Below are 144,179 nucleotides of genomic sequence, written 5' to 3'. Positions count from 1 at the left end.
CTACTGTGCACCTCTGTAGTCTGTGAAACAGCCGTCTATGCCACTTCACTTTACACCTCTCTACTCTGCACCACTCTACTCTGTGCGAGTACACTCTGCCCCACTCTACTATACACCATTGCATCTACACAACTGTATCACTGTGCCCTACACCACTCTACGCCAATGCACTCTGTGGCAATGCACTCTAAGTCACAACACTCTACAACACTCTACTCTGCAAGACTGCACGCTCCACCACTGAACTCAATAACACTCTGCTCTGTGCCAGTCTACTCTATGCTACTTTCCTCTGCTTTACAGCACTCTATGCCACTGCACTCTACTCTGCACCACTCAACGCTACCCCACTCTACTGCACTCTATGCCACTCCACTCTAATCTATACTGCACCACTGCACTTCACGCCACTGCACTTTACACCACTCTGTGACACTACACTCTACACCACTCTACACCTTTGTACTCTACCCTGCACCACTGCACTCTACCCTGCACCACTCCACTCTACACCACTTCACTTTACTCTAAGACGATCTACTGTACACCACTGCACTCTACACCACTGCAGCCTACTCTGCACAGGTCTACTCTGTGTCACTGCGCTCTACACCAATGGACACACCACTTTGCTCAAAGCCAATGCACTCAACACCAATCTAATCTGCACCACTGTACTTTATGCCACTTCACTATAGTCCACTCTATGATACTCCATTCTAAGACACTCCACTCCACTATACTCCACCCTATGATGCTCCTCTACGTTAAACTCTACTCCACTCTACAACACTCTGCTCCACTCTCCGACACTAATTCACTCAACGATTCTCTATGCAGCTCCTTCTACACCACTCCATACCACTATACTCCACTGTATTCTACGACACACTACTCCACCCTATTCCATTCCACTCTACTCCACTGCTCCACTCGACTCTTGTCCACTGTACTCCACTCTATGCCATTCTCTTCTCCACTGTATGTCACTGTCACTCTATTCTACAACACTCTACTGCACTCTACACAACACCCTCTACACCACTCCACTCTGCTCTACACCTCTCCCCGGCACTCTATGACACTCCACAACATTTTTCTACTGCACTCTGACACTCAACACCACTCCACTCTATGCCACTCCACTCTACTCCACTGCTCCACTCTCCACTTCTCCACTGGACTCTTATCCACTGTACTCCACTCTATTCCATTCTCTACTCCATTGTATGTCACTGTCACTCTATTCTTCAACACTCTACTGCACTCTACACAACACCCGCTACACCACTCCACTCTGTTCTCCACCTCTCCCCGGCACTCTATGCCACTCCACAACATTCTACTGCATTCTGACACTCTGCACCACCCAACTCTACTCCACTCTATGTCCTTCTACTGTATGGCACTCTACTCCCTCCATGACACACCACAACACTCTACACCACTCCACTCTATGCCACTCCATGATTCTCCACTTCACTCCACTCAAGTCTATACCACTCTACGACTCTACACCGCTCCATAACACTCCACTCTAGTCCTGTTTACAGTACTTTACTCTATCCTTTACCCTGCTAACTTTTAGCCGTTCTGAACAGCAACCACGCAGGTGTACCACATGCCTAATACATATTGGCAAAGCCGATAGCTCTTGCATAGGGAAGACCTATTGGTTTTGCCATGGCTTGTTGGCTATTTATTGACCTGTTTTAGGGTCTGTTGGGCCGGTTTGTACTGTTGATTTCACTGCTATTACCACAAACACTGTTTGTAGCAAGCACAAATGCATGCAGTCTCTCATACCCAGAAACATATCTATACAACGTGTCATTACAAGTTCAAAACTGCTGTTTGTAAATGTGGGGCACTTTTTTTTAACTATCTGATTTGCTAATGGGGTCCACTTTCATTTTGGTGCCCTGGCCTCCTGTTTTCTATCCCAGTTTGACGCTGCCCTTTCCATGTTGCCACGGCTTTAATAAATTCAACTAATACATAGTACAAAATTTGATTTTTGCAACAGCCTGCTCCTGGACCTCCCTTTGCAGTCCTTCTTACATGGACTGGACAAGATCCGTAAGTTTGTTTCTGGGACCTGCCCAGGCACACACCCGCCCCTTGCTTTCGCCACAACACTGGGTGGTACTCAACTAGGAACAGGGACCTCTACAATTTGACTATAATTGTATACTAAGTGTCCTGTGACATCTCCCTGGAGTATCCCAGGACATCGCCCTAGAGCAGGCAGATACACCCCTACTAGGAATGTACAATCTATCAACCAGAATTTCCTGGTCACAACTAAACCACTTTGTCCAACCTCCCAACTTTTGATGAGTCTGCTTGCTATACCACTGCATTATAACTCCCTACCTCCTGCGATCCAGGTGATACTGAAATGCAATGGGACCGGGCAAACAGCACGATACCAACACATTACCAGTTTAATGTTGTAATAATGCAATGTTGCATACAGAAATATTTTGTTTTCTCTGTTGTAACCCTGTCTGTTATTCACCAAGCTCCATCTTTCTTCAGTGTCAGACACCGGCCTTGTTATATTATTATCCATCTGTTGTGCCTGTCGGTTTTCATCCGCCATTGTTCTTTTGTAAGTATTCCTCCCCTGCCAGCAGGGTGGCTCAGCGAGTTGAATGTTTGTTGTTGACAAATGCGGCGAAGGCTTTCACGAGCTTGTATCCCAGCAAGGCAAACTCTGCCTTTCATCCTTCCATTTAAACACTGCACACTCTTACCAATCCAACTGAGAGGCCAGGTCATAATAAAGTGTTGGCCAAGATGATGACCTCCAGCCACATGACTTCCCAACCAATGCATTGTTTTATGTTTGAATTGAGTGTCATTTTCACTCAGGCTTGCCTTTAAGGGTGGAATGCTTCCCAAAACAACAACAAACCGGTTGGCTTCAGGAAAAAGTTTAATAACCAGGTTCATTGGCCCATTACTCGCAGCCTTGGGGTGGCAATAACCTTTATAATTCCTACCCAAGGAAAGATAGAAAGAAATGGGTGCAAAGGGGTCAGGACGACCAGGCACAGGTAAAAGTTTAGAAGGAGAAAGATGTTCTGGGGCCCCTGGCGGACCCTAGAGCCGCTTGATCATAACTTCCTTTGCAGCAAGTGCCTCCTGATGCCCCCAAGACAGCTGGTTGTCCTCTTATTCTTTCCCCACAGAAAAACAAGGAGGATCCCCCACCACCACCATCATCAAGGGACTGCCACAGATTCCCCTGATGGATAAGGGTTCATAGTTTAGGAATGATCACCCATGAGGTGCACTGTTAAATTTGAAACAGCCATTTCCAAAGCCTTGATCATTGTCAAGGAATCGCCAAAAACACTCTTAACCAGGGCTCAACCTTACAGTAGAAATCTTCTAATACATTCAGAAACATCGCACTATCCTCGGGTCTCAGGCACCATCCTTGGGATGGCTCTAGGAAACTTAACAGAAGCACATTTTGTGAAAAGATTATCTTCTTTCTTCTTTTTTTGCGGTAGGAGGTCCAGGTTCCTGTCATGATGGATCTCAACCTGGACCAAAAGCCCAGCATCCTTATCTTTAAATAGTCCGGCATGAAGAGTTCCCTTTACGTTGAAGAAAGCCATGAGGAGCCAAGTGTCCAGGACCTGGTGGGGGTTATCTTGGGGCTCAGGTTTCACTCCAGCAGAGGTCAGCAGTAGAGCACAGACAGGTCCAGGCAGATCTCTGGGGAGCCTGGAATGAAGGAAAGGAGGTCCAGTCCTTCAGGCAGTGAGGAAGTCCTTCTAGCAGCATGGCAGTCCTTCAAGTAGCAAAACAGCCCTTCTGAAGATTCCCAAGGTCCAGGAGTGTACTGAAGAAGGGCACTTGAAGGTCCTGGTGACAGCCTTTGTGTGGAGGGACTGGGGGAAGTACCTCCCTTTCCCCTAGTTAGGGCTCCCAGATGTCTGTGGTGGCAAAAGGCAGAGCATGCCTAGTGTCAGGTTCACACATGTGTGCTGGAGGCAAAGCTCATTGAAGTGTTAGTGGGGCAGGGTACAACTCTATCCCAGTCATGTGTAAAGAACGCCCTCTCCCAGCTACACCTTGTGCCTATTTCACTGTCTGGGCCCTATACACATTCTTAATGTGAGAACCATTAACAGGCACAGGCAGCTGGAAGCTCCTAGGAAGCCTCAAACATGTTTAGGCAGGAAAATGCCAAATTTCTATAACTGGAATTTTCAAAATAATAATCTAAATTCAATTTTATCATTACAATGATTTTTTCACTACAATTCATTAGAGGGTAACAGTTTATTTCTACCTACTCCCAATCCAAAGTTAGCTCTTGTTAATTGAAATAAAGTAACCCAGTGTTAGCCTATGAGGGAGATAGGTATTACAATAGTGGAAAATGACTTTAGAAGTTTTTTACAAACAGGACATATAAACCTTAAACATAAATATCCTGCTTTTTATACACCAAGTAACCTGCCCTGTGAGCCTTTAGGAACTCCCTTAGGGGTGCCTTACAAGTATTAACAAAAACTTGCAATGCAATGGGTCTCACATTTGCTCGAGTTAGAGATATTAGCTGCCTAAATTCCTATCTGGACTTTTCTTGCCACATAAATTGAAAATTAAAAGTAAAACAGTTGACATAAGCAAGCCGATTCAAAGCACCATGGCCGCCATGAGCATGAGCGCGAGGGAGGGGCACAAAATGAAAAAGAAGTTTGCTTGTAGTCAAATGTATCTGCAAACGTGCAATTATCCATGTAACAGGGGCGATTGCCAAGGAAGTAACAAAACTGTCCCAAGGAGGGACTAACGTAAAGAATTTACCAATGATAATAAAGGATTTTTGAAAGGCATGCCCATGAACGAGTGATAGTGATGGGTGTGCGGTGAGCGTGGTTAAAAGCCCACAGATTGATTACAACAGGCCAGAGCGCTTGCACACTCGACCTAAAAAGGAACGTTTAGGCCTGGCAAAAGATTCCTTTTTCCAGGTCGAAATGGCAGTTAAAAGCTGCACTACAGGCAGCAGTGACAGGCCTAAGAAATGTTTAATGAGCCACTTTAGTGGGTGGCACAAGGAGTGCTGCAGGTCCACGAATAGCATTTACTCTACAGGCCCTGGGGCTTACAAGTAAATTAAATGAGCAATCAGTTCTAGGTAATTTTTACCATGTTTTAGGGTGGAGTACATAAGTATTTTAGCACTGGTTAGCAATGGTAAAGTTCACATAGTCCTAAAGCCAACAAAGTCAAATTCAGCAAATCAGGAAAAGCGAAGATTTAGGGTGACCCAGCAATGAGGGCCAGGTCCAGCAGACCCCCATGGGTTGTATCTTTTACCAGCAGCCTAGCAGGCCATTGAGGTCCCAGTGCACTGCTAGTATTCCTTGGTAGGCTGCTGAATTCCTTGAAGCCTCCCTTTTTTCTGACTTCTCTGCCATGGTGGCAGGGGCAAGCAAAAGCACGAATGAAATGCCGTGGACCAGGAACAGTGGCCTATGCTCGGAAAATGTAAAGGGAAGAATGAAATAATTTTAATTGTTTTCAGCCCTAACCTCTAAGAGGCTTAATTTCATCATCATCAGGGAAAGAAGAGCAGACCTGTTTTTAAGTTAATCCGTTAAATACAGACATTACTGGGCTTAAACACAGCCCTCCGTAGCAATTTTAATTGGGGATTTAGCTTCTAAGCTGAAACTCCTAATGGGATTGATGTGTCAGGCTTCTTCTAACTAAAGAACTTCTGAAAAATACTTTGTATACACCGCTACACACCCAAATGAGGATCGCACGTGGTAAAACATTAAGGGTTGATTCAGAAAAGTAACATACACTTTTGAGTAATGACACTTTTGACTAAGTTTCTTGTTGCATTAATTTTTAAATTCAAAATAAGGGATTTAAATACTTTATAACTGAATGTTAAATATGCATTATTTAATATATTTTTTAACATTACATTATATTTATTTACACTATTAACTATTTAAAATAATTTAATGTAATGTAACATTATTTCCCGTGGAGTTTTATTTTTATTCCGTACCAGCATTAGTTTCTATGAGAGGGTGTTGCAGTGCCAGTAGTTGGCCATGCATGGTGTTGAAATTACTATTACACTGAGAAATTGAGAAAAAGAAAAAAGTAGTGAAGTTACTCAAAAGTGTACATTTTTCAAAAGTATGTTACTTTTGTGAATTAAGACCAATGTTCACTTATTGGGTGTCTTGAGGGCAGCATGTGCTAAAATGAAGCTTCAAAATTATGCTACATTCAAGGCATTTGGCTAGTAGAAGTCCAATGGGCTCTCTATGCTAGGCACCCTGCTTATACATGGACATGATGAGACTTTGATGCACACCTTTTTCCATACTTTCTAGTGGCAATCATTCCTCTCTGGATATGTTGGAGTGTCCTTCTAGCAACTTGCGTCCTGCAGGATGGCTACTTCAACACAGAAAATATCTTAGTCATGTCTCTCAGCTGAGGTGGACCAAACCAAAGCATTTCTGTGTCCCACAGTTCAGCTTCTTCCCCATCCCTCAGGAACATCCCTAGGACTTACCCTGTGGGGGTTTCCACATGAGGTTAGATAGGTACTCTTTGGGTATGCTTGCTTCTTATTGTGATGTTGCTGGTACCTGTGATTTTACTTCTACCTCAGACTTTTTTTACCTGTGATTTGGCTCCTACACAGACTGCTTAGCTACTACATTTCACAACAAACCTTTGACCAGGAAGTTTTGTCCCCTCATTGTATGCATGGCACTTCCCAGAACCACTTGTATACACAAGCTCCCACAATAGTAGATGCCACTTTCCATGTTAGCACACCCACAATCTAGCAAACCCTTTGTCCACACACACATTTCTGTAGCATTAAGGCAAGAACAAACCCCTTCGTCTACCTACATAGACAAAATACTTAGCCAAGACCTGCACCATGTAGCAAGATGCTTATCAAAATTTCTATTTCAATCTGTGGCATGCTACATCAGTCTACAAGAAAACTAATTTTATCATTCAACATTTAGAATCTAACAACCCTCCCACCCACTATATGTTTCTGCCATAACAGAGTATTTGATCATCCTCAAAGACTCAGCCCAATCTGCAGCTTTTCCTACCCACACTTGCAGCAGATGGTGGAGGAATGGGCAATCCACTCAGCAGTTATTCACCACAACTCCTAGTCTCGGATCAGCCACTTCCTGCATATTTTCCATGCCATTGCACATAAATCAATACACCTTTCAAAGCAAACCTTTGTCATTCAGGCAATGACAAACTACATCTTCAAAGAACGTGACCCATTCCTTGGCCCATTTCCACCTTCCACACTTAAAATCCAGTTTGGTGATTTCTACCTAACACGTGCCCTTTACCAGCTTCTCGCAACTTTCTTTGACCACTCCTTAAACAAGACACGTCTTGTACTGACACACCTTCAAGGCATACCCCTTGACCTCATATCTAACATACCTCTCTAAAATCACCATGAACCCACTGTCATCCTATTGTGATCTAGCACACATAATTTTCAATATCCTTCCAGAACATCATCTTCCAACTATCATCCTCATCTCCAGAAGAAAACACTCCCCTGATTCACTCCCTGCACACCCTGAACCAAATACACAGTGATTTCACGCCCCTCTGATCCCACGCCCCTCATACACAACAAATCATTTGACCTCTTCAGCAACACTGCTAGTCAAACCCTTTATGTGCGGTACTCACTATGTACCTTGACCACACATGCCCAGGTCCATAACCATGGCTAATACCAAGCAATAGAATTCTAAAAACTAAGACGAGGGCAGTGTTATAAAAATGGCACAAAAGCAAAACTACTACAAACAACAAAGACTACAAACAAGCCCTGAGTGCATTATCTTCTGTCCTTGATGACACTAAATCGTCATACCATCACACCTTCATGAGGTCACAACAGCACTGAACCCAGTGGCTCACACATGCCATCACTACTCTTTTCTTTCCCTTGTGAGCATCCATCATCCTTAACTGGAAACAGTTTCATCACATACTTCACTAAAAACATCCACCATCAGATACCCTGAATACACAACTCATTGATCCACCACCACCTTCCTTATCCCGCAGCACCCCATTCTCAACCAGGTACTCACACACGCATTTTCTCACTACATCCGCACCTGAACTCTTTCTCATAATCCAAGTTGCAAACCCGCCTTGCACACCATCCAACCCTTTTAGCCCTTGAATGATTATCTCTCGTGCCTAATGTCCTACTTTGTCTGACCTCATTTATCAACTATCCCCTCCTCACAGGCACAAACCTCCACAGGCTTCAAAGTGGGAAGTTGTTTTATCCCTCTTGAAAAAATGGTGATCCCTTATCTCTAGCCAACTATTGCCCAAGGTCTCAACTTCTTTCTTTTTAAAAGTACTCACATGATTGGTCTTCAACCAACTCAAACCATACCGCACTGCTGCCAACACCCTACAATCAGGCCTTCATTCCCTTCATTCCAGAGAAGCAGCACACTGTGGGGGTCATTCTGACCCTGGCGGTCATTGACCGCCAGGGTCAACGACCGCGGGAGCACCGCCAACAGGCTAGCGGTGCTCCCAAGGGCATTCTGACCGCGGCGGTATGGCCGCGGTCAGAAACGGAAAACCGGCGGTCTCCCGCCGGTTTTCCGCTGCCCTGAGGAATCCTCCATGGCGGCGCAGCTTGCTGCGCCGCCATAGGGATTCCGACCCCCTCACCGCCATCTGCACCCGTTGCACCCTCCCACTCCGCCGGCTCCATTCGGAGCCGACTTCCTCGTGGGAAGGGGTTTCCCGCTGGGCTGGCGGGCGGCCTTCTGGCGGTCGCCCGCCAGCCCAGCGGGAAACACAGAATAACCGCAGCGGTCTTCTGACCGCGTAGCGGTATTCTGTTGGGGGAACTTTGGCGGGCGGCCTCCGCCGCCCGCCAAGGTTGGAATCACCCCCTGTGTGTCTAATTTCTTCGTCTGAGCACATCACATCTGACTCCCTTCGAACCTCATACTCATAGCTCTACCTGGTGTCTTTCACACGGTTGGCCACCTCATGCTACTCACTTCTCTTTATTTGCTTCACATCAAAGTCATTGCTCACATCTGGTTCACCTCCTGCCTCTCCAACCACACCTTTACTGTCACATGGCATTCAAGGACATCAGCACAGAACCACCTTCCAGGAAGAGCCCAACATAGCTCTGTCCTTGGTTGCCTTCTTGTCTCACTATACCCATCTTGCTTGGTTACATCATCACCTCTGCATTGCACTACTCAGTGTGATTGGTCAGAAACCATGATGTTCTTTTCACGTCATCTGTGGGGGAAGGAGTCCTTCCTCACTAAACTAGCCACTGTTGCATGCTCTCAGTTCCTAAGCATATGCATGACCCACACACAGTCACCATTAAAACAGCCAACTCACTCATTAGCACAGTGCTCTTCTGGGGAGTGGGTTGCTGCATGAGTCCTCTGGTTGGCCTCCACTTCTACTCTTACACACCTCTAGACAAGGATCTAAGCACAACCTACCTCCAGGTCGAGTGGCTCACTACCAAGAATAGGCTTTGAGTAGATTACTTACACTGGTATTCAAACGAATAACAACCTATCCCCTACCCAAAACCACACTAACGCAACATCTGCCGGAACAAGAGGCACAGATGGGCTGAGCACCCAATCAGATGTAAGTTTCTGAGTATTCTGCCTCCTACGCACAGAGGTTTGTTCCATAACACAGGTTTCTACCTTTGTTATGTATTTGTCCTGGCCGATCTGATGCAGGCATCATTAATTATACTGATAATCATACCAAATATTTAAATAACCCAACATTTCTTTACTAGGTATTGTCACTGATGTAATGTTCTACATTTCAGGTCGAAATGTTTTGAAACTACTTATAAATAAATAGATAATTAAATAAAAAAATTAAATGCATGTTTTGCAGCTGTTTTGCAGGTGCATATAAATAAACAAATTGCTAATTAAATAAATAAATAATAAATGCTTGTTTTGTCAGTATCACTTCTCTTGCAGGAGGAGGAGAGGACACCAGCGGGACAGTGTGGCACTACAGAGCTAAAGTCAGGGTGTTCTGGAGAAATTCAGCCTCTGGTCTTCTACGGCGCACTTGTCCTGCACTCCTATCTGTAAGGTGGATCTTCAGATAGAGTTGTCCAGACAGCGATGGCTGAGAGTAGTTTTGGATATGGAAACCGCTGCAGTGATTAGAAAACCCGGGTCAACGCCCCTTTGGTTATTTAAGTGAAAAAAATTGTTAGCCCTACTTGAGAGTGCACGCTAGCCATGTAGGTTACTAAGGGAAAACTCAGTTCAGTCTCAATGGCTGGATCAGCCTAGGCCACAACATCACAAGAAGGCACGTCTGGGATCTGTGGAGTGGTCATTTATTGCAAGCTGTGAATGTTTTGTATGGCTATCCCATTCCCTAAGGCCCAAAGGTTTCCAGGGTTTCAGGAAAGGCATCATTTCTCAGCTTTAAACCCATAGGGTTAGTTGTTGGTACTTTTTTGTGATGCTGTAGCCCCATCTAGTTCCTTGGGTACTCTATCCTCTGGACCTTCCGCCGTTGGCTATCTTCAGTCCTCGTCTTCATCTTCCGGGTCTTACAGAGTGTAGTGCAGGTCCTCCCTGGATTCATTAGTTGATTATGAGGGCTCTGGGATCCTTGTAGATCAGGATGAAGCTCAAAAACACTTCTGCTGCTCAGCACCATCCACTAAAGAAAGTACTGAGCTCACTCTGATCCTCATGGTCGCTTGTTGGTGGCCTTTTGTCTTGCTTTAGTAGAGGAGACTGGTTTACTCCTCTACAGCAATCCAGTTGCAGTCCGTTTGTGTGGTATTTATTGTTGCAGTTTTATATAGCTCACACTTGTCCCAAGGGCTTTAGAGTACTTTACATGAGCAGCAGATAACATTACACATTTTCTGGCAAGGGAAATTAAATTTTTCCCCGAAATCATGTGATGTTGAGCCGAGGCCGAGACTTGAACTTGGTTCCCCAGTTCCAAAGTTGGCATCTCCTCTGCAAATCACCTGTGTGGACTCGTCATCATCATCTGGTCTGACCATTAGAATGTGTGTCTTCACCCTGTCCTCTGCCCTTGATACAGATGATACAGTACTGCATCTCTCAGGTGACACTGCTCATTGATGTCTGGTCAATGCGTCGTCTAACAGGTTGGCTTGCTACATCCTCTTATGGTAAGAAATGTGGTGAAGGAGTACAAGGTGGGATCAGCCCAATTACTTCCATGTAATCTTCATTGCTCCGAAGCTAAGTCAACTTCATTGCAATCTTCCATTCCTGCCAACCAGATCTCACAAGAAGTGGAAAGTGCTTAGGGCTGTAATACAATGTCTTGTAGCAAGGCCTGCAGCTGGTACAGGAGTCACATCTTGAATGCTATTCCACTATAGGTAACATTACTGGGTGTAACTGCCTCCCCGGGACAAGCCTTCTTCCTAAGTATCAAGCATTAGCAATGCCAGTAGGGCTGGATATTATGTGGTAACGCATGCAGCATCATCATATTAGAGCAAGACACACAAGGGAGAGCCAGAGATAGAGCGACAGGGCTATCGTTCTAAAGTAGTTCCACGTGCATTTCAATGCAAGCACTGAAACTGAGGTGGACGGATACACTCAAGCATCCAACAGAATTATGTGAGAGATGAAAACTCCAGTGGACTGACCCAAGGCATAGCTAACAGAGTCTGAAGCCAATGGCTGAAAGGACCTCATTAAAACAAGCCAATAGTTGAAAAGGATGGACCCAAAGCCCACTATATGTATATTTTTAGCAGTTCTGCGCATCAAACCCAGACCTAAAAATAACTATTTTCAGACACTATTGAGGTTATCTTGCAACCATACTCTGGTCCCAAATTTATATTAGAAGTGTTTTGTGAGGTATGTTTTTGGTGACTGCGAAAAGATGATCTTCACAGAACACATTTTCAGAGCTCTTGGGGTGGTTATTTCTTAATTACGTGTCTGGACGTGAGTCACCTCATTTTCTTTAGCAGGCATTTTACCTATGTCAAACCATATTTAAAAAAATATATAAACCAACTCTTGTGTCAGTTGGGGGATGGGTAAGCGTGACAAAGTTTTCAAAGTTTTCTCCTCATGGGACAATATCTCCAAAGGGCTAGAATTAGTTTTAAAATGTTTATTCTTTGGAGTGAGGAGAACCAGTTTCTTAGAACTGCTGCAAATTAGCATAAAGTGTTTATTAGTGGAGATTAGTTATAAATGTGGTCGTTTTATGGCTAGTTTATAGATTAGGAAGGAAGAGTTTTTATTTTAAAAAGAAAAGAGACACTGTGCACACATTTGTACAGACTATTTGTGGCATGTTTCTGTGTGACCTTCTGGTTCTGTACCTGCTACTTCTCGGTCACCTTGGAACGGTAAGATTGGGGGATAAAAGCAGAGCACAGACTTTGGAGGCAAAGAAAGAGGCAGGTTTCACCAATAGTCTGCGCATGCCTGTGCTTGAATGCATTATGGCATTGAGGCCACACCCATTGTCTTTAACAGTGCTTGTTAACATTGCTTGCCAAAGTGGGTTGTTCTCCCTGTAAAAGAAGGCTACATTTAAGATTCTACCAAGCAGAGGATTATCACCCACATGTATTAGGCCACACCATTAGTAACACAGGCCACACGCCTACTACAGGTTCCATAATTGCTCTTCTTAACTTGACCACCTTCATAGACCACCCCAAAATTATTTGCATGTTTTTTAATCTACTAAATCTACTGTGGTTGATAAGCAAGGCCTAGCTTTAGTCATTACACATGACATTGGGTCCCTTGGCTGCTCCGGCAAACTGCAAATCAGACACACTGACAGGTGAGGCGTCATAGCGTGTTAGGTCATCCACCTACAGGCGTGGGAGGTTGGGTGTGCACATTCCTGCAGAGGTCAAACACAATCGCCCTGTGGATCTTGGAAGGACATAGCACTCCTGCAAGATTCAGCACTCCCTGTGCTAGAGGGAAAAGGCTATATGCAACAACAAACATAGTTGCAGTGATAGTAACTGGGTGGGTTACAGCAATAGAAGTGGGTGAGTAATAGTTAATGCTTAGGTATAGAAGACTAAAGTTAGCAGAGGCCACGTCATTTCGCATCTCGTTTGCATTCCTAATCGTTCATTTACCAATTAGTGCATCTCCTAGTTTAATCAATGGAATCAGTTCAATTAGAAACCTACAGTAACTATTAATTAAAGGAATTAGCTTGATTGGAAAAGTTGTGTCCCATTGAGTGACTTTTGTACAACTGGTAGCCTTCATGGGTAGGTCGTTAACGCAAACAGATAAGAAAATAAAGAAGTAGAAAATATGCATATTTAAAACAAATATGTCCATAAACAAATAAATAAAACACAAATGTGTAAAAATACATTTTAAAATGCAGCACAGACTAGCACAATAGTTCACTCATACATAAAAATGTCTATTGAGAGCTGTTGTCACGTCTACAATGTACCTATTAATTAAAAGATCGCCTGCCGACTTCCTTGTTAAAGTGCAATACTTAACTGGCTGAAGATATTTTTTGCGAGTAACAGCGAATAAGCACAATCCATTAACATTTGTATTGAAGTGAACGTGCATTTGGTATTCATTAAACAAGGGCATTTCCAAATCATTTATTTGCATTATTTGGTAAAACTCTGGAATCGATATCATTGCGTTACAGCCTAGTGTATATATAAGGCCCTGCGTATAGATTAGGATCTTAAATGTATGTACATATGGAAACACCGCCGCCCTTTCCCAGTGTCCCAATGTTTACGCAATTGATTTTTTTTGCTGCGTATATTAATATCACAATTCGGTGATATAACAGGTGCTGTTGGATGCTCTGAGCAAACTTGCTGCAGTCTCGGGGTTGCACAAGAACAGGGCGGAGTCTAGAGTGTTTCCCTTGGCAGGGCCGGTGTATGTGGGGGACCAGGAACCTCCACATCGGCTGCGGGACCCGAATAGCAGATCCCTCAGCTGATAACTCAGTCAAGGGTGCGACGGGACACCTGGTTAGGGGTATTAGGTGAACAGATATTCGAATTAAGGCTGGAAATTGAACTGTATGTAGCTCGAAAGCACCAATGACACCGTTTTGTATTGTCGTAAACCATGGGAAACTTGAATAAATACATTTCTAAAAATAACCATTGGTATACTGTGATAGTGTACAGCCATTTTATTGCAGTAAGATGTCACAGCGATTTAGATTTGGGTTTTTATATGGTGTTCTCATCCACCCACTACTAATTGCATTACTTATTATAATATTAAAATAGTTTTTATTTGAAAGGAGCTGATGGTTTAGTCACTGTTCTTGCTACAGAGTAGAATGGGTTGCCTGAACTAAAGCTTTTCCAGATAATATCCCTGCATATTTTTTGTAATAAATGGTTTTGACTTTGCTTGATATTTTTATTGTTTATTAAAGAATCTGGTTTTGGTTTCATTTCTAAACCAATTGGATTGATAGAGCCTGCTGCTTCTCTGATCGCACTCTCTATAAATTAGGAGAAGAGAGAGATTTTCGTGAACTTTCTTCCATTTGTAGTAAAGCGAACCCTGCTGATCTGATGTCTTTCGAGATTATTTTGGCAAAGTCCAGAAATTGTTTAAATAATAGGATGATTTTAAATCTGTTCCGCTGGCAGATTTTCTTTGTTTTTTATAACTTTGAGAAATGTTGAAATACAGATCCAGATATTCATCACTGTTATCTTTAATTTTGTCTCTCTGGATCAGCTAGGTTGGCCACCACGAGAACATGATGATGGAAGCCATTGCAGAAGAGAGGATTCCCCTCACAAACGGAGCTGCCATCAGTTGTGTTCACATTTTCCTCTCCATGCGGGGCGTGAAGCCTGTGAAGTCCATTGAGGTCCATACCCTGATTCTGCTAGTTGCCCAATGGCTTTTCCTGCTTAGATGACCTAAACCTGCGACTTTGATTGGCTTTTATCTATATTGACTTTTGTTTGAACTTTCTATCTACTGTCTCTGCAGAAAACGTTGGTATTGTTTTCTTTTTACTTTCTCCTGCAGCCGTGAGCTATTTTCTACTGTTATTCTGTTCTCCTTTGCAAACCCTCAGTGCTACTCCTCATATGTTCCAAAGGTCTGGCTTTAATATGCTAATTCTTGCAAAGAGGACTATCACATTAAACCTTTGACTTTGTCAATGCTTGTTGTTGTTTTAGTTTTATTTAATTTATGTTTTATTAAGGCTGTGTGATAAATAAAGCTGTCTATAAGGCAGACCTAAAAAGGAGAAGAGGATATTTTAAAAGTCTAAATAATATTACTTTATGTGAGGATCTGAAGGTAAGTCTCCACTCTCCATCTTGCGGTCCTTGCCCTGCTAGGGCAGCGGCAGAGCAAATGAAATGATGATTATTGGTAAGCATTTGAGTCATTAAATTCAAAATTAAAATTAAAATCAGTTCTTGTACCAAATGCAACCTACTCAAACAAATTCTTAAAGGTAAGTGTTCTCACCACCCGTAAGAAAATCACAATAGGCCGGGCGCGAGCCATGTACATGGAAAAAGCTCCATAATCTAGTGTTGCAACTACAGCAAGCTAATGTACAGGACTTTGTAATAACTGGGCTATCCAGGTGTGCACTTACAATTATTCTGTCAGTTAAGACATGAAAAGTTAGAGTGATCTTATTGATGATTTTAGTGGAAGTCTAAAAACTATGCTGGAACATTTGTGCATGGCTCTACCCATCACAAAGCTTCAGTGGTGTAACAACAGCCCCAGCAGCGCAGGGTAGGCCGCACTCCAGCGGGCCCACTCCTGCTCTGTGCATGGGTGGCGGGCCCCGGACTAAGGGCCAGATGTAGGTACGTTGCAAATTGCGACCTGCAATTTGCGAGTCCGAACGACTCGCAAATTGCAACTCGCAATTTGCTATGCAGAAAGGTGTCTCAGACACCTTCTGCGACTCGCAATGGGGTCGCAAAGACCCACCTCGTCGCAGTTTGCGACCCCATTGCGAGTCTGGGCACTCACGGGGATGGTGGCCTGCTGGAGACAGCAGACCACCATGTCCGTGACTGCTTTTCAATAAAGCATTTTTTTTTTTCTCCATCTGCAGCCCGTTTTCCTTAAAGGAAAACGAGCTGCACTTGGAAAAAAATACCGAAACCTTTTGTTTCGGTTTTCTTCAGAGCAGGCAGTGGTCCATAGGACCACTACCTGCTCTGAAAAAATATTTTTGTGATCATTCACAAAGGAGTAGAGGTCCCATGGGGACCCCTTCCTGTTTGCGAATGAGTTACCATCCACTTCAAGTGGATGGTAACTGCGAGTTGATCGCAAATCAACTTACATCGCGTTGCGAGTCGCAAATAGGAAGGGAACACCCCTTCCTATTTGCGGGTCGGAAACGCATTTTGCGAGTCGGTTCCGACTCGCAAAATGCGTTTCTGCATCGTGTGAGGGCTTTTGCGCCTCGCAAACGGCGTTTTACACCTTTTGCGAGGCGCAAAAGCCTTGCTACATCTGGCCCTTAGAGCTTCTGACTGAGTCTGGGGTGTGGAGGGCCCCCTTAATGTATTTTGCAGTGTGGGCCCTTAGGTTTCAATACGCCTCTGCAGAGCTTGCAAAATAATTTGATTCCTAGACTTCTGATTCGGGGACAGTTTGTTCTCAAATTGTAATCCTATTTTGGACACAAATGGGAGTTTCCCTCAAAATATGATTTGTAAGGATTTTTCTTTTGCACCCATCAGATCGTATCTCTAGATGTGATGGCACCATGGATCCTCCGTGGCATGAAATATACAAAGAATTTGAAACCCGATTTTCCAAAAGCTACTGACGGAATTACACCAGATCACAAAACACATGCTTTCTGGACCAAGAGCTAGCTTTTTTGCCAAGTTTGGTGTAATTCTGTTTATCTGTTTTGGCTGTAGTTGTGTCTAATTTTCATATTGAGAAAAGAATAGGGAAACTACTTTTTGAGAACACTTCCCCCCAGTTTATCTCAGCTCCCACTTGACATATCACGGCGAAAATTTCCTGGAAGGAATTAAGTTGGAAGAACCTTTTTTTGGAAAGGTTTGTGAAGATTTGTCGAACAGTGCCAAAGTTATGTGCATATTAAAAACTGCTTTCACTATGGAAACGTAGTCCTAACTATAACTACCCAGTAGTGACTGCCACTTTAAAATATATATACATGCTTATTACCTATGCTGAAAAGAAATATTATATAAATATTATATAATATGGGCAGAGGCGTGAAAGCTGCCAACCTCATGCTTTAGGAATGGAATTTTGCTTTGTTTTCCTGCACTCAGTAAACTGTATTTAACTTTTTGCTACTGGAACAGAAATTGGCTCTCTAGTTCCAGATAATAATTTGAGCCCTGGAGTGAAGTGCATGATGGCAAAAAAGTTCACTCAGTGAGCCTCCTTCTCTTTCAGTTGTTCAGTGGGGTATTGCTTAAAACTTTTGTGAATGGAACAAAAATCTTTTCAGAGGTGCACGTTTAATGAAAATAATTGAATGTGTTACTTAAGGGACATTTTTGTTTAGAAGTTGATACAAGAAAACAGGTAGGCCATTGAAACAGCAAACAATCTTTGCCAGTTTGTCATAAATATGAACACCTATGTTTAGTGGTTATTTTTCATTCATTTGTCATCTGTATATCTACCAAGTGCTTCCTAGCCTGCTTTATTTCTCCAGATACTTGTGGATGTTTATTTAATAGATTAGGCTTTAAGACACTTGAAGATGTGTTTGCTGTTACTGGGGAAGGCCTAAGCTCCCAGGATACAAAATACTGCTGGTCAAAACCCATGACTGTCATAACTTTCTGAAAGTGTCGCCCAGGACATGGGGGATATTGATTGACATGCACCCCAAGTCTACATCACTATGTAGCCTTCAATGTACCCTCTGTTGTAAACCATCTTATTCTCCCTTGTATCAACCTGAGCCCCTGCAGCACAACATCTTGTACCCCCATAATGCACACCATCCTGTGCCCTCCATTGCTCCCTTGATCCACAGCACCCAGTGATGGTTTCAAGCACCACACCCTGTGCTCACCACATGTGCAACACCCAGTGCTCTACTGATGCAGAACATTCAGTGCTCTCAGGAGTGACACCGCCCCATGCTTCCCCGAGCTGTATTATCTATTGCTCTCTTGAAGTGCATTACCACTGGTTCCCTGGATACACATCACATGACCACACCTGCCGCACTCCATTGTGTGCCTCTTTCTACATATCAACCTGTGTGCCCACTATTTCACCTTACCGTATTACCACTCTTGGGTGTCATTTATGGGTCGCCAGGGGTCGCAGCTGTGACCCCTGGCACTGCCTTGTCGACCCATAGCCTCAGAGTTTGCAAATCCAGTGCCTAGACACGTGCCAGCCCCTCCTTATGGACCTCAGTTGGGGCGCCGCTCTCTTTGTTTTCTGTCAATTTTTATCTAATAGTGAAGAATAATGCATTATTCGCTATTAGTGTAATAAAAATGGGGTGCAATTAGCTGGAATATGCCTTTTCATGGCAGGTGAAGTAAGTAAAGAATGTTTTTAAATGTATGTTGTGTGTGCTCTTGCGGGTGAGAGTGTGTTTTCTGTGACAGTGTATATAAGTGTGAATTTGTGTGTATGTGTAATTATGTGTGTGTGAGTGAAAGTGGAGGTCAAGGGGCGTGTAATGTCACATACGCCACCCCTGGCATTTCAGTGAATTGATGTCCATGTTACCACTGCTTCACATGGTCATGTATGATTGTTGTTCTGCGATGTCATTATGTTAATTGGAAATTGGATGTCCATTGGTGTGTTGGTCTGCGTGCCTACTACTTGGGTATGTGTATAGCTGTATGGGGTTTGTCTGAGTACACAATACACTTTGCACATATTCCTGATGTCTAGAAACCCAGTTACAGATAGGATATCTGTGGGTTATACATGACATTTCCAAAATCTGCTAGAAGTGTCTGAGACATAAATCCTTCTGTGAAAAATTGATGAATATGTCCTTTTTGTGTGAAAACACTCTGCTCCGGCTTTGAAATGGCCCAACTCCAGCCACTGAAGGAGGGCATTGACTGATCAGCGTTAGATTGATGCTCAAAGTGATCAGAGAGACGCCATTGCGGATGCATCATATTACAATAACATTATAAGGGAAGGAGGATGCTGTCCTTCAATCAGAACTTATCAAACCTATCTCTCCCATTTCTGAATGAGGGACCACCCTTTAACATCTCCAGTTCTGCTGGCCACACGTAACACTGATTTGCAGCATAACTTTTTCCTTCTAGTTGTAGTGAAATACCATTAATGAGTGATAAAAGGTCCTTTTTGGAACCAGCCTGAAAATTAAAAAAAACACAGTTAGGTACAATTGACCGGCTCTTGGTTTAAAACAGGTTATAAGTGACCAGGAGCAGTAACAGCATAACTGTTCTGCGTATTTTAACACACATGAGAGCTACTTTAATGGAAACCAGTATCCTGGACGAAAAGTTTTAAATTGAATGCTTGGGATTAATTCTGGGGTTCACGTCTGAACACTGAAGGTCATAGATTTTAGTTATAGAGGTAATTTCAGAATGAAAATTTGCTTTGGCTTTACACTAGTGGTGTGAAATTCATCATCTGATTATGTGGTATGCTGTGATAGTAGCCAATGAATTAAGGAGGATTTGCAAGATCCTCCAGCTGTCACAAGTAAGATAGTAATCGATGCATGATCCTTCATGATGATCTATTTTAATGAAACCCATAATACACTATTTTATGGTGCAAGAATCTGTTGAAGTTTTCATTATCATCCTAATCACAAAGCTCATGGAAGTGTGGATTCTTTTTTAATCCACACTTTAACTCTGGATTCCCTTTTTAACTAATTTTTTAAAGATGATTTTTACATCATAGAACATTCCTGTCTTGTGACCATAGGTTGGGGTTGTCCTACTAAAAGAGAGATCAAACATGTTATTATACTTTCTCCGTTCGTGGTTCAACATCTTAATTCTTTGGGCAATAGCTATGTACCAAACCTCTGAAGAAAAGGATTGATTGAAAAGGAACTTCATTTGATGTTCTATTTGTTCTTGTTGAAGGCTTGCAGCTGTATTATAACATTGTCTTCTTAGTCTACTTTGTTGAAAATATGTTACAGCAGAGAGAGTGTCTATTTATTTTGGATATTTAGACTTGACTTCTGTGTCTAACAGTGCTTGTCATTCAAAATGATTAAGCAATCTGAGATGGGAAATTGGATTCTTACTTTGAAAATACATACTTATTTCAAGATGGCAACTTGGACACAGTCAGATCAGTTCCTCCTGGTGAAAATAAAGTATGTTTTGTTGTCAAGTGTTGTCCTTATGTTCCTAGGTCAGTGTTGAACTGCACTAGGTAACACGTGCTTTCATCATTCTTGGTCCTACAACGTGGATTACACAAAGACGAATAAATGTCAAAGGATACTCTGCAGTGAAATGTACTCTTCCACACTGTCAATACAATGATGAAATTCCTTTTGAGGATTTCAGAGTTAGCACATCTTCTTCCATTATTGCCTTTTCTAAATCAGGAACTGTGCACCAGGTGCAATTCTTGCAGATTCATTGTACTGTAAATGCATGATAGACCTGTTTGGATTACTCATTTTGGCATTTTTTTTTTTATCAGAAAGACAATTTTTTGTATGTGACTTCTGACAAGTCAACAAGTAAATTTCATTCATTAGTTTGCATTAGCAAAGTATTCAAGTACGAAACAGATATCGGATGCCTCACACTGATATTTTACATTGTAATGAACCAGATCTTATATATATTTCAATGTTAGGATATTGGGTTTTAGATTAATTCAGTATGGAGACTCCATTTATTTTAATGAAGACTACCCATTTTTATGCAGTCTTCTTTCATGGGATCTGACTACTGACCTTCCCCACAACTACAGGGCTTCAATATTCTGTATTCCAGGTTCTCCATCCCATCCTCATATGTGTTCCTGTCAAAGGCCTGCCGCATCATTAGTCCGCTCACCTATTTTGGGTCACTCCAATTTTTTGGAGTACTTCAACCTATATGGCTGCATTTCTCCTTTTTTTCTTTTGCATTGCAAGCTGTATATAGAAAGTACTCTAATAATGTAAGATGCAGATTATGCTTGGGACAAGTATGCAGGCTTATTAAACATCCAAGGATAGCAAGTACTACTATTCATCCAACGAAATGCTATAAAAAGCAGAGGCTCACCTAGTAATGTTCTGAAAACATAGAAAAGATTTTTAAGAAGTACAAATAGAATATAAAATTTGCCCATATTTGTTCTAGGAAAATGTTTACATAACAATATTTTTACTACGTTGATTAACATAGTTTTTATGATAATTATGCAATACAAAGCCTTCAATTTTATTGTCTGTCTTTCATGGAACTATAGCAGCTGAACTTCTGATTGTAATATTTTCTTGCTTGTAACCTCAGGAAACTGAAGTTAACTTTGGTTCTGCCTCCATGGATCAACATACCAATGCTCCATCTCTGACACCAATATGGTATGAGAGAAAGCTGTCCTTTAGACATGGTGTTGTTGCAATTTCCGTTGCCTAAGTTACGAATACATTTGAGATTCTGCTTTAAGATTTTGATTCTGGCTTTCATACATTATTTCATACATTTGTCCTTTTCACAGCATGGTATCTGTAATTATTTCTTGGGTAAAGGAGTGATCGATTAACAGTTAGCTAATACATTGACCCCTGGTAATTTAGGATGAAAGCTTTGAGGATCCTCTGCCTTAATACTTCATACATATAGAAGTCCTCTGCATTAATATTTCATACCTTTATGAACATGATAGCAACTGATGAATACATCAGTTCTTTATTGTATATTTCAAAGGAATTGATATCAATTAATTTTTCACTAGTTCCAAATTACTAATAGTGAACTTTATTGAATCAATGAAAACTTTTGACGTAGTGCCCCATCATCTTTTTGAGGTATCCATTGATACAATATGTTAGCACCCACTGCACATAATATCATTAGATTTATATTTAAATGATTTGATACTGAAAGTGTGCACAAAAAAATATTTTTCAAATATATTTGCAGCCTTGATGGAGTATATTTATTTGCTGTTTGGAAATCGCTATTTAAAGACTGTTCATTGGAAACTTGACAGAAGTTATGTTTTGTCAAAATATATCTGGGCCACTTTTGCAGAAAGCAGGTTTTGTCAAGACCACCATTGAGAATCTTGTACTTTATTTTTGTACAAAATCCTAAAATTGTTATCTACTCTAGTGAGGCTGCATTCAAGGACTAAGGTCACACCTGTTGTAAATTGTTTCATTTTTTTAGTATCTGCAATGAATAAATCATATTTTTACAACCAATAAAGATGGAACAGCATTCTAGTGTTACTCCCCTGATAGATAGGAAGCTAGCGTACTACATGGGTTACCATAGATTGAGAGGGCTATTCATCTCTCAGTTTTATTGCCCTTCGTGCCAGGAGGGGTTGAGTAAGGCAAAAGGGGCACTTATAGAAGGTCGCAAAGGGGGGTCTGGGCCTCTTTGGTGATCAACATGGCTTGGTTGAGTTACTGGGTAATCCTAAAGCTTTAAATAATTGCAAATCCTTCCATATGGCAGATCTTGGAGCCAAAAGAAAATGCCTCAGGTCACTGGGAGTCATCACAGTAGGTCCAGGAATGATATGACAATGCTCCTTAATCCTTTAAGGACAGTTGAAATCCTAAGCAACACTGGGAGCTAGCTGAGTCTTGATCTGACTTGCCAGGAGCATGATGCAAAAGTAAAGAGTAGGGTGGCAACCCACTTTAAGTGAATGAGCTGCAAAGAATATAAGTGCTTTGGTGCTGAAAATACCAATAGGGCACCTCTAGCTTTCTCAGAATGGGCGTCGGCTGTTTGATGAACTCAATGCTGACACCTGAATCACCTGTAAATGAACCCAACCTGTGTAATCATTAAATATGTGACATATTTTATCCACAAAGGGTGTTACTGTCACTTATTGTGTTGCATACAATATATTATTTTTCAAGTTATAGGTTCTCAAGGATCCTTCTTGGAAATGTAATTAGTGGTTTTGGTGGGTGAAACCCTACTCGACCAGGAACCACGTTCTCTGTCATGGTAAAACACAAGCAAACCCCAAAGTAACCTGGGCTTCATCCTCTGGTAGCTTGGCACATAATCAGTCAGGGTTAACTTAGAGGCAAAGCGTAAGGTATTTATGTAGTACTTCAAACAGTAATAAAGTGACAATACAACATAAGAAGGATGCCACACCTATGTAGACAAATGTAGTTAATTTTATTAAATAATTTAAGACCCAAATGACAGAAATCCAATCAGTAGAACCGGAGATATGCAATTTAAAAGATTCAGGTGAAAATAGCACCAAAAAACACGACGCGCCAACTATGGATATCTCATTGCACTGGACTGGGACAAAGTCACAAATTCAGGCCAATCACGATTGAGCACAGGCCGGCTACAGTGACCCAGTTAGGCCCTCTGATCAAAAGTACCTTAAATCCTGGTTTCAGAGTGATACGAAGTCCATGCCGAGAATGAACCTCACAGCGGGGATTTCCTAGAAGCTGTGAAGCTGTGATGTGAGGTCCTGTGTCATCATCAAGGATGTCAACAACAATTCTTGCGATGCATACTCCTGTGTTGAGGATTTGTTATGCAGCAGATGTTCCTGGAAGGCTTCGAGCAGCGATGCAACGTCCTGCACTGGGGATGGGTCAAGTACCAGTTCAAATGCAGAGTTTGGTGAGACGATGCCCCACGCAGCAGCACCGATGCAGAGTTTCTGGTAGGCAATGGTTTGGACTGCGTTGGTTCTGCTTGGACCATAGTTGGGCTGGCAGGAGCACATAAACTCCCACTTCCAAGTGTCCAGGACTGGGGTGGCACCACATAGGAGGGCAAGACTCACAGTTGGTAGTGTCCAGGTGCTGGGTTAAAAATGGAGGAAGCCTGTTCTGCCACTGTTGTTTCTGATCAGGAGACCAGCCAACTAGCCCTTGGAGTCGCTGTGGTGTTCTTGGATTGAAGATGCAAGTCCAGTCCTTCTCACTCAGACAGGAGGGCAGCAGGACAGCATATATGGGCAGCAGAGTAGCAGACCTTCTTGCAAAAAGGCAGCACAGCAGTCCTTCTTATGAATCTTCCATAGGTCCAGATGTGCACTGAAGAGGTATGATATGTGGACCAATAGTTATACCTGGTGCCCACTTTGAAGTAGGAGAAGCTTCTAGAGGTTTCCACCCCCTGGAGGTGCTTGGAATTTCCTGCCTCCCTTCAATGGCCCCAGAGTGTTTGGAGTCACAATACACAAGTTCCAAACCCCTTTGTGATGTGCATGTGTGGAAGGTGACAGTCCCCCCCCCCATCACTAACTCAGAGTGACCTATCCTGCCAGCACATAGTATCCTGTTTCACTGTCTGAAGTAATACCCAAAGATCAACTGCCAGCTACATTCAGTCATGTGACCCATGAAATGGTTGGGACAAGACATTGCCAACTTTCTAAAAGCAGCATTTTCAAAATTGACATTTAAAATCCAACCTTCTCATTAAAGAGTGTTTTTAATTATAATTCCATAGACAACAATCTCAACATTTCTACCTGCTCCCAATTGAGAGTTATCACTTATTAAGAGTAATAAGGTAACCAATGGTATCACATGGGAGTGGTAGACCTTGCAGTAGTGAAAATGAATTTAAGAGCTTTTCACTACCAGGACATCTAAAACTTAAAAGTACATATCCAACTTTTTCAATAGCACTGGTTGGCAGTGGTAAAGTGCACAAAGTCCTAAGGCCAACAAAAAAATGGAGGAGGAAGACAAAATGTTTGGACAAAGATCAACCTGAGTCCGGCAGATCTAACAGTCCTCACACCCTCAAAGGGCTAGAGGTATCAATGCTATGCATTTGGCCACATAAAACACAGACCAACATGGTGGGTACAGAATCCTAGTGTTGTTCCCTTGCTAGATAGGATGTTAGCTGAGAACATGAGGGAGCCGTAGGTGGAGAGGGCTACTCATCTCTCTGTTTTATTGTCCTGGGCGTCAGAGGGGAAGTAAGGCCAAAGGGGGTTTTATAAGTGTTTTGCATACAGGAACAGGTCTCTTTGGTGATCAATGGTAACCACCCGCCCACTCAGCAACTTCCATGCAAGGGGAAGGAGAATCATTTTTCCAGAGGTTTCAATATAGTCACAAGGTCAGGTTACAGGGCAATTCTAAAGCTTTTAAAAACTACATTGCCCTCTAGATAGTGCATCAAGAAGCCAGAAGGAAATTCTTCAGGTCACTGGGAGTCATTACGGTGGGGGCCTGGGATGATGTGAAGGTGTTTCATAAACCCTCAAGGGGCAATTGAAATCCTGAGCAACTGTGGAGGACGGCTGGGTGCGTGCTCTGATTTATCAGGAGCATGACGCAAAAGTAAAGATTAGGGTGACAACCCACTCTAAGTGAAACAGCTGTAAAGAATCTAAGCATGTTGATGCTGAAAATATCAACAGCACAGAGGTGCTTAGCCACTGAAAGCTTGAGCCAGACTCAAGGCAGATGCCTGGCTCACCTCGAGGTCCTCTTGGACCCTCCAGCCTAAAACGAGCTAAGCTTTAACGTGGCTTCTGCCTATCACTGATACTTTAAACTAATGAGCTAAGAATTAAAAAAAAAACCTTTTTATGTAAAACAGGAAATTTAAATAGATACCCATCTAGTGGCTGAATGGCACAGAAAACCTAGGAATTTTCCCGGCTTTCCTGCTTGGCCAAACTGTGTGATCATGGCCAAATATTTTATTTCACTTTGCTTTCTTTTCCCTCATTACGTCTGAGAGCAGTTTCAAACACATGATTTCAGGGTGTGTGCTTTACAAGCACTTCTGATTTAAATAGACTACACTGTTGCTCCATGTAAGAAGCAAGGCGTCATATAGGTTGCACACGACTATTGACATGGCAAGGGCTGCGTGGACATGAAAATATTTTATGATCATGTTTAAAAACTAAGGGCTTGATTCACAAACTGCACTTTGTAGTATGTTTTAGTACTACAGCAGTACTACAAAAGCAAATACAAAGTGCTGTTCACAAACTGCACTTTTGTAGTAACCTACACTTTCGAATAAGTTTACTATTTTTCTGTAATTCACAAACTGCAGTTTTGCAGCAGCTGACACTTTTGTAGTAACTTACACCTTTGTAGTAAGTTCTTACCTGCATTAGTTTCTCCGGGAGGGTGGTGCAGTTCTGGTGGTTGGCCATGTGCAGCGCTGGGCTTCCCACAAAAAAACATAAGTTACTACAGATGTGTAAATTACTATAAAAGTGCAGTGTGTAAATACCAAAAAGTAGGAGCTTATGCAAAAGTGTAAACTTACTCAAAAGTGTAAATTATATTTGTAAATCAGGCCCTGTCAGATATACCTAATGATTCTCAATGCAGTGATATATTCTGATGTACTAAATTGTAACGCTTCTGCATGCTAAATAAATGCACTTTTGTTAAATTGTGAAAAGTCTTTATCATATTTTTATATGGTGTTTGTTGCACAGTTTACTTGCCAACAATGTTCATGGCTCAGCTGGTGTGCTCTTAGAGGCCAGGCTGACTCTCAGCTTGTCTCTGGCTCTCCCTGGAAATGTGTTGTTTCACCCACCTCCACAAAAGAGGCTCTCCCCTGTGATTTATTGGTTTGCCCCATCTACAACAGCAGCTCTCCACAGCAATGTATTGTTTTGGCCACTACTACAACGGTGGCTCCCCCTGGTAGTTTATTGCTTTGCCCACCTCTACAATAGTGGCTCTCCATGGTAATTTATTGCTTTGCCCACCTCTACAACAGCGGCTCTCCCTGGTAATGTAATGTTCTGTCCACCTCTACTACAGCGGCTCTCCACAGTAATTTATTGTTTTGTCCACCTCTACAGCAGTGGCTTTCCCTGGTAATTTATTGGTTTGTCCATCTCTACAACCATGGCCCTCCCTGGTAATTTTTTGATTTGCCCACCTTTACAACAGCAGCTCTCCCCAGTAATTTATTGTTTTGCCCATTTCCACGACAACAGCTCTCCCTGGTAATTTAGTGGTTTTCCTGTGGCTCTCCCTGGTAATGTATTGTTTTGCCCACCTCTAAAACCTCGGCTCTCCATGCTAATTTATTTGCTTGCCCACCTCTACAACTGGGCAGGTCTAGCTTTCTCAGGGTGGGTGTCAGCTGTTTGATGTACTCACCCGCCGACACCAGGACTACATAAGCTAACCCAACCTGTGTAATGAACAAGGCCGGCCTTAGTACTGGTGGCACCCTGTGCCACAATGTTTGTTGGCACTTCCCAATGACCACTTCTGCCACGGATTCCCTCACTACTGCCATTCAACAGTGTCCCTCAAGCCTCCATTACCACTCTCTCTCAGATGCATTTAATAGTTTTATAGCGCCACTCATACCAGTGTAGGGTGTCAGAGCACTTTACATTGCACACACATTACAGAGAGACAATCAATCATAGTTGTGTAACTCAGTGTATAAGAAGTGTAACATAAGACAGAGCACTACAAAGTGTTAAGGTCACATGTCATCCATACCGGTGGGCTGTATAGTTTAAGAGTGCTTTCTCTGGAGCAGCACAAATTTAAAGTGTAACACCGTGGTTGGGGGTCTCTTTAATAAAAATAATTGATTTCTACCCAAATTAAACCTTTTTTGCAAAATTAGGATAATGAAAGACTGGGAAAAATATCATAACGCTCTAATCTAAACCTTGCAATATGCATGCCATTCTTTGAGGACACTTAATAGCTTACTGTTCCTTATTAGATTTTTTTCAATTTGAAAGATTTTATTGATTTTTGCAAAAAGATAAACAAAGAAAAAAGAACCAATAATATGCACATTTGTCAGAGTACGCGGGTACAACAAACAATTCCTCTGTGCAGGACTGGATGACAGCCTATAGGCTATAAGTGTACTGAAAAAACAGAATAAGGGGTAAGGTAAATCATAATATAAAGAAATAAAAATAAAACTGGGTGTGTGGTAGAACTTAGAGTAAAGTAGACTAGGTGTACATCCAGTAGTGGACATGCCCAACTAACTTAATCAGAAGAGGTAGAGTACATATTAAACTACAAGTGTATTGAGTACATATGATGTAGGATACAGAATAAGAGAGGCGACATTCCAGAAGAAAGGTAGAAGGAATGTTTAAAGTAAATATTGATCATATATCCATTACAAAACATGTAGTTATACAATATGGTATGTCAGGACGAGGGGTACATGGAGGTGTCAAAATAGTTGTCCAATGTCTTCCAGACAGACCTGTTCTGTGGTATCCACGGAGGGTTTTGGAGTGTGGAATTGTCAACACCCTCAGGTAACTAACCCGGTTCAACCAGAATGGGATAGAAGTCGCTGCCATATGTTTCCAGCTAGCAAGGACAGATTTAAAGGCCAACAATAGTAGTGTGCCTACTAGCAGACTGGCATTTTGTGATTTCAGTTGCGGGTCTAAGAAACCCTGAATTAGAGAAAAAAAGTATCTTTTCAAATGTACTCCCAGAAGTGGCCGGATAAAATATAGTATACTATCCCAAAAAGAAAATACCACACTGCAGTAAAAGAGTATGTGGTAAGGTGCCCTGTGTCCTTAGTACAGCTCCAACATGTTGGGTCTACCCTATGGGACAACTTTTGAAAACTCATGGGGGTCCAGAATGTCCCGTGTAAAGGCCAATTCTTTGTTTTGGAGTGGAAGTAGGTAATTTTATGAGATATAAAAAAAAGTTTTGAGTTCAACTGGCTAGATTTGGTTTTTAACGGGTGGTGGAATTGGTAGCATTGGTGTCTGGATTTATTAAAGGAGAGTATGATCTTGAGGAGTAAAGGGTCTTCGTCGGGCAGCTGAAGTTTGGATAGACTAACTTTGAGTTTGAGGAAGTCATTGAAGTCTATATTTGACAGATTATATTGTAACTGTAATTCTCTAAAGAAAAGTTGTGTTCGGAGAGTGCAAGGTGCTTTAGAAAATGTATACCTTTAGATGCCCATGATTGACAAAATATAGGTTCTATGAATCTTGATTTTATTTGGTTATACCGGTTTGATTTCATATTGGAATGGGCAATTGGGGTCTCTAAAAGCTTATCAATCTTCAAAAGGGCTCTATTGGTATTATTGAAAATATATTTGGTGGACGAGGGAAGAATTACAGTGGTAGTTAGAAGCAAAATTGGGTGTATACCTCAAAGGATTTCTCTTTCGACTAGAAGCAGTGTGGGGGTATAGTTTTGAGGCTTTGAGAACCACAAGGATCCTTGTTTACCAAAGAAGGCTGTTTGGTAATTTTTGAAGTTCGCAAGGCTTATTCCTCCTAGCTCTGTAGGGAGGTGCGTATGATCAATCAGTTTAGAAAAGAGAGGGTCAAGTCTCCTGAAAAGGAATTGTGCATAGATTTTTACATCTAATTAATTAGGGAAATTGGTCTATAATGTTTCACCAATGTCAGATCCTTGCCCTCTTTTGGGATTGCCACAATAGTGGTTTCTCTATACGTGTCTGCAATAACACCTGACTCTGAGAAGTGGTGGAAAAGATTAAGGAGAACTAGCCTGAGGGTGGAAGTGAATGATTTATAAAAGTTGGTTGTGAATCCATCAGGACCTGGGCCCTTATGTGTTTTAACGAATTTAGTGGCCACTATAATTTCTTCGGGCGCTATAGGGGAACTAAAAGACTTTTTCTCCTGGTCCATGATGGCTGGTAATTGGATGTCATTGAGGTAAGCCTTACAAATCCCCCCAGTGGTAAATCATCTTTGTGTACTGATTTATGAAAGTCCCTTAGGATGTCTGAGATTTTTGGGGGGTTCGTGTGAGTAACATTAGCCTTATCCCTTAGTGAGGTGATACCATTATTATTCTGTTTAGGTTTCAGATATGAGGCCAGAATTTTCTCAGCTATGGTCGCCTCACATCGCCTCAGGGCTTTATATTTGTTGACCCAGATCCCCGCTCTTTCACTAAGGATTCTGTTGTATTCATAATTTTTCTTAGCAAGGGTGGAAATAGTGTTGGTATCCTGGTTGGGGATATGGGCACCCTTTAGGGCTTTGATTTCCTCTTCTAATTCTGAGAGTTCTTTATTGTCGGATTTGTTTAACTGATTGTATTTCAATTAGGGGGCCCCTGACAGTAGCCTTGAGCGCATCCCAGTGGATGGAAGGAGAAGTATCTGATGGTGAATTGTCTTTAAGGTAATTGAGTATGGTCTCCTTGATACTCTCCCTGGAAGCGGCCTCTTTCATGGATTTCTCATTGAATCTCCAAATTTTACAGGGTGTTCATGTGTTGTACTAGTGAGAGTGAGAGCAACAGCAGAGTGGTCGGAAGCCAGTCTTGTTAAAATGCTGGGTTAGGCGTATGTGTGTCTTGGTTATCAACAAATAGTTGATCCTGAAGTACGATTTGTGTGGCCTTAGAGAAAAAGGTGTAGTCCCTGGTGTCAGGGTGTTGCAATCTCCAGGAGTCGTGGAGGCTGAACTTAGAGAGAGTTTGAGAAGTGATTTGTGTGATCTAGAAGACTGCTGTGGTGATCTGAATTGTCTATCTATGGTCCTATATAAAGGTAGGTTGAAGTAACCACCCATTATAATTAGGCCATCAGAGGTGTCTTGGGTTTGGGGGAGGATAGGGAGTCCCAAAACTAAGGGTCATGAGTGTTTGGACCGTACACATTACGAAATAGAAGGGACTTGAGTTTTTGGAAATTCTTTGAATGAGCCACCTTCCTTCAGCATATGTAAGTAAGAGTTGATGGAAAGGCCCGGTTTTTTTTCGGGATCAGCATAACTACTCCTCCCTCTTTATTGTTGGCAGGGGAGCACAAAATATCGCTAATCCTGGATTTTCCGAACAATACCATTTCCCTGCGGGTAATTTTAGTTTCTTGTAATAGAATTACATCATCTTTAAGCTTCTACAGATAGTTCTCGATTTTCTTGTGTTTTACTGGTGGTTAAGACACTTAACTTTTAGGGAAATTAGTTTTAAGTTAATATCCAAGGGATTGTTCGTCGTGTGTATGTGTGAAAATGGTTATGAGTGGTATATGCAGAGTTTGAGAGTAGTATGTGCTGTGTGAATGATCATGATATATAGGGAGTATGATAGTGTGGAGGGTCTAAACAAACACGGTGTATGACCCTATTATTAAGCATATTAGCATAATCTGAGTCCAAGAAACCTCTCAAGGAATGTATGGCAGTGGAGTTTGTCGCCAAGAAAATGGTAGTAACTGAGAGCAAATCTGGGGTGTCAAGCCACAGGAATTAACCAATGCCTTATAAAAAAGACCCATAAAACATAACATGATATAAAGATTGAAAAGGAGCCATACCCTGCACCCTTCAATGTGAGGGAGTCGACAGCGGGATAGAACCCACCGCTGCAGCATCACAAGAAGAATAAAACAGGTCATGAAGTAGTAGGTCTGCAAACAAGAGGAACTTTGCAGTTGTACAAATCTAGAAATGGTATAAAGTTCAGCAATTAGGGACCATAATGGTCAACAACTAGTGGTGTATATCATAATATAAAGAGTTGATCAGGTCTAGGCAAGAGTTGAGTTCTATAGATCAGCGGTTCCCAACCTGTGGTCCGGGGATCCCTGGGGGTCCGTGAAGCCTACCCAGGGGGTCCGCGACAGCGTAGATAATTAAATAATACTGACAGATTAGGTCTCCATCTTTCAGTAATGGCTCTGTGGGGGGTCCCTGGATTCGAATTAAGATTCAGTGGGGATCCCCGGGTTTCAGTAATGATAAAGTGGGGTCCACAGAAGTCAAAAGGTTGGGAACCACTGCTATAGATGAGCGCTCTTCACACAGTCACATTTGTTAGAGTGGAGCACATCATTTGTACAGAATTAACTAATAACGGGTACAATGCTCATATAAGTAGATGCTTGATACATGATGTGGGGTTTACTATTGAAGTGAGGCCGGAATAAAACAGACTTTGGGTGCCTCGGAGTTACTGTTCTTGGTAAGGTGTAGGTAGCATCTCAATGAGGTACTAATCATGGTGGAGCATATGGATACCCAGTGTTATCCAATACCCTGATAGTTATCAATAACTAGTGTTGTGAGATGCCATAACCTAAAGCTAGAAAGTTTTCTGGTCTCCTCTGTAAATTTTGAGTCGTCTTGGGGAATAAATATTTTGTGGCCTTTCCACATTATGGGAGTCATTATGAACACAGCGGTAAACACTGCTGTGTTCATGCTGGCGGTCTTTACATAGACCACCATCCCCCTTGAGGGCCCGCCGGCCGAATAATATACATTCAGCTGGGCTGGCGGGCGTAAACATTGTTTCTGCCCACCGGCCCAGCAGAATGCAGGGCTGGGACAATGGCGACACATGGAGCCGTCGTCAATGCCTCAATGCGGCGGGTGCAGCAGCACCTGTCGCGCAGATCACTTCCTGTAAATCAGGCAGTAACCTGCGTGATGGGGCACTGCAAGAGGGCCCCTGCACTGCCCATGCCAACTGCATGGGCAGTGCAGGGTGCCCCCAGAGGGGCCCCGGAGCACCCCTTTCGCCAGCCTTTCCCTGGTATATTATCCGGAGAGCATCGCTGCCCTGTCAGATAATGTAATCCGTCATCGTCAGGCTGCCTGTCAGCGGTAGCCTGGCAGTGGCGGATGGCCGCCACAGGAGCCCTCCCTGTGTTAGTTATATGGCGGTTCAGACCGCTATGCCAATGGCAGTCTTTTCCGCTGCCTCCGGCATGGCAGTCTGAACCGCCGGGTTCGCAATGAGCTTCTATATGATTATTTTTGCATACATAACTGAGGATTAATTCTGTGTGATGATACCTTAGTGGCCGGCAGACAATTAGACATGTATTGACCTTGTATTGGGTTTGAATGATGGCACAGGATGTGTTCTTTCCAGCTCGAAGTCTTTTTTAAAGGATAGGTCTGTCATTTGTGGTATCCACATCTCTAAAAAGGCAATAGAGGATTCTGAAGAGTCTTTCAGTCCTTCTAGTATTCCAAAGATGTGCAGGTTCCCACTGAGATTTCCATCTTCCAACCCTGCCACATCCCTCTGTAGGGTCATAGTGATAATTTGTAGTTTCTGTATATCCTTTGATGAGAGGCTATTTTTGTCTTCTAGTGAGCTTGTTTGTGTTTTTGGCTCCTTCACTTTGGTGTTGATAACGTTAATGTCAGCTCTGATGGCACATAGTTCCTGTTGCATCATGTTGGTACTGGTTTTGGTGGATATAGTGCGGTTGTGCACCTCTGCTAGTTTTATAAGGATCTTGTCCATGGTGTTAATTATTTCCACTTTTCATTTAATGGGTGAGTCATGGAGTGGTGAATTCGCTTTGGAGCAATTGTTCCTGGGTTTGGTCTCTTTTTCTGCCATTTTGTTCGTCAGTTGAGGAGCGATATGAGGTGCATGCCAGATTTACTCTTTTAAAACTTAAGATCTCAAGAGCCAATTATCATCAGCTTATGTGGTGGAAGGTGGGTGTAAACAATGTTTTTGGGTCAAGTACAGGGGGAGCCCATTGCCCAAATGATGGCTGGTAAATCCATGTATGTAATGATGATTTGCTAAGCTTTGTGGGAAGTAGGAGAACCGGTAGGCACCGTGACATGCCAGGGGGGGTACCAAGTGAGGACATGCAAGTTGGGTAGTTAGCACTCCACTTAGCTGACTTCCGCCTGACTTAGGTAAGCTCACAGAGGACACTAGGAGCACAGTTGGGGTGAAGGAGTCAAAATCAGTAGGATTCCAAACCAGGATGGATAGTAGCTCTCTGCACCGGTCAACAGAAGTTCAGGAGTTCAAGAGTTTGGGGGGCTGACAGGAAGAGGTCTGTGATTAATCACGAAGGATATGCTTTTAGGCATTGTTTCTTTCAGGTGTTTCATTTTCCATAGATTATTTTCCCCCACTCAGTTCCATGACACATTCTGTGGCACAACCAAAGTCATAATCTACCCATGAATGCATTCTTTTTGTCAATTTACTATAATGCACTGCATTACTAAGGCCCATTGGTGAAAGACATTGTGGCAATCATGTTTTTAGGGTCGAGCCCACAAGCGCTCCATCCCTATTGTAATCTCTCTTTGGGCTTTTAACCACCCCCATGTCACGATTGTCACTTTCCTTGGTTCCTGGGTTTGCCTTTTAAAATCTGCTTGATTTCATTAGTGGAATGCATACGTCATACCTTTTCCGGTGTTTAGCCCTCCTCGAGCACACCAGCCAACTACTGAAAACATAGGAGGCTCCATGTTTTCAGCCCGATTTCTGCACTAATTTATATTTTTATTTTCCACGCAGCGCGATCGCGCTGGGTTTTACATAGCGCGATCGTGCTCATCTTTTTGGTTTTTAATTTCAGCATGACTGCACTGCGTTTTACATAGCGCAATCACACTAGTTTTTTTCCTTTCAATTTATGTGGCAAGAAAAGTCCGGTTAGGAGTTTACAACGCAAATAGCTCTAGCTTGAGCAAATGCCAGACCCGTTGCATTGCAAATGCTTGTTTTTAAATGTAATTGCCCAGGCTTGTTGACTATGGAAGTCGCTTATTGTAATCCTGCAAGAGCCTTGTGGTTCGTCGCTATTTTAAAGTCAGGCATAACAGTTTGAAGAGCTGAATAAAAACAATGGGCAGACTAAAGCACACCGATCTGGCGCATTAGAGCACAAGCATTAGACGGTCCATTAGGTAAGTGTTTAACTTGTGACACAGAGCTTACTTGAAAGGTACTGTTGTGGATCATCTTCGCTGTGCATCTGTGTTAGTTCAGGACATTGGCCATCTTGGATTTTGGGCTTTCTGGGTGCAATCAGAATTCCAATGTTCAAATCTGTCAGTTTTATTGCATGGGATGGTTCACAAACCACATTAATTCTTTCTTGCGATCCGTGGTGGTGGAAAAAAGGACCTCTTTGACAAAAGTAGTAACCCACTGACCTAGTTGCATTAATTGCACTTTGTGTATACATTCTTTGTAGCAGGCATATTAACCCTCTCGGCAGGGCCCGCTTTAGGGCTTTGCGAGTGGTGCGGCCGCACCGGGTGCTGACCTAGATTAAGGGGTGCGCTGTGTTTAGCAATAACTTAGGAAACATGAGATTTAAAAGTGCCTGCTGAAAAGTTTATTTTGCATCCAGCCTTCAGGAAACAATTAAAATGTCAAGATACCTTTTGTGGTTAATGTTCCTGCTAGGGAGAGAGATGGGAGTTTTGTCTAGCAGCAGCTTTGACTCAGTAGCGTAGAGGGTTAATCTGCCTGCTGCAAACAACAAAACTATGGCCCAGATTTATACTTTTTGCGCAAATGCATTTTTGCCGCAAAAAGTATAGCGCCGGCTTGCGCCATTCCACCGCACCAGCCGGGCGTCATATTAAAGGAATGGCACAAGCCATCGCTACACTTGGGCTAGCGTCTTAAAAAAAGACGCTAGCAGTGTGGGGTTGGCAGTAGGGAAGGAGGGGGTTGTGCGTCACAAAAATGACGCTAGCCTGGTTAGAGGCAAATAAAATACCTCTAACCAGACTAGCGCCATTTTCTGGTGCACAACCACCACAAACATGACTCCTGTCTTAGAAAAAACAGGAGTCATGCCCACCACTCCAATGGCCAGCACAGGGGACAAGTGTCCCCTGGGCATGGCTATTGCACCCTGTGCCATGCTGGGGGCCCCAAGTTAGGGCCCCCAATGGCAAAAAAAAAAAATACTTACCTGGACTTACCTGGGATTGGGTCCCCCATCCAGTGGTGTCCCTCTGGTGGGGGTTGGGGTGTTCCTGCGGTTTGGGGAGGGCACCTGTGGACCCATTCCATCATGTTTAACCATGGAAATAGGTTCACAGGTCCCCTGATGCCTGGTCTGACCCAGGCGTTAAATAATGGTGAAAAAGCAAGCTTTGCACCATTATTTAGCCACTCCTCCCACCTGTGCATCATTTTAGCAGGGGGAGATAAAAATGGGGCTATGGGGATAGCACCATTTTTTAGATGGGAACGCCTACCTTGCATCTCATTGACGCAAGGTAGATGCACGCATCCAAAAAATGGTGCAAACTCCTATATTTTAACATCAAAATATAAATATGGAGCTAGGTTTACATCAAATTTCCGTTAAAAAAATGACGCAAATTTAGTGCAACAGAAGTATAAATATGGGCCTATATTTTATGTAGATAGCTGAGTGGATTAGTAAAGACAGCCTATACAAATGCTTTAAAATAAATTAATGTTTGTGAAAGGGGGGCTGTGGAGAGATCAGGGGCACATTTGCCCGGTGGTAGTGAGTGAATCCGAGGAGGTGGTCATGGGGTGGAGGGTGCCAAAAAAGACTGTCGCACAGGGTGCCACCAGCGCTAAAGCCGGCCCTGCCTCTGCGCTACCTTAAACCTTCCACTAGAGAAAACTCTGATCTCTCAACCAGGCAAAACATTAATCACCAGAGTTATCTTGGCATATTTATTGTAGCCTGAAAATTGCTGGAGGCAAGGAACGCTGCAGCAGGTGCTTTTAAAACCATAATATGCCTGTGAACAAGGCGCCTTCAACCGAAGTCAGCACCGGTGCAGGGGAACTGTTGCAGGGCCCTAGAGCAGTTATTTGTAAATAAAAATGTGCCAGTAGCCAATGCTTTGCAAGCACGGAATACCGAGGCTGTATCTCTTTAATTCATTTACAGCAGCCCCATCCCCTTCAACGCAGTCTTGCAGCTTTCAGCTTTTTTGATGCTTTTTCGACTTCCTCTTACTCCCATATGTGTCTTTTGCTCACAGTAATTGCCTGATGCAGAAAAATAAGTGCCAGCCCCCAAAATTAAGTGCCGGTGCCCCCACCGGCAGGTACAGGCTCAAATTAGGCACTGCCCTAGAGCTAATAAACTTGCGACATCTTTTACCCTATATATTTTATTCTCCACGAATGTCACTGTCATTTAATGCGTTGCATGCATTGTATTGTTATTATACGTTTTCAAGGGTCTTCATATCCTTAATGGGCTATAGGTATCAGTGCCATGCGGGTTGTTTAGTTGGACGGTTGCTGGGCCTTATAAGTTTGATCAGGTGGTAAATGGAGTACCTAAAAAAGGACAACAGGGGGCGTTATAGAATTAAAGTCGCTTCGAGGGTACACCGATTTTATCGGTAGATTAGATTGTAGCGCTTTACCGATATCTGGAGTCACGAAGCCTGGTTACGGCCAGCAGGTGTCGCTGTGAAACTAAAGTCCAATCTCTAGATAATTCGTTAGAGGTCGTCAGATAGCTCAGGCGGTTGAGGCACTTCTTACTTTTGTGAGCTAGGTGTTGTTGCGGAGATTCCAGCAGGGTTGAGTCAGGCTTGTGTTATTTCTAACGCGATCATAGAATGTAGCTTTTTAAACATGGTGTAACGGTGTGAGTCTGAATCGCGGGGTATTTGCAGCTCATCGACTTTAAGATTTATCTCGCTGTAAACAGGTCGCCTTTTGTCTCAGTTAGTTATTTCGAAATCCACGAGTTACAAGTGATCAGTCATCTGCGGAGATTCGTGACTTGCGCATTGCTGTTTTCAAGTCACTGAAAAAACTGCTATTGTGGAGGCGGTGTCAAAGTACAGAACGTTTCAGGAATGCAGAGACAGCAGGTTCGGCAGGCCTAGAAATACTGATTGTACAGGACACACCTTTTTCCTTCTGCATTCTGGTACTTGTAGTACTGATGTGCAAAACTCGAATACACGTACCAGGATGTAAATGAATGCCTTGGTCAGAAGGACCACACATATCCATGCGCCTCGGTTGCCTTTTAAGAGACTTCTCATTACGCATCTGTTTTTGTGGACAGTATTCACTTCTTTTAAGCACCAGTTTTACTGGTCAGTGTTTAAACAGTATTCTTGCACAGTTTTATAATGAAACATTTCAATTTCGAATTAATCGAATGTTTTCTTCAGGATTTTTAACAAGTAGATTATAGAGCCCTTTGGAACATGTATTGTGCACATCATCTTATCAGCTAAGTTAATTGAGGCTATGAAGCGTCCCAAATATCTGTCATTCACACAAGGAATGTCTACGCTAAGGTCTGCATCCGGGGCAAAGTATGCCTAAACCACTTTGGGGTGATTGGTTTTGCTCGGAGTGACATACTAAAGGCATCGATAGGGCCAATATTTAGTGCAATAAAAAAGAGATAGACAGCAACCAGGCATGCATGCATTCACACAGCACTCCTGCAAACATTCGATTTCATTAATTCAAGCTGACAGCAACCAGCCATGCATGCATTCACACAGCACTCCTGCAAACATTCGATTTCACTACCACAAGCTGACAGACTGAAACCAGGCATTCAGGCATTCACACAGCACTCCTGCAAACGTGCGATTTCATTAATTCAAGCTGACTGGCAGTAACCAGGCATGCATGCATTCACACAGCACTCCTCCAGCAAACATTTGATTTCACTACTTTAAGATGACAGATAGCAACCAGGCATGCATGCGTTCCCCCAGCGCTCCTGCAAACATTCTATTTCATTGATTCAAGCTGACAGACAGCAACCAGTCATGCATGCATTCCCACAGCACTCCTGCAAACATTCGATTTCACTACTTCAAGCTGACAGACTGAAACCAGGCATGCATGCATTCACACAGCACTCCTGCAAACATTCGATTTCACTACTTCAAGCTGACAGACTGAAACCAGGCATGCATGCATTCACACAGCACTCCTGCAAACATTCGATTTCACTACTTCAAGCTGACAGACAGTAACCAGGCATGCATGCATTCACACAGCACTCCTCCAACAAACATTCGATTTCACTGCTTCAAGCTGACAGACTGAAACCAGGCATGCATGGATTCCCACAGCACTCCTGCAAACATTCGATTTCACTACTTCAAGCTGACAGACTGAAACCAGGCATGCATGCATTCACACAGCACTCCTGCAAACATTCGATTTCACTACTTCAAGCTGACAGACAGTAACCAGGCATGCATGCATTCACACAGCACTCCTCCAACAAACATTCGATTTCACTGCTTCAAGCTGACAGACAGCAACGAGGCACATTCGATTTCAGTGCTTCAAGCAGACAGACAGCAACCAGGTACTCATGCATTCACACAGCACTCCAGCAAACATTCGATTTCATTAATCCAAGCTGACAGACAGAAACCAGGAATGCATGCATTTACACAGCACTCCAGCAAACATTCGATTTCATTAATCCAAGTTGACAGACAGAAACCAGGCATGCGTGCATTCCACACAGCACTCCTGCAAACATTCGATATTTCACCATGGGGTGGTGTGCATTAATGAAACACGTCATAATGTCCAGCAGGGGGCTCTAGTGGCCTTTATAAATGGGAAGCATGTGATGTACAGTAGGGGACTCATGTGGACAATGGGCCCCCTCTAGATCGCTCGGCGATGTACCCATGGCAGTGCTCTGTTGATGCGCCTCATAAAAGTACTGGGTGAAAGGCCTCGGAGCGCTATGTGTTCTACTGATCGAGAGCACAGCTGCATGCAGGCAGAAACAGCCAATCTCCTCACCTCATTGGGATGTTTCATAGGTGCACTTTCAGAGCTGCCTTTAAGACAAGTGACATTTTAGATAACCAGCATTGGCAAAGCAAAAAGACGAGCGTTTGTGGCGTATTGACTTTGTCAATGACTTTGGGCGATGCTGTGCAACATTGTCAAAAGAAATGAGGGCGATGACGTTGCTGTGTGATAAAAAAACATGTACAGAGGAAATTATAACAAAATACGCGAGGGAGCTTGAAACCATGTGCTGCCGCTTTACGATTAAACGCTGATAATGACTAACACTGCAGTAGTCAAGGGGCAGAGTAGCCATTCCAAGAAGCGGCTGCCAAGATCCTGTAGCGCGCGTGCCTACAGGCTTTGCCTTCAAGGTAGCTTTGGATTCCGTCCACAGCTGGCTTGCCTGCACGCGCTCGGGTGCAGGGCCGGCTTTAGGGCTGTGAGGGCCAGTGGGCCCGCACTGGGCGCTGACGTGGGTGGGGGCACTGACCTGGAGGGCGGGCGGGAGCGGATCGAGGCGCTGTGTTTAGAAACAATCTGCGATTTGAAAGCACCTGTGCATTCAGCTTTCAGACACCAATAAAAAGATCAGCAGAACTCTTGTGATTAATGTTCCTGCTAGAGAGAGAGATCAGACTTTTGTCCAATGGCAGTTTTGACTCCTCATAAAATAGCCCAACGGGTTAACGTGCCTGCTGCAGAGAACTGATCTGTATTTTATGTGGATAGCTGAGTGGATTATTAAAGCCAGCCTTTGCCAGGGCTTTAAAACAAATGCAATGTATGTGAGAGGGGCTATGGGGAGATAAGGGGCACATTTGGCAGGTGGTAGTGTGGGACTATGAGGAGGAGGTGATGAGGGGAAGTGGGCACCAAAAAAGATTGTCGCACGGGGAGCCATCAGCTAGAGTCGGCCCTGCTCGGGTGTTAGCTTCCTGCTGGCATGGTCAGTACACCCCCGAAGTGCAACCTTATAAAGTCAATGTTTTGACAGCACAAAGAAAATATTTGTAGCTATCATTGTTGGAATTCAATATGACCTACTGCCTCTGGGACGCAGGATGAGCCAGAAAGCTGCCAGTGTGCCAATGAATTTCATTGTTTACCCCTGTTTGTCGCTGTTCATAAAGAAAGCCTTTGTTCTTGGCAGACTGAAGCAGTTCTGTAACTTTACTTGTGATGTTTCACAGATATTTCAGGCATGCAAGTAAATTAAAACACTTTACACAGCCCATCACGAATGAACTCCAGGGCATTATTTAGTGTGATTTTTCATAGTCACAAGGCTATCATGCAATGGCCGGCCACTGAGTTACTTTCTGAGAGCAGTGAAGGGATAGGTAATGTCTTCCAGTTCTTGGAGCGCCCGTGTGACGGCGACGCATGGGAGGGTGCGGTGGACAGACAAAATAGTACCTTCAGCACGTCAGGAGCAGTGGACTGATTAAGTTGAATCAATCTGTGCTTGGTCCCTGCTCCACAAAAAAGCATTGGAAGTGATGTTTTGGCTGCAGTGGCCAATTAGGATGGCTGCAAACATGAGTGATGCTGAAGCAGACCAATGGCAAGGAATGGGCGGGCTCCAAGCCCTCTCTGTAAACAATAGTCTCTCACAGGCTTGACCCTGAAAATAGAAAGTAACTGAACGATTTGGCCCATTTTTTCAAAATTCTACTAGGGAAAACCCTCCTGCCCCATATTCCACTAGAAGAAGTTTCTCTGACTCACTCCAGTCAGTGAGTTCACCAGCCACCACTGGCCCCATGTGTGTCATGAGTGAGTACTCTGGCCTTTGACAATAGATGGTGGCTCAGGCTCTTGTAACTGAGGGGCAGGGTCGAGGTAGATGGGCCATGGACTTGTGTTGAGCTCAGAAGGCAGTGCTGTAGTCCAGAGCTGGGTGGTGCTGTGGCCTTGGATGCATCAGCAGGCTTTGCAGGGCTAGGTCAGTGTGTGGTGTGTGGAATTGTAGTAGGTCAGCGGGCGGTGGTATTGTTCAGGGCTGGGTCAGTAGGTGGTGCTGTGGAATTGGTGTGGGTCAGCGGGAGGTGGTATTGTGCAGGGCTGGGTCAGTAGGTGGTGCTGTGGAATTGGAGAGGGTTATTAGGTGGTGCTGATGCCCAGGGTGAGTCAGTATGTCTTGCTCTTGAACTCATGGGTCAGCAGGTTGTGCTGTTGTCCAGAGCTGGCTTGTTATGTGGTGCAGTAGATTTGCAGTGAATCCACATGTGCTGCTCTTAACATGTGTTGCTCTTAAAATGCAGCTGGTCGACAGGCAGGGTCGGCGTGGGGTTAAAATAGGGCCGGGCACCAAAATAAAAGTGCCCCAATTACAGTGGCAGCTCACAGCATGCAGAAGGGGTGGGACAGCCCACAGGGGGGATAGGGAAATAAAAATTAAATTAATTGAAAAAAAATAAAAATAAACACTTACCTTCCCGCCGCCATGCCACACTGTGCCCTGCTACTCTTCTCTCTCAGCCTGCCTTGTGGCCTATCCTGATGCTGCTCAGAGCTGCTCAACTGCGTTGCTGGGCTGGAGAGAGCCCTGTGCGCATGTGTGTTTGGCCAGCCCAAGACACATGCGCACTGAAGGGGAGTGTTGTGCATTCCCCCTCTCTGCTCGTCACCCCATGGCCCAACCCCTTTTACTAAAACACAATAATAAACATAGTTTATTATAATTTGTAGTAAAAGGTTTGCAGCTGCTGCAGGGTGCCGCTGCTCCTCTGCACTAATGAAAGAGCCACCCATGCCCAATTAGCGAAGCAGAAAACTAAAAAAGTTGTACTATCAGTGAAATCAACAGTAAAAGCCAGCTCACAATTTCTAAAAATTCCGGCCCACACAAATCTGTCAGACCAGCCCATCCTGCACTGCCTGATTGCCTCATAGGCCAGTCCGACCCTGTCAGGGGGTAGATCTGTATACCTAGGTAGGGCTGTGGACTTAGTCGGTTAGTGGTTCTGTTGTGTAGGGCTTGGTGGGTAGGGGGTGCTGCTAGGCAGGGCTGGGTCTTTTCGTGATGTTTGGAATTGACTGGGTCAACAGGCAGTGTGCTGTCATTAGGTGGCGCCATGGTACCGGAGAGGGCCTGTTGCTGCTGTTATCCGTGCTTTGGCCGGTAGGTGGCGCTGTCGAGCCGCTTTCTTTGCACAACGAGGCTGAGCGTCCAATGTTAGTTGTTTTGCCTGAGGGCAGTGAGGTAAGGAGCAGGGGAAGGCGTCCTTGACGGGCACTTATCCTCTCAGAGCATCAGAGACAAGAGAGGAGGCAGCAGCGGCCGGGGACCTCTCCAGGAGACAGCCTTAAAGCACATCCCAGAGTCAGGATCTCACAAGCGCTCATTGACAAGCCCCCAAACCCCCCTGCGACCCCAGGCACTCACCTGTGCCCCCAGGCACCCACCCCCTGACGGCGCACAGGCCACCTTTATCCCAGGACCTTGAACATACACAGGTGAGACCTCGAGATGTGAGCGCTTAATATGTGCCTAGAGGCGCGAGGGGAGAGGTAACTGCTTCTAAGCGCTTCAAACTGTGACAAACAGGGGTACCAAGGCAAAGAGGAAAAAAGTATGTGCCCAGGATCACGCGCTGCGTGTGGAAATTGGGATTAGGACTCCGATCTCCCGGTCTGTCCATGACACTGCTGGTACTCGAGCACATCTCCCTCTCCAGACACGAGCGATGTACATGTTTAAGTTAAAATAGTTTTTACGTCAGTATTAATTTGAAACAAAAAGAGTATTTTCCAGGGAGCTCTGATGTGTTAGCGCTGAAATCATTTTACAGTGGTAGATGTTTGTTGTATTCCTTGTGGTACTTATTCTATATTTCTGAAAGTACACCTTATTCGGCTAACTTTAGTAAATAATCATCTACGAACTCCCCCTCCGCCCCCCCCAAAATAATCACACAACACGAGCGGGTACTAACGTGCACTCCTTATTTTTGGCTTTGTTTATGGGCTGCATTTCATTCTACTTTGTTGGATCAACTGGAGTGAAATTAAATTAAATATGAAGTTAGAGTCTGGAGTGAAAATTCACATTTTTGAAAATGCTTTCCGAGTTCACCCTTCTTCCCTTTATATTAGTTGTTTTCGTTGGCGTGGCAAGAATGTACCAATCACACCCCCCACCATCACACACACAAACACCCACCCACACACACACCCGCGCGCCCCCTCCGGCCCACGATGGGGGCTTGGGGCAGTCAGCTTCATGGCACTGTTTTGCAGGAAGTTCACTTCCTCTGAGAAGTGTGCTCCTCGCTGTGGGGTTTCTCTGCGCTAAGGACCCTGTGCACAAAGACATGATTCGATGTACATACTCTGTGCAGTGCTTTAAATGGGCCGGTACTGTCCGGTACTGAGTACCAGCACTTTTTTTATTTTGCGAGGGAGAGTACCTGCACTTCTCAAGAAAAACGTAATACTTTTGTGCCGGCATTTCTCGGAAACAAGCAGGTACTCTGGTACAAAGTACCTGTACTTCTGTTTCTCCATTTCAAGCACTGCTCTGTGCACGAGGTCATGTTTAGATGTATATAGGCTGTGCACGAGAAGCCGTTTAAATGTGTATAGGACATGTTGAAATGTATATAGACTGGGCACGAGGGCATCTTTAGAAGTGTGCAGGCGGGGCACAAGGGCATGTCACGAGAACCCGTTTAGATGTATATTAATGCCTGGCACGAGGCCATGTTTAGGTGTATATAGGCTGGACACGAGGACATGTTCAGATGTAGATAGGCTGTGCACGAGAAGCCGTTTTGATGTATATAGGACATGTTGAAATGTATATAGACTGTGCACGAGGACATCTTTAGAAGTATGTAGGCTGGGCACAAGGGCAGGTCACGAGAACCCGTTTAGATGTATATAAATGCCGGGCACGAGGCCATGTTTAGATGTATATAGGCTGGGCACGAGACCATGTTTAGATGTATATAGACTGGGCACGAGGACATGTTGAGATGTATATAGGATTGGCACGAGGACACGTTTAGATGTAGATAAATGCCTGGCCCGAGGCCATGTTGATGCGCATATAGGCTGGGCACGAGGACATGTTTAGGTGTATATAGGCTGTGCACGAGGACCCGTTTAGATGTATATAGGACGTGTCGAGATGTATATAGGCTGGGTACGAGGGCATCTTTAGAAGTATATAGGCTGGGCACAAGGGCATGTCACGAGAAACCGTTTAGGTGTATATAAATGCCTGGCCCGAGGCCATGTTTAGGTGTATATAGGCTGGGCACGAGGACATGTTTAGATGTATATAGGCTGTGCACGAGGACCCCTTTAGATGTATAGAGGACGTGCTGAGATGTATAAAGGCTGGGTACGAGGGCATCTTTAGAAGTATATAGGCTGTGCACAAGGGCATGCCACGAGAACCCGTTTAGATGTATATAAATGCCTGGCCCGAGGCCATGTTTAGGTGTATATAGGCTGGGCACGAGGACATGTTTAGATGTATATAGGCTGTGCACGAGGACCCCTTTAGATGTATAGAGGACGTGTTGAGATGTATAAAGGCTGGGTACGAGGGCATCTTTAGAAGTATATAGGCTGTGCACAAGGGCATGCCACGAGAACCCGTTTAGATGTATATAAATGCGGGGCACGAGGCCATGTTTAGATGTATATAGGCTGGGCACGAGGCCATGTTTAGATGTATAGGGTGCTTAAACAAATGGCATTAGCACAGGCTGATGATCTTACAAGGATGAGCCGGTTAATGCACTTTGGATTTGAGCACGTGACCTACATCCGGTTATTATCAGCAGGCCCTCAACCAGCTCAGCTATACCCTATGCGTGACCAGAGAACAGAAAAGGCGAGTTTTATATCAATATAAAGGCGACCATATAAGTGCTTTAACAAGGCGCTTCGTTCATTCACGTGCTTATAAGGTACGTGCATTCGCAATAATCACAAAAGGAATCATATAAAAAGGTGCGGTGATGGAAGGCAAAGGCCTGTGACCCGAGGTCGAGGGTATCCTTAGAGCCCACATCGAAACCTGAAGACCAAGCGGCTAGACGGAGCGCGAGGAGCTATACAAAACCTCACACCACTGGGGCGAACACAGCAGCACATCAGCTCGTTTTTACCCGACCGCTTGTCCTAATGTCTATCCTCATCCACTTTCCAAGCACCATCATGTTTTGTAAGGGTCGGGGACATCGTGATCAACGGTTCCCAGTTTATTTATCAAAACATTTCCATGCATCGCTTTCACGAAGCGCTTTAGTAGAGCAGAGAGAATAATGGTTACTTTAAGGAGCATTGAGAAGCGATTTAAATCCAGCTGGCGGGGAATTCCCAAGAAAGACAGCAGATCAGAACACCACTGAAGTGAAACTTCGCGCCAGATTAACGCACAGCAATCCCCAAACTTCGAGGCGCTAGAGAACAGAACCTAATGCAAGAGGGGACGCGTGGACAAGGAGGAAGTACCAGGCAGGGACATCTGGGAGGACGAGCTGGGACAAACAGATGGGTAACACAACTATCTCTACTGGCGCATTCACCAACCAGCAAGTTTAAGGTCACAATGGTCGATTGACTCTTTGAAATCTTTATAAGAATTATGACACTGAAACAGATTGTCAGGAATATTTTTTTAACACAAGCGAAAAAGCCCGTTCACCGTTTCTCCTGGCTTAAAAGAAGGGGTGTGCATTACATGGGTATATTCATCTTTTGGGTCACAGCCTGTAGCGTTCTGGACAGGTGGGGTTTACGGGTGACCCTGAAATTGTGCGGTTCCGCAGCTGCTTCGTTGTTCACACGGTTGCAGAGTTGCCGCATTTGGAGCACAAGTCACAATCTTCAGCAAGATCTGGTCATTTCATCAGTCCCGCTTTATTTCTTGTTCACCCAGGACAGACATCAGCACACGGGCCGCATGGGGATTCGAGACGAGGTTGCAGATACTACACACGCACCGCACCCCCCAACTTTTTCACTTTTTCTTACCTCCTCCTTCACACCTTTATCTAGAGGAAATCACATGTAGAAAACAAAAATGAAATTCGTTTACAACTTCTGGGGAAAGATACTTTATCTGCAATAGAACAGGCCTCAGTCAAACATCACAGTAGGGATTCTGTGGCACGTATTCTGGTTTTCCCCAGGGAGACAAAAATAACTTCTAAATGATAACACAAAGTGGTGTTTCTCCCTCTCAATGCAACGTAGACTATTAATTGGTCCTGCATCACACTCTACTTTTTATCAGCTGAATGTCTGCATCATTTTCGCCCCGATTTTTTTTTTTTACTTTTGTTTTTTGGCAGCAGATGTCTGCCTCTCCTCAAGAAAAAAAAGTAAAAAAATCCCAATGTTCTCTTGAACACACTGGGATCTCTTTTACGTCATTTTTACACCAATAAGGGCCTCATTTATTAAAAAGGGGTGCATGGTAGTACTGCACCAAAACTGGCAGTGCCGTGCTGCATCACTTCAGAAAAGCTGGGATGCGCCGTATTATGGCGCACCCCTGCGATTGCCCTAGTGATAGTAGTAAAATTATGTGCCAGCGCCAATGCAGGCACCCGTGCTCGATAGTTCAAGGATGTCTGCGTTGCAGGGAATGATTGCCCATGTGCAGGAAGTGTCCCTTGCTGCACATAATCATTAATGCCGCTTTGGTAGTTCTATGTGTGCTGCGGAGTAACAAATCGTCAGCATTTAATGATTGTTTGTGTGCAGGAAGAGCCACCTTCCTGCACATCAACAATCATTCATGGCGTTTTGCTCTTCGTATTTGTGCTGCAGAATGCAGCACACACAGGAAAAGCAAAAACAAGGAGAAATACAATTATTTCTTCTCCTAGCGCCATTCTAACGCCACCCCTGGGGTGGTGTTAGTTTTTGGTGCTACCTCAGATTTGCCCTTCTTGTAAATCTGGGGCGCCATCAAAATGCAACAGCTGTTGCGGTGGAACGCCAACTGCAACATCCATTCCACGCCCCTCTGCTGCAAAAAACGTTGTCGGAGGGGCCATATTTACAAGGTGGCGTTACGCCACGCAAGGTGGGTTATCGTCGCCTTGTAAATATGGAAAATGGCACAGTACCACCAAATCGTAGCAAAAAGTGATGTTCCGGTGGTGCTAGGGCCTCTAATTTGAGGCCCTAAACATGCTAAACTGTGATACTGGTTGGGAAATAATACCACAGAACATGACACATACATTGCATTTGATTCAAATGCTAAAGCATCAACCACTGGACACATAATTTAGAAAATCACGGCACAGCTTCAGCTTCTGTCTCGTGACGTAAGGCCCTGTGGCCCGGGCGAGAGGCCATGTAGGCCAGGTATCGTCTGCAAGCTCTGCAGTATTTTCTTGACAAAACACAAAACATAACGTGACTCACAAATGAAACCATCCACAAAAAATAAACAATCCTTGTAAAGGTTAGTAACATGCATGGAAGGAGCTCTGTTTCGGTTCACTGGCTGGTTCAAGAACTGTCCGTGCCGCTGGTGATATCAAGTGATAGTGGTACTGTGGACGGAAATACACGTCTTACTGGAGTTTGTGCTCATTGTGGGAGCATATACAAGTCTATATTGTGGGAATAAATACATCACTTTATTCTGGGACTAAATGCATGTCCTTATTGTGGGAACATATGCAAGCCTTTATTGTGGGAATAAATACACCACTTTATTGTGGGAATACATGTCCTTATTGTGGGAGCATGTACAAATCTTCATTGTGGGAATAAATGCACCTATTTATTGAGGGAATACATACACCTCTTTATTGTGTGAATAAATGCATGTCCTTATTGTGAGAGCATATACAAGCCTTCATTGAGGGAATAAATACAGCACTTTATTGTGGGAATAAATACACCTCTTTATTTAGGGAATACATGCATTTTATTATTGTGGGAGTATATACAAGTCTTACTGCGGGGAAAATACATGTCTTCATAATAAGAACAGACCCTTTCCCTCAACAAACGCATTTATTGAGTGGACAACTAGTGTCCTGCATAGAATAAAAAAAATGCACTTCCAGTACCACTCCAAACTCTAAGAAATGTATTTCAGAAAAACCTTAAAGTGATATTGCGTGGCACTTTGAACCCCAAAGATGTATGCACTAGGTAAATACTAAAGAAAAATACGTTTTATAATTCATAAAAAAACAGATGTCCTTTGCGTCAGCCATCCATACACTTATGACACTAGAAAGATCTCACAATATTTAAATCATTTTACTTCCACTCATTCCTAATCAACCAAACATTGTGCAGATTACATCCATAAGGGTTTGTATATGTTCCCACAATAAGGGCATTGCGTTGTAGTGAGCACATCTGGACGAGGTATTGTAACACAGAATAAACGTGTTTTGCCTCATATCGCGACATATTCATTTCCATGACATCTTACATATTTCGCCTTCTTGAAGGAGCTCTTTGGATCCCCTGGTTTGACCCTGAGGTGACCCATCATTCTTGTATGTGGAGTCAGTTCACCAAAGCCATGACTGCTGAGACCAAAGGTAACAAGGGCAGTGCCAGGGGTATTGAAGAGCAAGCCAAGGGTAACAGCTTCTACTGATAGACACTCGTGCCCTGGTACCTTACGGAGGAGGCTGGCGCATGTCGCCCAGGAGCCTGGCACAAGGCTGCGCTCCATTTCTCCAACCTCGTTTTAATCTCTTAATACCAGGGTGGATTACAGTGGATCATCTCTGATGAAAGTCTTTTTTCGCTGTTCAAGCCTTGCCTTTAATCAGTAGTGCCTTGGCTCTGCCAGGCAGTGCGCCTGGATACTGATGTGACAACCACACCTAAACCGGGTTTTCTATGTTTTATTTAGTAATGGCATTTATAGCGCCAACCCCTAGGGGCAAGGGCATCTGAGCGCTGTACGCACGTGGACGTCAATTTCCCGAAGTGCCAGGTGTATCGAAAGTACTATTACACACGGTTTGACCAGCGATGGCATCACAAGGATGACCCCATCCCATCCCTAATTGCTTCTTGGGTCTCTCTTCACCCCCCAAGACCATGAGTAGCAAGGACACTGCCATGGGTAGTGAAAGACGAGCCTAGGGGATTACCTGTTACACCGGCTACCCCTTATTGACAAAAAGGTACTTAGTAATACTTCAACACACGAGAATTGACAAATAAATGACAAAAATTCAGTGTGTCCCATCCAAAGAGTTAAAATAAACCTTTAGTACTGGGGTGTCCAGATTAGGTCCAGGAGGATTGGATGCACACCAGATTATCAGAATAGGAACTGACTATGTCACTAATTTCCATTTAGGTTCATTGTATTTAAATACATTTATTTAAGGACCCTAAAACCTGGCATGGGTCCGGCCATTCCACATTAGAGATACCAGTATAGGTTCTGGCAGGGTCTGGGGTCTCCAACCTTTCCTGCGAAAAGAGCTTCTGGGGTTAAATTAAGATCACCCTGATCGACTGATATTGTTAGAGTTGCAGTGGTGACCACAGCAGAGAAGATCACATTAGTGGCCACCAAAGCAAGATTACAAGCAGTGATCGCCTCAGTGCACCAGGCACGGTTGTCAGCATTAATGGCAAAAAAGGTTTGTCATTGTTGAATACCTCCACATCGGTGATACATAACAGTGCTAGGTCGCCCCAACTCTGCATGATTCATCATTCAAATATATTTTGGAAATTCGACCATTTTTCTCCAGACGTCAGTTTATGACTTCTGAAAATACACGTGTTCGTCTCGAATGCACACATTTCTATTTTGGTATACACATATTAATTTAAACAAGCAAATGCTTCAAGTTTAGTAGGTCTGTCTGCACGCAGAAAGCTACTCAAAGGTAGCTGGAGAGCTACCAGTTGCTCAGGAGCTACTCACAGTAGAAGCCTGATCTAGATGCATGTCAAAGTTTCAGGAAAAACGTTGACTTTGTAAATTAATTATACTTATATTCAAACTAACTTTACTTATCTGGATGTCTGGAGAATGTGGTATGGATCTATTATCCTGGGCCACATTGCACACACTGGTGTGAAGTGGAACCTAGCAATGTGCTGAACAAAACAGAATAAATACAAAGTAAGGATACCTGACCATGATTATAGATAGAGAGAAATTCAGCACCTCAAAGGCAAGGGGGATGGGGCAGCAGGACCCAGAAATGCTATATTTGCATAACCACAATGCTTTGCAAAATCATGCACTTCAGTTTTCAGTCCCCACAAAAATAACTTACACATGTATTGTAGTGTATTCATTTGCACATGTAAAACATTATTATTGTCATGGAATGGCCAGATCACCCTCACCCTCAGTTTGATAGGTGTCAGTGCATGTTAATCTGTAACCCCTTTTTTGGGGGGGGGCTGGAGAGCTTAAAGTCAGGCTCTCCATTTGGACCAATAACATTGACCCAGTGCATTGTGGTGTCGGAAACAGTGGACATGCACTTTATTAAAAAAATCTGTGAGTACGATAACGTAAAAGCTTCCTTTAAGTAATTCTCCCAGAAATTGATACGCTTACATCTAAACTTCCTGACAAACCATTCAAATTAGCACATATATCGCTAAAATGGCGAAAATAACTCCTCCATCTTCCTGGAATGGTGGAAATATGGTTGTGACATTGAGGAGGTATACATTATGGAACAGATAACATATAGACAGACTCCTGGCTCAGTGCCTACCGAGGCTACCAAGCTCCTAAGGGGTATTGCCCCCTCATTGAAACATTTAGCTGTTTGAGACAGCTTTGACTGAGTAGGCGCTATAAAAATCCCTAAGCTAAAATTGATCAGCATGGATTTTGAGAAGCATGAAGAAGAAAAACTGATACCAAATGTCAAATTTCTGGCCCCAAAAATGCAAAGGTGGACAAGTGGGCAGAATAATTAGTTACTTACAATAATGTTTTAACCCTGAGATCTTGTCAGGCGTGAAGTCAGCTCAGGGCATTCAAGGTGAGGCGCAGTAGACTGTTCACCAGCTGCAGAATAAAGCGGTTTAGTTGGTTTAACAGGTTCTGACTCCATCAGGGCTGCCTCGGATTTCCATCCTTCTGCGGATGATTAAATGATGTCATTCACTTACGTGGCCATAACAACTTAGATCTCAGCACCAATCAACAGTTTACTTTGTGTAGGCAAACATAAAGACAAAGTGAGACAAAGGACTCCACATGTCATCCCTGGTTTTGTTCTGGAACTATCTCTTCTAGAACATTCTTCCAGCATTAAACCACCTGACATCTTTGGCGCCCAAGTTGTCTACCACACTCAGGGTGTCACCAGCTGTCTGAGTCCGGTCACACGAGGGAAGAGCGCCCAGCGCTGTATAACGAGGCACATCCTGGGAGGAGAGGGCAGGGCCCTTGCACCCCGAGGCGGCTGCACATGGGCTGAAACTGACAAACATCCCGTCAGGCATTCTTCCAGGACGTGCCTCCCTGGAAGGGGCAGGCCCGGGTTCAGATTTCAACAGTTCTGGTCTGTCTTTTCGTCCATTGTTTCTCTGAAAAGCGCATCCCACTCCCACGACTGAATCTTCTCAGTGAGTACCACACCTGGACCAGCAGTGTGTCCTACAACTGCAACGGCACAGTGTGTCCTCCGCCTGGATCAGCACTATTCCCTACAATTTGATGCGATCATTGAGTCCCACATCTGGATCAGCACTGTGTGCCGCACAACAGCATCAGCAGTGAGTTCTATAGTTGGATCAGAGCAGTGAGTCCAACTGCTGGATCAAGACAGTGTGTCCCGGGGCACTGTGTGTCCCCCACCTGGATCAGCAGTATGTCCTGCAATTTCATCAGAGCGGTGAGTCCCACATCTGGATCAGCACTGTGTGCCCCACAGCAGCATCAGCAGTGTGTTCTATAGTTGGATCAGAGCAGTGAGTCCCACTGCTGGATCAAGACAGTGTGTCCCGGGGCCGTGTCCCACCTGGATCAGCAGCATGTCCTGCAATTTCATCAGAGCGGTGAGTCCCACATCTGGATCAGCGCGCGGTGTTCACCAGTTTCACCAGCACAGTGTGTCCTACAACTGGATCAGCAGTCTGTTCCCTCCAGCTGGATCAGCAGCGTGTTCTACTGTTTGATCAGAGCAGTGAGCCTCACAGCTGGATCAGCACAGGGAGTCATACAACTGGATGAGAGCAGTGAGTCCCACAGCTGGATCAGTACAGTGTGTCCAATAAATGGATCTGAGCAGTGAGTCCTACAGCTGGATCAGCAGCGTGTTCTGCTGTTTCAGAGCAGTGAGCCCCACAGCTGGATCAGTACAGTGTGTCCTATAAATGGATCAGAGCAGTGAGTTCTACATCGGGGTCAGCAGAGTGACCCACAATTGGATCAAAGCACTGAATCCCGCAGCAAGAACCACCCAGTGATTCCCACAGCTCAAAGCCTCACAGTCAGTCAGCACAGCATTCTCTACAGAAGGAGGAATATAGTGAGTCCCACAAGTGATGCAGTACAGTGTGTTCTATTCGTAGGTCAACAGTGTGGCCAGTGTATCCTAAAGATGGATTAGAACATGTAGTTGTCTCACAAATTGATTAGTACAATGTAGGTGTGCCCCATAACCACACGGCGCAGCATGATTTATGAAAGGATAAAAACACTGAGTTCACACAGCAAGTCCCACAGCTGGAGCAGCGCAGTGAACCCACAACTGGATCCTAACAGCTAGAGACCCATGGCTGGAACCTAATCTACACAGTGACTCGCACAGCTGGATTAGAACAATGCTTCTGATGACTGGAACTACACAGCAAGTCCCACAGCTGGACCAGCACAGTGTGGCCATTGCATGCTTCACCACAGTGAGCCAAACATCTTGGTCAACACTGCGTGTCCTGTGTCTACATGGGCACAATGGGCCTGAGGGGGTTAATCCGTCCCAAATGTGCCGTATATCCCGCCCACCGTATTACGAGTTCCATAGGATGTAATGGACTCGTAATACGGCGGGCGGGATATCCGTCACATTTGGGACAGATTAACCCCCTCCGCCAAAGTTGTAATCAAGCCCAGTGTGTCTTACAACTTCATCAGGATAGTGGGTTCCACAGCCCGAAGGGCACAGTGAGTCACGTAAGTGCATCAGCACAGGGTTATCCGAGTGTCCTCTGCAAGGATCAGCACAGTGTCCTCTCCAAGGATCAGCACAGAGTGTCCTTTCCAAGGATTAGCACAGTGTCCTCTCCAAGGAGCAGCACAGTGTGTCCTCTGCAAGGATCAGCACAGAGTGTCCTCTCCAAGGATCAGCACAGTGTCCTCTCCATGGATCAGCACAGTGTGTCCTCTCCAAGGATCAGCACAGTGTGTCCTCTCCAAGGGTCAGCACAGAGTTACGTCTGCAAGGATCAGCACAGTGTGTCCTCTGAAGGAGCAGCACAGCGTCCTCTCCAAGGAGCAGCACAGTGTCCTCTCCAAGGAACAGCACAGAGTGTCCTCTGAAGGAGCAGCACAGTGTCCTCTCCATGGATCAGCACAGTGTCCTCTCCATGGATCAGCACAGTGTCCTCTGCAAGGAGCAGCACAGTGTCCTCTGCAAGGAGCAGCACAGTGCCCTCTTCAAGGAGCAGCACAGTGTCCTCTTCAAGGATCAGCACAGAGTGTCCTCTCCAAGGAGCAGCACAGTGTCCTCTGCAAGGAGCAACACAGTGTGTCCTCTGCAAGGAGCAGCACAGTGTCCTCTCCATGGATCAGCACAGAGTGTCCTCTCCAAGGATTAGCACAGTGTCCTCTCCATGGATCAGAACAGAGTGTCCTCTCCAAGGATTAGCACAGAGTGTCCTCTCCAAGGATCAGCACAGTGTCCTCTCCATGGATCAGCACAGTGTGTCCTCTGCATTGATCAGCACAGTGTGTCCTCTGCATTGATCAGCACAGTGTGTCCTCTGCAAGGATCAGCACAGAGTGTCCTCTGCAAGGAGCAGCACAGTGTCCTCTCCATGGATCAGCACAGAGTGTCCTCTCCAAGGGGCAGCACAGTGTCCTCTGCAAGGAGCAACACAGTGTGTCCTCTGCAAGGAGCAGCACAGTGTGCTCTCCATGGATCAGCACAGAGTGTCCTCTCCAAGGATTAGCACAGTGTCCTCTCCATGGATCAGCACAGAGTGTCCTCTCCAAGGATTAGCACAGTATGTCTTCTGCAAGGAGCAGCACAGTGTCCTCTCCAAGGATCGGCACAGAGTGTCCTCTGCATTGATCAGCACAGTGTGTCCTCTGCATTGATCAGCGTAGAGCATCCCATAGCTGGTTCAGCACTTTTCATCCTATGCCTTGATAAGCAAGGTGTATCCTGTGCATTGATCAGGACAGAGTCTCTCACAGCTAAATCAATTCAGTGTCTCCTACAACTGGATCAGCTCTGTGGGTCTCACCACAGCACCAGCCTAGCATGGCCCACAGCTCTATCAGCACAGTGCGTCCCCTGGATGGGCTGACATGGTGTCTCTCACAGCTGGATCAGTGCAGTAGCTCCGACAACCAGATAAGCATGGTGGCTTCCACCACAGCACCAGATCAGTATGACCCACAGCTCGATCAGCAAGTGTTTCTCACAGTTGCATCCACACAAAGTGTCCCATGGATGGGTGTACATGATGCCGCCCACAGCTACATCAGTGCTGTGTCTGCTAAACCTATGTCCTTCACCACACCTCACCGGCCCTTCAAGTGCTCCACTGGCTTGCCATTGCCCCATGCTGACCTTTCAAGACACAATGCATTACCCACTACACCCTCCATGCCAAAGGCCCAGCTTACATCCAAGTAAAGCACCAGAGATGGTCACAGAAGAGAACCATCCACTCTGGACAGGCGCCCTAGCTGACTATTACTCCTTACGAGGAGACATGCATCACCAGCATCTAGTTCTCCGTGCAAGAAGCAAAGCTAGGAGCTCTCCTGCAACAAAGAAAATAAACATTGAATGGCTACCTGGATTCCAAGAAGGAAGTGAAGGCCTAGTCTTTCTAAGATGTTTCCACAGCAAGCAGAAAGGATCCTCTCCTATCGGTAGGTGTGGATGGACAATACAAACATTAGGATGGGGCTGGCCCAAAACCCTACCAATGGTAGACACAACCACATGTGTAACTACCCCTGACTCTTCCCTAGGCATAACCACAGCTGCACATTCACAGTGATCCAGATTAGCAGCTCGCCACTTACACATGACACTCACACATAGGCTACACTCTATTCACACATTTTATCTTTTCAAACAAGAACTATTGTCAATCTCAAAAGCCCTTTTTCTTAGTCCTTTTGCTTCACTACATGCCAAAGCACAGCATCAAAAAAATCATAAAGCAGCAGCACACTTGTCCTCACACACAACCTCAAAACACCACTGACAAAGTCCACATTGCAAACAACACTTCTTTCCCCCAAAGCCTCCTGTGGAGGAGTGTGCTACCCATCCAACAAATTTCTCTCACACCTCCTCAGGGTATGAAGTGTGTATAAATGCGACTACAATACCAAAACTGCAGCACTCAAGTCCACATTTACAAAACAGCTGGCACTTTTGTTTTAGTTAAGAGCAGAAAAAGTATCACCTTAAACACAACTAACAGATCCTGACCACAGGATCCTGGCCGTCAGATCTGGATTCCTGCCAGTGAGTTGGCATCTGTGGCATTCCTGGTAGTTTAAGTGTTGGGTTGGGTGGCATCACGAGTTTTCCTCGGAGAGGGGAGCAGAGTGGACATGTGGAACCTAGTGGGTACCCACAAAGTCATAACTTTGTGGCTGTTCATCAACATTTTCCATGTTTTTTCAGATCCATATTGCCCACCTTCATTGACTGAAAAAATAAGTCCCACACGGTAACAATTATCAAGAGAAGCGAAATAAATTTAAGTTCAATTTCTTTACTCCTTACGCCTAATACTAATGGCATATGCTCAACTGGGAGGAATTTCACCAGTTAAGGTTTGGCATCATCACAAAAATCTATGAAAGTCCTAGATTTTTTGTTGCCTAGATTTAGGAAATGTGTGAATTAAAAAAAAACAGTAGTAACTTCATGAAAATTGTAAGCGTACACCTCTTAATCGTAAACTTCCTGTTCACTAAAAAGTTAAGATTGCCCCAAAGTTCTCTAAAAAGTTAAGACTTCCTTAAAATAGGGCAGTGCCCCTCTATAACTGGCGACCTGCAAACAATGAAAAGCTGTTTTTTTCTCTGAGGCGAGGGAACCAGGAGGTAGCAGGTTGAGCCTGTCTAATGAAGAGCTACACCTCTCCAGGTCTTCAAATACCACCCAGGGTTGGAATCATTTCCCACAAAAGTAATCTTTGTCGCAGTTATGCCAAGAAAGCAATTATCTCTATGAAAGTTACCTCCTAGCATTACATGGCATGCTGTCAGCACAGATTAGAGCACACAGCTATGGGTGACTGCTGCGCAATCCTGAGGTCAGCCTGCACAGGCCAGTTATAGGATAAATCATCAAACTGAGATTTCAGCCAACGTAAATAAATATTTGAAAAGCCATTCGTTTTGGTATTTATATAGTGTAAGTTTTGCTCTAGAAATAGGGATGAAGGGTTTTACAGGTCGAGCATAGCAGAGCGGGAGCCCTGCTTTTCGACCTGTTGTAATCGACTCTGTAGGCTTTAACCACGCCCATCTCATGCCCATCACTTTAATGCATTCCTGGGCTTGCCTTGCAACAATCCCTTGATGTCATTGGTAAATGCTTTACATTTGTCCAGCCTTGAGGCTCTTTTGTTACGCCTTTGAGACTGACCCTATTACATGAACTATTGCAAGATTGCCGATATACTTTCAGAAAGGCAAACTATTTTTTTCTTTTGTCTTTCCCCTTCGCGCTCCATGGCGGCCATGGTGCTATAAGCACGAATTGCGTGAACTCGATCAGCGATATTGTAGCACTCCTCACATTGTTCATACTGTTACCTAATCGGAGTCATTTCAATTTTGCTTTTGTCTCACCCCAATGTGCTCCACAGCTTTAAAAAAATCCCTTGTAATTGGTAAACACAGAACACAGAAATGATCAAAGCATCTCCCGGCAGAGTGGGAGAGCCGATACCACAATATTCACTGCAGTTGGGAAAACTTGCCCTATAATGCTTTGCAGCCATTTCTTTTTAAACACATTTTTGCATATAACTTGGCCTGTGGTGGTCCTTGGAAAATGAGGCTACCTCTAAAACGTTCAGTATGACACACTCTTTCTATCTAGGTCATCTCTGGGTCCCACACTATGTTAGTTGGGACCCCAAAATAATAACTCTCCCACCATTCAGTGTCTTTGTAAGCTCTCTCATGGCTGGAACATTTTTATTATAGCTAAGGGTAGTTTGTGTTTTAAGGGTCTTGCTGGTACCATTATTATAGTGGGTATTTTAGTCCTTGAAGATGTGTAATGCACTATGGGCCAGATGTAGCAAAGGGTTTTTCCCATTCTGTGTCAATGGGAAAATGTGTTCGTACATATGGCCCTATGTTCTCTAGGTGCTAAATATATGGTTGCACTGCATTATTTTCTGCCATTTTATTTTCACGTGTTTATGCTGCCTAAAGTCTAACTATATAGATACGTGACCATGTTTCTTACAAAGGCTGCTTTGGAATGATTTTTCTGATCGTAAAGCTACACAGAATTTGCAGTTCAGTGGGATTTGCCTGCTCTGAGCTGGTGGTAAATGTGGGCTAGATGGGTGGGGTAAGTGAGGGGTTCAAAGTAGTAGAATGTGCTTTCTGTCAAGAAGGAGGAATATGAGCCCCCAGGTCAGAAAAAAGCTAGGGCAAAGCCACGAGCAGTTTTACCATGAGGAGTTACCACCTGGTAAAATCGCATCTTTTAAAAACAAAGCGGTGCGGAAAAACAGACCCAGTGGGAATCATGCAGAGCTGCCTCCATGACTTAATTCCACCCTGCCTGACTTGTAATGAGGGCCTTAGTCATCACCACTGGAATTATGGACAGGGGAAGATAAAATTATGCAACAGGGTTCACTAAATCATGCAGCAAGAAAAACAAACTATGCTGCTTAATGCAGCACATTTGTGACAGTATTATTTCATTATTTTGTCAGCTTTTACACATGCTAACACTGTCTAAGAAAATATTTCACCTTTTTGGCACCAGTTTAACACCCAAATACAGCAATAAGCAACTGAAAGTTCACCAGTCAACCTTTGGGAGGCACTTCCCACTGTGCAGGAACAGGTGTTGTCATGTGTTATGTCACTTTTAATCCGTTTGCAGTAGAAACATTTTTTTTGTAAAAATCTGCAGACTATGCAGTAGATGATGGATTATGTGGCAATTTCAGGTTTCAGAAAAAAACACAATTATGCGGTACATGCAGCTGCAGGGAACCCTCTGCCCCCTTCTCCCACACTAAACCTCAGCCATGTGTGACAGCGAGTGAACACAATGGCCACTGCCTTTTTTCCTCTTCCATTATCGGACGTCTCGTCGTCCTGGAGCAAGCACGGATGTGGTTCAACCTAAAGATCAAGAGCAGCAATTTACCAGCCTTGTTGAGAAGTTTCCCATCTCAGTGCTTGTTGTATTTTTAAAAACAATCCAACTTTCCGGTTAGCGAAGCTGGTGAACGATTTCTAAAAATAAAATAAAAGAAAAACAGCGCTCTGTAAAATTTACGGCTTCCCGAAGTCCTGAAAATGATGCATAAGCTTACATGCCAACATTTTAGAAGAGAATAGTGGGAAATTTGTAGAAAAAAATTGGGAGAATGTATTTCCCCCATTGACTTCTATTGTGGCCCGAATCGGGTTACTGTTATGTATGGGATTTGCAAGCCTGATGCTGCAGGATCGGAAATTAGCTACGCAAGTGTATGTAATTTTTCCTTACCTGTCAGGATTATGGAGAAAGCGCTATACAGGCAGAGAGAATGTGATGCAAATGCTGTGCACTGGCCTGGGGGAGCAGGTTACTGGCAGTGCATACTCCGAGTTACACAAGACCAAGCCCTGTCAGCAGGAGCCCGCAGAGGAATCGGATTTTTACATGCAGGAACCGGAAGGCGGGAGACTCGCCTTGAAATCGGTAGTCTACCGCCTGAATTGGGAGGGTTGGCATGTATGCATCAACACCTGACTGTCAGTATTGGAGTTGTACAGAGCATTGAATCTCCACTGGAAGACATTGTGATAGTCCCTAAGAGTAACAGGATTGTTTTAATCGAATGTTCTGTTACAATGAGTAGGCCATGCTGGAGGACACATAGGGCCCGATTCACAAAGCTCCTTCTGCGAGCGTGTCCTAGTCCTGACTTTTGAAGCAAAGAATGTCTTTATTTTGACTGTCTCCCACCTGAAGTTACCTCAATGGAAAGTCAAAGGGGGAAATACAATCTCCCACTTTGCTTCTCTAAAATGGAGGAATGTATGACTTAGGTCTATCTTAATCCCCGGTTTCCAGGAGCAAAAGACACTGACTAGAAAGTTGCCTTTTCTCTAAGTAACAATGTAGATAAAATGAGATCAGATCCCACATGTATGTCACTTGAGAACTTTAAGTGAAGAGTGGGTCACTGCGGGACTGTCTGGTTCCCTTGTAGGAGTCTCTCCTGCTCAGGCACCCAGGGCAGAGGTGCAGATGGCTCTGGGGTGGGGGAAGGTGGAGGGGGGTGACTGACTGTCTACCCTATCCAAGCACCTGGACCTTTCTCTGACTGGCACACATTGGTACACGCAGCCTTGCGGGAGGTAGGCAGAGGAGGGATCAGGGCAGGGGGCAAATCCCGAAAGATTTAGAAGGGGATAGAGATTGAAGAACGAATAGGAGAGAAGATAGAAAGAAAATGGAAGGGAAATGAGATGCAAGAGTGATTGAGGAACAGGTAGAAGAAAGAGAGGAAGATAGTGAGCTGGAGCAACAGAGATGCGGAATGAGTCTGCTGAGGAGGAAGAGGGCAGGAGATAGAGAGGGGGCGAGGTGGAGCGAGAAAGGTAATGCATGGCTGCCAAGTTTCCCAGTTCCTTGCGTGATGTGCTGCTCCAGTCCAGCTTTTTATTTTGAATTCTGGGCCTTGTAGTCCTTTTGTATAATGAAACGAACAAGCCTACAATTCCCAGAATTCAAAGCAAAAAACTGGACTGGAGCAGCACATCACGCATGCACCTGGGAAACTTGGCAGGGCTGGTAATGTGGAAAGTAAATAGAGGGAACAGTAACTGAAAAGTAGAACCCGAATAGGGGTGAACATGTGGTGCTTAAAACCCTGATGCCCCAGTGCAAAGTCCAATCACAGGAGAGTCATGCAGCACCCTGAGCAGGCTTGATGCAAACATCATGACAACATGTGGAGGAGCCACTGCTGTGCAGTGGGAGAAGATGGCATCAGTGGGCAGGGGGCATTTGCCCTACTTATGCACTTGCACTTCGGTGGCACTGGTGGGAAGTGAGAAGTGCTGGCACTAGGGTAGGATGAGTAGTGGGCTCTGCCTGGCACTGATGAGTGGCGCGAGAAGTAGGCAGTGATGTGAAATGTGAAGAGAAGATACAGCTGGGCAGTGTGAGGAGTAGGCACTGGGGCACAGGGATGAGCTGGTACTGGTGGGCAGTGTGAGAAGTATGAACTGTGGGTGAGTGTGAAGAATGACGAAAAATGTCAGTGGGAGGAGCCGGCACTGGGGTGCAGTGTGATGGACTAACATTATGGGGAATATCAGGTGTCTGACACTGGCAAGCAGCCTGAAGACATGGCAATGGTCGTCACAGTGAGAAGCTGGCACTGGTGAGCAATGTGAGGAGGTTGCATTGGCGGGCAGTGTGGGGATGTTGCATTGATTGGCACTATCTCTAACTAGCGTCGGTGGGCATTGTGAGAAGCAGGTAAGGTGCACAATACAAAGAGTAGGCACTGCCGTGCATTGGGAAGAGGGTACTTCTGGGCACTAGAAAGTGCTGGCACTGCTTGGTAATGGGAAAAGCTGCCACAAGTGGGCAGTAAAAGTTCCTGTTACAGGTCTGCAGTGTTGGAATCTCACATTGGTTGCCATTGACGGTTGAGAGGCTATTTGCCTTTTAAAAGACTCTGGACATTTTCTCAAGGTTACATGTCTTGAAGGACACAAGGTGGGGCCATTTACATGTCCTGTGTGAGGTGGGACAAGGATGTATGTGTACTGCCCTGATTACTTATTGTCAAGCTTCATTAATCATTACCCTACTGTTTCATGTCAGGCAGACTGAACAGAAAGAGGTACATGAAAGGATGAGACCCCATAGGTCTCTAGTGAGGTAAAGTGAGCAAGAGAACTTGCACGTAGAATTCATTTGGTCCTTAAGGCATGCATGGCAAAGCCCTGTGTGGTATTACAACCTGTTGTAAAGGTCACGCAAGGTTAAGGCATCAGTTTTGGCTTACTTAGCCCTCATCAGTGAGGGCGGCTTGAGTCATATGGCACAGTGAGCACAAGACACACATCTGGGCATACCGGTTGCACTTAGGACGTCTTACTTACAAAATGCAAACAACCATTTGCAATGCAAAGGGTCACACATTTGCTCAAGTTAGAGCTATTAGTGTTGTAAATTCCTAACTGGACTTTTCTTGTCACATAAATTGAAAAGTAAAAGTAAAACAGTTGACATAAGCGAGCCGATTCAAAGCACCACAGCCTCCATAAGCATGAGCATGAAGGAGACACAAAAGGAAAAAGAAGTTCATTCACAGTCAAATCGCCAATCATGCAATTAGCCATGTAACAGGGTCGATGGTCAAGGGGTGGGGTAACAAAACTGCCCTTAGGAGGGACAAACGTAAAGCATTTACCAATGATAACAATGGATTTGTGAAAGGCAAGCCCATGAACGAGTGATAGTGATGGACATGAGGTAGGCATGGTTAAAAGCCCGCAGACAGATTACAACAGGCCAGAGCGCTTGCGTGCTCAACCAAAAAGTGATGGGAGGAATGTTTGAACTAATCTCAGCCACTCTAGGTCTCATTCCAGACCATTATTTTGCAAAACTTAGAAAGGGCAGGTATTGTGATGCTGTTATTATTCCTGGATGCAACCCATTGGATTGACTCTTCTAGTCTGGAGTCTGCCCACAACAGATACATTAACCCATTGAGCATCCTTTGTGGTTAAAAAAACATTGGTCAGTACGTTCTACATGAACATAGGGTCGGACAGGCATTTAGAGCATATGGGGCAATCTGACAGTGCCGGAAAGGCTAGCCTGACAGGTCAGTGTATGAACGTGCTTTTTTAGCCATCTGGGGTCCTTGTTAAGACCTTCTGGAGGGGATTTTGCTGCTGGATTTGCTGAGATTACCACAAATAAGAACAAAAAAATGTGTTCTCCAGTACCTTGCAAACTACCTATACAGCTGGATGTACAAGTTCAAAACTGTCCTGATTTGCAAATGTGGGCCACTTTGTAGCTATCTGATTCACTAACTTTTATTTATTACCTGGACCTATTTTCGGCCTCAGTCCGACCTCGCCTACACGCCTTAAATTATAGTCTAGCCGTTGTCGTCCTCATCAGTTGCAAGCATGTCTCAAGTGCCTCCTCGGCAAGGCACGGTGCTCTCCAATTTCTAACCAAGCAGGCTTCTGAAGGCAGGCCGCGTCGCCTGCCTCTCCCTGCTCTGGCTCGCCGCATTTGGGAACAGCGCCTGAAATAAAGTACAGCGCAGTCGAGGCATGGCCTAAGGGCCGCCGAGGCGTTCTACTCAAATTCAGCACATTCAGGTCTCCCTCCCACCTCTGTCTGACGTCATGCACTCGCCTCTCTTATTTGCTGGCACTTTACTTTTGGGGGTGGGAATGGGTGTAACTAGAGACAACCAGAAGGTGGTTCTGTTCGTATTTCGGGTGTCAGACTTGCATAGACCGCTATATATCTGGTTTCTTCAAATTCTCACCCCCACTTCTATCTACACAGGGTAGAAATAAATAGATACATTGCAGGCAGAAAAGGCAATACAGTTCACTTTCTGTGTAGGGAAGACCAGTGGGAGGGTTGGAAGGGGCAGAGAATGCACGCCCCCCCCTGCAAAGCACCGCCAGGAGAGGAGCACTCAGTTACTGACATTGCAAACCTTGCCCACCACTGCTGGATGGGATGCAGGTTTAGATTGCATTACATGGAGGTGGGACTGCACATCCAAGCGTTGACATGTCTATCCCTTGAGAGATGTGTTGGTCAGTGATGCTGGGTATAGTCTTGGAGCTCTGTTCACAGGTCTTTGTAGCCAACCACACTTTGCATCTTTGGACTTTTACGCTCATGATTATAAAAGGACATGTAAAACTGCTCATATGAAAAGTCAGTGTGGTCTTGATTAAATCAGTCACTGGCTTCTCAGGGAGGTGGTGTGGGAGCAAGAAGGCAGAACTCAAGAGCCAACCAACTGGCATGATAATGTGGACCAGCAATGGACTTATCATTTATGGAAAAGAAAGTACTTTTATCACATAGTAAAATTAAATACCACACAACACGATAAGAGCATAACAAAGGGCTGTGATCACTTCCACCTACTTGTAAAGTTGTACGCACTGCCTTCTCCGTAACACCCGTGCTGCTGCCCAGATTGCGCACTCTCCCACATTACTCGCCCATCTGCCAGGTGTCCCAGGTCCATGTGTGATGTGCTGGTCCAGTCCGGGGTGTTTATTTTGTTTGAATTCTGGGAATTGTAGTCCTGTGTTTATAATCAAATCAATGTGAATACAGGTCTCAGAATTCAAAGACAAAAAACTTGACAGGGCTGTTTTTGTCTGGTTCACAGATAACTTGTGACTGTGTGCCTCCCTTCTGCAATCCGGTCAGTCGAAACAGCCGCCGTTGCTGCTGCACCTTACCAGCCTCCTACTTGCATCACTCTGCCGCCAGAAGCTGTGCAAAAACAACAAGGTGATGGATGGAGTGCTTGAATTAATCTCAGCCACTGACAATCTCTCGGGCCGCATCCCAATCCATAGTTATTTTGCTCACCGTGCCACCTGAGTTTGGTCCCAGTCATATGCAAATCAATCTTGAACCTGCTCCTCATGGGAACATTCCAGCTCAAACTACTAGGCCAGGTCCTCCAAGAACCAGAACACAAGCAACTAGGGCCGGTTTTGCCCTTGTTAGGTCTCTCCAGCCAGGTATAGTTTGGTTCCAGTGGCACAGTGAGCCCGGGACCCACGTCTGTGCAAAACCTGCGCACTCAAGCCGGCAAATGCAAAATTCCCTGCAGCAGTCACCTTCCTCCTCCAACCCTGTTTCCTCTTCAGACTTGCGCACCCCCTTCCCAACTTCTCTTGCCCCCAGTTGCCGTCTCTTGAACACTTCTGCATGACTCCTTCATCAAGATACACACTGCACGCCTTCATGCCTCCTACAGCCTCCTTTCTCCCTGCAGCCCTCTTCCTTCTGCCTCCATCACATCTCAGCTGCCCACCCTGCAGCCTTACTCCTTCATGCAGTTACATCCCTCGGGATGCTCACGTCCCTTTTGCATTACTCACCTCAGCAGTCCTTCCTTCCCTATGTCACCACCAAAGCCATCACTTCTACAGATACCAGCACATTCCTTCTGCTCCCCCTCCCTCCTGCAGCATCCTTCATCCCTACTGTTGCTGGTTCATCTTTTCAGTACTGCGCTTCTTGCTACAGTCAGCTGCCACCTTCCTCCTGCCAGAGCTCATGCCAGGAACACACAGCATACAAGCACTACCAAAGCTAACAGATCAGTCTTGCATTTTGGTTATGAGTCAGGTCAATTAGCTTTGCCAATGTTTGTTTATACTTAACATTGGTTGACGATGCTTAACCTTAACTGATCGAGTTCTTGTAAGGAATTTTGACTAATCTTTAAAATTTTGACAACTTTATATTATTTCCATTAAATTTTGACTAGTAAGCAATATGTTGCTCACTTACATTTTCACTTTTCCTGGAAACATTTTCACTAAACTTTGTTCCTGAATATTATTGTTGTAATTTCAAGTGTGCACGTAAAATTGTTAAACCATGCAGTGGCTTTGCCAAAGGGAAGAGGTATCAAATGTTGTATGACGTATTCCCTGTTCATCAGTCAGGGGTCAAAGGTCCTGTGATGTCACTTTCACTACTGATATGATGGCGGAGTAATGATGCCACCGACATATTTATTATCTGCATTTTCCTGCACTTGTCAGATCGGAAGCGTCCCATAAACAGATTGAATGTGTCACCGAAGGCAGCTGCTGATCACGTATATGCTAGCACTGTAGTGTTACATGTGGGCCCCAAGCTCAGTTTGTCTTCTGTTTCTATGAAATTATTAAATGTGTCTCTGAAGGCAGCTACTTCCCAGGTATGTGTTAGAAGTGTCTCACAACACATGTGTCTCTGAAGGCAGGTACTTCTCATGTATGTGTTAGAAGTGTCTCACTACACATGTGTCTCTAAAGGCAGGTACTTCTCATGTATGCGTTACCAGTGTCTTACTTCACACGTGTCCCTGAAGGCAGGTACTTCTCATATATATGTTAGAAGTATCTCACTACATATGTGCCTTTAAAGGCAGGTACTTCTCATGTATGTGTCAGAAGTGTCTAACTACATATAGACCACAAGCTCAGTTTATCTTCTGTTCCCATGAACTGACTGAATGTGTCAATGAAGGCAGATGCTTCTTGTGGCTATGTTCACAGTAGCTCTCCACATGTAGGCCATGATCTCAGTTTGTCTTCTATTCCTATGAAATGATTGCGTGCTGAAGGCAGCTGCTTCTCACGCATGTGTTAACTGTGTCTCCCCACATGTAGGTCACAAGCTCAGTTTCTCTGCTGTTTCCAAGTCCTGGTTAGATATGTCTCTGGAGGCAGCGCCGTCTCACGCATGGGTTAGCTGTGTCACTCTACACAAAGGTCACGACCTCAGTTTCTCTTGTTCCTTCGAACTGATTGAATGAGTCCCTGAAGGCAGCTGCTTCTCATGTGTGTTACCTGTATCTCCTCATGTAGACCACACTCCAAGTTCTCTTCCTCTTCTCTCCTTTACAGCGGCTTCCACCATGCCTGAGCACAAGAAGAAGCTGAAAGAGAAGCTGAAGAAGACCTTGCCCGTGACGGGCCCGCAGGCACCCACGCTCTACGAGCTGATGCAGTGGTACTGCCTGACCACCAACACCCACGGGTGCCGCCGCATTGTAGTGTCCAAGGGGCGTCTGCGGCGCCTCATCTGGATCGGGCTGACCGTGACATCCGTGGGCCTGATCTTCTGGCAGTGCGCACTGCTCATCATGTCCTTCTACAGCGTCACAGTTTCCATCACCGTCAGCTTCCAGAAGCTGGAGTTTCCTGCAGTGACCATCTGCAACCTCAACCCCTACAAGTAAGAAGCATCTCTCTCAGAAGTGTGCTCTCGTGTCTCTTGTGTCTCTTGTTCTTCTTCTCCTTCTTATTTGAATTATTATTATAGGGGTTGAGGGTCTTTACAGGCTTAGAGAGGTCAATGCTGCAGAATTATGGTGGGGGAGTCTGATTTTAGTGTTCTGTCAATGAGATTTTAGCTGATCGTACTCTTGCACTTTGTGTCCCTAAATATAATTCTTTCCTGCACACCGGCGTGTTATAGTCCTCTGGCTTAGTTGCACATTTTGCTATATTCAAGTTGGGCTGTCGGTCAGGCTTTTTTTTTTACGATCCCTCTTCCAGTCGATTCCAGGCCCTTTTTTTTCTATTGTGGTCCACCATTTTAGAGCAGACCAAAAACATAGATATAAATGCAGCCCGGCATGTCCGTGCAGTGGACATGCCTGTGGCACGCCCGAGGCTAACCGCCCGTCCCCATCTGTGCCTGGAAGGCGCCAGATGCAAGGACCTCTGGTCGGTTGGGACAACCTCACAAGGAAATCATCTCATATTCTCACTCAAGTTGGTTGAACTAAACTCTGGACTCAGCTCACTTCCCAGCTATTGCATTTGTGCCCCCTGGACGATGCGGGACCATTTACATGCTTCAGCCGTTGTTGGTCACGTTTGACCAGTATTTTCCCAAATGATGGCGGGACAGGAATGGAACTCAAGAGTGGGACACCAGCCACCAATAATCCAACCTCACCAGTAAGTCACCCATCAGTTTACAAGAACCCAATGTGATCCACCAAAAGCCTGCATTATTGCATCGATTGTAGTGCCAGGCTCCCACCAAAACATGGCTCTCCAATGTGGGACATGATCCAAAGCCTTTCTCCGGACCCTTGTTTTATTACTGAATCCTGGCCGAGTAGTGTTTGCACAAAACACTGAGTGCAAAAACAATATGGGCTAGGGAAGCCAGAGTGGCTTCTAAGGCTCCCTTTGAGCTCGGTACACTATTATTATTATTATGATTATTATTATGATTATTATTATGATGATTATTATTATTATTATTATTATTATTATACATGTCCTCAGCTTCTGCATCCTCAACCCCTACAACAAGAAGCATCAGTTTTGAAAGTGCACATAGACAAGAGTCTGTTCTTCACTGGCCCCTGTGAGCTCTGTGCAGATATTAATATTGTTATTATTATTAGTAGCAGTATTAGCAGCGTTAAAAGTAATAGAAGTATTTGTATTACAAGTGCACATCCATTTTTATTGTTATTATTTTTATTTTTATTATTATTAATATTGCCATTCGTATTATTTTTATTATTATTATTATTATTACAATTGTTATTATTAATACTACAATTATTATTATTATTATTATTATTATCATTATTATTATTATTATTATTATTATTATCATTATTATTACACTTTGTCACCTTTTGTTTTTTGGGTGTAACTGATAGCTAAAGTGGTAGTAGTAGTAGTACTAATAACATGAATAATAATAATAAACTAATCATTCTTGTTAATTATCACCACCCGTAAGCCCATTTTCAGAAGTCAGACAGTTAGTTATTACATGCATCTACAGAGTAAATGCTATTGCTAGAGTCCGCCTTTGTACTTAAGTGATTCAGAACCAATTTTAGTGTTTGTCGGACGAGTTACTCCGTCACAAACACAACAGTTGTCCCGTCCGCAGTATTAGAAGTACATTATATCCGATTGCACTTGTAGTACGGTGGACAGGGTATCTGTCACCTTTCTGACTGAGTAACCCATCTGACGAAGACTAAACGAGGCCCTTAGTGTTGTAGTTGTGGATGTCTCTTTATATTCTAGTTATAGCTTGCCTGTGTATTTAGAATTCTTAAGTTATCACAGACCTCTCTTCAGATTGCTACATTTATTGGATGTGTATGTATTTCACATGATATCCTTATCACGTAGCTCCTTGTTTTGTGTGTTAGTTGCTAGTCATTGCAAGTCTTTATATACTGAATGTTATAGTCTTTGAATGTCTCTACGTAGTAAAATATTGCGCATCTCTACATTATGAGTGCTATAGTTATTCTAAGTCTTGATATTTTGAGTATTATAGTTATCACATCCCTCTATGTTTCCAGTTCTATGGTTATAGCATGATTTTCTATTTCGAGTGATACAGCTATTACATGTTGTATTGCATTGTAGCATTTATGTTACGCTTACTCCCCCTACATGGTGCTCTGAAGCACTTCTCTACACGGGCAGCACACGCCACCGTGTATGGTGTGTGGCTGGAAAGATGTTGTCTTTGTTTTGATCCAATGTGGTAAGTGTTTCCATGTCGTGTGTAGTGACCACCGAGGTGGGGTTATGATGTTATGAGATGCAGCACAGTGGGTGATGAAGTGTGAAAGACCGACACGCAGTTTTATGGTTTTCGGTACGCTCCCACCTGCTCTACAGAACCCTTACGGTATTTCTTATGATGTAGCCTGCTTAGATGGTTACTGCACTGGGATGTCTAATTTGAGATTGTGTGCATAGTTGAGGTCCTGACCTAACATGGTTGAAGGAAGAGAGAAGTGAAGAGATCTGTTGGGATGGGCATTACTATTATCATCCCATATCTGAGTGTCTTTGTGAGATGTAAAGAAGCTGTTAGATTGTAAAGATATTTGGAACCTGCAGTGGTAGACTATATTACAGTCCTCTGAATTATTCAGCAATGTGTGACAGATCTATTCAGTTATTCAGTATCTGTTCATGATGGGGGGTATACTACACTTTTTCTGTCCTTGAGATAAGAAGCAATCAGTTTTAGAGGATTTGTATATATTCCAAGCTTATGGAGTCTTTTTAGTAGCATGTGGCGGTGGACAGTGTCAAATGCAGTTGATAAATCCAGAAGTAACAAGGCAGATACACTACCCTTGTCCACTCTTGAGTTTTAGATCATCCCAAATGGATATGTTGGCTGACTATGTGCCTGAAGCCAGACTGATGATCTAACAGTAAGCCAAAATGTTCTGTAAAGTTAGAAAGTAAAGTAAACATTGTTCCCTAAAAAAAAATTCCTAGACATTTTCTAATTTGAAATCGGCCTGTAGTTTGCTGGGATGGATCGGTCGGGTTTTTCTGTTAGAGCAGAGATCTAATGTAGGAGTTTTTAGCTCAGGTGGGAATGAACTTAGTTTCTGGCTACCTTGCCTGCACAGGTTGAGCAAAGGAAATCTTTAAAGGCTTTGGCGGTGTTGTATCTGAAGGTGATTCTGATGGCCTGGTTGCAATGATAATACTAAGATTTTTTTTTATGGCAGGTTATTGAAAGTATATATTGATGATTATTCTTGTCTCTCTCTATGGGGGTTAGGTCATGTGTTGTTGCGGTGTTGTCTGCATTCTCCTTAAGGACATTTTCATTTTTTATTTTTTTTAAGTTCAGTTGATTGGAAGTTTTGTCACAGAAGATTTGTGATCGTAGCATCTCTGTGTTTTAGCAATGTGGATTGTAGAATTCTGTTACATTTTATGCAGTTCTTGAAGCGAAGTCTGCTTCAGTTATGCATGGAAGGTAGTGGTGTCTTTGTGTGGTTCTGTTGACTCTCTTGTAGGCTCTGTTATAGTGGTGTAGTGTGTTTGTCTGTTTCATCCCCTTGAGTTTCTCCATTTGCACTGTAGTATGTTGAGTTGTGTTTTCATTCTTTTGTTGATGTTTTTGACCCATGTAGTGTCCTTTTATGATCAACCCTTGGATGTTGTTTTTTTCAGTATCTGTTAGCCCAGTCCAGTGGAGATCAACTTGTAGAAGGTGTGTATGTCTTTCTGACGCATGTCTATAGGGGTTCTTTCAAGGTGGGTGTTGATTTGGTGGATGTCTAGTTTTTTCCATTGTCTGTACGCGCATTGTTGTTGGCTTTTGGTGTCTTTGAAGTGTTGCCTTTAATAGATGTAATGATCTTGAAAATGATGATGACATGGCTGCTCCTGCTTACGGGGAAGTTGTCTGTAATTGTGGCTTATGTTGGAGGTGCAAATATGACATCCAGAGTGTGTCCTGTGAAGTCAGTTGGGTCAGAAAAGTTTAAATGTTTTGTTGGAAGTTAAAGGTTTCACAGTTGGTTGTGATAGCTGTGGGTGTGGTTCAGTTCTTCTTGTCAAACCATATGTTGAGGTCTCCTCAATTGTGTAGGCTTAGGTGGTCCAGATGGGTGTTGATTACTGTATCAAGTAAGACATCTTTAAAGTTGCTGTATAGTGGTGATATATTAAGAGGAAGGTATGGATTATAGTTGGAGTGGAGTGACATCTTATCGTCAAGTATTCACAGTTGTCCACAGTGATCTTTTCAAATCTTGTTATTTGTAGTTTTTTTTTTTGATGACATCCAGGACTCCTGATATTTTGCTTGTAATGTACTTGGGTTGTGGTTATTCAATTGTTGTATTGTTTGAAATAGGTTGTGTGGTGTTGCTTTTTTGTATTTGAAAAGTTAAATTGGTGGGGAGATTTATTAGTACTTAAAGCCATTCAATGATTTATATGAACGGTGTGTATTTAGTATAGGCAGAGTTTAGGGAGTATAAACTGATATAGATTTTGTAAGTGAGTTGTGACCTACCTAAAATCCCATGGTGGAGATGCAGAATTTCTGGCCCTAGGCCCTTTCCAGCCCCAATCAGTCAACACACTTAACCTGCAGACCTTTACCTGGATGTCTGGGCATAATTACCTGAGCCCTAGGGTTAATGAGACCTTGCAATGAGCTTATTTTGTGCCAATGGCGACCCTAACAAATCAGAATTGTAACCCTGTATTCTAAAGCCAATAAGAAACCTAGCTCTATCAATCAAACACAACCCTATCCATAGCAACCAATCAAAAAAAAAAAAACGAAGCCCCAGCTCCACTGACAACCTTATCCCTAGCAACCAATCAGAACTCTGTCTCTGACACCCTATTAGAAGCCAAGCTCTAGTCCTAGGTCCACTAAGAGCCCAGCCATAACAAATAATCAGCAGCCAAACCCTAAGCACTACAACCAGTGAGAAGCCTAACCAAAGGGGTGAAATAAAAACAAGACATAGAATTCAATAAAAACCCTTTAACTACAGGACCTCGAACTTAAAGGACTGTGTAAGGTGGGAGGGAGGTCTTCTCTGCACAGAGGCCCAATCATTCATGCTCTTTCAAAACGAGCACTTTCACCCAGAAACAAGTTGCTAACCCACAGCCAAACACAAATTTACCCACAGAGAGTATAATAAAACACTCTCTACACACTACAGGCGAGGGTTTGTATTCAGTTCATTTGTCCTTTTTATATACATGGAAGGGTGGAGGGTCGAATTTGCCCTTTAGTAACCTTAATACAGTGTGTGGAAAAAGGAAAGCAAGTTAAACAGTTGTGTGCTCACAAAAACAGCTGATTTAAATTGCAATTGTTCAGCGGAAGCTATCTGCTCTTACCAACTTTCACTCTGGTCTTTCTGTCTGGGATGGGCAGAACTTGCAGTAGCTTGGTGGACTCCAAATGGATATTGCTACCTTGGGGTTCCTTACCCAAACATAAGGGGCTGTGCAGAGTGAGGGTTGAGGCCTGTTTGTGTGACTCTGAACCCAGGCCCAATCACTGAGGATGAATCAGATGAGCAGAGGGGCAAGGGGCTACCGCTTCAGCTCACAAACCCCTTGGTTAAAGACTGTCCCAATACACACTTTCCATTCTTTCTTCAAAACCTGCTGAAAAGGTCCACTTTAAACCACTCACTTGCAGAACTTGCTCTTTCACCCCAAAGATGAGTTGCTGAACCAACTGCCAACCACAGTTTTACCCACAGAAAGCAAATAAAAACACTATCAAGACAAGAATGGAGTGCTGCATTTATTTGAGTGCCATATATACACAGGTGTTTGCATTCTGAATGCTTTTGGGCTAGACTTCTGTATTGTGAGTGCTGCTGTAGTTATAAGATGGTTCAGTCTTCACAGGGCTTTAGTTATTGCATGCCTCTAGAGTCAGACAGTTGTAATTGTTGCATGCCTCTGATTTTAACCTCTGATTTTCTTTCTGTGCTGCTTGCTTTCTCTGTGCCCATCAGTGATGACCTGTGATTTGCTTCTGCAGGTACAGAGAAGTAAAACCATACTTGACCAATCTGGAAGAGAAAACCATTGCAAACTTGAAGGATTTGTATGGGTATACAGATGCCATCATCCGCCAGCGGCGTGACACTGATGCCTTGCACAAGAGAGAAAATGATAATGACCCTGAAGGATTTCTCCAGAAAATTCGATTAGTGAGAATTGAAGACATAATGGGGGAAGAGATTCTTGTATCAGACATTCCAAGTGGAAGGAAGCGAAGAATGAAATCACGCATGGTTGATGGGGAGCGTGCAGCTGCACCCACGCCTTTACGCAGGAAAACTGTGGGGTTCCAACTGGTGAGTACATAAAAATTAACAAGTCAATCATCTACTCAGCAAACATGACTTTTGGTGGCACAACCTTATCCATTGCCCAAAGCAATACTTATAACACAACTAATGCCACCCCATTCAAACACAAACTACTATATCCTACACCCCTATACTCTGAATATTATAATGCCATCCTGCATTTCAAACACAACCATCACATTCTACCACTACAAGTGCTCATGAAACACAGCTACTATCCTGAATTCAAACAAACACAGCATGATCATTGGCACCCACTCTTTCAAACCCAACCAGAGAAATCCTGGGGTATAGCTCCCTGGCATTTACTAGCTCTACCCACCTCTTCAAAGGCAACATTGACAATCCCACAACATTTCCTGTGCAACTTATATATGCCTTCCCTTCAAGAGGCAATCCAGTGTGGAGGAAAAACCGGTTCTCTTTACCTAGTTCTGCATCCCTAGTAATCACCAACCATAGACATTCTAGAATGTTACTTTGTTTGATGAGGACTGCTGGAGTGTTTCAGATCTATAAGAACAATGGAATGATGAGCTCCACTGAAGACAATGGAGTAGCTCTGGGATAATACTGGCTGGTATAAGGCCGGAGCTCCAACATTTTAGTGTTTGTCTTCATGTTTCTCCCTTTTTAATTTAGAACATTCTCCCCCTACTGGGCGGAATGTTCTAATAGCCTAATATACCTTCAGCCTCAGGCTATAGCAGTTATTCAAGACCTTCCACCTCAATATAGGCCCTCGCCTGCAGCCCTCGCCTATAACTCAGGTTCAGGGTCTTTTTCAATCAGTATAACCCTCTGCCGTGGGCTATAAAGGCTATATTGCAATGTCATTCACAATATGACCCCTTCAAAACTCAATCACTACAATGTATTGCAAAATACTTAATAAAATGAGCCTCTTTAATCACAGTAGTGCCACCAACCCTGCCTGTACACATGCCACAATCAAGTATGCCAGGAAAAACTTCCAAAAAAAGACAAATAAATGAGAACCCCACATGCTACTCAAAGTTGCTATAGCTTCACACTGCAAGGGACTATCCCTAAGATCTGCTTTATTCCCTCGGTGAGACTTTAGCTGATGAATTCACAAATCCCACATCAACAGTTTGTGAAGTTTAGTGCGACACCCTAGCTGAATGCAATCTTCAGGCTTCTCCCAGGGGGGGCTACCCGGGCCTTCATGTTAAACCAACAGACAAAGGCATTTCTGGAGCTCTCAAAGTTTTAGCTGGACCACTGACAGAATACTGGAAACAGAAATATTGTGTGGACACGATATTGTGTCAAAAATGTCAAGGTCTAAATATCGAGAACGTAAGTGCAAAAAAGTAAACCCAGCATTCATCATCAAACAAAGAAACATTCTAGAATGTCTGTGGTTGGTGATTGCCAGGGATTCAGGACTGGGTAAAGCCAGATCACTGACAGAATATCGGAAACAGTAATATCGTAAGGTCATATTATCGTGTAAAAAATATCAAGGACCAAAATGTCTAGAAGGTAAGCACAAATAGGAAAGTATATTTCTGTTTCAGATATTCTGTCTAAATACCATTTTAAATCAAACAATAAGAGTGATTAACTTGTTTACGGAACCAAAGTTCCAAAAGAGTCCCTTACAATTAGCAATAAGCGGGGGGGCTAAGTGTTTCTTTACAGAACCATCACTCACCAACCTAGTTGGTGACATGCTTCATCACAGGGCTCCCACCCTGGAAGGGGAGTGCCTCCAAGGTGTACTTCTGTGCTTTTTTACAGCGGAGTTAGTGGTTTTGATTGAAGTGAAAAAAGTGCAAGTGACTTAAAATTGACTCAGGTGCACCTACCTAAGAGGTATTTTAATATTGGTGATATTGAGCAGTTTTAAATTCAATGTGGGATACTTTTGAGATATCAGTGGTCTCATATATTCCTAATCATGGTCAACATGTTTCAGCCATTTCTACTAAGTGCCCTAGTCAATCAATCAATCAATCACTGCATTTGTAAAGCGCGCTACATACCCGTGAGGGTCTCAAGGCCCTGGGGAGGGGGGGGGGTGCTACTGGTCGAAGAGCCAGGTCTTGAGGATCCTTCTGAAGGCCAGCAGGTCTTGGGTCTGTCGTAGGATGGTGGGGAGAGTGTTCCAGGTCTTGGCGGCAAGGTAGGAGAAGGATCTGCCGCCAACGGTGGTTTTTCGGATGCGGGGGACTGTGGCGAGGGCGAGGTTGGCTGAGCGGAGGCTTCGGGTGGGGGTGTGGAAGCTGAGTCGGTTGTTGAGGTAGGTGGGTCCGGTGTTGTGCAGTGCTTTGTGTGCGTGGATCAGGAGCTTGAAGGTGATCCTTTTGTTGACGGGGAGCCAGTGCAGGCCTCTCAGGTGGAGTGTGGTGTGGCTGCGGCGGGGGACATCGAGGATGAGTCGGGCCGAGGCGTTCTGGATGCGTTGGAGTCGTCATAGGAGCTTGTTTGTAGTTCCTGAGTAGAGGGCGTTCCCGTAGTCGAGTCTTTTGGTGATGAGGGCCTGGGTAACGTTTTTTCTCGTGTCGAGGGGGATCCATTTGAAGATCCTGCGGAGCATACGGAGGGTGTTGAAGCAGGACGCGGAGACGGCATTGACTTGCCTGGTCATGGAGAGAGTAGAGTCGAGGATGACCGCCAGGTTTCGTGCGTCAATATGGCTTTCATCCCCCACTTAGTCCTGAATGTTAGAGACTCTGTATGAACTTTGGTTAGGTAAACAAGGTACTCTCTCTTTTTGTTTGATATATGTAGTCCAGGGATGACATTTTTCTTTCTCTCACTCTCTTTGTTGTTGATATAAACACCATTTTAGCCATGTGTAGATAGTCTTCAGCAGGACGGTTTACCGTTTATTGTTCACCAACACATGAATCAGATCCCATCCACATATTAGCCATCATGCAGTGCCATTGGCACACAGATACAGGGATTTTCATGTCCAGGGCTCATTGAGTAATGTCCCTGATAAAGGCACTTTCTCCATAAGGACTCCATTTAGGGCTTGTCCAGGGATATATGGCTCTTTGCTTTTTTACATACATGGGCTTTGATGGTTCAGGACATAGATACAGAGTGGTCACATGTTCTATTATTTAGTTCAAGGGATTCCTGCAGGAATACACATCCTTTCAGTTTTAGTACTTGATAGATCAGCATCCAGGCATTGGTCTGGTATACAGAACATGTCCCCTTTAGGGTACCAGAATCTCACAAAATGTAGTATTTTGGAAAGAGCCAAGATGCTATATATTGCTAAGGTTGTTTTTTTTGTTCTCTAAATTAGTGTAATCAGTTCAACGCTTCAGACTGTACCACCTACACCTTCAGCTCTGGTGTGAATGCCATCCAGCAGTGGTACTATCTCCACTACACAAACCTGATGGCCCAGCTTCCGATGGAAAAAAAGATTGAGATGAGCTACACCGCAGACGAGTTAATTGTCACCTGCTTCTTCAATGGGATGCCCTGCAGCAATTCCAGGTGAGACGGCAGGCTATCCCCTGTTCCTTGTTCCATCTGCTCATAGACAGAACCCCACTTTGATTACTTCCCAGTGCTGAGCACACACCTGACCTCTTACTTCAAGCTACTTGGTTATGGAGAAAGACTAACAGGCCTTTTGGTGGTATGGAGAACAGTCGAAATCATATCTGATGAGCGGGGAGAGTTATCTGTCCCAGAGACCAGAGAGAAAGATGCCCTTTCATCTCAATAGCCCATTGGATGGTGGTGGTGGGGTGCACACCCTCACAGAGACAGAGACATTGGGGCTACACTTATGGTGTTAGGGGATAGAGGGCAATAACACAACTTGACCATAAGACAAGAATTCAATGAGTTGCCTCTTATTTTCTTTCAGAAACTTTAAGCTCCTCCACCACCCACTATATGGGAATTGTTACACCTTCAACAGTGGTGAGGATGGGACCATAATGAGTACGTCTACTGGCGGCAGCATCTACGGTAAGGACCCCTTTTATTTAATTTAAATTACACTCAAGATGACACCATGCTGGGGGTCTTTAACTCTGTATCATATGCTAAAATGGTCTTTTTCATCCTGCTAACATTATTTTAGCTCTATCTTGAATCTATCTTCCCCACAGCCTGATTTCCCACTCTACAGACCTGAAGAGAAACATCACAATGTTTTCAACAATAAACATGACCTTTTACACTGCATTGCAGCACCCCCAAACCTCTGATACACACCCCTCTTCACCTTTTCCATGCAGCACTCCTGTTACATTATATACTAACGCAACATATACAAAAACCTAAACTTTTACTGTCTACACTGTCTTGTGTGCTTAACTCCTCTCTGCCTCAATCTCCTTATCCTCGCCAGACTCTGTTGTATCTCTGTAAAAGCTTTCATCCCAGTAGAGTCCTCACCACATCACAGTGTGGGAGGTTGATGATCTCTTCCCACTGTACTATAGTCACCTATCTATCAAGTGCAAGCCTGTCAGCAGCTATTCCATGGCTGTACAAGCCATCCCCTCCCAACAGTAGAGTAGTATGGGGAACATGCTGCAAAACATCCCCTCCAAACAAGTAGGCCCTCATTTTGACCCTGGCGGTCTTTTGACGAAAACCATGGCGGAAGGGTCTACCGGTGACAGGGAATTAATTCCCTGTCACCGGTAGATGGCTCCCCCGAGCAAGCACCTAACCCCCATCCAAATCACCCTCCTACCCACCCCCGATCCAAACTCACCCCCCACCCCTGATGCAAACACCCCTATTACCTCCGATCCAAGTACATGCTCCCCCACCCCCTCCAATGCAAACACGCACACACCCTAATTCACACACGCACTCGTAGACACACACACACTCACACTCCCGACACCCACTCACACACAAGCAGACACCCACCCACCACAAAACTGCCCCCACCCCCCACAGCTATACACGCCCACAGCCACACACACTCACATCACCCCCCACTCCCCTCACCCCCCTACAGTCACAGCGTCCCCCACCCTCCACCCCTTCCCACATGCATGCACACAGACACCCACATGCACCACGCATACACCCATTCACCTACACTTCCAGACACGCATCCACCCACAGTCATCCATACACGCATTCACTCATACATACTCACACACATTCAGGCACGCGTACATCCATGCATCCATACACGCATACTCACATGTATGCACAGATATCATCCATACATGCATACTCACATGCATACACACTGTCATGGAGACACGCACTCACTTCAACATTCATACATGCTTTGACTCACACGCATACAACCACACACACACCATAACACTCACATTCACACACTCACACACACATTCATACACATGCAGACACCACACACTCACACACAACACCCCTTGACCCCCCGCCCCCTGTCAGACGATCACCTTACCTGTTCCAGGGAGAAGGTCGTTCGGCAGGGAACAGGAAGGGGTGCTACTAACGCCAGCAGCCACCCGCCAGCAGGACACAGCCAGGCCGTATTAAAGGTCTTAATATGACTGGTGGCATCCTACTGGCGGGACAGTGCAGGTGTTCGCACCGCCAGGACACCACCGTCCGCCAGCATGGCTACTGCCAGGTTTCCGCTCTATGTGTGGCGGAAGTCCGGCAGTGTCCATATTCTGACGGACGGATGGTCACCTCTGCGGAGGTATGTGGGGCCTGTGGCATTGGCGGTATTCTAAGAATAAGGCAGATGTCATAATGACCACCATAGTGTCAAAATCAATGTCAAACTATCTATAACTTACAAACAGCTCCGTACAGAATCTTCGAAATGCACCTCGAGCTTGGGCTCCAGTAAGGAGTATAAATTGACCCAGTTCCACAAAGGGTGGTAAGTGTGCCGCCTACTTATAGTAATTTATAACAAGTCGAAAGTTTTGTAGATTGATATTCATGTTTGATAGATGTTTTGAAAGCCTATAAATTCAGTCTACTGGCCTTGGGCCCTGCTTTGTGTTTACTCCTTGGTGGGGGGAGTGAGGACGAGAAGTAGGGATGGAGTAGAAGATAAGTGAGAAACAGAGGAGCGGAAAGGGATGAAGAAAAATGAGAAGTGGAAGAAAGGAGAGAAAATGACAGCATGAGAGAACTGAAGTATCAAACTGTAAGATAAAGGAGGCAAGGACAATCAAAAGGGACAAGAGAAGTGAAAATGAATGTGAACTGAAAAAGGATATCAGGAAAGAAGAGAAAGAAGAAATGGATGTATTGAAGCATGAGAGACAGAAGAAGAGGAAGAAAGCAAGAGGAAGGGGACTGAGGGGAGGGCATGGAAGGGATAAAGGAAATGAAAGAGGGACTGATATTTCATTTGAGAGGCAGGTAGAATGGGGAACTTGGAGACTCATAAACAGGGGTACAGATTAATTAGTGCAGAAGGTGCACCGAACCTGAGGTCTAGGGATGTGATTGGCTGACTGCACCCCAATTGTATCTTTCTTTTAATACCGACTGGGGCCCATTTTGTTTGCTTGCAGTCTGGAAGTCCTTATAACTGTTTGTCCTAATACTGTCACGGTGTAAAAGGTCCTTTAATTTTGAATGAATGTGGGTGTCATATCCTGTATCACTCTGGAAATTGGCATTGATAAATTTGTGAACTAAGGCTCATGCATGGCTTGTTTTGAGGTCATCCGGCAGGACAGGCCACTATTCACAGATAGCAGGAAGAGACTATAAGGAAGAAGCCCTGGGGTCATCACTTCTCACCAACTTAAGGAAAGCATTTTGTAATAAGAAACAGAAATGTCGTAAAATATCCTCTAGACCCAAAAGTAAGAGCGTTGACCAACTTTTCTGTTTCCATAGACATCCGCTGGGTTGGAATCTACTCTTATCTGCTGTAGAGACGCATAGGGCCTGATTTAGATATTGGCATATGGGATACTCCGTGACTAATGTGACAGATATCCCATCAGTTGTATTACAAGTGCATTATGTCTTATGACACTTGTAATACAGAGGACGGGATGTCCATCAAATGTGTGACAGAGAGTCCCATCCACCAAGGTCTAAATCACTCCCATAGTGTTTTTTTCTTCCTCTGCCCGGGCTTAGATTGAGTGAAAGCTGGAACTATGGTGGACAAAGTTGTGCCTCTCCCCATATATTTTAACAGTGTTCTGTTCTCTCTTGCACTGTTGCAGGCTTGCAGGTCATTCTCTACATTGATGAAGCTGACTACAACCCCTTTCTATCAATATCCGCTGGAGCCAAAATCCTGGTTCACGGCCAAAATGAACACCCATTCGTGGAAGATGTGGGGACCGACATTGAAACTGCCATGGAGACTGCCATTGGACTCCAACTGGTGAGTGACCATCCCCAAAGAGAGCTGTAAAGTCAATATTCAGCTATAAAACTGCCTTTGTACACTCTTGAATATCTTCAGTGGTACCCACATGGCCAAGCACTTTCCAGTTCCAGGAGCAGTTCTATGTTTTATGCTGGGTGGGAGGAGGAAGGCTCTATTAAGGACTGCATATAAAAAGCATTGGCCTCTACTAAGATTAACTGAACACACAATCAAATCTCCCTATATCTGAGAGCATGTCTGAGAGCATGTCCCTGATTGATAGGATCGACACAAGTCTCAAAGGCGAATGATGCTAGTGATTTGTATTTGAATATCACTTCCTGTACAAACAGAGAAAGTAAGGTAAAGTTAATTCCTTCTGGTTGTGTTTTGCCACCTACACAGATGCATTCTGGGATCATAGTTTCACCTGAAAGCAATTTATCCACATTGGGATTGTGTGGCTTCCTTGACTGGCCAACCAGAATCTACGTCTTCCTCTCTTTTGGCAATAAGATACTTCAAATGTTTTTAAGTTGCAACGAATGCTATCACAAATGAGCTATTACTAGCTTCAGTAAACCAAAGGCTAGTCATTATTTCAACAGAAGTTTTAAAAACACATTTTGGTATGTTTTCATTAAATGTGTCCAATGTTTGTTAGTAAGGGTGGAGGTCCATGCCGGCTGGCAATATTGCTTCATTTGGTATTGGCAGCCAATCTGTCAGTCATTAATTGAACTACTCCAAATATTTCTTTTGCTGGCTAAAGTTAGTATACATATTGTGCAAACCAACTAAAATATGGGATTAAAAATAGCCATCTGTAGTGGAAAATGTTTTCATTGATTGATATGGATCTGCCTTTTCCCTAAAATCAGTTGTACCAAACTAGGACTGAATAAGAGGTGCCATACACATATAGTCCTCATTTGCGAGATATGCATAATTGTATGTAGTGGTTACTGGCATCCAGAATTTCCAATAGCACTCGAATATCTGCATACAAAAACTGCAACTATGAGTTAAACCCCACAGAATGTGAAATAACTGTGTGCTACCCAAAATTACCAGGAACAACTCTACACAAAATTCCTTATACAATTTAGTTTGACGCATACATACACTAACTGCTATGAGCAGGTACTAAAGTTATGCAAGAGTGCTGTGTGTGGCAGTCAGGTAGGTAAGGCGTGAAGGGGACCAGGGATGGCATGTGGCAGGTGGGAGCATTACAGGCTCCCACCATATTTGGCTGCAGGGCTAGCCAGGGGTAGGGCTGCACCTCAGCGCATTCCCTAAGGCATTGTACCGGTCGAATATTCTGACTGGTAAAAAAAAAGGGTCCAGCACCCCCAAATGTAGAAAGTCCAAGTTTAGGAAAAGCAGCCATCTCATAAATGTGGGGAGTGAAATTCCACATGGGAATTTCACTTTGCACATCTCATAATAAGGAACTTAATATGAGTCATCTTAAAATCCTGATCCAAAAGAACATAGCTGGTCAAGCTCTACCTCCTGAGAGATCACTGCTTGCCAATTGAAAAGGAGTCATCAAAGCATCTCCTGGTCGTTGCTTCTTTAATTTGGTTTGGCATTACCATAGCAGCTTATGGTCTCTATACTGCTCTCTGAGGGGAAGCATGCAGAAATGCCAACATTAACCAGACTTGAGATGAATTGCTTCTACAAGGACATTTCAAGGGTCACTTTTCTTTCCTTTCTTTGTCTTAGACGGAATCCTCCAAGCTGAGTAGCCCCTATAGCGACTGCACGCTTGACGGGTCTGACATCCCGGTGAACAACATCTACAACAAGAGCTACTCATACCAGGTAAATTATTCTATTGATTCTAATGTAGGTGGGTATGAATGGGGCTCCATAGCCGACCGACATTTGTCCAAAGTTTTACCCCTTTTGACTCCCAACTCCATAGTTCGCCTTTCCCACCTCCACCCCAAATAGTTCTTTTAGCTGATATCCCACAATAGCTCTCTCTACTTACCAGAAGCGGCGCTCTGAGTGCTCCACAGGTCTCCCTGCGGCAGCCATCGGATACTGCAAACCGCCCCCAAAGTCCACACCGCACCCAGCTGTGCTTACCACCCCAACCAAACAATCCCTACTTACACATTACACGTGATTACGCAGCCGGTGAGCGACCGCGTCCCAGAGGCGCTCTCATATGTATGATGAGGCTATGTATTACCTTTGTAACTTGGGAGGCACGCCGGCAAAACCGTCCGTACACTGGTTGAATTTATTGCATAGAGAAATGTGTTACCTATTTTTCTTTTCGCTGAATAAACTGTTTGTATTTTTGCTATTAGTAGCTTCACTAAAATAAAGCACAGAATCTAATATATATATATATTTTTTAAGTATTAGCTGGGTATGAAAGCACTGGGCAGTGGGTGTCTACTTCTACACCTTGTGCACACCTTCTAGCCTCTGACCGATGGTATCTTTTAATTGACCTAATATTGAGCTATGGGAAACATGCTGAAGGCTTAGCTGTTTGATCTCATTTATTCATGAAGGAGTGTGAGGAAAGTTTGAGCCATTTTTTAAACATCCACGCTTGCTACTGTTATATATTTTAAATACATCACTTACCATTGAAGATTCTATGTTTCCAGGCTCTGGAATAATAAAAGGTGTTACTGTTAGCAAATGGTACCAACCTCAGGAGGGTGAAAGGCTGAGTCAACTTTGCAGAGGGCTGTAACTCGTGACCTGCAGGTCCTACAAAGATGTCAGCAGCAAATGCTTATTTCATTGAGCCATTTGGGTAACTGATCTGGTGCAGGACTTCCAATCCTGGTCTGCTCAAGTAACAGTAGGGCAAAAGTCTCTGTGCTTGATCTTACCATGCCCCGGTATGGTCATCTCAAGGAGAAACATCTGAGTCCGACTACTGCCCTGGTCTCCCAAGGGTAGCAAAGTCATCCAAATAGAAACCTTTGACTCACTGAGAGTCTGTGGCCCAATCACCTCTAGCAGCGGTAACCAAGGAGCATATTTACCACCATGCATCGATGCTCTCATCAGCTTCACATATAATTAACTTACAGCGAAATAACTGAGGCGCATTGTTTCCATGGACTTTCTTTTACCAGAATGAGTTCCTTTCAGAAGTATGTTCCAAGTTATAATATGCTCATGGTCTCTTCACCTGTAGAAGTGGTCTCCTTTGGAAGACGTTTCCATGATGCAGTTGTCAATAGTCAAGAAGACAATAGTCTTAACGCCCACAGATATGTTCTCTTTAGATGAAAATCCCCAGTTACATGCTCTCATACTTTTAGGACTCGGATGGTCCAGTCACATAGCTGGACAAATATTTATTCCACGTTTATTGATACATCTTCGTAACAAGATATCCATCCATCTTTCCACATTAGAGCAGCTATATGAGCCCAACCCAACGTGTCCAACATTGGCAAAATCATTGTACTGCAATTATCTAAAGAACATCAACATTTTAAACCTTTAACACCTTAATCACCCACCAAAGCTCCCTAAGCACTACTTTACATACATGTTTATCACTATAATACCTCCCATAATGTGTGCGCAAACTGTCCTCTTTGGAGATTACTATTGCACTCTGTTGCTCACACTCATTGCTGTAGCTAAACTATCAGCTGCCACAGAAGCCGGATAAAGTTCAGCACCATCTTCAACTATCTCGCCAAATCAGAATCGACATAATGTCCCTACCTGTAATCCCACCCAGTGCAGATGTTCATCACAACACATTCGGATCATATCAATCCACCAGCCTCATAGAGCGATGGCTAGGGGTTGCAGTGGCCTGCTAGTTGGATGGCCATTCTGCAGTCTAATCAACTCCGCCCATGTCATGAGGTCCTCAACTAATTTTCCATCCCGTCGAGTCTGTTTAATCAACAACTCCTCGGATGTGGCCAATTCTACCATGTCCTGAGTTCATTCTGCAGTTTTTGGCAGCCAAACACCAAGCCAGTACATAGATATTCTCCTCTGCATGAGGACCACCCCAAGTAATTTACATTTTCTAACCCTTTTCTTCTTGGGCACGAGACCCAGAAGCCAGTGTCGAATCGTAGGCTGCGCCACTCAGCCTGTGCTCTGTACTAGCTTAGCCAGTATGTATGAACAGAAACTCGACACCTCTCTACAGTTTCAGGTAAGGTGAATGCAATCTACACCCTCCTCCTAAAAGTACTGGCATCTAGATGAGCACACTGGGCAGATCTTACTAAGTTTGACAGGGTTAGATAAGGCATGTGGACATTGTTAAATTGAATAAGTTGAAAGTGAGCCCTACTAGATACTTGCCTTGCTATAATACGCATTTTGTCCCAGTCCTCCTCTGTAATGAGATCAGGCACAGTTCTCTACCATTTGAGCTGCGTTCTAATCCTCTACAGAGGTCTATCAGCACCAAGAGCTTTTTATAGGAACATAACACAATTTCTACAGTTCGACAAGGCATGTAATTCAGTCATGATTCGAGATGGCGTGAGGGCATCCGGAGAAATGAGCCATAGCTCCCTAGCCATACGCCTTATTTTTGCATATTGTGCGCTATAAACCTCAAAAAGTGGGGTACAAGTCTGCAAGTGCCGGGCAACCACCCCTGCCTCCAATGCTCCATCGACATACTACAGTCAATTTGCACAAAGGGATAAATACGCCATACCCACTAGTTATGCAAACTGAGAGCGTTTCATAATTCCTTTACTTCATCCCAAACATCACAAACCAAGCTTTATAACAAAGGGGAGGTGTGGGGACCCCTCTGCTCCACACCAATAAACAGACTAATGTATGTTCCCCATGGGTTCCATGCATCAGCCCTTTTTCCCAGTTGTCATTTTCTGCCAGCCAAGGCTCAGCATGAGGTAACTGGGCCGGCCCCACATAATAGTGGTCCATGCTAGGTATCTCCAGTCCACCCGCAGACCATTCTTTCTTCAGAGTCATCAGTTTAATTCACTTTTTTCCCTGCCCAGATCAGCCGAACTGGAAGCAAATCCAATTCCCCAAACACATTTTGTGTCATGTCAATCATTGTACCCTGAATTAACAAGACACATTCACTGCTCAATTCCTGCATAAAAATCATAGGGCCTGATTTAGATTTTGGATGATGGGTAACGTCTCCCCAAGAGTGACTGATATCCCGTCCTCTGAAATTTAAATCCCATAGGAAATAATGGGATTTATATTTCGGCGGACAGGATATCCGTCATCATTGTGACAGGTTATTGGGACGGAGTGACCCGACCGCCGCCATGTAAATCAGGCCCATAATGTATGGACCATTCTAAGGATTCCATGAGCCTCTTTCACATCTTTTTGAAACCACCCTTTGTCTTCCTGTGCAAAGGTTAATACCCCCACCAAGTCTGGGTGTTTGTAGTTCCTGTCTCCTACCCATAGTGGATTCTCAGTTTGGTTCTTTAGGTGTGTGCAGTTCATATCTGTCAATTCTACTTTCAAGTTACTTCCATTCAGTTATCAATGTAGGCCCTGGAAGTATGGATGCCGGGGTTGCTGCAGCACCCCCAAAATAACCATACTGAAATTCAGAACATGAATAAGGACTACAGGTGCCTTTAAGTTTTGTTTGTATTTTGTCACATTTGCTCGGCATTCAGACAATGACAGAGGCAAGTGTCAGGATGTGTCTTCTCACACATTCTTGCTAACTCTTTTAACATGGGGAATGTTGTTTGCTTATATTTTTCTGACTGCAAAGTGAGAGGGTTTTGTAAAGTGAACTATGTGTCAATCTTGCTGGGCTACAGGCAGTAAAGGTGGAGGATGTCAATCTTTCTAAAATATTTCAGTGGTTAGAAAAGAACGTGTGAAGCACACTTTTTTGTAATGCAGAAATGTGATAGAAACAATGATTTAACTAATGGTGTCAAAACAGATGAAGACACTTTACTTGGAGATAAGCACAAGATAAATATTTGATAAAGCTCAATTTCTATACATTGCCATAGGTGCCCTGCATAGTTTTATCAGTGAAGCTGCATGTCTGTGCAAATTTAGAGGCCATTTTAATGGAAACCGTGTCTGTAAATGACAGTGTCCTCCCATAATATGCTTTAGTAATATGTTTGCTGCAGCATGTCCAGAAATGCACCACTGGCTCCATACTGCACCCCCACTACTCTCGTCCGGAATGGGCGTGGCTCGTTGGCTAAACATGTTTTTTTTGCCATGCTTGGGTTTTTCACAGTACCTACGACGCCAGTGATGTTATCTTGTTGGCAGCACCCCCACTCTGAAAATTGTTCCAACCCCACTCATTTTCCATGCTTTTTCCTCATTTACTTACAGGTTTGCATTCATTCCTGCTTCCAGGAGGCCATGGTGGATGTGTGCGGATGTGCCAACTACAACCAGCCTCTACCCCCAGGGGCAGAGTTCTGCAACTACAATGTGTATCCAAACTGGAGTAAGTGATTTCCTGCATTCCTTTTTCAGTGGCCTCAGCTCTCCCCTGGAAGACGATGTGTTTTATTTGTAGAATGCTTTATTTCATGGGTAGGATGTTGTGTTGTAACATATTTTGTGTACACTCTGCAGTTAAACAAACATTTCCAGTGTGTTTGCTACACACTCCACTGTGCACCATACCCACCCCTCCCAGTATTTACTCCCTACATGTTTAATCCACTATGCTCCTGTTAGCGCACCTCATTCCTAAGACATGTCCTCTCTCCCTTATTCAGTGTACTGTTACCTACAGCTCTATTCCGACTTCGTGAAGGAGGACATGGGATGCCATATGAAGTGCAGAGAAAGCTGCAGGTAAGAGAGGACAAGCAGTGATCTCTCACATCAAGTCCTGTGACTCTTTTCCTTTCCTCTAACAATGCAATCATCTTCCTTGCTTCTCTGCAGCAATCGGGAGTGGACGTTCACAAGAAGCACGGCCCAGTGGCCCTCAATGACTTCAGAGGTAAGGAGCTTGCTCTTGAACCACTAAATCTTAGAGAACTCTGACATTATATGGTTGTGGATGCTCAGTTTTAGATAAATGATTCAATAAGATGGTTACTTGGCTTAGCAGCGTGAATCTTTTCTGGATTCACATGGTGTGCATTATTCCACCATATAGTGGTTGGGTCTGGATACTTTACTATTCTCTTTGAAATGTTTTTGTCCTTCTTTGCTCTCTACGTTTGCTTACGGGTGGGCATTGACAGTACCTCCATTTAGTATCTCTCTCTGACGTTGTTCCACTTCCTCCGGCAGTATCGACCCCACTTCGCCATTTTTAGATTCTATTTTTCCACCTTTTGGTCTGGACATGTTTATCGAGATGTCTTCAAGTTAACAAAGAACTTTGAAGAATTGATGAAAAATTGGTTAAGAGAGGCGACACTGAGGATATCACACAATTCGCAGGACGTAGGGAGCAAGTGACAGCGGAGTACACTTTTTTCCACTGATGGATCTACCAGAATGCCCAATTAGGGGGCTCCCCACGTGATCATCGGAGCGAAGACTGCCTTGCCTTTTCGGTGTTTGCACCAAAGAATTTGAGGGGGAGAAAAAGCAGAGAATGGCGCACCATTCTCTTCAAGACCAGAAATCAGGACCATCATTGAAAGATCTCGGGTTATCAAGTGACGAGAAAGAAAATATAGTTGAGTCCCCAAATGAGAGTCATCGGAAGGAGATCGGAACATCCTGGAAATGGGAGAAGAGGCACCGAAAAAGACTCAAAAAGAGGTAAGAGACAGAGACCTCTTTAATATCTCTCAAGCCGAATACATTTGACTTGCGACACCAAAAAGCGGCCTCGGCGGCGAAACGATCACCGCCCGCAGGCAAATCCCATGATGAAAACTCCCTTAGAACCCTCGAGGGGGCCTCCGTGGAAAGAAGGACTAAAAAAGACAGGAGTCCATGAAGAACGGGAAGGCGAAGCTTGCCATGTCCCCACTGAAACCCTTCAACGCTCCCTTAAACCACCGAAGCTCTAAGGGAGAGCATTTGTTGAAGGCGCAAGAGCATTCGCTGAAAGAGCAAAAGCATTTCTCGACGGAGTGAGAGCATTCTTCGAAGGAAATTTCGACTCTAATGTCGAAGAGAAAACATTTACCGTAGGCACTGAAGCCCAGGCAGTCGAAATCAAAAATAAGAATAAGAGGCTGGAAGCCTACAAGGCAGCGCTAATCCAAAAGAAACAGAAATTCAACGAAAATCTGAAAGTGTTCAGGATTCCTTACAAATTCTCAACAGTGAAAGAACCGGAGGAAGAAGACTTTCAAGCTCCTTTAATGACTGAACTTCAGGAGGAGGAAGAGGACAAACATTATCACAATGAGGAAGACCAAGAGGACTTTCAACCTTCATAGGAAGGAGGACAGGAGACTTCAATGATGACTCTACCTTCAAAACCATCCCCTCCACATGATACAGGAATGCATAATGTGTTCATTAAAAATGCAACAGAACGCTTTCATGCACAGCTGGAAGAAGATAAACCTCAATCATGTGTTCTCTTAGAGACACTAGTACCAACTCAAACTAAGAACCATTACCTACCCATGTTACCAAGTGTCCTCAATCAAGGCAGAAAGACATTTAAGGAACCCGCAATTTGTAAAGCAATAACTTCCAGGGTGGAGGAAAAAAATACAAGTTTTCATCCAAGGATCCTCCACATATAAAGAGTATAGTCCCAACAGACTCTTATTATAACCTCCACAGCAAGGAACCGAGCTAATGTCCCCTTAACATCCACACCATCCCGGATGGAGAAAGCAAACAAATTAAATACATGGGAAGACTAATCAAGCCCAGCGCAGTAAATCAATGGCGCAGTGCAAATTCAAATGTTCTGCCAAACAAGCATACAAATCAACATTGATAAGAAATAGGTGAATTATTGAAATGTCTTTCCGAACAATACAAGAAGAAAGCTGCTCATTTAGTGGACAGTGGCAAAAACATCGCAAACACTTGTTAAAAATCTGCATGGGACACAGCAGACATTTCAAGCTGTCAATTGATGATGGGGGTCACGTTAAGGTGGCACTCTTGGTTGAGAATCTCAGGGTTCAAGCCGAAAGTGCAGGCTAACATTATAAACAGCTCATTTAAAGGTCAACAACTTTTTGGAAATCAAGTAGATGATTCCCTAAATCAGATGAAAAAAGACACAGAAACAACAACATCAGTGGCTGCTTTGCAGTTTTGAGGAGGGTTTTGGAGAGGAACCTTCCCCACAAGAACACCATCCGCCAGAGGCTCCTATCATGGCAGGAGTTCACACCAGAGTTTTCAAGGGAGCACACAACCGGCAGTTCAAAGCCAAACCTGACAGTATAATCAGCAAGGAAGAAATTCTTTTAGAGGCTGAACAAAAACAAGAGGCCAATCTTCCATGGGAAGCGCAGCAACAGCCAACAAGTGATTGCACTGCGGTGGAAATCAAAAGGTCAGCAATTCAAGTCAACAAGTCAACATTCCATCACAACTCAACAGTAGGTGGGAGGATAAGATTTTTTTCTCCAGCAGTGAACAAATGGTTTCTAAAACTAGTAAGACATGGATATTGCATGGAATTAATAACGTTTCCACCTGCAAGGAGACCAAAGAAAAGAGCTCATCCCAAAGAAGAAACAGATCGCCTTTTTTGGTTTTCTCAAAGTGTTTAGCAGTGGTTGTAGCACATCTTCAGCGGAAAGGGATTTATGTATATGCATACCTAGTAAGAGCACATTCTTATAAAAAAATGCAAACAGGATAGTCCAAAGGTAATGAAAACTCTTTACACTCCAGGTTTCTCTTTAAAGTACGAGGGATTTGGTCCAACCAGGATGCAGTCCAACACATCAACTGGCTGGAATTAAAACAGTTTGTCTGGCCTGTAGAGCATTCAAACAACACATTATGAGGAGGACAGTTTTAATCCAAACAGACAACACAACAACAACGTTCTACATCAACAAACAGGGAGGGACTCAATCACCTCCTGCCTCACAGTTGGCACAACAGATCTGAAGATGGCAATCCACAAAAGAATAGCCATTCAAGCAATTTATCTTCCAGGGAAAGAGAATTGCAAGACAGACAGGCTGAGCAGACAGGCCTTATGTTCACATGAATGGGAACTAAACCAAAAAGCAGTACAAGACATTTTCCAAAGATGGAGGATGCCAACAGTGGATTTATTTGATACTCCAGAGAACACAAAATGGCAACTCTTTGTCTCCAGACCATCACACCCACAGTCTCTGAGGAAGGCCCTTTCGATAAATTGGTCAGGGACATTTGCATATGCTTTTCCACCAATGCCTCGATTACCCAGGGTGATCAACAAATGCAGGAGAAGCAATATGACATTAATACTAATTGCGCCCAAGATGACGTTAATACTAATGGCGCCCAAGGAAATTTGTAACCACTACCGAAAAGACAAGATTTGCTATCAATGTAAAGGGGAAAGGTATTGCATCCAGAACCAGAGTATTTCAAATTAACAGTGTGGCTCCTGAATACTTAGAATTTGCACATTTGAAATTACCAGAAGACACAATGGCTTTCTTAAGGGAAGCCAGAAACCAGTCACCAGGATATGTTATATGGCAAAATAAAAAAGATTCTCTCTTTGGGGTGTAAATAAAAACTTAACCAAAAGGATAACAAGGGAGCAAACAATATTAAAATATCTAACCTATTTACTACGGGAGGGGCTTACGTATGCGCCTTTAAAAGTTCTTCTGGTGGCAATAGTAGCATATCCTAGAGGTCAGATGGGTAGACATTTCTTCACATCATCAGTAGTTAAAAGATTCCTCAAGGGAGCAAAAAGTATAGCTGCTCCTAAAAGGTTTCAGTGGTTTTTCACAACTCATGAAAAACCCCTCTGAACCGTTGTACAAAGCTACTTTACAGGCATTAAAAAAATCTAAAAATGGTGAAGTGGGGTGGAGACTTCCGGAGGAAGGGGAGCAACGTCACGGAGAGACACCAAATGGAGGTGCTGCCGACACCCACCAGTAAACAACTATAGAAAGAGAAGAAGGACAAAAAATGTTCTGAGAGAATAGTTAAAATATCCAGACCCAGCCACTAGATGGCAGGATAATGCACAGCACTAAAGGTAAGAAACTGTACGTTTTTAATTGATACTTGTTCTTATATTACTCTAAAGCTACTTGGCATTAGAAAACTTGCTGCACTCACACCACCATATCTTCTTGGCTGTAGAGAACTTACTGCTCTCATATCACTATATATTCTTCATTTTAGATTGCTTGGTGTAGGCCTATCATCCTAACTTATTGGCTTTACTTAATTAACTGTTCTCATACCACTCCCACACCACCCTATTTGGGCCACCCCTGAATCAGAGAGGAATTAGAGGTAGTAGTAGGAAATTGTGCTGGGATTAAAAGTTAAAACAAAGTCATGCTTAGTGTGCACTTTCCCTCCCTCCTCCACAAGGCGGAGGCCCTTCATCTGGACAGTCGATGGAGAACAGCCACCCATTTATCACAAGGGGATGGGATCTCACATTTTAGAAGAACACTCCTACCTGTCCTCTCGGACTGTGGACTGCTCAGGAACAGGGTGAGACTGGCGCTCTGCTGCAGATGGTGCGATGTGTGACCAGGTAACTCAGCGCAAAGTGCCACTGTCTGTCTTTTATATCCTCCACAACCTATGCTGTGGATATAAAGGAGGGACTATGACTTTATGTATGGTCTGATTGTAGCCACCCTAAAACCTTCACTGATGCCATGGTCAAATACCCTCAGGAGGCTGAAAAAGAGTGCTGGGTGACCTGCTGTAAAATCAGCCAGCGATTAATAGAATTGCTATCCCCCACCATTCCGGCCTCCCGGGAGAAATACCCAGTGCCTGGTACTCTTAGACCGGACATGCCTATAACTTGATTCTCCCTTACCACCTTAGATTCTTGGCTTTAGACAACCTGCTGCTCTCATACGAACCCAGGTTATTAATTTTAGATACCTTGCGGTCTCATACCACCCTTGCTTCCTGGACTTAGATAACTTGTTGTCTCATACCACCACTTTTTTTGCTTCAGATAACTTGCTATCTTATACTACGGTATCGTCCTGACTTTGGATAAGTTGTTGCTCATACAGCTCTAGTGTCTAGGTTCTATATCATTGGCGGGTGTTACATCATATTGAATTCTCCATTTGTATAACCCTGCCTGCTTTTATATTACTGGCATCTTGGTTTTTATTAAATACCAGCTCTTCTAAAATGTAACTGCTTTGTTTTAAATACCTTTCAGCTCTCAGATTGCCCAGGCAGCTCACTCCCAGAAGCTCTTAAATCATGAATTTGTCCAATTTGCTGATGTCTACTGAACCTGTCTAGGTGATCACTCATGGTTTAGTGCAGATTGCTTTTAGAACACTCTGCCTGCTCCTCATCACTCTGGCTCATTGACCTCAAGTCATTGGCTACACATTCTTAGGTCGTTCTGGCTACTTTAATACCACTCTTGCTATTCCTTCTTAGAATGTGGTGGGTGGTCTGACGGGTAACAGACACCCCCCTTCTACAGCACTCTGGCCTCTCGTCTTATATATCCCTGGCTGCTTGATTCAAATTGTGCATCACTTTGGCTGTTCCATTTGCTAGATCTTCGAATAATGACCACTTGTTCTGAGACTGCTTTCAACTCGCTCTTTTTTTACTGTGGCTGTCCTTCATCAATTACGCAAGTACCAGATCTGTGCTTCAACTAGCCACCCACCTTTAGCTCACTTTAGGAGCTCATCCTTAGAACACTTAAGCTACTCATCTTTGGATCATATAAGCTCTCCACTTTTACATTGCTTTTGCTGAACACTTCAGTCTCTTTAGTTCCCAGGTTTAGATCACCTAGCTGCCAACGTTTGGATCACTATTGATGCTCGCTTTTAGATCACTCTAATTGCACACATCTGCAGTACACGAGGTACCCATTTTAGATGAAGCTCCCTGCCCACTTTCAAATCACTCTACCTGCCTGCTCTAAGACTTTTTTAACTAACCCCTTAAATCACTGCCTGTCCATTTCAGGTTGTCTACTTATCCAGTTTAAAATTGCCATGGCTAAATTCTTTTAGGTCACCCTGGTTGTCCACTTTTATCTTGTCAACTACTTACTTTTAGATTATCATAGCTACACATCTTCATCTCACTGTAGCTGCCCACTAGCTAAACAATCCTTACATCACTCTAACTGACCAGTTATGTCTCTAAAATTGGTGGCTTGTATTTCGCTGTAGCTGCCAACTTTCAGATCTCCTGCTGACTGCATTTGTGTATTATCTCTCTGCTAAAATCATAGTTCACTCCTGTAGGAAGTTGGCTCTGTATGTGCTATTTCAAAGTAAGGAATAGCATGCACAGAGTCCAAGGGTTCCCCATAGAGGTAAAATAGTGGTAAAAAGAGATAATACTAATGCTCTATTTTGTGGTAGTGTGGTCGAGCAGTAGGCTTATCCAAGGAGTAGTGTTAAGCATTTGTTGTACATACACATAGACAATAAATGAGGTACACACACTCAGAGACAAATCCAGCCAATAGGTTTTGTTATAGAAAAATATCTTTTCTTAGTTTATTTTAAGAACCACAGGTTCAAATTCTACATGTAATATCTCATTCGAAAGGTATTGCAGGTAAGTACTTTAGGAACTTCAAATCATCAAAATTGCATGTATACTTTTCAAGTTATTCACAAATAGCTGTTTTAAAAGTGGACACAGTGCAATTTTCACAGTTCCTAGGGGAGGTAAGTTTTTGTTAGGTTAACTAGGTAAGTAAGACACTTACAGGGCTTAGTTCTTGGTCCAAGGTAGCCCACCGTTGGGGGTTCAGAGCAACCCCAAAGTCACCACACCAGCAGCTCAGGGCCGGTCAGGTGCAGAGTTCAAAGTGGTGCCCAAAACACATAGGCTAGAATGGAGAGAAGGGGGTGCCCCGGTTCCGGTCTGCTTGCAGGTAAGTACCCGCGTCTTCGGAGGGCAGACCAGGGGGGTTTTGTAGGGCACCGGGGGGGACACAAGTCCACACAGAAATTTCACCCTCAGCAGCGCGGGGGCGGCCGGGTGCAGTGTAGAAACAAGCGTCGGGTTTTCAATGTTAGTCTATGAGAGATCTCGGGATCTCTTCAGCGCTGCAGGCAGGCAAGGGGGGGATTCCTCGGGGAAACCTCCACTTGGGCAAGGGAGAGGGACTCCTGGGGGTCACTTCTCCAGTGAAAGTCCGGTCCTTCAGGTCCTGGGGGCTGCGGGTGCAGGGTCTCTCCCAGGCGTCGGGACTTTAGGTTCAAAGAGTCGCGGTCAGGGGAAGCCTCGGGATTCCCTCTGCAGGCGGCGCTGTGGGGGCTCAGGGGGGACAGGTTTTGGTACTCACAGTATCAGAGTAGTCCTGGGGTCCCTCCTGAGGTGTTGGATCGCCACCAGCCGAGTCGGGGTCGCCGGGTGCAGTGTTGCAAGTCTCACGCTTCTTGCGGGGAGCTTGCAGGGTTCTTTAGAGCTGCTGGAAACAAAGTTGCAGCTTTTCTTGGAGCAGGTCCGCTGTCCTCGGGAGTTTCTTGTCTTTTCGAAGCAGGGGCAGTCCTCAGAGGATGTCGAGGTCGCTGGTCCCTTTGGAAGGCGTCGCTGGAGCAGGATCTTTGGAAGGCAGGAGACAGGCCAGTGAGTTTCTGGAGCCAAGGCAGTTGTCGTCTTCTGGTCTTCCTCTGCAGGGGTTTTCAGCTAGGCAGTCCTTCTTCTTGTAGTTGCAGGAATCTGATTTTCTAGGGTTCAGGGTAGCCCTTAAATACTAAATTTAAGGGCGTGTTTAGGTCTGGGGGGTTAGTAGCCAATGGCTACTAGCCCTGAGGGTGGGTACACCCTCTTTGTGCCTCCTCCCAAGGGGAGGGGGTCACAATCCTAACCCTATTGGGGGAATCCTCCATCTGCAAGATGGAGGATTTCTAAAAGTTAGAGTCACTTCAGCTCAGGACACCTTGGGGGCTGTCCTGACTGGCCAGTGACTCCTCCTTGTTTTTCTCATTATTTTCTCCGGCCTTGCCGCCAAAAGTGGGGCCTGGCCGGAGGGGGCGGGCAACTCCACTAGCTGGAGTGTCCTGCTGGGTTGGCACAAAGGAGGTGAGCCTTTGAGGCTCACCGCCAGGTGTGACAATTCCTGCCTGGGGGAGGTGTTAGCATCTCCACCCAGTGCAGGCTTTGTTACTGGCCTCAGAGTGACAAAGGCACTCTCCCCATGGGGCCAGCAACATGTCTCGGTTTGTGGCAGGCTGCTAAAACTAGTCAGCCTACACAGATAGTCGGTTAAGTTTCAGGGGGCACCTCTAAGGTGCCCTCTGTGGTGTATTTTACAATAAAATGTACACTGGCATCAGTGTGCATTTATTGTGCTGAGAAGTTTGATACCAAACTTCCCAGTTTTCAGTGTAGCCATTATGGTGCTGTGGAGTTCGTGTTTGACAGACTCCCAGACCATATACTCTTATGGCTACCCTGCACTTACAATGTCTAAGGTTTTGTTTAGACACTGTAGGGGTACCATACTCATGCATTGGTACCCTCACCTATGGTATAGTGCACCCTGCCTTAGGGCTGTAAGGCCTGCTAGAGGGGTGTCTTACCTATACTGCATAGGCAGTGAGAGGCTGGCATGGCACCCTGAGGGGAGTGCCATGTCGACTTACTCGTTTTGTCCTCACTAGCACACACAAGCTGGCAAGCAGTGTGTCTGTGCTGAGTGAGAGGTCTCCAGGGTGGCATAAGACATGCTGCAGCCCTTAGAGACCTTCCTTGGCATCAGGGCCCTTGGTACTAGAAGTACCAGTTACAAGGGACTTATCTGGATGCCAGGGTCTGCCAATTGTGGATACAAAAGTACAGGTTAGGGAAAGAACACTGGTGCTGGGGCCTGGTTAGCAGGCCTCAGCACACTTTCAATTGTAAACATAGCATCAGCAAAGGCAAAAAGTCAGGGGGCAACCATGCCAAGGAGGCATTTCCTTACACAACCCCCCCCCCAAACGAAAGAGGATGAGACTAACCTTTCCCAAGAGAGTCTTCATTTTCTAAGTGGAAGAACCTGGAAAGGCCATCTGCGTTGGCATGGGCAGTCCCAGGTCTGTGTTCCACTATAAAGTCCATTCCCTGTAGGGAGATGGACCACCTCAACAGTTTAGGATTTTCACCTTTCATTTGCATCAGCCATTTGAGAGGTCTGTGGTCAGTTTGAACTAGGAAGTGAGTCCCAAAGAGGTATGGTCTCAGCTTCTTCAGGGACCAAACCACAGCAAAGGCCTCCCTCTCAATGGCACTCCAACGCTGCTCCCTGGGGAGTAACCTCCTGCTAATGAAAGCAACAGGCTGGTCAAGGCCATCATCATTTGTTTGGGACAAAACTGCCCCTATCCCATGTTCAGAGGCATCAGTCTGCACAATGAACTGCTTAGAATAATCTGGAGCTTTTAGAACTGGTGCTGAGCACATTGCTTGTTTCAGGGTGTCAAAGGCCTGTTGGCATTCTACAGTCCAGTTCACTTTCTTGGGCATTTTCTTGGAGGTGAGTTCAGTGAGGGCTGTCACTATTGATCCATATCCCTTCACAAACCTCCTGTAATACCCAGTCAAGCCAAGGAATGCCCTGACTTGAGTCTGGGTTTTTGGAGCTACCCAGTCCAGAATAGTCTGGATCTTGGGTTGGAGTGGCTGAACTTGGCCTCCACCTACAAGGTGTCCCAAATAAACCACAGTTCCCTGCCCTATCTGGCATTTGGATGCCTTGATAGAGAGGCCTGCAGATTGCAGAGCCTTCAAAACCTTCTTCAGGTGGACCAGGTGATCCTGCCAGGTGGAGCTAAAGACAGCAATATCATCAAGATAAGCTGTGCTAAAGGACTCCAAGCCAGCAAGGACTTGATTCACCAACCTTTGGAAGGTGGCAGGGGCATTCTTTAAACCAAAGGGCATAACAGTAAACTGATAATGCCCATCAGGTGTGGAGAATGCTGTTTTCTCTTTTGCTCCAGGTGCCATTTTTATTTGCCAGTACCCTGCTGTCAAGTCAAAGGTACTTAAGAATTTGGCAGCACCTAATTTGTCTATGAGCTCATCAGCTCTTGGAATTGGATGAGCATCTGTCTTGGTGACAGAATTGAGCCCTCTGTAGTCCACACAAAACCTCATCTCTTTCTTTCCATCTTTGGTGTGAGGTTTGGGGACTAAGACCACTGGGCTAGCCCAGGGGCTGTCAGAGCGCTCAATTACTCCCAATTCCAGCATCTTGTGGACTTCCACCTTGATGCTTTCTTTAACATGGTCAGATTGTCTAAAGATTTTGTTCTTGACAGGCATGCTGTCTCCTGTGTCCACATCATGGGTACACAGGTGTGTCTGACCAGGGGTTAAGGAGAAGAGTTCAGGAAACTGTTGTAGGACTCTCCTACAATCAGCTTGCTGTTGGCCAGAGAGGGTGTCTGAGTAGATCACTCCATCTACTGTGCCATCTTTTGGGTCTGATGACAGAAGATCAGGGAGAGGTTCACTCTCTGCCTCCTGATCCTCATCTGTTACCATCAGCAGATTCACATCAGCCCTGTCATGGAAGAGCTTAAGGCGGTTCACATGGATCACCCTCTTGGGGCTCCTGCTTGTGCCCAGGTCCACCAGGTAGGTGACCTGACTCTTCCTTTCTAGTACTGGGTAAGGGCCACTCCATTTGTCCTGGAGTGCCCTGGGAGCCACAGGCTCCAGAACCCAGACTTTCTGCCCTGGTTGGAACTCAATCAGTGCAGCCTTTTGGTCATACCAAAACTTCTGGAGCTGTTGGCTGGCCTCAAGGTTTTTGGTTGCCTTTTCCATGTACTCTGCCATTCTAGAGCGAAGGCCAAGTACATAGTCCACTATGTCCTGTTTAGGCTCATGGAGAGGTCTCTCCCAGCCTTCTTTAACAAGGGCAAGTGGTCCCCTTACAGGATGACCAAACAGAAGTTCAAAGGGTGAGAATCCTACTCCCTTCTGTGGCACCTCTCTGTAAGCGAAAAGCAGACATGGCAAGAGGACATCCCATCTCCTTTTGAGTTTTTCTGGGAGCCCCATGATCATGCCTTTTAATGTCTTGTTGAATCTCTCAACCAAGCCATTAGTTTGTGGATGGTATGGTGTAGTGAATTTATAAGTCACTCCACACTCATTCCACATGTGCTTTAGGTATGCTGACATGAAGTTGGTACCTCTGTCAGACACCACCTCCTTAGGGAAACCCACTCTGGTAAAGATACCAATGAGGGCCTTGGCTACTGCAGGGGCAGTAGTCGACCTAAGGGGAATAGCTTCAGGATACCTGGTAGCATGATCCACTACTACCAGGATATACATATTTCCTGAGGCTGTGGGAGGTTCTAGTGGACCAACTATGTCCACACCCACTCTTTCAAATGGCACCCCCACCACTGGAAGTGGAATGAGGGGGGCCTTTGGATGCCCACCTGTCTTACCACTGGCTTGACAGGTGGGGCAGGAGAGGCAAAACTCCTTAACCATGTTGGACATATTGGGCCAGTAGAAGTGGTTGACTAACCTCTCCCACGTCTTGGTTTGTCCCAAATGTCCAGCAAGGGGAATGTCATGGGCCAATGTTAGGATGAACTTCCTGAACAGCTGAGGCACTACCACTCTCCTAGTGGCACCAGGTTTGGGGTCTCTGGCCTCAGTGTACAGGAGTCCATCTTCCCAATAGACCCTATGCGTTCCATTTTTCTTGCCTTTGGACTCTTCAGCAGCTTGCTGCCTAAGGCCTTCAAGAGAGGGACAGGTTTCTTGTGCCTTACACAGCTCCTCCCTTGAGGGTCCCCCTGGGCCTAAGAGCTCAACCTGATAAGGTTCAAGCTCCAAAGGCTCAGTTCCCTCAGAGGGCAGAACTTCTTCCTGAGAAGAGAGGTTCCCTTTCTTTTGCTGTGTTGCAGTTGGTTTCCCAACTGACTTTCCTTTCCTCTTGGTAGGCTGGGCCATTCTTCCAGACTCCAGCTCTACTTGTTCACCCTGTGCCTTGCATTGTGCTCTTGTTTTCACACACACCAGTTCAGGGATACCCAGCATTGCTGCATGGGTTTTTAGTTCTACCTCAGCCCATGCTGAGGACTCCAGGTCATTTCCAAGCAGACAGTCCACTGGGATATTTGAGGAGACCACCACCTGTTTCAGGCCATTGACCCCTCCCCATTCTAAAGTAACCATTGCCATGGGATGTACTTTTCTCTGATTGTCAGCGTTGGTGACTGTGTAAGTTTTTCCAGTCAGGTATTGGCCAGGGGAAACCAGTTTCTCTGTCACCATGGTGACACTGGCACCTGTATCCCTCAGGCCCTCTATTCTAGTCCCATTAATTAAGAGTTGCTGTCTGTATTTTTGCATGTTAGGCGGCCAGACAGCTAGTGTGGCTAAATCCACCCCACCCTCAGAAACTAGAGTAGCTTCAGTGTGGACCCTGATTTGCTCTGGGCACACTGTTGATCCCACTTGGAGACTAGCCATACCAGTGTTACCTGGATGGGAGTTTGGAGTGGAACCTTTCTTGGGACAGGCCTTGTCTCCAGTTTGGTGTCCATGCTGTTTACAGCTATGACACCAGGCCTTTTTGGGATCAAAGTTTTTACCCTTGTACCCATTGTTTTGTGAAGAGGCTCTGGGCCCACCCTCCTGTGCAGGTTTTTGGGGGCCTGTAGAAGACTCTTTACTATTTTTAGTTTTGGTTGTCTCATCACCCTTCCCCTGGGGAGTCTTTGTGACCCCTTTCTTTTGGTCACCCCCTGTTGAAGTCTTGGACACCCTTGTCTTGACCCAATGGTCCGCCTTCTTTCCCAATTCTTGGGGAGAAATTGGTCCTAGGTCTACCAGATGCTGATGCAGTTTATCATTGAAACAATTACTTAACAGGTGTTCTTTCACAAATAAATTGTACAGCCCATCATAATTACTTACACCACTGCCTTGAATCCAACCATCTAGTGTTTTCACTGAGTAGTCTACAAAGTCAACCCAGGTCTGGCTCGAGGATTTTTGAGCCCCCCTGAATCTAATCCTATACTCCTCAGTGGAGAATCCAAAGCCCTCAATCAGGGTACCCTTCATGAGGTCATAAGATTCTGCATCTTGTCCAGAGAGTGTGAGGAGTCTATCCCTACACTTTCCTGTGAACATTTCCCAAAGGAGAGCACCCCAGTGAGATCTGTTCACTTTTCTGGTTACACAAGCCCTCTCAAAAGCTGTGAACCATTTGGTGATGTCATCACCATCTTCATATTTAGTTACAATCCCTTTAGGGATTTTCAACATGTCAGGAGAATCTCTGACCCTATTTATGTTGCTGCCACCATTGATGGGTCCTAGGCCCATCTCTTGTCTTTCCCTTTCTATGGCTAGGAGCTGTCTCTCTAAAGCCAATCTTTTGGCCATCCTGGCTAACAGGAGGTCATCTTCACTGAGAGCATCCTCAGTGATTTCAGAAATGTGGGACCCTCCTGTGAGGGAACCAGCATCTCTGACTATTATTTTTGGAGTCAGGGTTTGAGGGACCCTGTTCTCCTTAGATAGGACTGGTAGGGGGGAATTGTCCTCCAAGTCACTATCCTCTTCCTCTGAGTTGCCACCCTCAGAGGGGTTGGCCTTTTCAAACTCTGCCAAAAGCTCCTGGAGCTGTATTTTGGTAGGTTTGGGGCCCATTGTTATTTTCTTTATTTTACAGAGTGACCTTAGCTCCCTCATCTTAAGATGGAGGTAAGGTGTGGTGTCGAGTTCCACCACAGTCACATCTGTGCTAGACATTTTGCTTCTAAAAGTTGGAATACTTTTTAAGAATCTACAACTGGTTCTAGAATCTAATTCAAACTTTTACAAACTTTTAAACTCTAAAAGAAATGCTAAACAGGATCTAACACAAGGCCCTAGCAGGTCTTTTAAGAATTTAGAAAACTTTTCAAATTGCAAAAATCAATTTCTAATGACAATTTTGGAATTTGTCGTGTGATCAGGTATTGGCTGAGTAGTCCAGCAAATGCAAAGTCTTGTACCCCACCGCTGATCCACCAATGTAGGAAGTTGGCTCTGTATGTGCTATTTCAAAGTAAGGAATAGCATGCACAGAGTCCAAGGGTTCCCCATAGAGGTAAAATAGTGGTAAAAAGAGATAATACTAATGCTCTATTTTGTGGTAGTGTGGTCGAGCAGTAGGCTTATCCAAGGAGTAGTGTTAAGCATTTGTTGTACATACACATAGACAATAAATGAGGTACACACACTCAGAGACAAATCCAGCCAATAGGTTTTGTTATAGAAAAATATCTTTTCTTAGTTTATTTTAAGAACCACAGGTTCAAATTCTACATGTAATATCTCATTCGAAAGGTATTGCAGGTAAGTACTTTAGGAACTTCAAATCATCAAAATTGCATGTATACTTTTCAAGTTATTCACAAATAGCTGTTTTAAAAGTGGACACAGTGCAATTTTCACAGTTCCTAGGGGAGGTAAGTTTTTGTTAGGTTAACTAGGTAAGTAAGACACTTACAGGGCTTAGTTCTTGGTCCAAGGTAGCCCACCGTTGGGGGTTCAGAGCAACCCCAAAGTCACCACACCAGCAGCTCAGGGCCGGTCAGGTGCAGAGTTCAAAGTGGTGCCCAAAACACATAGGCTAGAATGGAGAGAAGGGGGTGCCCCGGTTCCGGTCTGCTTGCAGGTAAGTACCCGCGTCTTCGGAGGGCAGACCAGGGGGGTTTTGTAGGGCACCGGGGGGGACACAAGTCCACACAGAAATTTCACCCTCAGCAGCGCGGGGGCGGCCGGGTGCAGTGTAGAAACAAGCGTCGGGTTTTCAATGTTAGTCTATGAGAGATCTCGGGATCTCTTCAGCGCTGCAGGCAGGCAAGGGGGGGATTCCTCGGGGAAACCTCCACTTGGGCAAGGGAGAGGGACTCCTGGGGGTCACTTCTCCAGTGAAAGTCCGGTCCTTCAGGTCCTGGGGGCTGCGGGTGCAGGGTCTCTCCCAGGCGTCGGGACTTTAGGTTCAAAGAGTCGCGGTCAGGGGAAGCCTCGGGATTCCCTCTGCAGGCGGCGCTGTGGGGGCTCAGGGGGGACAGGTTTTGGTACTCACAGTATCAGAGTAGTCCTGGGGTCCCTCCTGAGGTGTTGGATCGCCACCAGCCGAGTCGGGGTCGCCGGGTGCAGTGTTGCAAGTCTCACGCTTCTTGCGGGGAGCTTGCAGGGTTCTTTAGAGCTGCTGGAAACAAAGTTGCAGCTTTTCTTGGAGCAGGTCCGCTGTCCTCGGGAGTTTCTTGTCTTTTCGAAGCAGGGGCAGTCCTCAGAGGATGTCGAGGTCGCTGGTCCCTTTGGAAGGCGTCGCTGGAGCAGGATCTTTGGAAGGCAGGAGACAGGCCAGTGAGTTTCTGGAGCCAAGGCAGTTGTCGTCTTCTGGTCTTCCTCTGCAGGGGTTTTCAGCTAGGCAGTCCTTCTTCTTGTAGTTGCAGGAATCTGATTTTCTAGGGTTCAGGGTAGCCCTTAAATACTAAATTTAAGGGCGTGTTTAGGTCTGGGGGGTTAGTAGCCAATGGCTACTAGCCCTGAGGGTGGGTACACCCTCTTTGTGCCTCCTCCCAAGGGGAGGGGGTCACAATCCTAACCCTATTGGGGGAATCCTCCATCTGCAAGATGGAGGATTTCTAAAAGTTAGAGTCACTTCAGCTCAGGACACCTTGGGGGCTGTCCTGACTGGCCAGTGACTCCTCCTTGTTTTTCTCATTATTTTCTCCGGCCTTGCCGCCAAAAGTGGGGCCTGGCCGGAGGGGGCGGGCAACTCCACTAGCTGGAGTGTCCTGCTGGGTTGGCACAAAGGAGGTGAGCCTTTGAGGCTCACCGCCAGGTGTGACAATTCCTGCCTGGGGGAGGTGTTAGCATCTCCACCCAGTGCAGGCTTTGTTACTGGCCTCAGAGTGACAAAGGCACTCTCCCCATGGGGCCAGCAACATGTCTCGGTTTGTGGCAGGCTGCTAAAACTAGTCAGCCTACACAGATAGTCGGTTAAGTTTCAGGGGGCACCTCTAAGGTGCCCTCTGTGGTGTATTTTACAATAAAATGTACACTGGCATCAGTGTGCATTTATTGTGCTGAGAAGTTTGATACCAAACTTCCCAGTTTTCAGTGTAGCCATTATGGTGCTGTGGAGTTCGTGTTTGACAGACTCCCAGACCATATACTCTTATGGCTACCCTGCACTTACAATGTCTAAGGTTTTGTTTAGACACTGTAGGGGTACCATACTCATGCATTGGTACCCTCACCTATGGTATAGTGCACCCTGCCTTAGGGCTGTAAGGCCTGCTAGAGGGGTGTCTTACCTATACTGCATAGGCAGTGAGAGGCTGGCATGGCACCCTGAGGGGAGTGCCATGTCGACTTACTCGTTTTGTCCTCACTAGCACACACAAGCTGGCAAGCAGTGTGTCTGTGCTGAGTGAGAGGTCTCCAGGGTGGCATAAGACATGCTGCAGCCCTTAGAGACCTTCCTTGGCATCAGGGCCCTTGGTACTAGAAGTACCAGTTACAAGGGACTTATCTGGATGCCAGGGTCTGCCAATTGTGGATACAAAAGTACAGGTTAGGGAAAGAACACTGGTGCTGGGGCCTGGTTAGCAGGCCTCAGCACACTTTCAATTGTAAACATAGCATCAGCAAAGGCAAAAAGTCAGGGGGCAACCATGCCAAGGAGGCATTTCCTTACAACTCCACTAAAAATTATTTCACAATACTTTAAATTCATAATCACTGCCCAACTCAAATAACAATCTTCCATCCTCATTCTTCTCAATCTTTCATTTAAGTGTCCAACCCTGGAAACCATGCCTGAGTTAGGTGCTCCAGGGATCATACTGTCCTGGCTCTCCTCCTACATTAGTGACCCATCCTGTTCTGTGCCCTTGTTCTCCGCACCTCTATGCCTGTTGTAATACACAAGAGTATTTCTATTGGCTCTGTCCTTCATCCTATCCATCCTTTCAACCACTTATCTCAGTGAAATGATCTATTTTTCCTGCATCAATTATTTGGCAATGAAAGCCAAACATTCTTCTCTTTCCACTCATCCACAGCCTCACTCCACACAAATTTAAATGGCTCCACTTCAGGCTGTGTGTCCATGTGCCTGGAAATGCATTACCTGCCAAGAATGAAATAATGTCTGGCCCCCAAATTCATCACACGTGCCATCCCTTTCTTTTAATCGTGATGTTTACTTTTACAGCAACAAACAACATCTACCATAATACCTGGACACATCCTTCCACCAGCTACCACTCGGTTAATATCAGTAAAATATGCAGCCTCACATTTCACTGTGCCACAGTTTATAGGGTTAGTCCCCAACAAGTTGGACTGTGGCCAACACTCCTTGGTCCTCCCATCTAATCCTCCACTCCCATGAGAATGTTCTTGAATAAGCCACTTATGTCAAGATTAACCTTCATGGATCCACCCCCATTCTACTGAAATAATAAGTCATGCTGACTCACAAATTAATTAAATTGTTAAATATGTCTACAGAATGTTAAATATGTCTACTTACTATTAAATCACTTTAGTGGCTCTTTGAACATTTCACGCACTTTAAGGCCACTTTAGTTATTGTTTGTCTTCATGAGATCTTTGTGAGTTGTGTGGGCAAAAAAAAGCAGTTCTTTGTCTGAAGGCCAACAGAGAACTTTAAGGGACCGAAACAAAGGCAACCACAGAGGTGAGTGCTTAGTTTGTGCCAGTGGTTGCAGGTGGTGCACCCAACATTCCTTTTAGGAGACGGCACTTTCTATGCAATCACATGTTCACCCAAAAGAAAGGCTGAAAAACGAGATAGGAAAACAGCACAAAGGATGAAGGGTGGGATAAAGGAACCTGCAAGAGTGTGGTAAAGAGATAGGAATTGATGGCAGAAAGAAGCGTGGTGTGGAACCAAGGTTAGGTAGCCTCGTATTCATCAACTCCAGCATTTGACAGCTCCAGTGGAGCTGTCCTGTGAAGGAGTTTTAGGTTCCTGCACTTAATATATTGTAGTTTAAGCACTGGCAGAAGTAATTGTACTGTATCTATTGTCTTCCATGGATTGGATTTAGTTGGCATAAATCCAGAATAATAGAGGAATGTTTACTGTCTAATTTACAAGATGGGTTAATTACCATTAATGGCCTTCAGGTGAGCAGTAGTGACTGTGTCACCACATTCAAGGCCCTCTTGTCCATGCATACACATAAGTAATTCCTGTCTTTGGCCAAGGATCTCCAATCTCTCCCGTACCAAAAATTCTGAGCTACTCATCTTAGGTCCCTGATGCCTAATACCCCCTCATTTGTATTTTTAGAAATATATGTTACTTTTCTCATTGCCACCATGTTTATTCTGTTTTCTCCTAGGAGTGGATGCTTCGTGTTTTAACGTGGGAAATGGGAGACAAGATCAACAAAAACTTAACAAAGTAAGTCTGTGTATTTCTATAAGTGACCTGCCACTAAGATACGAGAGAGAGCTGAGTGATTGTAGGCCAGCACAGAAATAATCCCTTGAGACCTCATACAGAATCAACCCTTGACTCCTTCACAGTATGGTAGACTTTCATTGGAGAACACCCTGGTTGTGATCTGGGCAGTTTGTCTGTGCCTGGGGTACCTGGACCTATGTCCCCTGCACTTTCCTTCTTCTGGTCTTGCTATGGTTGACTGAGATGGAGAGGGGTCAGTGAAGGCAGAGCTCCCACATAAGCTAAAAGTAACTGTGCAGTTTGAGGACCACATAGTCACACAGTGCACCAACTGCACAGCTGTCCGTTCATCATATGTACAAAACCTGTGCATAATGAATAGTCTGCATCAGAGGCCTGAACGAGGCCCATCTGAGATCTTCCCCGCAAAATGGTCATCAAGACCAATGAATAGTGAACCATGAATAAGATCTCATGGGAAAAATCCTAATTGAACACTGGATCTGAGCAGGGCTTGGAAATCGGAATGGAAGTCATACTTGGAAGAACAGATTCCAGGTGTGACAATTCAGCAGAAACTCAGTTTTTGAGGGATAAGGCATAATAGAAACAAACTTTGACAAAGCCCGTATGTCTCCCATGAAACCTATTGGCTTTGCCAAAACCATATTTTCTCCCATATGGCTGTCGAGAGTGCATATGTGTGTGCGATGACCGTCTTAGAAAGGTTTTGCTTTTAGTTTAAAGAAGCTCATCTCAACATGGCCTTTGCGGGTGCGCACTCTCATGGTGACCAATCTGTAAGGATTTTTCTTAAACTAAAAGAAAAACCATGACAATACGGCACCACTGTCATCTTGTAATCATTTTCCTTAAACTAAAAAAAAGAGATCCCAAGATGACCACCTTGCATATGCAAACATGTATGGTGGCCATAATAAAACTGTTTGTCTCGCAGTTGCTGATAAACCATCCCAAGATGGCCATTGCGCATGTGCACACATGCGTGTCTATCTTGTAATGGTTAAAACAACTTTAAGATTGGAGCCTGCCAATACAACAGAGGGTGGCATTTGGAGAGCGAGGAACTGGTGGTTAAGCAAATGCTGGAGATTCCTTGTGTTTTTAATAAACAATGTGAGTGTTGGGGAAGGAACAGAGTGGAAGAACGGATTCATCCAGTCATAATATGATGAGACTGAATTGTTGCAGGTGTGTGACAAACACAGGATAATGCAGGGAAGCCATCTCATCAGGAATAGTAAGTGAGATAGACAAGAAAACAATCTAATTATGATCAGAGGGGGACAAAAAAGCCCACTCAAAGTCATATTGGATACAATAGGTCTGTTTGCCAACAGATAGAAGAAATTACCTGTAAGTGAGACATCAAAAGATTGGCTTTCATTTACTTTACTACCAGATCTGAGTTCCTCCAACTACCCTCCTCCTGTATTACTCTTAATTTTTTGACCTGCATGTGGATGCCCAAGGGCCTGATGTAAGTTTCTGCGATTCAGTGTTACTCCAAAGTGAGCCCTCATCAATTTGCTACCTGCGCTGTGCCCACATCTCGTTATGTGGTGAAAAATGTGTGCATCATGTCTTCTCTGAACTACAATCTGGAATCACAAAGGAAGTTCATAACTATAGGTCAAAATGTGTAATTGTCCACCTTGGATTCACCTACGAATACACCGTCAGCCCACATTTCCACCATTCATCATGATGAAGTGTTCTGCAGAGGGCCTTCCACAATATGAATTCACCCACTTTAGACAAGATATTAAAACTCACTACCAGAACATTTTGGAACATTCATAGAAACGCTCCAGCGTATTCCTATCACCACCAAAATGGCAATCTTCCAACCACTGATCATGTTGAAACGTTGCCTATCATCCGGTGTTGTTTTCTCCCATGCGCCCCTCTTCTCTGGAGATCTTCTTTCCATTGGTGTTCATGAAGCACCATTTTTGAAGCTGCATTCTCCTCTCTCCCTGTAATGCGTGCACAGGTTCTTCATTTTGGCCTAATGCGACCTTCATTTAACACCCAAACACGCTATAGTGGGTACCTTTCCGGATCTGCCCCAGTATGAACATCACACCACCAGTGGCCACCTTGAAGGCACTTACATAAAGGTTGGTGAAGCTTACGCCTCACTTGGCACCGATCCCTGTGACACACAGAGGTGTTTGACTACCTGACAGGTTAATCCAAACGGGGTTTACCTTCTGTACACTCATGTGTTCATTTCCACCTAGACAGTATCCAGTTCCTCTCTTGGAGAGGACCCGCGCCTCAATGTCTCAGGGCCTGGCCACAAGTCCAGAAATTTGAGACTTGAGCTTCAAAAGGTCGTAAAATATACATCTGAGATTTGTAATCATATTGTTGTCCTTATTAATTCTATTCCATTGTGGTTCACGGCATGAGTGGCAATATGCAAGTGCTTTGCAAACATTGCACACAATGTTTACTGTACAGATGAATGAAAGACGCTTGTGTTTTTATACGGATGTTATTTTTAGACTAAAGCACTGTTTGACCCTCCTACCTTCACCTCTGCATGTTTGATAAATGTCTGTCCCTTCTGGGAAGATATGCAGAATCTGGGTTCCAGTATCCATCATCATGACGGTATGACTTTTATTCATCGACTGTTGTGCATCGTTCGCACTTTTCGTACTTTTCGTCTGTGGACTTCTTTTATCTCTTCCATCTTTCTACACCCCCTACTCTTCCCCCCTCTCTTTCTCTAGGTTTCTGGGATCCAACCTCTAGTCTACTTTCTCCCACTTTCTTTATTTGTGTTGCTCCATCTCCACCCTTCTTTCACATTTTGACTTCCTCTATATGCCTCCTCCCCTTTAGACTGACCATCACCTCATACATTTTCAACCTTTCTTATTTTTTCTTTCTCTCTCTCATCCTACCTGCAATTCCCCCTCTTTTTCACTCATCGAGAGAACAGCTTTCTTGAATCAGGCTATTAGCCACAGACTGAAATAGTCAATCAATCAATCAATCAGTGATTTCTAAGGTGCAGCTAATCACCCTTAGGGTCTCAAGGCGCTGTATGTGGGCATGCTGCTCAGTCGACGAGCCAGGTCTTGAGGTCCTTCCTGAACCTGTTCAGTGATGCCGTCTGCCTTACAAAGGGGTGAACAGGGAAGAAAGCAGTCTCACCGGTTTTCCTTTTCTTTCAAGCTATGTGCAAAACTTTTGAAGTTATTTGAAATATGGTAGGTAGCCGGGAAAATATACATTAAAATAACAAAAAAAATAACAACAAGGATCACATTTAAAAACAAAAATCCAACAAAAATGATCACATTCAAAGTTATCATTTTTTTCTTAACACATACCAGCCAACTGTATGCCTGAAAAAGATAGCCAAAAATGTTTAATTCTTTTCCTTTAGAAACTATAGTCTTCACTGGATTTAAATATTTATGCGTTGATGTGTTTCTGCCCAGAAACTATTTCTTTTGATGGGCTTCGGGTTTTTTTTGCAGCTCAATGCAACCGGAAATTGGAACTTTCTTGGTGGATGGGGCAGCCTGCTGGGGACAAAAAGACAGCCTTGTCCACATTTAAGGCTGGGCCCCAGGCTTAGTTGACACTAAATGCAGGAACCTGCAGTTCAGATTTTAGTATTTTAGTGTATGTGGTTAACGGCATTAGTCATACACTGGATTTTTTAAATTGCTAGTTGAGCTAATTCTGTTCTTTTCTTTGGCAAATGTGTCTGATAAGTACCCCCTCCTATGGGGCGCTTTTTTCTAAGACCAGAATATTGTTAAATGATATTTTGTGTCATGAGAACTCCAGGAGGATCAGCTGTTTTTGAGCCAGGACTTTTACAGTGAGGGCCTGGAGGGAAGGCAGGGAAAGCCCCTCGACTCCTTGTGGCTGGCTGTGGGGTAGCAGTATTAGCAGTGCTTTAAATGGAGATACAGAAGTGCAGGTATTCACTTTCTAGAGTACTTGCTTGCTTCTGAGAAGTGCAGGTACTCTACATTAAATGTATTGTACCAGTGCTTAAAAGTGCAGGTACTGCCCCTTTCAAGTTAAAGAAGTGCAGGTATTCAGTGCCCAACAGTACCTGCCCATTCAGAGGACTATTAGTTGAGCAACTAGTTTGTGCCTGGCCTGCGTGTTCTTCTTTTCCCAGCATGCAGAGCAGTGACCCATAGTCTGCTCTGTTAACCTTCTCCGCCATTATCTCTAAAAACAAAATGGCGGCTAAACCATGCCTGGCCTGCGTGACCAGCAAATAAAGTAGGTATGAAGGACAGTCAGGGGAAATTCAGCGACTCAGAACAGAGCAGATAACCTGTCTGGATAAACACACATGTAATAACAAGCATTTTGCTGGAGTTAGAGCTATTAGCAGTGTAAATTACTAACTGGACTTTTCTTGGCACACAAGCTGAAAATAAAAGCTTAAATAGTTGACATAAGTGAGCTGATTCAAAGCACCACAGCCACCATGAGCATGAGCGCTAAGGAGAGCCTGAAAAGGAAAAAGAAGTTTGCTTGCAGTCAAACGTATCAGTAGAAGTGCAATTATCCATGTAACAGGGTCGATGGCCAAGACGGTAGCAAAACTGCTCCAAGGAGGGACAAATGTAAAGCATTTACCACTGATAACAAAGGATTTTTCAAAGGCAATCCCACGATCGAATGAAAGTGATGAGCGTGTGGTGGGGTGGGCATAGTTAAAAGCCCAAAAACATACCAACACTTCGGAAAAGCAGCACTTGTGCGCTGCTATGGTCGACCTAAAAATATAAAAGGGGGGAAAACATGAAGTGGCTGCCCAGGGTCCACAGTAGAACCTCAGGGAGGAAATAGGAGGAAATAGTTAGCCAGTGCCAAATATAAACACAGCATCCTGAAGTGAGAAACTTAGAAGTGGCATAGGACAATATGTACACACGATTTTAATTCACCCTTCCTGATCCTCTTGTGGTGTATATTTCTATAACTTTCATTCTTACTTATACACCACTACTATATGCCACTTATGTGACTTACATATACATATCTTTCATTCTCACTTCCCTTTCTCAGTTTCTTCTGTTTCTAAATAGCACTCCCACTTGTCATTCCTCACTTATTTTTATTACTTTTCTTCATTTTCCATCTCACTTTTTTTGTTCTTCTTTACAACCTCCTTCTCCCTCAGCCTTTTTCCCCTCATTGTTCTTTTTTCATTCTTTCCTTTTTGGTTTATCTTTTTGTAGTTCATTCATCTTCATCTCTTTATTTTCTGCACTACCTTGCTTCATTTTTCTCTCCATAACTTTTACGAGTGACAAGTCAAAAGTTTGGAACACAAAAATTGACTACAAAAACATAGGCTTAAAAAATACCCCTGGTGCCCCAATGCCCTGGTACCTAGGTATCATATACTAGACACTTACATGGGGGCACTAGTATGCAATTGTGGGGTGCACAAAGCCAGGAACAACCAAATTTAAAGGAAGAGAGCACAGTCACTGTGGTCCTGGTTAGCAGGATCCCAGTGAACCCAGTCAAAAACACACTGACAACAGGGAAAAAGTGGGGATAACCATGCCAAAAAGAGGTTACTTTCCTACATTTACTGCTTACATTTATTAGTATCTATTAGGGATGTATGTGTGATTTTTTAATGAATTGTTGTTTTATTCCTACATTGTGATTATGTTTATTTTATTATATGTGAAGTTTGTCTTATTGTGGTTTTATATTCATGTTTTTATTTAATTTTAGGAATGTATGTGCATTATATTTTGTACTGTATGTTTATGGTTTTTATGGAACCAAATAAAGGACTACTACTATTTGTACACAAATGGTGAGCGACACCAAAATCTGCCATAAAGCACTCAAATATGTAACAAATATGTTATTATTGTTAGTTAACCCAGTTCTTCTATAGGTGAGAACCAGGTTTGGTTGACTTTAGGAATGTAAACATTAATTTATATAAGGAGGAGTTTTTTGGCTTTGCATATTGATGATTCTTTGTTTTTGCAGTCTGTGGTCCTTATTGGGGGTTGGCAGATGGAACACTTTGTCAGAAATATGGCAGATATCTGCCCGCTGTATTAATAGTTCATGCTACCATATGGTACTTGTAATATGGCAGGTGGTATATCTGTCAGTTTTTGATTGATTAGACCGTCCGCCAAACTCTAAGTAAGGATTCACATGCTCACTACTGCACTTTTTGTTTGGCAGATATGCACAGATCTTAGATTTTTGCAATGGCAGTTTCTGAGTTAATGGTACCAGAGTAGAAATACTTTGTACATGTTACAAAGAAAGTATTTTTCCGATTTCCTCAAACACTTATATCTTATTTTTTTATCTTGCAGAAATGACCTAGCAAATGTGGGAATATTTTACAAAGATCTGAATCTGCGATCGATTTCTGAGAGCCCAGGAAACAGTGTAAGTTTAATATTTTCTTAGGTGCTGATTCTGCTTATAGATCTTGCATGCAGATGTATAGGTTTTGTGCATACTTTTGTTTAATTTACCATTCGAAAATGTTCATCAAACATCTTCGAATAGTAAACTAAATTCCAGGTAGTCGCCGGTGATTGTGATGCATACACTTCTACCTGTGGTCATACTGAAATTGTTGTTGTTTTTTGTTGTTGTTGAGAAAACACCATTCCAAGATGGCAACTGTGGCATGCCTGCGTGTGACGTCAGGACACAAACGCAGTCACTGCATTATCACCGTATTATATTTATTTAAAGATAATGCATTACAAGACTCCACTGGTGTGTGCTTATGTGTTGTGACACATGTACATGCCACAGCAGCCATCTTAGAATAGTGTTTGCTCAAAGAAACAAAGAAAATACATTCCAAGATGGACTTCGTGGTGCGTGTGCTTCATGATGTTATGACGCATGCACTTGATGATTTGAGATTATTAATGAATTCGTTTTTTTGTACCAAAGCAAACAAGCATAGATAAAGCAAGAGCTCACAAATTGCATTTCAGAGGAGAGACTAATCGGCTTTACCAATATATATTTCAGCTCTTGTTTATCTGTGATGGTAGGTCAGGTGCCATCCGAATTCGACCTAGACTACTCTGTATCTCCTAAAACATGCGTTGCCTGCAGAATGCAATCAAAACCATTCCAGTGTTTCTGCACTCAGCTGTACCCCAGAATACCGTACAGCAGTGGTTCCCAACCTGTGGGCCGGGGACCCCTGGGGGTTCGCGACTGCTTAGAAAATGTAATAATATTAGGTTCCAACTATCAGTGAGGACTCAGTGGGGGTTCCCTGATTCCAATAATGATTCAGTGGGGGTCCCCGGGCTCCAGTATAAATAAAATGGGGGTCCACAGAAGTCAAAAGGTTGGGAACCACTGCCATACAGCAATACAGCAGAGTAACTCTAGCATAGCTTTACCCAAACCATGCTTTCCCAGTCATTCCATCCCCCAAAGACATCTTTACTACTGAGTTCTCCAAATACTGGTTGACTCCAGAGTACCTCAGGTTAAAGTGTCTGCGTCATCACACATCATCTAAAAACAGCTGCATTTACCACATAGCTCCTTTTCTAAAGATTGCATCAGAGAGCCATTACACAGTTTTAACTCAAACACATTTTAGCCAGTTCCAGAAACACAGTTTTACCACTGACTCTCAGGCGCAGTTTTACCCTGATTCCTCATTGCAGAATTTGTAGGCTTCCCTTTCTCCCAGTCAATGCTGTACAATTTACCGCCCAAAGATAAACGTGCCACAGTTTCTCAAACACCATTATGCCACACAGTTTCCCAAGCACAGCTTTTCCACATAATTCCACATCATTCCTCAGACAGCTTTAGCCCGCGTTCACAAAACCTTTATGCCTGATTCCCAAACATAGGTTTAGCGTAGAGTATCCACACACTGCGTTACAAGAAGACTTACACAGTATTACCCCAAAGGGCTCTAAGTGCAGCTTCAGTCAAGAGTATTTCCAACCAAGGATTACAGAAGGGTATCCCACATACTACTTTCTCTCATGACTCAGAAGCACAATTTCTTCCCATTTCCCAAACCTCATGTCAACCTCAGGATTTCTCCAAGCCAACCTTCTCAGATAGTCTTGCCTTAGATTCTCATGTTGTTCATCACTTTCCTGGAGAAAATACTATATTTTTATTGATGGTTTTCAACGCAATTTCCTCAGAGCTAATCTTAAAGACGCCAAACTCATTCAGATGCAGTGAGGTCGAGCGGAGGGTCTGCACTTCCCCTCTTAGAGAGTAGAAAAAAAGAGGCCAACTAACAATGTTATGTCCCAAAGGCAGCAGAAGTAATACAAAAATGTGTCCCTCAAGGTTTAGGCTGTACATTGGCTGATTCCTATCTCATTCCTAGCATTAACTCGTGGAGTTTGTTTCATACCTACTGGTGGGGATGGGTTAAAGGTGGAACCCTGGCAGAGTCTGACTCACCTTTTGTCTATTTTCTCACCCAGATTGCAACATTGCTTTCCAACTTTGGGGGCCAACTGGGCCTGTGGATGAGCTGCTCCATGGTGTGCGTCATCGAGATTGTGGAGATCTTCTTTGTTGACTCCTTCTGGGTTTTTGCACGACAATGCTGGCAGAAGTTGCGCAAGCGCTGGCAAGAGAAGAAGGAGGAGAGGAGGCGGGCACAAGAGGCCGCGGCCTCACGAGGCGCTGTGCCTGAAGAGAGCGGACATGATAACCCCGTTTGCATTCAGGACGAGGACCCACCAACCTTCAATACTGCACTCTCCCTGCCCCTGCCATCCAACTGCCAGGTGCCTCGGACACCGCCGCCAAACTACAACACTCTCAGGATACAGACGTTTATAGAAAACGGAGCAGAGCTTGAGGACTCTGAGGATGACACAGAATACCTCTGAAGAGCCACACTTGTGCACTCATCTAGAACATGTTATGTGACAGAGACACACTTCTGAAGAAGCCATTCAACATGAGGCATTTTGGGTATTTTTGGCCCTGTAGCGATGCCTGTCGTGTGGATATGGTGTGAAGCTGTTGGCTTGGACCTTTGTGTCCTGTCTCAGCTGGAAGCTGACTATGAGCTTGTATAGAATGCAAGTATGCTGAAGATTGTATTTTCCTTCAGGACCTTTAGCATAACAATGCAAGCCACTCAAGGAATCACCAAAAACTTCACTTCCTGCAGAGAAATGTGGCAGCCTTGCAAACACTTCTTCACTGATCCTGCAGGATGTCTCAGATTTAATTGCAGTGTAAGCCACTGACCAATCATAGCCTTTGTACAGAGCATCCTCCCTTGCAGATGAAAGGAAAAGATGCTCCCCTTTAGGATACCACTAAAGGCACCTTATCATTTAAGGTTTTCCGTGATCTTGGCGTAAATACTAGGCACCTTCCTCTACCAAGAGATCACACTTGAAGCCTCTGAATAATTCACAATGGCTCCGTCCCACACTTCAAACCTTCAGGAGTATCTCTAATACAGCTTCTGCAGAACTCTTCAAGGTGCCCTTTTGTTGGTCAGTCCTAAACCCAGGCCCTTCACGTGCGACCTTGCAGTCCATAGGCCACAGGCCCTTGAGCAAGACCTCTAGCACTATTTAGGAGGAGCATGCTTGTCATTAGTAAGCAAAGGATTGTGCCAAGGTATGTTGGGGAGGAAGTAATAGTCTGCCTGGAGACACGTTAGTTAAAGCAATGAAGACATCACGGTTGTCCACTACTTGCAAGTAGACAATTTGCTAAATGCAGCACAATAATCCCTAAGGGCATGGGTTGCCTTGCAAGTAGTACCAATGGTGAATCTCAAGAAGAGGTGGAAGACCCATGAGTGATCACAAGAGGGAAGGTGGCAATCTAGGAGCTACGTGACCCAGAGATGGGCCCAGAATTGCATCAACAACATATTATTTAAAACTCCAAGCCAAATGATGTTGGGCCAAATATTGTAACAACTAGCCAGTACCCAAGGAAAGTCAAAGTCAGCAGACAGGGAAAATCTAGACTAGTAGCCCCACAAAAATATTCTTTATTGTAACCACTGAGATACTTTCTTTCCTTGCTCGTGCTGATATTAGGCAACACGTGCATGAGAAGTTTAGCAGGAATCTTTCAATACCAGGTTTGGGAGCCACTATCCTGCCACCTAGCATAAAATCACTCCCCTAAAAGCCCAGTACCACCACGCTCTTCGTATTTCATGAGCTCCTGAAAGTTGAAGGTTATTGATGGACTCGTAAAGACCTGCCAGCATCAACTTTCTTTATACTGAAGCTTCTCTGATGACCTAAGTCCACGATACTGTGATGCGCCAATCAAAAGCCCCCATCCTTTGGACAAGTAGGCCATCTTATGCCATTCTCCAAACCTCCACCCTGAAAGCTCAAAGGATCTGGTAACCTTAAAGCCATGGTAGAGTCCGCCTCCACTAAAACTAAAAATCACCTTTCGCCAAACTCACTACCAAAGTGGACCTTACGTAGACCACCATCTTATACTTCTGTTTCCAAGTCAATTTTCTGCATATCATGTTTTGAAAATATGAACATAAGCCAGGGGTTCACACTAAAGCGTATTGAATATTCATTTTTATTGAATCATAAGCCAGTGCAATGCAGAAGTTTTGGGAACACAAAGTCTTGCGGACATGGTGACCGTTCCCTGATGAGAAAGGATATATATATTTTTAATGTCTTTATTTCCATAAAAGGAGTATATTTTTTTATTTTTAACAAAAAGGTGCTCTTGGATTGTACATAACATATAGTCCAACGTATATATCAGCCAATAATTATCATCTCTATTTTGTAATGCCTCTTTGAAAATATTCCATACGAATCTCTGAATGTATGTAGAGTAGCATGTAGCATGTATGGATGTGTGTATGTTCATAAGTACACATATATAGCCAAAATATGTGTAGAAATGTCAGTGTTTGTGAGGGAGGAAGGCCTCTACTTAGAGACTTCGGTGTGTCACTTGTGAAGAAATGTTGCTTCCTAAGAACTTGAATGTTACTAGGACAGGGCGGTGCAAGCCCTCTGGACCTCCCACTTGTTACTTGAATAATGCTTAACATGAACTGTGAGCCATAAAACCTTTTAGCAAATCACATGCCCGACATCTTTCTGTGTGTTTTATTAGTGTGAATTGTTCGTGTCTTGCTATAACTGGATTTTCGGTTTGGGTGGCCATAAAAGAACAAAGGGCCAGATTTACAAGGCCCTAGCGACTCCTTGCGTCACATTAGGGTCATTTTTTTATGCTAGTGTGGCTCAGCGAGGCTAAAATCGCCATACCATATTCACAAAATGGCGCAGTGCATGCATTGAGACACTTTGTGATCCCGTGCACCACATTATGCCTGCACCAGGCATAATGTATGCAAGGGGGCGTTCTGGAAATAGGAGGCCCACAAAAATGGTGCAATGAAATCTACCAGATTTCATTGCACCATTTTTGGCGTCCTTTTTAACTCCTGCTCAAAGCAGGCATTAAAAGGACGCACCCACTGAAATCAATGGACATCCTTGCATTTAGCTGCACTAGAGTCAAACTTTTCTACGCTAGTGCAGCAAAGCTCCATAATAGCATAAAAAATGTTGACGCTATTGCCCTTAACATGTGCCATGGTGTGACGTATTGTAAATACAGCACACCCATGCTGTTGTTGGGTGGTGGTGGGCACAAGAAATCTGGTGCATCAGTACTAATGTGTCAGATTCTTGTAAATCAGGGCAAAAGCGGGCAAAATACTCAGGTAGGTAGGAAGTTTTTGCAGGAAGATTCCGCCACAAGAAAAAGTACTTCTGCGCATGGCAGTCCATTTAAAAAACGCAGTAGCCCACTATGGTATCAGGCTTATAGAAAACATGCTACAAAACACTTCCACACCATCCAGTTCCCGACCAGAGGAGGCAGTTCTACAAGATGGCCACCTCTTTAGAGAAAATGGTGCTACAACGTGGGCTTCCTTACCAGAGTAAGCTCGGCTACCGCGTTGCCACCCTCTTGAAGAAAATACTGCCACAACATGGCATTCCCCACTACCGAGCACATACTGAAGCATAGCAATACACATCAGGTTTACAGCAGCTCACCACTGTCCACCAAAAGCAGCCCTAACAAAGAATGGTATTCCTTATCAGAAAGAGCCCTGCCATTGCTGATTAGAGCACAGATGGAGCAACCTAGGTCCTTCCTGGGCCCATTGGAAGCAGGGCCGTCTCATCTTTCTAAGTTGAATGAAATCTGTGGCTATATCTGCTCTCTGTGGCAGCAGGATTAAAATGGATGGAGGAAGCTTTGTGCCCAGAATCCTCTTGGGTCTGTCAGAAGGATTCAATACTGTCAGCCATGCCATCCATCAGTGAGCAAGCACTGGCACAGAAAACCACTCCATGCCTAAGAAAAAAACTATGGGGCATATATATGAGAGGCTTGTGCCTCCGGATCATCACTTTTTTTGATGCTTCAGTGGCTCAAACCTCTCAACCATATCTATGTGGCCAGGCAGAGCCACTTTGTGTGGCATTGAATGGCCCTATAGATACGGAGTAAGACAAAGCAGAGCAAGTCGCTGCGCTGCCTTACTCTGTGCCAGGGAGGTGTGCCATGGGCATTGTGGTGGGTTTTCCCCACACAGCACCCATGGATTTTGACACTGCCCCAGGTTTACTTAATAACATAAACATAGGGCAGCGCCAGAACCTTACACCTTCCCAGAGCAGGAGCATTAAGGAGAAATATTTTTATTTCTCCTCGTTTTTTCCTTCTTTCATGTGCCCTACATTCTCCAGCACACATACAAAGAGGAAAAGGCCTCTTGGGATTGTTTTTGTGCAGGAAGGTGCCCTTGCCAACACAAAAAACATCTTGCATGCAATGCAGACACCTTTGCACAGGGGTGCAAAGGTGCCTATGTTGGTGCTTGGCAGCCAACTGTGTAGTACCGCAAGTTGCACCGTATTTCAGAAGACTTGCCACGCTGCCCTACGCCAATTCTCCATTAATATGCCCCTACCTGTTCAAATCTGGTGAAGCATGATTTCACTATGTTGATTCATACCAATAAACCATCACCACAGGATGCTGCTCCATACCAGCACAAGCACCACAGTGGCATGCCAAGCCATGCCAAAGAATGTACAACCACATAATGCCACTCAGTGCCCAAGAAAGCACTTCCCACAGCAAACCACCCCATACATGATAAAGCAATACTGCAGTATGTCATTCCTTACCAAGAAAGCACCACCACAGAATGCTACTCATTACAGCACAAGCCCTACAGTGGCAGGCCAAGCCATGCTAAAGAATGTACAACCACATGATGCCACTCAGTGCCCAAGAAAGCACTTCCCACAGCAAACCACCCCATACATGATAAAGCAATACTGCAGTCTGTCATTCCTTACCAACAAAGCACCACCACAGGATGCTATTCATTACAGCACAAGCACCACAGTGGCAGGCCAAGCCATGCCTGAGAATGCACTATTGCAGCACTCGACTCATTATGAGGGAAGCACTACTACAACATTCCTCTCCACAGCTGAGAAACACTAAGGGGGTCATTCTGACCCTGGCGGCCGGTGACCGCCAGGGTCACCGACCACGGGAGCACCGCCAACAGGCTGGCGGTGCTCCCTCGAGCATTCTGACCGCGGCGGTCCCGACGCGGTCAGAAACGGAAAGTCGGCGGTCTCCCGCCGACTTTCTGCTGCTCGGGGAATCCTCCATGGCGGCGGAGCGCGCTCCGCCACCATGGGGATTCTAACACCCCCTACCGCCATCCTGTTCCTGGCGGGTCTCCCGCCTGGAACAGGATGGCGGTAGGGGGTGCCGCGGGGCCGTAAGAGGGCCCCGCAAAGTATTTCAGTGTCTGCTAAGCAGACACTGAAATACGCGACGGGTGCAACTGCACCCGTCGCACCCCTGCAACTCCGCTGGCTCAATTCTGAGCCGGCATCCTCGTTGCAGGGGCATTTCCGCTGGCCCGGCGGGCGCTCTTTTGGAGAGCGCCCGCCGGCCCAGCGGAAATGTTTAAATGGCCGCCGCGGTCTTTTGACCGCGGTGCGGTCATTCGTCAGCGGTACCTTGGCGGACGGCCTCCGCCGTCCGCCAAGGTCAGAATGACCACCTAAGGCCCATATTTATAGTTTTTTAGCGTCGCATTTGCGTCGGTTTTTGACGCAAAAACGTTGCAAACTTTCAAAATACAATTGTATTTTGAAAGGTTGCGCCGCTTTTGCGTCAACAAATTACGCAAATGCGGCTCTAGAAAAGTATAAATATGGGCCTAACTGAGCAGAACCCTCCATACCACAGAATATACTATTGTTACATACCACAAGATACCACACCATGCCAACTAGGCAAGCGAAAGGTCTACCGAAGCAGATCATCCCATACTAGTGAGACAACTGTGGCAGAGTTCAACCCAACACCACAGTCAGCACTACCACAGCATGCTATACCAAAACAGAAAACAATGTCATCTCATGCCTCTGCATACATGAGAAAGAATTCCAGGAGCACGCCTCTACACACCAGAGATTGCACCATACAAGTATGCCACAAAAATACTAATGAAACATACCATTCCATACTGGAGAAATCCCCACACAGGTGTGCCACTTCATACCAATGAAACGTCAATCACAGCAGGCAACACCATAATAGAGAATGTGAAATGAATACCAGTGCATGCCTCTGCCTACCAGAACAAGTAACACAGCAGATGGCCTTTCCCTACAAGGATAGCAGCACATGTCAATCTAATATATATACTTCATAAAGCACTTCCAAAGCCTGCCACTCCACACAGGAGAAAGTACTACCACATTATGGTACCCATTACAGAGAGGTCACTGCCACACCTCATCACTGCACCACTGCCAGTATTGTGGCAGCACCATAGCATGACCTGCCGTTCATTACCAGAGAAAGGACTATAGCTCCCTAGCATCCCTTCCTCGCTGGACATCATGATGAAGTAGTATTGACAATCCAAATCTCTAAGGCCCATATTTATACTTTTTTAGCGCCGCATTTGCATCGTTTTGTGACGCAAAAACGGCGCAAACTTACAAAATATCATTGTATTTTGGAAGTTTGCGACGATTTTGCGTCACAAAACGACGCAAATGTGCCGCTAAAAAGTATAAATATGGGCCTAAATCTTTAAACGTATGCAAACTTCTGCAAGAATATTCTCAAATGTGTGTAGGGGAAAAGGATAAATTCTGCTAGGAAAGCATACAAAATCTGCAGCAATGTTGAAAATGTCTAAATATCTTTCAAAATGTTAATGTCAATAATATTATGTGTGTATGTCACAAACTTCACCTCAATCAGAAACCTGCAATTCTCTGGATTAGAGACAGTGTTAAACCTCAATCAAGGCAATGCGTCCCCTTATTAAAACAGTTCCCAATGCAGCAAAGCGTTAGAAATACTATCAACTAATTAAATGGGCCCTCTCAATGACCGAGTTCTAGATCAGTGGAATAGTTAAAGGGTTTTATTACAAAATTGAGAAATAGAACAATATAGAATCAATCAATTTATCTTTAATTTACATATGTTTGAATTGATGGACAGCTGCATCTGTGCTTGCCTCTAATAGGTTGGTAGTTCACAGATCTGCCTCTATGTTTCACCTTCCCCAGGTGGTTCCAAGTGCCTAGCATCACATCCACGGTGGTTCTCTCGGCCCATAAGGGCCACATCAACTTAAGGTCCCTTCCTGGGGCTCACTCATTTTTTTGTTGAGTGTATCCACTGCTCACCATGGCGGAGCACCTTGGAGTCACCTTGACGATCACTAGAACGCAGTTGCTAATGAGCAAAATGATGCAGATGATGCAGCAGAACAGTTCACAAATGTTTTCATCAGATCCTGGTGGACATTCCAGAGCACGCTCCAATCTCTCCTGGACTTGACCACAATAAAGACTTGCTCACTGGTTTGCAGGAGCTCAGTACTGGTTGGTGTTAAGTCTACATCTGGTATGGTCCTCCCTGAAGAAGACCACGCACTATCATGATGGTCTTTTCTGGCTCCGCTTAACATCGAGCTTCTGTTTTATATGCCTGCAGGATGTAAAGTGAATTCATTTATCTCGATATTTCTCAGAGTTAGAGCTTTATTTTTCACCCACTGAATGACTGCTATGTTACCTTACTCACTTCCAGTGGTCACCCACACTCCTGTGTACCTCACTCCATAGGGAAGTGCATGGATGTTGGAGTGGTGCGAGGATGTGCTCCACCCATGCAGTTCCATCCACAGAGCGAGCTAATTTAGTTGAAAGGGAGAGAGGGGACAAGTTCCTCGGCTGGTCAGTGTTGATGATGATGACAAACAGTACCACAGACCTGCAAACACTTTAGCAATTGGACTTATGGCACCTGTAGGATCCAAGGGGCCTCGGTGTAAATCAGGGACAGCCATTGCATGAGTACAGACTGCCTGAGACCGAACAGGGCCAAACACTAAAATACCAGAAAAGGGTGCTGAGCACTAGCTACCAAGTTCCACAAACAACTGATGTAAAGAGCTGTAGTCTTGCTGATTGTTGGACGGGTACTCAGTGCTTAACTTGTAAAAAGATACGTACCAGGGCCTGACGTATTTCTCAGGAGGCCTCCATGGTTGGCACTCCCCACTGTCCCTGCAGTAATTGCCAAATACAAACTATGACACAATACAAGGGTAACATCTTGACTATTTCAGGTTACTTAAGGGTCTAACTGAGGCCTGGACCAATTATCTTTTTTTAAGAATACGTTGTTCATAAGCTCTTCCAAAAATATACAGACATCACCACAATGAGGCAGACTGCCATAAATAAGGCACAAATTAAGCACTGTTACTGCTCAAGCCAAATAACACCTATTCATAAAATATCTGACTTGATCTACGATAAAACATTAATTCAAGTTTTATTTTCTGACAACATAGTCCAAGGTTTTGGTTAAAGTAGGGAGCATTATATTCGTTAAGTTACTCAATGAGAAAGGCGTGGGCGTGAAACAAACCACTCAGACCGTCTTGCTTTTGGCGCACACTCTTTTAGAGAAGTTGGGTGGAAACAACATCATTGAGAAAAATACGGCATATTGGTGTTTGTGCCCCAATGCGTCATCATACATGCGTGATGACGCAGTGAGCATTTTGGTCTATGACCCCAACGTGATGCGTCTCCAAAGCTTGCACGTGCTTATTTCATGACATAGCAGCAATTTTGGCTTTTCGAGGTTTACTATTCCAAGATTACAGTCACTCCTTTTTTGAGCATTACATTAATAAAATTGTTTAAAAGGTGTTTAAAAGCTAATTTAAAGAAAGGAGCAGCCCAGCTGCAAGTTGCACTTGCTAGGTCCAACTAAAAAGTTAAATAAAAAAGCTGAAATTATATTTTTTTTAGAATACGACGGACAGGGGAGCAATAGTGGACTGATAAAAAAACTGGTCCTGTTGGATTTGGGTGATGGAAACAAGGTACAAGCTTAGGGTGTTACAGTGGGGTGCATTGGTTTGGAGTAGAGTGGGCCCGATTGAGTGGAGTGGGTGGATGGGATGCGGTGGATGGGAGTGGGGTGGACTGAAATGGTGTAAAGTGGATTGGATTGAGGTGGATTGGAGTGGGTGGGTTGGAGTTGGGTGGATTAGATTAGATTGCAGTGGGTGGACTAGATTGAAGTGATAGTACTGTGGTGGGGTGGAATGGATTGGGGTGGGGTGGATTAGATTAGAGTGGGGTGGTTTGGAGTGGAGTTAATTGGAGTGGGATGGATGAGACTGGACTGGAGTGTGGTGGATTGGACTGGACGGGGTGGATTGGATTGGATTGGAGTGGGGTGACTGGTTTGTTGAGTAGAGTTGGTTGGATTGGAGTGGATAGGAGTAGAGTAAAGTGGATTGGAGTGAAGTCGACTGGAGTGGGGTGGATTAGATTGGAGAGGGAATTGAATGGGGTGGAGTGGATTGAAATGGGGATGGTGGACTAGAGTGGGGTGGATTGAAGTGGATGGATTGGATGGGGTGGATTGGAGTGGACTAGAATGGGGTGAGGTAGATTGGATTGGGGTCGTTTAGAGTGGATGGATTGGAATGGGGTAGAATAAATTGGATTGGGGTGGGTGGATTAGATTGGAGTGATGAGACAAGGGTGGGATGGATTGGGGTAGGGTGGAGTGGATTGGATTGAAGTAGGTTTAACTGGAGTGGGGTGAATTAGACTGGACTGGAGTGGGGTGGATTGGACTGGAGTGGGAGGGGTGTTGATTGGAGTGAGTGGGTGGATTGGATTGGAGGGCATTGATTAGAGCTGGGTGGATTGAATTAGAGTGGGGTAGGTGGTGGACTGAAACGGGATGATTGGATTGGGGTAGAGTGGGGTGGATTGGATTGGAGAGGGTTGCATTGGGGTAGAATGGGGTGGATTAGAGTACAGGGGGGTGGATTGTAGGGGGTGGATTGGAGTAGAATGGAGTCTGCACCACAGAATGCTCTAGGGGCCCAAAAGAAGCAGCAAGGGACACTAATGCAGTATAAACTAGAAAGAGGGTCTGGGTAGGGTTGAACAAACAGGAGGGCAGGGAGAAGCACAGGACAAGATGGTAAAGGGGAGTGAGGTGGGGCAGAGGATGTGGCCTATGGCATGACCTGCCATCTTTGGGACTGGATACCTGGGTTCAAGTCCTGGGGTTGGCCCAACAACCTGTGATTCTGGGCACATCCTAAAAAAAATGGAAGGTGACCATGTGTAAAGTGATAGATGGTGAATGTAAAGCACTTCATTGGAGCTGATTCCTGCTATAATTAGGCTGGAGTCCAATGTTGCTCAACATCCTGTGATTCTGTGCACATCCTTACAAATGCATGTGACATCATGCAATGTAATTGCTGCTAAATGTAAAGCACTACAGAGGACTGAGTTTCTACAATATAATAACAAGAAAGATTGGTTAAAGTAAAAAAGCGCTATGGCATGGCCAGCATTGACTACCCTTTAGAGCTTTTTTTTTAAAAAAAAAAAGCTATGTAGCAAATCAGCCCACACTCTTCAATAGGTTTAAAAAAAGTGATGGGGGACGGCTTTAGTGTTAAGCAAAATGAAGGAAGTGGGTGGGAAGACAGAAGAAATACCAGATTGGGGAAGAAGGGGGAGTGGGAGTGAGGGGCATTGTGGGATTTTCAGAATAAATAGTACCTCAGTCACATGGAAAGCAGCAGACAGGGACTGATTACATTTTATCAATCTGTGCTTGGTCCCTGCTCCACAGAGATGAACCGTAGTGATGTTTGGCCAGCACTGGCCAATTAGGAGGCAACAACGAAGAGTGAAACAGAACCCATCAAGAGGTAAGCAATGGGCAGGCTGCAAGCCCTTTACTGAAAACAAAAGTGTCTTGCAAGCGAGCGCATGTGCCAGCACATGCTTTTGCAGGCTTGACCCTAAAAATGATGACACAAACTGAGTTGTGGATCCATATACCCCTCAAAGAGGTTGTGGTTAATGAGCCTGGAGTATGTCTGAGGATAGGCTCTTGCAGTCTCCCTGTGCATATTTATATGTTAGAAAGAATCATTAATGCAGTGTCCAGAGACTCCCAAACTTAGCAAAATGCAGAGTACTGCTTTGTATCACAGGCATGGGGCCCATCCTTTAGGGAAGAGGGGCCACGCCCCCACCTTTTGCCCCTCATGAACAGTGTCTGTCAGGCTGAACAAAGGTCAGCCTGACAGACACTCTTCATGTTCAGGTCAGGCAGCCAGGAGCAGACATGCGCGATTTGCGCAGACTCCTGGCTGCTTGAGCTGAACTTTGCTGGGCTGAGGAGGTCACAGCTCCTATGGGCGTGACCTCCTCGGCTCAGCAAAGGTGCCTTGAGGCCCTCCCCTGAGTGACGAGGAAAGCGTCACCCATTGACTTCGACCTGAGCGCTTCTGGTTTAAGCCCTGAAGCGCCCAGGGCGAGAGTCAATCAGTGACTCTTCGTCACAGAGTGGGGTAGGGTCAGCAGTCTCACTGACCCTATCCCACTCTGTGATAAGGCTAGGACTGCTGCCTTCCCTCATTGGCTGACCTAAGGGCAGCCAATGAGGGAAAGGAAGCAGTCCCAACCCTCCTGGGACCTCCGAGGCTGAAGTTAAGTGTGTGTGTGATCTTTTAAAATGAATGTTTGGTGCGTGCGTGCATGTTTGAATGTTATGAGTGTTGTTAAGGGCTGTGCGTGCGTACGTGCATGTGTGTGTGAAAGAATGAGTGTGTGTGTGTGCTTGCTCTTTTAAAATGAATGTTTGGTGCTTGCGTGCATATTTAAATGTTATGAGTGTTGTTAATGGATTTGCGTGCATGCGTGTGTGTGTGAAAGAATGAGTGTGTGTGTGTGATATTTTAAAATGAATGTCGGTGCGTGCGTGCATGTTTGAATGTTATTAGTGTTTTTAATGGATGTGTGTGTGTGAAAGAATATGTGTGGGTATGTGATCCTTTAAAATGAATGTTTGGTGAGTGCATGCATGTTTGAATGTTATGAGTGTTAATGGATGTGCGTGCGTGTGTGTGTGAAAGAATGAGTGTGTGTGTGATCTTTTAAAATGAATGTTTGGTGCGTGCATGTTTGAATGTTTTGAGTGTTGTTAATGAATGTGCGTGCGTGTGTGTGTTTGTGAAAGAATGTGTGTGTGTGCTTCCGGCCCGCCCCCTCCCTCCTAAAGCTGCCTGCCGCCACTGATCACAGGTTTAAATAAAGCACACCTCAACTCTTTAGTATTAGGTCCATATATGGAGCTGTGTCATACCAGATCTCCCGGGTTCTATCGCTCCATGATGGCAAAGGAAATGGCAGCACAGACTGAAGTAACTATGAGGGAGGAGACTTGTTGTCCAAGTGAATCCATACATCAATCTTTTCTATGAGCAGGAACATACAAGGTGTTGATGGATTGACATACTCTGTCTGAACAGCCTGAGCCAATCATCTTTCAGATGGCCAGCAAAACAAAGCAGGGGGTTCTGAGATTCTTTTCAAGCCCAGGCCCTCCAGCTGGGATGGAGGTTGGTTTCTTGCATCAATTTCTTCGCCTCTAAGCCACATGCTCCACAATGGGAATCACCTTGAATGTCTTCCTGCAGGGGATCCAGAAGCTTTTCAATGGAAGCTTGGAACCTTAGCGATGTCATCTGGCATCACATCTTCTGGTAGAGGTCATACAGCTTCTGATGGAGCCTCAATATTTTCATCCCAATCTATTTCTTCAGCAGGAGAAGTTTTATCAAAGAGTGTTCCTTCTTTGCCTTCTACTTCAGCATCCCTTGTTCTGCGTATAAATAGTTCTGATGAGAAGGTGGTCCCAGGAGAAGATGCTCCTGGCTGTTGGCAAGACTGCAAACTTTGTATGGGCTAAATGGACCACCCATCTCTGAAACAGTTCATTGGTCCTTTGATCCTTTTGGGAATAATGAAGGCCTGCAATGCAGACACTCATGCTTGATTTAGGTTCAGCTGCTCAGCAAATTGCTTCCAAGGCCTATATGAAAAACATACATTCCACAAAGTTCTTCTTGTCATTTTGGGTCATCAATAGATGAAAGACCCTCCTGGAGAAGGTAAGCGGGACAGGAAATACATGGGCAATCAAAAGAAGAATATGCCTTATCAACATTCTTGCTAGATTCCTGGAGGCACTATCTCCTCAGCTTACGCCTGGGTCCTTCGGAATAGTCTGTAGAAAAACATGCATGCAGGCTGAGGTAAGGGTACCAGGTGTCCAGATTTTCAGGCACAATCACTAATTTCACTGCAGTTAGAACTAGCATGTTATTCCTCCAGACTCTTTGCATTCACTTGTCCTGTTTTGCTAAATTTGTTTTTGTTGGCTTTAGGACTCTGAACACTTTACAACTGCTAACAGTGCTCAAGTCTTTGTGTTCTCTCCTTCAAACATGGTAAGCTTGGTTCATATCTAATTGGCACATTTAATATATGTGTGGGTCACTATCTGTACCCCAGGCCTGTAAACTAAATGCTACCTGTGGGCTGAAAGCAATCATTGTGCCACCCATTAAAGTAGCATTTTACAATATATCTCAGACCTGCAATGGCAGCCTGTAGTGCAATTTCAAACTGACATTTTGACCTCACAAAATACACCTTCTGTGATTCCTAAACCTTGATTTCTAATACATATAAGTCACCCGTAAGGTAGGCCCTAAAGTCTCATGGGGCACGGTGCACTGTATTTAAAAAGTAGGACATGTGTGTTTAAGTATTACAAGTCCTAGCAGCAAAAAACGCAAAAGACCTATTTCAATGTTGCAAGGGCTATCTCTCTCATTGACTAACACTGGGTTTTTCTATTACATTTAATGAGTGATAACTTTGGATTCGGGCCAGGTAGAGGCATGATGTTTCCACTCAAATGAATTGTAATTTAAAATCCACTTTAATGGTAAGGTTGGATTTTACGTCACAATTCTGAAAATGCTACTTTTAAAAAGCTGGCATTTTCTTGATGTAATACTTTGTGCCTTCTACCAGTGTCCCGGGTCACATGACTGTGAATGGCTCTGTTGTTGGCTCTGTTGTTGGGGGTTTGTGTATTCCTTCCAAACAGTGACACAAAGGGAGCTTAGATATGGTAAGAAGGGGCCATCTGCGCAAAATGATTGGAAGGAGCTTCCCCAGCCCACTTCCCCTTCAACAGACTTGCCTTCACACACAAAGGAACCTGATAGTAGTCATTTGTCACCCCAGATGTCTTGCAGCATGTCTGGGAAGAGAAGACCTTTCCAGAACCAGATGAGGGGGTAGGACCCAGTGTTCCCCCACACACAAAGACTGGCACCAGGTATTCATATTGGACCTCCCGGAACAATTGTTAAGTACACTCCTGGATTGTGGACGTTCCAGAAGACCGACTGTCCTGCCACCACAGGACTGACCAGCTGCTAACAGAGGACTGCCCTGCTGCTTGAGGACTACCTTGCTGTCTGAGAAGAAAGACGGAACCTGCTCCCGCCATCCCATGCGAACCTGACTGAATCCAAGAGTCACTTGGATGACCTCCTGTCTGAGTTACAGGGACACAACTAGCTCCATAGTCTTCCCCGCAACTTCCCTAAATGTAACCTACCATGCTGCACTGACCCTGCATGGATCCGCAACAGGACCGGCCTGAGCCATGCTAGTAGAGTGAGTTCCTTATCTCAAAGAGGTGTCTCTACAGTGTTGGACCCTTGGCTGGCATGAGTTGAGCTCTTCCTGTGAAGAAAGGCGAAATTGTGAAGTTTTGGGCTCTTCAGGACCACAAACTGCCAATTTGTGCTGAGACTGTGCCACCTACAATGAGCACCAGTGCGAAGCTCTAGCAGGCCATTTTGTTCTGACTCTTGGAGGTACAGCAATTGCCACTGATGGCTGGCAACTCGAGATCTGCACTTCGCGCTACAGCAACAACAGCCCGGTGACTGCCAAAGCAAAGCTCCAGCCTCGACTGTTCGCCAGACCGGCTCTTCATGCTACAGAGAACACAGCCCATGCCACCCTGGCTGGTCTTCTCACTGTAGCAATAATCATCCACTTTGCTGTCCCTGCTCCTTGCGACCCCCCCCATTGTGAACTGAACTGTCCGCACTGGACTTTTAAAAGATAACGTTTTCAGTGGGACTAACCTGGTCCCTGTATCCAACACAGCTCCGTCACGGTTGGCCTGACCTTGTGACTTTCCCCCGGTCTCACACAACCAGATAACCGCAATAGGTGCTATACTTACCCCAAACATTTATTAGTATTTTTGTGGTGTATAAATACTTACATATTGCCTCTAATTTAAAATTGCTTGTGTGCCAACCTACCTCAGAGTCAAGCACTCTGCCACAACTATTAAAAGCGTAGCAGCGGTGGAAAGGAATGTCCAGCACACTAATCTTCTCACATAACCAGTCAGTAAATACAGCAAAGATTAGGCAACAATGTGCTACCACACAGGGCCGGCTTTTGAGCGGTGTGACCGCACCGGGTGCTGACCTCAGGGGGGCGCTGTGTTTAGCAATACCTTCCGAAACTTGTGATTTAAAAGCACTTGCTGAAAAATTCCTTGTGCGTTTAGCCTTCAAGAAACAATCAAAATGTCAAGATGCCTCTTGTGATTAATGTTCCTGATAGAGAGAGAGATAAGAGTGTTGCCTAGTGGCAGCTTTGACTCAACATAAAGTAGCACAGAGGGTTAATATGCCTGCTGCAAAAAACAGAACTATGGGGCATATTTAAGAAAGAGCACTGCACACAGTGCTGCGCCACTTTTCTTGCACCCCTTAGCACCCCCTAATGCCACCATGTGTGCGTCATATTTAAAATACGGTGCAGCATAGTGGTAGTTAGTGGACTAGCATCAGAATTTTTAACGCTACTCCAACGCTAATCTTGCAAAGCACCATTGTAAGCAATGGAAGCCTCCTTTTAATGCCTGCTGTGAGCAGGCATTAAAAGTGCCGGAAAAAAGTGACGCAAAGAAATCTGACAGATTTCTTTGAGTCATTTTTGCCCTCCCTCCCCCCACCCCCAACGGGGGATGCCCCCTTTGCATACATTATGCCTGTCGCAGGCATACTGTAGCGCAAAGAGTTACAAAGTGGTGCAATGCATGCATTGCGCCTCTTTGTAAATATGGCGCAGCGTTTTTGGCCATCTAAAGCCACATTAGTGTAAAAAACTACACTAATGTGGCGTTAGAATGGCACTAGGGGTTCTTAAATATGTCCCTATGGCAGTGATTAATTTGTGCTTGTTGTTTCTGGTGCGGAGCACCAGCACTTATTTTTGAGGGACGGTGCTCATTTTTCTCCCTAAAGCATTTACTGCAAGAAAAAGACACATATGGGAAAGACGGAGAAAGAGAAAAACCAAAAAGCGTCACAATTGAAAAACTCAGAAATTTGCAAGAGTGAGCTGAAGGGGCAGGGAGCGCCTGTAAATGGATTGAAGAGGCCAGAGATGGCTTCAGGGTTACGCTGCCTCTGTATTTTGTGTTCATACATTTAATTGGGCCTGCTGCATGTTTAAGAGGAGGTCCTTGGGCACTGGCACCTTTTAATTTAAAAATTAAGCACTGCCCTGTGAGGCATATTTGAAAAAAGTGGCGCTGCCCACAGTGCTGCACCACTTTTCTTGTGCCCCTTATGCGCTCCCCTAACGCCACCATGTGTGGGCTGTATTTAAAATACGGCACAACATGGCGGTAGTTAGGGGACCCTTGTCAGATTTTTTTACGCTAGTCCGGCGCTTTGCAGCATTAGCGTAAAAAATGTTGATGCTAATCCTGTAAAGCACCCAGAAGTCCATTGTAACCAACAGAAGCCACCTTTTAACGCGTGCTCAGAGCAGGCGTTAAAAGTGCCAGAAAAAAATGACGCAAAGAAATCTGTCAGATTTCTTGCAACATTTTTTTGGGCCCCCCTAACAGGGGAATGCCACCTTTGCATATATTATGCCTGGCACAGGCATAATGTAGCGAAAAGGGATACAAAGTGGTGCAATGCATGTATTCCACCACTTTGTAAATATGGCACAGCATTTTTGTCCCTCTAACGCCACAATAGCATTAAAAAAATGACGCCAATGTGGCGTTAGAATGGTGCTAAGGGCTCTTTAATATGCCCCTATATTTTATGTGACTAACTGAGTGGATTAGTAAAGCCAGCCTTTACAAGTGCTTTATAACACATGAATGTATGTGAAAGGGAAGCGATGGAGAGATGAGGGGCACATTTGCCGGGTTGTAGTGAGTGAAACCAAGGAGGTCATGGGATGGGGGGAGCCACAATAAACTGTCACCAGTCCTTAAGCCAGCACTGCTACCACAGACCGCACCCCTGCTGCAAAGAGATGCAACCAAATACACTGCCTAGACAGAGACTGATGTAACTTTCAACAAATGAGTTCTAATATGATTTATTGACAAGTTATGTATGCCTACAGTTGGAAAATATGTGATAGCAAGTCATAACCCTTTTTCTTTTGTGAGTTACCACTCCACTCCCAAGATATATAGATGTAAATTGTTTTTTTTTCCATTATTTTTATTATTGTGAATTGTATTATTAAAAATTACAATTACGGTAAATGTGATTGTATACATTTGAAAATAATTATAATACAAATTATGATTATATTAAGTACACCAAGTAAAATGTAGACCATTTTTAATTAATTTCTTATTTCAGAGCTGGTGGTGAATGACCAGGAAGCATCATGAAGAAGACTGAAGCAAGCACATCCTGTCCCTCTGATCACCAGTGTATAATTAATTAATGGTCCAATGTCCAACATGGAGTTACGCTGACAAGCCCACAGGACTACTCATCTTGGAAAACTTTTAGAGGTAGTTCAAGTAAGGAATCACTTTCCACTTTTAGACATTGCGAGAAATGTGGAAAGCAGTACTGTTCCCCACATATTTGATCACAGGAAGTTCAGTAGTCTATTTACTATGAAGATATATTTACAGACTGCTAAGCAAAAAGCTGAAGCAAGTGTCAGTGATGATGCTAGAACGAGTGAGAGCACGAGTAAATGCTTAAACAAAAGAACATGATTAAAGTCAAACATGTACGTTGAAGAATGTATATTTTATGGAAAGATAAAATGCTTCAAGGAAACATCAAAGCATGAGAAATTAATCAAGGCCATGGAGCTTAGAGTTGACAAAAGGCTTCAAGAGTGTGCACCCAATATTTATGATTCAAATATCTTAGCAGTTTGTAGTAGGGACATACCGCTACATTATGAGATTGGCAGGTTGGCTGCAGCCAACCCCCACCTCTCCACTCATACTGCCAGCATTATTGACCCAACCTGATAGTGTCATGCTATAGGAGGTTGTAAGAGAACACCAGAATTTGAAAAGAAAATTATCAGATTTAAAGGTTAAGGAAACATACACAAACAAGATCATTGATCGAACATCATCACTCATAAGAACAATGATTAAATCAAACCTGACATCTACACCATGGCCATACCATCCATCCGAAGTTGATAAAGATTCATTTACAGTCCCTGATTAGCTTACATGGGTCCTATTAGGACGTCTGACTGGAGATGCAGAAAAAACAAAGCTGAAACACAAAGCTGTCCAAAAGGGTCACCTTACTTATGCAAACATTCAGTCAAGACATTATATATGCAGTCACAAATGGTCAGCGGAAACCCCCCAAGCAGTTGTTGCTCCCATACACCATAAAAATGCTAACAGGAAATGTTAAAATCATTCACACTCTAAACTGACTTGGTCATGGGATTTCATATTCACAACTGGAAGCAAATGATACTGCCTTGTGTCTTCAGAAACTTGCTGCTACCTTAAGCGAGCAAATAGTTTTTTCTGCCAGCATTCAGCCTAATGTCTTCATTAACTGACCATGGCATAACATTGATAGGCTGGAATAGACCTTTACTGGTAAAGGGACAACTCATCAAGTCAGCAGTATAGCTGTGATGCTCAAGCTGTTTGGACCACAACCTTTTAAAGCGCATCTCCCAAGCATTGAGAAACAAAAGCAAATAACATTGACCTCCACAAATACTGAAGAATTGTTCATGTATGTTTCTGGTGAATGAGTTGGACCTCAGCCATTCATGACAAGTACCGAGGTTATGCCGGAATGTGTTGCTCAATTGAAGCTTGCACAAAATAAGAACATAGGCCCTCATTTTGACCTCGGCGGTCTTTTTCAAAGACCGCCGAGGTACTGCCGTGCTGAAGACCGCCAGTGCAGGCGGTTTTCTGCGCGGTGTATTATGACTGCTGGCAGCCCCCGTCCTTTTTCAGATGGAGAGCCGTCAGCAGCCATACTGGCAGTCGGCGGGGAAGTGGAGGCTGCTCTACCTACACCGCCCGTCATCAGAACACCGCCCACCGAATCACGCTCCATGATTCGGTGTGGCGGTGTTCTGGAGACGGGGAGCTGGTGGCAGAGCAGCCCCCATGGATCCCGTCCCCTCCAGGAGGATCAACGGGCAAGGTAAGTTGATCGTCCGTTAGGGAAGGGGGTGGGGGTGTTGTGTGCGTGCATGGGGGTGTGCGTGTGAGTATGTAGAGGTGGTGTGTGAGTGCGTGTATGCATGCGGGGGGTGTGTTGTGTGTATGGGAAATGTGTGCAGGTCGGGCTGTGTGCATGTCTGTTTGTATGTGTGCGAGTATGGGTTGTTGTAGTGTATGTGTGCGTCTAGGGGTGTGTGTCTGTGCATGTTTGGGGTAGGGGTGGGGAGGGGGGTCCTGCCACCTTTGGGGGGTGGTAGGGGGGTGGGGGTTTTGGGGGAGGACTCAGGGGTGGGGGAGGGGGTGGCGGAGACCCCTATCATTGCCAGGGAAGGAATTCCCTGGCACTGATAGTGCCTACTGCCATGGATTTTGTGGCGGTTCCAAACCACCCGAAATCTATGGCGATATGCAGGGTCCTGATACCACCGGCGGTCTGGTGACGGCCGCTGAGCTGGAGACCGAAGTCTCCAGCCGAGCGGTCGTCACCACCCTGGCGGTCGGAGTGGAGAAGTGGCGGATGACCATGGTGGTAACCGCCATGGTCATAATTCCATCTTTTTTTCCCGCCGGCCTGTTGGAGGTTTTACCGCCACTTCTCCCCCATCCGCCAGGGTCATAATGAGGGCCATAGTCTAGGATGGTGCAAGACAAGAAGCGAGCCTCGCACAGATAATACCAAGTTGGACAGGATTTAACATCAGTACTAGAGACCTAGTTAATGTATCACAGGATTCCATTGGCTACTTGCCCATCGTTAATGCCCCTGTAACTTAGTTGACAACTGTTTCTGAAACTTTGAAACATTCAGAGCTGTTAAGGGAATCACTGCATTTGGCAAAAATTGTAGTGGTCATGGTTCAAGCACACTATGCAAAAGCAACCGAGGTCGTGTGGAAGCATAAAGCAACATATGACAGAATCATTCTTCAAATGGCCACCTTTCAACCTATTTGCAATGTCATGTCAATTCTTGGAAAACACTTTTAAGACCCTGGCCTTCGCGATCTTTGCATCGAAGCAGACACAATAGCAGAAGAATCTATATCATCAGTACAGGAAGGCCTTATGTATAATTGTGCAATTTGAGTACACAATTGTGTGTGCATGAAGCAGTGTTGAGACTGGCTTGGTTGTAATTCATCCCCTGGATGTAGAAGTATTATGAAGAGAACATTCAGGTAATCTACTCGATCATTGAGGATGTTAATGACTTTGCAAAAGACCTATGCCAACAGAGATTAGATGACCTCTTGTAGAATGCTGCCTTTGCAGAAGGAAGGCAGCTTTGGGATGTATTCCTGGAACATCTTCGTCATGACAATGGAGATTTCTCTGCATTTTGGATGTCGTATATGGATATTGTTGAAAATGCCTTGCTGGCTCTGCTGGGTGCTGCTCGAGGAGGAAATTGGCATTTACATCTTACCGCCATAGGCTCCATGATCTGATGGTGTTTTGCCTATGACAGGATGAACTATGGTAGATATCTTCCTGCATCCTATGCCGAATTTGCATTACTTGCAATAAAACATCCATAGATACACCACAACTTCATCAACAGATACTTTTCAGTTCAACTGTCAGATGTTGATCTTTTTGGACAAATTCTGGTCAATCAAGCGATAGAGGAAACATTCAGCAAAGACACACAGACTCCGGGTGGTACAAAAAGGTTCAGCCTTAAGCAGGTGATGTTAAACGATATTATAAGACGACTGAACACAGAAGAGCCTTTTTGGGTCAGATAAGGGAAATGGTTTGTAACAACAGATCAGATCTTACTCATGCAGATCTACATAGGTCACAAATTGTAAAAGAAGAAGATATTGTTACTAGAGCTATTAGTCTGCTTCAAAGCTGGATAAACCTATTTGTTGGTCCACATGATCTCATTAGTCTCTCCATGGCAAAAAAGGCATCTCAAGACATAGTATCTGACATAATGAAGGCGCACGAAATAGGTGAACAGTGCTATACAGACTTCAAACTTGAGCGATTTGAGAATAATCCACCTATTAAGAAGTTTCAGGCCCAATGAAAATGAACAAACTAAAAACCTTCATTAACATGTCCAAGAAAAAGGCAGTGAACAGCAATGGCAGGACAATCATCATGAAAGTAGACAAAGCACTATTTGGTCGAATCATTGTGATAGCACGAAAGCGGAACCTTCAAATGGCAGATGTACCCCCTCATCCCTTAAGACCTTTACCATGGGCTTTAGCAACTCCAGAAGGTCTGTTGTGAAAGACAAACAAAGCTTTTTTAGCAACATATTTGCAGAAATTTTTTACCTCTGCTGAGGAAATACCTGGAAATGCAGCCACCCTGATTGATGGTATGGTTCACTTTCAGAGAGTAAAAGGAGAGGAACCAAACTTCGGTGAGGTGACTATGGGGGTCATTCTAAGTCTGGCGGGCGGCAGAGGCCGCCCGCCAGACTTCCCCCCTCCAGAATACCGCACCGCGGTCGGAAGACCGCTGCAGTTATTCTGGGTTTTACACTGGGCTGGCGGGCGACCGCCAAAAGGCCGCCCGCCAGCCCAGTGTAAAACTACCTTCCCACGTGGACGCCGGCTCAGAATTGAGCCGGCAAAGTGGGAAGGTGCGACGGGTGCAGTTGCACCCGTCGCGAATTTCAGTGTCTGCAAAGCAGACACTGAAATTCTTTTTGGGGCCCTCTTACGGGTCTTGGGGCCCCGCGACACCCCATACCGCCATCCTGTTCCTGGCGGGAGACCCGCCAGGAACAGGATGGCGGTATGGGGTGTCAGAATCCCCATGGCGGCGCAGCGCGCTGCGCCGCCATGGAGGATTCTCATGGGCAGCGGAAAACCGGCGGGAGACCGCCGGTTTTCCTCTTCTGACCGCGGCCGAACCGCCGCGGTCAGAATGCCCTGCGGGGCACCGCCAGCCTGTTGGCGGTGCTCCCGCCAACCCTGGCCCCGGCGGTCATGGACCGCCGGGGTCAGAATGACCCCCTATGTCTTATCCCTGGCTTTGCAGGAAGGAAATAAGAGTCAAAGAATGGATGTTGTGTTTAATATGTAAAATGAACAGTGAAAGGACTATCAGAGGAGAAGAACTAGGGTACCAGTTACAGAGCGTCTCACCTTTTCAGATTGTCAGACAGTGGATGAATTTCCTAGGCCACGTCAGAAATAAAACAACTCTCATCAAACTTCTTGTCCTCCAACTGGAGGAAACCAGAGTATTTTGAAAAACTTGAGAATAAAACACTTCTTGCGACCTGTTAAGATAAAGGCTACAAACCCACATCTGAAGGGAGCCACAAAGTGCCCGATCTGAACAGTACAGACGAAGAAGCAGATGGTTGTTTGTTGCTGCATGTTGCACATGCTGCTGATGGTTATGCGTCAGTAATGGTAAGCTCAGATGACACCGATGTGTTTATTATGTGTTTAGGATTCCATGAAAGAATCATAGTTAACTTGTTTCTGAAATGTTGTACTAAAATATGCATGTGAGTCCTTGACATTGGGAAAATAGTTTCACCTCCTTGTGAAAATGTTTGTTGAGCTATGATAGGTCTCCATACGATTACCGGATGTGACACATTAAGTACATTTGCGGGAAAAGGAAAAGTAAGTGCATTCAAATTCCCCTCTACCAACAGACATGCACAGGAAACATTTTCACTGCTCGTAGACGAATGGGATCTTGCTGAAGAACTAATGGACAAATTGGAGCTATTCCTGTGCTTGCTGTAGGTACCAAAATCTTCGGTTCATCTTGTGCATGATTTGAGATACCACCTAGTCTATATAAAGAAGGCTGTTATAGACAGTCATCAATTTCCACCTTGCAGGGACTGTCTGAAGACATATGTTGAACGTGCAAATCAACCCGCTATAAGCAAGAGATGTCTGCTGAATGATCCACAGACACCTAGTTCAATTGGGAGAAGGTATAAGCTGGAAAAACACAATGGGGGGAAGAGTAACTGGTAGTGGGCTGGATGTAGGGGCAGCCAGCACCTCTGGCTGCAGGATCTACTAGCTTGTAACTGCATTGCGAACTGCAAACTGACAACATGTGTCTGCTGTCTAAATGAACTCAAGTGCACTGGCATGTGCAGACGTCGCGCCTGTGAAAATCAAACAGATGCAGAGAATGATGACAGCTATTGAGAGGAAGATGATGACGACGAATGAGAATGATAAAATTGTATTTATGTTCATTCATGACTTACATTGCTTTTGTAAGATGTGACAAACTATTATTATTTTAAATTCTAAGTGAAAATTATGCATATAATCTCTATCAATATATGGAGAGTATAATGAAGTGGTATTGTTATTATTTTAAGGACTATGGCCCTCATTCTAACACTGGCGGGCGGCGGTTGCCGCCCGCCAGGAGGGAACCGGCATTTGCCCGCTACGCGGCCAAAATACCGCTTCCCCCATTCCGACCGTCCCGCTGGGCCGGCGGGCGCTAACCATGTTAGCGCCCGCCGGCCCAGCCGGAAGGAAGGCTGCAACACAGAAGCCGGCTCCGAATGGAGCCGGCGGTGTTGCGGCCGTGTGACAGGTGCAGTTGCACCCGTCGCGCTTTTCACTGTCTGCTAGGCAGACAGTGAAAAGCTGGCCGGGGCCCTGTTAGGGGACCCCTGCACTGCCCATGCCAGTTGCATGGGCCCTGTTAGGGGACCCCTGCACTGCCCATGCCAGTGGCATGGGCAGTGCAGGGGCCCCCAGGGGCCCCAGAACACCCATTCCCGCCAGCCTCTTCCTGGCGGTGAAAACCGCAAGAAACAGGCTGGCGGGAAGGGGGTCAGAATCCCCAAGGCAGCGCTGCTTGCAGCGCTGCCCTGGCGGATTCGCCCAGCCGGGGGTAAAACGTCGGGAAACCGCCAGCCCCGGTTTTCTGACCGCGGCTTTACCGCCGCGGTCAGAATGGGCTTGGAAGCACCGCCAGCCTGTTGGCGGTGCTTCCGTCATTCGCGACCCTGGCGGTTTTTACCGCCAGGGTCGGAATGACCCCCTATATTGTTATCATTACAATTAATAGTCATAATTATTTTAAAATTATAGTGAATTTAACCAATCTGGTGGAATTAGATTTATTTTTCCACATATAATGATGGATTTGTATGCTATTTATAAAAAATATGAAACCATTAATTTTTTTTGGGTTGTGGTTGCTAATCCAATTATAGCAGACAAAAGACATAGGACCTCATTACGACCTTGGCACTCCCGCCGCGGCCATCAGGAGATCCCCGCTGGGATCTCGGCCGCAACACAGGAGCCGGCTCCAAATGGAGCCGGTGGTGTTGTGGCCGTGCGACAGGTGCAGTTTCACCTGTCGCGCTTTTCACTGTCTGTACAGCAGAAGGTGAAAAGCTGCTCGGGCCCCCGCAACTCCCCGTACCGCCAGTCTTTTCCAGGCGGTTCAAACCGCCAGGAAAAGGCTGGCGGTAGGGGGACTCGTAATCCCTTGGGCAGCGCTGCAAGCAGCGCTACCCTGGCAGATTAAAACCGCTGGGACCACTGTGGCAGGAAACCGCCGGTCTCGGCGGTGCGACCTGTGAAGCACCGCCAACCTGTTGGCGGTGCTTCCTCCAGAACAGCCCTGGGGGTCTTGGACCGCCAGGGTTGTAATGACCCCCAAAGAGTGATGATGTGCTATCACATATTTTCCATCTCTAGTTATCCATACCTTGCAAAAAAATCATGTTAGAATCCATTCCCTCCAAGTGGTACCAATGGCCTAAATGTGGGGCCTATATAGCACAAAGAAATTCGATGGGACAAACAGAATAATAATATACATGTAAACAACACATGAGTAATATACAATCGATCTATCCCTATGATGGCGTAACAGAGTCACCCTATGTTTCTAGGAACGGTTATCCAAGTACATCCAATACAGCCAACATGTGTTTCGTCCTGAATAATATTTCTTCAGGGCAAGCAGATGAGTATCTCAGTGCTCTATGGACAAGAGTTACCATAGTGCAATAGATTAATGTGATTAGTTTATATAGAGACAATAGAGTCTCTGAAGCATAAGAGCCAAAAGACTGGAAATGGTCAAGCCCCTGCAACCATCAGTTTGTGTGGGATGTAGCCAAAAGGATAATCAAAAAGGACAGGACCCCCTTGATAAGGTGTAATATCCCAAAGGCAGGATTCACTTCAGGCTAAACAGCATTCAACACTTTCTGTACTATTACATACTTAGGAGTGGGAAAAGTAAATCTAACTCCCTCAAAGTTGAATATTGTCTCTGCTTTTCCTTACATTGGAGTGGGAATAGTAGATCTAACCCAATCAATGTCCACCACTTTTCATGTGCTTTCTTACGTTGGTGTGTATATAGTAAATTTAAGTACAACACTTTTACTGCATTTTCTTAAATTTGAGTTAGATTAGTGAATTTGACTCCTTTGAAGTCCAGTACTTTTGTTTGTATTGTTTATTTTTGATTGTTGTTGTTTTTTAAATATTTAGTTTTTTTAAAGTTTACATTATTTGAAAAAAATATGCAATTTTTTATTTACATTTTACTTTTTTGATCAATTGTGTTATATGTTATTGATCATATATTCATTGATTTTAATTTTTAACATATTGTTAATAATAGTAATGTGTTTCTAATTGTTCAAATATTGATTCGTTACTTTTAAATATACATATATTCATTTATTTTGTTTAGTTGACAGTGTTAATTAAACTATTTTTTCATATTAATATCTAAATTAGGTCTCAAATATGTTTTGGTTATGTATATGGTACTACATTTTTTACTTTTCAGTTGTTAATATATTCAATTTAATGTATTTTTAAAAGTGTTTAAATATCTGAATATTATTTAAAGAATGTATATGAATATACTTTATTTACATTACTTAATAAAACTATTTTTAATTTTATTCATTATATTTGTATTTTCTAAACCACTTATAATGCTCTATATATTAACATTTAATATAAATACATTTTTGTGATATTCTGTTCCATACTATTTTTGATACAATATTTTGGTAGTTTACAAACAAAGAATGTAATCGTGATATTTTTATAAACAATATTTTTGAAATTGTACTCTGGTGTCACAATATTGTTGTTCACAATATTCTGGCCCTCATTACAAGATTGGCGGTAACTACCGTCTACCGCCATGGCGACGGCCACCAACATACCGCAGCCATGGCTACCAGCCGTCTACGCGTATCATGACAGCCAACGGTATACCTCCAGAATGCTGGCGGAACACCGCCGACGGTCATGGTGGCGTACGGCAGCACCGCCATGCCAGCAAGACACAGCGACCGTATCATAACCAATGATACGGCCTGGCGGTGTTTTGCTGGCGGACGCTGCTGCTGACAGCACTACTGCGGACTATCTCCAGCCGGAGGAACCCCTGAAAGCAGGTAAGTCGGGTTCTTGGACAGGACAGGGGGTGGGAGTGTTGTGTGTATGTGGGGGTGTGTGTGTATGTTTTGGAATGCGTGCATGCGGGTGTGAGTAGCATTGAATGCATGCGTGAATAATTGATTGTGAGTGTTGTGTGTTGTGAATGCATGTGAGTGACAAGGTATGTTGGTGTGTGTTACAGTGTGTTGATATGTATGTGTGCTTCTATGGGTGGTGGTGGGTATGCTGTGTGCATGTGTGTATATGGGTGCACGTGTGGGTGTGTATATGTGTGGGGTGGCAGGAGAGGGAGGGGGAGGATGGGGGAGAACTCTGGGGAGGGGTAGTGGGATGGGGGAGACTCCTATCAGTGCCAGGGAAGGAATTCCCTGGCACAGATAGTGCCTACCACCATGGTTTTAGTGGCGGTAAGTTTGGCACGAAAACCATGGCGGTAGGCCGGGTCGTAATCCTGAGGGTGGAATTGTGATGGCCGCCGGGCTGGAGACCGAAGTCGCCAGCCCAGCGGGCGTTACCACCCTGGTGGTCGGTGTGTTAAAGTGGCGGTCTTTGATGGTGGTTACCGCCAGGGCCAAAATCCCATTTTTTTTACAGCCGGCCTGTTGGCGGTATTAACACCGCTTTAACAGCGACAGCCAGGATTGTAATGAGGGCCTCTGACATGCAACCAGATGTGCCTGTGGTCACTAACGGTCATCTGGATCCAGGGTTGTGTCTTCATCATTGTTTTGCCATCAATGCCATCAATGCCAGATTCTTCTTTGCCCCCTTCAAGTTTCCAAGATTTTTCCTGGTGGGCTGGTGGCACTGTCTGAAGTTTTGTGCAAGCTAGGAAAAGTGTTTGTAAAGGTGGAATGAATTTAAGGTGACACTCACCGTTCTTGTGTCCAGTGATTCTAAGTGACTAAGGGGGTCATTCTGACCCCGGCCGGCGGCGGAAGCCGCCGGCCTGGCTGGGACCGCCAGAATACCGCTGCGCGGTCAAAAGACCGCCGCGGGTATTCTGGCTTTCCCGCTGGGCTGGCGGGCGACCGCCAGAAGGCCGCCCGCCAGCCCAGTGGGAAAGCGCCTTCAACAAGGAAGCCGGCTCCGAATGGAGCCGGCGGAGTTGAAGGCGTGCGACGGGTGCAGTAGCACCCGTCGCGAATTTCAGTGTCTGCTATGCAGACACTGAAATTCTCAGTGGGGCCCTGTTACTGGGGCCCCTGCAGTGCCCATGCCATTGGCATGGGCACTGCAGGGGCCCCCAGGGGCCCCATGACACCCCTTACCTCCATCCTGTTCCTGGCGCCGAAACCGCCAGGAACAGGATGGCGGTAAGGGGGTCAGAATCCCCATGGCGGCGCAGCAAGCTACGCCGCCATGGAGGATTCCCCAGGGCAGCGGGAAACCGGCGGTACACCGCCGGTTTTCCGTTTCTGACCGCGGCTGTACCGCCGCGGTCAGAATGCCCATGGGAGCACCGCCAGCCTGTTGGCGGTGCTCCCGCGGTCCCCGGCCCTGGCGGTTTTTACCGCCAGGGTCGGAATGACCCCCTAAATCTTGTGCTCCTAGGGAATTTCACTATAGGGAAATAATTGGAATCAAAATCCTTTTGAAATTATTGGACATCTATCAATGTTTGGGGTGTGGGTTTTTGTGTAATGCGGGCCCGGTCCCAATAGGACACCAAAGCATGTAACCTTACAATTTTGAAACGACATATACAGCTTATGCTTACAAAAGTCTTAACTTCAGTTGATAACAAACAGATCAGTATGATAGGCCGAGAGCGAATGGATAGATAAAAGGAAGCTTTCAGTGAGGATGGGAGATTCGTATTGAGAAGAGTTGATGAGGAAAAGAACAGGAGCAAAGGTGACACAGATCCTGCTACATCTCTAGCAGTAAACACCTAAAGTGACTCTCAGTGTGCAATTGAATGTTAAACATTGCCATCAATTAAAAGGACATAGGCCCTCATTCTGACCTTGGCGGGCGGCGGAGGCCGGCCGCCAAAGTCCCGCCGTCAGGTTACCGTTCCGCGGTCGAAAGACCGCGGCGGTAATTCTGACTTTCCCGCTGGGCTGGCGGGCGGTCGCCTTCAGACCGCCAGCCAGCCCAGCGGGAAAGAGGCTTCCACGATGAAGCCGGCTCGGAATCGAGCCGGCGGAGTGGAAGCTGTGCGACGGGTGCAGTTGCACCCGTCGCGTATTTCACTGTCTGCGCAGCAGACAGTGAAATACATGTAGGGGCCCTCTTACGGGGGCCC

The 144,179-nt window shown here is 44.7% G+C and overlaps 1 protein-coding gene across 2 annotated transcripts; it reads left to right on the top strand.

Annotated features, from left to right (window-relative positions):
- Window positions 1-43,013: 43,013 nt before the first annotated feature.
- Window positions 43,014-117,570, top strand: SCNN1G (sodium channel epithelial 1 subunit gamma). 2 transcript variants are annotated; one of them, XM_069209672.1, is made up of 13 exons: window positions 43,014-43,251; window positions 66,836-67,166; window positions 73,269-73,587; window positions 76,895-77,091; window positions 77,471-77,574; window positions 80,769-80,932; window positions 82,652-82,750; window positions 87,257-87,374; window positions 87,652-87,730; window positions 87,824-87,881; window positions 106,381-106,442; window positions 112,820-112,895; window positions 114,944-117,570. In XM_069209672.1, exons 2-13 carry the CDS (start codon window positions 66,847-66,849, stop codon window positions 115,355-115,357), a joined length of 2,010 nt encoding a protein of 669 aa, XP_069065773.1. In that variant the 5' UTR covers window positions 43,014-43,251; window positions 66,836-66,846; the 3' UTR covers window positions 115,358-117,570. The 2 variants fall into 2 exon arrangements, with proteins under 2 accessions (XP_069065773.1, XP_069065774.1); XM_069209673.1 differs by lacking the exon at window positions 43,014-43,251 and adding an exon at window positions 64,600-64,715.
- The last annotated feature ends 26,609 nt before the right edge of the window (window positions 117,571-144,179 follow it).

Source organism: Pleurodeles waltl, chromosome 10, assembly GCF_031143425.1.
Source record: "Pleurodeles waltl isolate 20211129_DDA chromosome 10, aPleWal1.hap1.20221129, whole genome shotgun sequence".
Taxonomy (NCBI): domain Eukaryota; kingdom Metazoa; phylum Chordata; class Amphibia; order Caudata; family Salamandridae; genus Pleurodeles; species Pleurodeles waltl.
This window is presented reverse-complemented; position numbering and strand designations above follow the sequence as displayed.

What these genes read in the sequence shown, in the direction of transcription:
- SCNN1G (XM_069209672.1), top strand. Translation starts at nt 66,847, where the DNA reads ATGCCTGAGCACAAGAAGAAGCTGAAAGAGAAGCTGAAGAAGACCTTG. An exon ending in TACTGGCGGCAGCATCTACG is followed by an intron (nt 77,575 to 80,768) that starts GTAAGGACCCCT and finishes GCACTGTTGCAG; the next exon opens with GCTTGCAGGTCATTCTCTAC. An exon ending in ACAAGAGCTACTCATACCAG is followed by an intron (nt 82,751 to 87,256) that starts GTAAATTATTCT and finishes ATTTACTTACAG; the next exon opens with GTTTGCATTCATTCCTGCTT.